The following is a 144,179-nucleotide window of genomic DNA, read 5'->3' on the forward strand; positions in this document are numbered from 1 at the left end:
GCTGGTGGCTTCATTGGTGTTAGTGGGTTAGCATCAACTTGGTAGAGCAAAGACTTTGAGTTCACAAGAGGGAAATTAGATCTTGCTGGGCAATGATGAAAGCTTTCTTCTCATCCTCCTCCCAAGCCTTCATGTTAGAGTTCACAAAAGAAGCAAAAGCCATAACATATAAGCACGAAAAAAGAGGCCATAATATATACGCATGAAAAAAAAAAGCCATAATATATGGGCATGAGCATGACACAATGAATAGGGAACACTGAGAACAAAACAAAAGTACAATACTACCAGGGTAACCAATACTCAAGTAACCAACAGTGCATCTGATTCCTCTCTCCAAGAAAGTAAGTGTGATGCAAATGAGAAGTTAACTATATATAGGTAGAAGAGAAACATCCTAAGCAATATGTTGGCCAATATGAATGCAGCCACTCAGTGTGGCATCAGCATGCTGCCCGATTTCAACGAAATGTGCCTATCCAAGCCTATGAAATGCATATAAATACAATGCCTATACCCACCCTCTCTTAGATCATAGGTGATCAGTATAATCAAATATACAATGATGATACCATACAAGTCCCTTGGAACCATTACCATGTCACCACATTAGGAACATCATAGATCATCCAACAATGACAACAAATAAGATTGTGGATACCCAAGCCTTGGGTGATCAAGCCAATGCTATGGTGCCTTAGAAAATGCACTAGATATCAATGTTGACCATACTCGAACTAGGATCATAGAGAGTAAAAGCAACGGAATCTCTTTGCCTATCACAAACAACCCCATATAGGCATATCATTATCATGAACTCCTTGCATCTGACCATTCTATCAAGGGTGTTTCCTATGTGAAAAGCAACTAGGAGGAAAACCAACTCACAATTAAGCTGCCATGATGACACACCAATGTCAAGATTTCAAAACTGCTAAATTAGTTGATGCATATAGAAAGCCATGCTCAAGGAACCATTCCATCAAAGATTTGAGGGCTTGCTTGGGAACTCATGAGGAGTTACATCACTAGGGTTAGAAGATGGATTTAGGGTGAGGATGTTGAGCTAAAAATACATTAGCTTGACTTAAATAGCCCTAAAACACACTTAAAAAATGAAGAAACCATCTTATTTTAAAAAGAAATGAGATCCTAGAGAGTTATTGTGTCCCATATGCAAACCCTAATTTGGGTTCCCAAACTTTCTATAAATAGGCATGTAGTCTACCACTCTTAATCTCATTTTTGTAGGTTTCAGAAGCTGCATCTCTGCTACCCATACCCCATTCGCGGAGGACATTGTGCAATGAGAGTCTTTTATCACTGTTTGTTATCACTTGGTGCATGATTCTAGTCTCTATACATGTCGCCTACCTCCTAGAGCTGTCCCATCATTAAGGAACTTGCGGTTGCTGCTGCTAGGGCCAATCGCCATCATCCACATCGAGTGGCCATCAGTAGGAGTTGTCGCCATCATCATCCTGCTTGCGTTTGCAGTTAATTTCTCTCCTCTCGTTGTTACCACGAGCATCTACATTGTCGCCATTAGTTTCAACCAGTCACACAACATAGTCAACTTGTGTTTACGTGTCCTGCACAGTCACCAATTTTCTCTCTCTTGAGGTATTTACTTTTTGGTCTTTCTCTCTCGTGCACTATCGTCTACATTAGATCTAGCCTTTCCTAGTTGTGTTTGCTAGTATTCGACACTTGGAGGCTACCTTGCTACATTTTGGGACCTGTTCAAAATAGACACACTCTAGTTCATAAGCTCTGCCTTGATCCCAGAGACATGAGAGTTTGAGGTTTAGTATTCACTGCATAGTGTGTTTGCTATATGAGCACTATGTATTTAGTTGTCATTCACTTCATTATTCATTGTGTTCATTACCCTAATTGTGTTCTGTGTTTATCAGTCTGTGCTTTGTTGTATAATTGATTTTGTGTTTTTTGCATTAAGAGCAATTCTTCATAGAGGCTACATTTAACTTTTGGTCAGATTACATGGAAAAGCCATAAGCTTGGATAGCCAATATGTAGCCTCGATTGACACATGGTGTTGCTACCACAAGGGATTCATATTGAGTACATACTTAGAAAAAACATGGCTAGCACACGTATGCATAGACATACTAACAAAAGGCTTTGATAGTTGTAAATAAGCTAAGAATGGGATTGCTTGATATTCATTATTAGAAGAGACCTACTTTAAGGGCTAGGTGGAGTTATAGAAAGCAAAGAGGCAACACAACTTATTGGATTTAATTGTAGAGTAGATGGTAGGTGGCTGATGGTTGAATTTTGTACGGTAGAGTGAGAAAGCTGCACAAAAGGATCATGTTGAATGGTGGGCAGCTTGTTTATCTATAGATGTTGAAGGGTGTTCTAAAAAATTAGGGTTTTGGGAGATCACTGAAACTCTCTTGAATGGCGCACCAAATTTGCATTTTTCATTAATTAAGGGTGTTCTTGGACTGTTTAAAAATGCTAATCAGTCGTAAAGCGTGTGCTAGATCAACACTGCGTCTCAGGCCCAAAAGTAAGCCTAAAAGGAAAAGGCCGGCAATGTTTATTCCAAGGCATCCCACCCAAAAGCTAGGGCATAGGACGAAGGGTACACGTCGGCTACCTAGTGGCCTACCAAGACTACAGAGGTGATGATTATCTTAACAAGGAAGTCCAAGCAATCACCCCAAAGAGAATAGGGCATTGGACAAAGGGTGCTCGTCGACTGTCCAATGGCCTATTGAGCCCTACAAAGGTGGATGGAACCACATTGAACCTTTTTTTTGTGGAAAGCTAATTTTAGGGGTGGCGGTTGATTAAGTAATAGTGACCCAGAAGACGGGAGTAGGGATGGTATATCCAACACATCACAAAACAGTACAAGCTTACCCAACCACTCAAGGATGTCGATGAGAAGGGATAGGTGATGAAGTATTATGTGAAGAAGAATGGTGGTGTAATCCGCCGGTGGAAATAGCTTAGGATTTGTTGAGTGGTGCTCTGCACAATGGAATTCATATTATGTCATGTATTGAAGAATGCTCATGTAGCAAGTGCCACTTGGATAGTGTTTATCACGAAGATGTGAAATTTTAAGATGCTTTAATCTTATCGATAATATTTGATTAAGTTATTAATCAAATGCACAAGGTTGTTTAGCGAATGTGATGCACATGGTAATTATTTTTTGGTAACAGGCCAAGGACCTAGAGGGTGTAGTGGGTGTCAAAGGCAAAAGTTGTAATAAGTTATGCCTAATAGGTACGAGGTGGTGCTCAGTGTCAGATTTGGGCATAGACCAATTGATTGGCCACTAATGTCAGTGGTGACATTAGAGACTGGGCATTGATTAATTAATTAATGTTGGTCTATGAGTTAATAACTACTCAGGGATACTTGGAAGACAAATTGGCCTAGCCAATTTAATTATTGATTGGTGAAATTAAATATTTAAGCATTAGAATCATTATTAAATTATTTTTAAAAGTAATATTTTAAAATTTAATTTAACAAGCTCGATAATGCTGGAAAATGGGATTAGAAGATTACCACTTGGCAAAACTTGCCCATGAAGTGAAAAAAACGTTTTTAGGGGCTGGTGGAGTGTAATCCAACCATTTTGAGAGAGGAGGAGGCTATTAGAGCGCAAGGAGAGGCTGCTGATGTGATTTTCAGTCACACTAAGGATTAGTCCTACAGCATGATAGCAGTTTGGAGCCTTCCAGGAGTAGGTGACAATAGCCTAGGGCAGCAATAGTTTTCGACGTCTCTCGCGATGAAACTCTGAAATTTATCTTTATAGCATTCTCTCTTATTCCCCAGCCATTTCTCTAGTTATCTCAGCATTTTCCAATAGTGTTGAGCCATTAGAGGAAGAGACTTCAGTCAAGCACTGTTGTAAATCCTAATTTGTAGCAGAAATCAGGGTTTTGACAAATGCCTCGAGATGCCTACTCGGAATTGAGGCCTGGGACTTGAATTCCAGCAATTGAGATTGAGGAATTTCAGGGAGATTCAAGAGGCCAACCAGTCAATATTAGATTTGGGGTTTAATTGGTCTTTCAAGGAGCAGGGTGAAGCCCAATCCCCAAGCAAACCAAGGAGCAAATTGGTTTGGAGGTTTACTGGTGAGTTTTGATAGCAAGAGGCACTTGGATTAGCGGAGGAGATTAGAGCATCTCAATTATACTCCTTCCATTTGCAATATAAGATAAAGAAATACCACAAGGGGTGTCAATTTTGGGACCAATTGGGTGTTCAATATCCAAGATTAAAGTGGTAATGTGTACATTTTCAGTTTATGTGAATTTTATGTGTGTTATAATTAGTACTAGATCGGGTTATTTACCACTCTATCTGAGGAGGAAGGCCGGGTTTAGTATCCCTCATGGGGAAATTGTTTGTTGAGTATTTCACTTACGCCTCACTTACGCCTATGCTCACATAGGAGTGTCGGTGATCAATAGGACACTAGGGCACTTTTTACTCTTGGTAGGAGAGGTTTTTTTCCCCAGACTTATGGTATTATTTCGTATGTGCTTATGACACACATGTTGAGATGACAAGCTCAACACATGTGGACATTGATGATGGACCGCCTAGTTAGATGGGTCCACACGTCTACACTTAGCACGTCAGTGGTCATTATGACTCACACATGGCCACTGACTCATTACTTATTATATTCAGGCTGTTACACCTATTTACAGCTGGCATAGTTATAGCGCCAGTCGACTAGTGTAGTCGGTTATGCATTGTTTGACTTAGTAGGCCACTTTCCTTTATGTTGTATTCTATCTATACTTTGTGTACATTGTAAAGTGTGTGGAAGAAGAAGAAGAAATCAACAAGAAAACGTTTTAGCCTCCATCTCTCTTCTTGTCTCTTGAGTGAGCTTCTCCTTGTGTATTCTATGTGTGTTCGGTGCATCATCTCGAGCAAGTCCCCCCACCACGCGATTCTTGACATGGTATCAGAGTCACGCCACTGAGAGAGGCTGATTTTGAAGGCTGAAGCGAAGGAGAAGAAGCAAGGTTCGAGTAAGCAAGCCACGGGTAAGAAGCTCTCCCATTTTTCCACTCTTTCTCTTGGATAGTGCCTGTGGAGGCACTGGAAGCAGGGTCGAGCAAAAATCTCAGATTGCAGTGAGATTTGGTGTGCACGAAGAGTGCTGTATATTCTACAGATAAGCCGTTTAGGGCTTGTTCCGCAGTTATTTTGGGCATCTGAGGCCGTTTCAAGGCCCGTTTTAGAGCTGCAAGGTTGTGGACAGCAGTTTCAGGGTACACTGCGACTTCGATTGTATTGATCGAAAGTGGGTGCACAGGTTACAGATTTCAGATCTGTAAGTTCAAAGGTCTTTACCAGTGAGTAAACACAAGGTTTATCTGCAAACAGGTTACAGATTATATGTTTTGTTGAGCAGATAGTGAAAAAGATTGTCTGGTGTATTACTGTGCACTACAGGTCGAGGGTTGCAGAAGATTTGCTTGCTGTTGGTATTAATTTTGTGATAATGGCAGAGAACAGTGGAAGCCTTATCATTGAGAAGCTCGACAAGAACAACTACCCTTCATGGAAGTTCCGTGTCACGAATTTCCTTATTGGAAAAGTCCTCTATGAGTTTGTTTCAGGTGAAGAAAAGGAGCCGGAGGTGAGTGATCCTCCAACTGCAGAAGAGACAAAGGCACGGAAGGAATGGAATGCAAAAGATAAAAAGGTCATGTATTGGTTGTCTGCAGTAATTGACAATAATATGCTAGGACACATTAGAAATGCAGAGAATTCATATGTAGCTTGGACCATACTTGAAAGTATGTTTTCTGTAAATACAAAGGCACGAAAGATTCAACTCAAGCAAGAGTTGAATACATTGAAGAAAGGGAAGATGTCTATCAATGAGTATGCACTGAAGGTAAGAAGCATTGCAGATGCCTTGGCAGCAATTGATGCAATGCCCGATGATGATGATTTGGTGTCATCTACCTTGGGTGGACTTAACAATGAAAAGGCTTGGAAGTCTTTTGTAACTTCCGTATATGTCAGAAAGCCATTTTCAGATTTCGATGAGTTGGTATCCCTTATGATCACTGAAGAGATCAACATGCAGAGTGAGACATCTGAAAGAAGTGGTGAACATGTCCAAGCTTTCTACTCTAGTTCAGGAAGGGGACATGGCAGGTTCTCTTCAAGACGCCGTGGTACAAGACGTGGTAGTGACAACCAGCAAAACAAATTGAATCAACAATTTGGCGATATGCAGGTTTCAGGAGGTCGTGGTAACTTTAGAGGCAGGGGGAGCTTTAGAGGAAGAGGTGGATGGCAGAACAGAGGTTCTAACAACTCTGGTATTGTGTGTCACTACTGTGGCAAAATAGGTCATATTGCAGCCCAATGTTATGCTAAGAAAGATGATATTCGCAATGGTAAGTTGCAGCAAGGAAACTATGCATCGTCTTCACGACAGAATGAAGACAAAAATGAACGTCTGTTTGTTATGCAGCATATACTGAATGCTGTTATAGGAAAGGGAACACATGATGATGTTTGGTATGTTGATTCAGGTGCATCCAATCATATGACCAACCATGCAAAATGGTTTGGAGAGATGCAGAATTTGCAAAATGCAGGTTATGTGCAGACATGTGATGATTCATGCCACCCAATTTCACACATTGGAAAAGTTCCATTGTCCTTGCATGATGGTAAGACAAAGAGTCTTTCAGATGTATTACATGTGCCATCTATTACAAAGAACTTGGTGTCAGTGGGTCAGATGGTAGAGTAAGGGCTGCAAGTCAGATTTAATGCAAAGGGCTGCTTTGTAGAAGACTTCAATGACAAGTGCAGATTAGTTGCAAAGGGAAGTAGAGTTGGACCTATGTTTACTCTGGATGCTGGAATTCCTACTATGAATGCTGCTATGTATGCTAAAGGAAAAGGCGTTGTTGCAGACATTGAAATTTGGCACAAACGCATTGGACATGCAAATGTACAAAGGCTGAAATTAATGCAGTCCAAAGGGTTGGTTACAGGCTTGCCTACATTTAGAGTTGCAGAATTTCATAAGGTATGCGAAGCATGTCAGTTTGGTAAGCAGGCAAGACAACCCTTTTCACATGACAGAGATGTAAGCAAAAATATCCTTGATGTTGTGTATACAGACATTTGGGGGCTTACACAAAATGTATCTCTTGGAGGCAGTTCATACTTTGTCACATTCATTGATGATTGTTCTAGAAAGTTGTGGGTATATTTTATGAAGGAAAAGAGTGAAGCATTTGAGCACTTTAGAACTTTCAAGGCTGCAGTTGAAAGAGAAACAGGCTTGAAAGTAAAGTGCTTGAGGTCAGATGGAGGAGGAGAGTACCTCTCGAATGAGTTCAGTGATTTTCTGAGGTCTCATGGGATAAAGAGACATTCACATGCAGGTATACCCCACAGCAAAATGGGTTTGCATAAAGGAAAAACAGGCATATTGCAGAAGTTGCACATGCCTTGATGGCTGAAAAAAATATGCCTAAGCATTTTTGGTCTGAAGCTGTTCATACTGCTGTTTATATTATGAACAGAACTCCCACGGCTGCAGTTCATGGTATGACTCCTGAAGAATGCTTTACTAGCAAGAAGCCTGATGTCTCACACTTGAAAGTGTTTGGCTGCATTGTGTATGTTCATGTGCCAGATGAGTTGCGGAAGAAACTGGATCCAAAGGCTGAAAAGTGTGTCTTTATTGGATACTCTTTAGAGCAGAAAGGGTATCGCTGTTATAACCCTGTCACATGTAAGTTCAGAGTAAGCAAGGATGTCATCTTTGATGAAATGAGCAGTTGGTATGCATCTAGTGGTGATGCATTGGATGATGATGATGATCACGACACTCATGTGCAGGCTGAAAAGCAAGAATCACGGACTCTTAGTGGACCAGAGACATCATCTGGTAGTCCTTGGTCTGGAAGACTAAGGAGTAGCTCTACATCTTCAGGTGCATCTAGTAGCACTACACGTAAAGACAAAGGAAAGAATAAAGTGTCAAATGGCATTGATGCAGTTCTTGATGGAGACTCCAGTGGCTCAGAGAGCTTGGATGATGAGCTTGGCATTCCTTCAGTGAGGACTCCAGGTGTGCAGAGAGCACATGTTAATGCAAAGACTCCATTGAGTGATCCAGTGGTACGCAGGTCTAGCGGGGTGAGATACCTTGTTAAAAGATTTGGTTTTAAAGGTTATGCAGCTCACCATTATGCTTATATGGTGAAACTAGTTGAGGATGTTGAGCCCACATGTTTTGAGGAGGCTGTTGGTTATGCTCATTGGGATGCAGCAATGGATGAGGAGATGGCTGCATTAGAGGCCAGATTGGATGTAAGTGGGTTTATAAGATTAAGCACAATGCAGATGGTTCTATTAGTAGGTACAAAGCTAGGCTGGTTGCAAAAGGCTATGCCCAGACATATGGCATAGATTATGATGAAACATTCAGTCCAGTTGCTAGGATGGCAACTGTCAGATGTGTGATTGCTTTGGCAACAGCCAAAGGTTGGAGGTTGCAGCAAATGGATGTGAAGAATGCCTTCTTGCATGGTGATTTGCAGGAAGAAGTGTATATGGATCAGCCAGCAGGTTATGAAGATTTAGAGCATCCCACGTATGTGTGCAGGTTGATGAAGGCCCTCTATGGGCTCAAGCAAGCACCTAGAGCATGGTCTGACAAGATCAGAGAGTATCTTGTCAATATTAGCTTTTATGTTTCTGATGCTGATCACTCACTTTATGTGAGAAAGGGAGATGTAGGTTTGGTCATCATAGTCATCTATGTGGATGACTTGATTATTATAGGTGATAGTGATAGTGGGATTGCTGAGGTCAAGGATTTTTTGAAGAAGTTTGAGATGAAGGATTTAGGTGAGCTAAGGTACTTCCTTGGCATTGAGGTGATCAGATGTGATGATGGTATATGGCTGTCCCAAAGACAATATGGCTTGGATATGTTGTCCAAGTATGGTATGACAGCATGCAAACCACTTTCAGTCCCGTTGGAGCAGACTGTAAAGTTGAGTGCTGATGTTGGGGATGAGATAGAAGATCCTACTATGTTCAGAAGGATAGTGGGGAGTTTGATCTACATGACCATTACAAGGCGAGACTTGAGCTACGATGTTGGTCTTGTGAGTCAGTTTATGCAAGTACCTAGAAAGCCACATTTGGATGCAGTCAGACGCATATTGAGATATGTGAAGTCCACATTACATTATGGACTTTTCTATGAGGCAGGTACAGATGTATAGGTGTCTGGATACACAGATGCAGATTGGGCTGGTAGTATGTCTGATAGAAGATCTACCAACAGATACATGTTCTCTCTTGGTAGTGCAGCAGTTGCTTGGAGCAGCAAAAAGCAATCTTCAGTTGCTTTGTCGAGTACAGAGGCTGAGTATAGAGGTGCTGCTGTTGCAGCATGTGAGGTAGTATGGCTACAAAAGTTATTGGCTGATTTGGATATGTAGGTGGAAGGTCCATTTGTCATTTATTGTGACAACATGAGCAGTACACAGTTGGCTAGGAACCCTGTGTTCCATGCCAAGACAAAACATATTGAGGTACACTACCACTTTGTGAGAGAGAAGGTACTAGCAGGTGAGATTGACTTGGTGTATGTCAGCACACACAGGATCAGATAGCTGACATCTTCACGAAGGCATTGGGTACAGAGAAGCTTCAAAAGTTTCGAAGCTTACTTGGAGTCGCAGAGATGCAGTTGAGCTTGAGGGGGAGTGTTGAGATGACAAGCTCAACCACATGTGGACATTGACGATGGACCACCTGGTTAGATGGGTCCACACGTCTACACTTAGCACGTCAGTGGTCATTATGACTCACACATGGCCACTGACTCATTACTTATTATATTCAGGTTGTTACACCTATTTACAGCTGGCATAGTTATAGCGCCAGTCGACTAGTGTAGTCGGTTATGCATTGTTTGACTTAGTAGGCCACTTTCCTTTATGTTGTATCTTATCTATACTTTGTGTACATTGTAAAGTGTGTGGAAGAAGAAGAAGAAATCAGCAAGAAAACGTTTTGGCCTCCATCTCTCTTCTTGTCTCTTGAGTGAGCTTCTCCTTGTGTATTCTGTGTGTGTTCGGCGCATCATCTCGAGCAAGTCCCCCCACCACGCGATTCTTGACAACACACTTACGGGTACTTACAGTATTCGGATGTGAACACCCCCCTACAACCCTAAGGTTTAAGGATTGTACCTTGTACTTTCAGTCTATCGCATTGGGTGTCGTGCTTCACTCTCTACTGTCTACTGGTTTTTTGTGTTGAGCTTCGATCATGTCCTTTCTCACATTTGGTATCAGAGTAGCATTGGCCCTGCTCAGCTCTGCTCAGGTTCTACCCAACTCCACTTAGTCTCCGGGAGCTTCTTGCTCAGTCACCCTTAGCCTTGATAGTGTTGCCCGCCTCAACAGCTCAACCTGCTTCTTCCCATGTCAAATAATCACCAGTCTGCCTAGGACCTCACCTGCTACACAGTCCCTGTCCAGTCTTCAAATGCCCCGTCACCTCTGTTGCACGCCCTGCCCAATTAGTCACGCTGCATGTGCTAGAGAATGGCACCTGCCTGCAGTCACTAAGCCCAATCCCCAAGCAAACCAAGGAGCAAATTGGTTTGGAGGTTTACTAGTGAGTTTTGATAACAAGAGGCAATTGGATTAGTGGAGGAGATTAGAGCATCTCAATTATACTCCTTCCATTTGAAATATAAGATAAAGAAGTACCACAAGCAGTGTCAGTTTTGGGACCAGTTGTGTATTCAATATCCAAGATTAAAGTGGTAAAGTATACATATTCAATTATGTGAATTTTATGTGTGCTATAATTAGTATTGGATCAGGTTATTTACCACCCTATTTGAGGAGGAAGGCCGGTTTTAGTATCCCTCATGGGGAAATTGTTTGTTGGGTATTTCACTCACACCTCACTTACGCCTATGCTCACATAGGAGTGTCGATGATCAATAGGACACTGGGGCACTTTTTACTCTTGGTAGGAGAGGTTTTTTTCCCCAGACTTATGGTATTATTTTGTATGTGCTTATGACACACACTTACGAGTACTTACCGTGTTCAAATGTAAACAACCCCCTACAACCCTAAGCTTTAAGGGTTGTACCTTGTACTTTCAGTTTTATACTCTTTCAGTCTATTGCATTGGGTGTCATGCTTCACTCTCTACTATCTATTGGTTTTCTGTGCTGAGCTTCGATCCTGTCCTCCCTCACATTTGGTATCAAAGTAGCATTGGCCCTACTCAACTCTGTTCAGATTCTGCCCAGCTCCGCTCAGTCTCCAGGAGCTTCTTGCTCAGTCACCCTTAGCCTTGACAATGTTGCCCGCCTCAACAGCTCGACCTGCTTCTTCCCACGTCAAATAGTCACCAGCCTGCCTAGGCCCTTGCCTGATACACAATCCTTGTCCAGTCTTCAAACGCCCCATTAGCTCTGCTGCACACCTCACCCATCAATCACGCTGCATGTGCCAGAGAACGGCATCTACCTGCAGTCACTAAGCATATCTGCAGCAGGGTATGTACCAGCCGATACCCACCTGAAACCTCCTACTCACATGTCAATTGTGCCCTTGTGTTATTTGTGACCTGCGCTGCCCCTACCCTACGACATCAATAGCCTTGCTTGCCAACTCACCTGCGACGCCTGCCGCCAATCGACCCGTCGAACACGTGCATGATAGCTCCACACCAGTAAACTATAATTTTTTTATTTTTATTTTTATTTTTAATTTCCTGCAATTCCTCAAAGCAGGGGTTCCCCATGCCACAAACACAGAAGTCAGCAAACGTGTCTGGGACACATTAAATGCAATTTCTAGACACATTCATCAAAAAATTTTGGGGCTTTTATGTTTTTAGGGAACATTGGCATACGCACTGCAGTTACAGTCAGTGACAGACTATTTTGACAAACTTGAGGCAATAAATTTTGGGGATTTTGCTAGTATAGTGTTGCTGAACACTAATTGCACATTGGACCGTGGATAACAAACAATTTTGATAGAGTGCACCTCTGTATACTAATTGCAGAAAGTTATTTCCTACAATTTTTGGAAAATTTCAGATTTCCAGTGTAGTCTTGCTTCGACATCGCTCTTTTGCATTTTTTGGTAATTGAAAATCATGGCAAATCAGGGAGGAGATGTTTTCACCTATGTATCCAAGAGGACAAATTGGATGGAAATAACTATTCACTTTGGTCTTTCATGATAAAGAATGTACTTGTACTCTTGGATTATGTCAGTGGAGAAGAAGCTCGACCTGGAGTTGTGGCTCCAGCTACTCCTCCAGGAGGACGTGCACCATGGGCACCTCAGCCTACTCTACTTCAGTCACTTCCCCAAAGAACAACATCAAAAAGCATGGGATACACGGGATGCACATGCTTTATCACTGATTGCATTGGTAGTTCAGCGGATCAATCATCCCCCACATTCATTCAACAGCTTCTTCACGAGAAGCTTGGCTAACTTTGGAGCAGATGTTTGTAGGCAAGAATGAGACTCGCATCTCTTTCTTAAAGAAAGAGCTAGAGACATTGAAAATGGATGAAGGTGATTCTATTCAGGATCACTTGAACAAAATTTAGGACTTGTGAGAGCAACTCATGAATGTTGATGAGTACTATTTGTATGCATAGATGATATCTACCACTTTGAACTCATTACCTCCTTTGTACTTGGCTTTTCATACGGCCTTAAACCTCACCATGAGGATTGCCACGCAGCCAATCACTTTTCTTCATTTAGTCAGTTTGCTTCTAGAGGAGGAGCAAACACGGAGGAATAGTGGTGTGGATGCTATAGCCTCTAAGCAGGCTTTTATGGCTAGGCAGAAGGGCAAAGGTAGCCAAGCACACGCAAACAAAAAACAAGGGGGCACGCAAGCCAAATAGGGAAAATGCCATTATTGCAAGAAGCCAGTCCACTACATCAGTGAATGCAGAAAGCACATTGCCAAAGAGAAGAAAAAGGAGTCAGGAATGTCTATTTTTGATGCTCCTTCCACTACTACTGAGTCCGCTTCCTTTGTTACAGACAGGGACTATTGTTTTTACACATGTAGTTATGACACCCCTTGGACAGTCAAGCATTCAGCTCTACTGAGGATGCATGCACTTGGTTTTTTGACAGTGGTGCTTCTAGGCATATTACATCTCGCAGAGATTTATTTGCATCTGTTCATGCAGCTCCAGTTGGCAAGTCTGTACAATGTGCCAACAATGCATCGTACCTGTTAGAGGTATTGGGGAGATTGTGCTCATAGCCATTGATGGCTCTATTCTCTGCCTACAGGATGCTTTATTTGTGTTAGGCATAAAGAAGAATTTGCTCTCTATCTCTTCTTTGGCACATTGTGGATTGCAAGTCACATTTGATGATGACCGATGCATTGTGAGAGACAAAGAACACATGACTTTGGTCTTGATAGGCACTTTATGTCATGGGTTAAACGAGCTGGATGCTCTTTCAGTTGATGAGTCACAGCATATTTCACATCCACTCTTACTCCTGCTATGATATAAGCAGAGTTATGGCATGCTAGGTTGGGGCATGTGAACTTTGGCAGCTTGATGCTCTTACAGCGTACGCAAATGCTAGATGGATTACCTCTACTGGAGAGACCTCCTGAGCACTTGTGTGAAGGATGTATTTTGGGAAAAATGCATCGTTTTTCGTTTCCCCGTGATGTTGCTTTTCGAGCAACAGCCAGGTTGCAGTTAGTGCATTCAAATGTATGTGGGCCTATGTAGACAAAGTCATTGGGAGGATGTTACTATTTTGTGACTTTTATTAATGACTTTACTCGATTTTGCTAGGTCTGCTCTTTGGTCAAAAAGTCAGAAGTGTATGATGCATTCTTGGCTTTTATTGCACTTGTTGAAAACCAGTCTGGTTGTAAAATTAAGACTCTCAATTCAGAGTGAGGGGGGGAATACATGTCCTCTATGCTTAATCCCTTTTTGAAGGAGAAGGGCATTATCCATTAGTATACTACTGCTTATACTACATAGCAGAATGGGGTTGCAGAGAGAAAGAATCGGTCACTCATGGAGATGGCCAGATGTATGCGAAAGGCAAAGAACTTGCCTCGCAGTTTCTGGATGGAAGCCGTCATGTGTGCTTGCCATGTTTTGAACAGATGCCCCACCAAAGCTTTGAAGAAAATTACACCTTTTGAGGCTTGAAATAGCTAGAAACCTTATGTTGGACACTTTCGTACCTTTGGGTGCCTTGCATATGCACACATTCCAAAGGTACTCAGGAAAAAGTTGGATTACAAGGTTGTTAAATGCATTTTTATGGGATATAGCAGTGAGAGCAAAGGCTACAAACTCTATGATCCTGTTTCGTAAAAGATGTTTGTCAGTAGGGATGTACTATTTGATGAAAAATCAGAATTGTCCCTGGCTGGTTTAGACACATATCAGGCTGCTCATGATGTATTTGAAGGGCTGCTGCCCATTACATTTGGTGATTCAACTAGATTTTCAACAAGTGAACTCAATGTTCAGCCAGCTACTCCTTTGGACAATGCATAAAATCTGATCTGAATATTCAGCAAAGTGCTAAAACTGAAATTCAGCAAGAGCTTATGCATAGTCAGGAGGCAAGACAAATGCCTAGATGGTATTTACAGACTATGAAAGATAGTCATCTGGATGCACCCATGGCTGGTCATACTAGAAGGCAAGCTCGTATGCATGATACTGCACATATCATGGAGTTTGTTATGGTAGCAAGCACTCTTGATAAAGAGGAGCCTCAATGTTTTGAGGATGCACAATATAGTGTGCATTGGATGGCAGCAATGAAAGCTGAATTGGATTCTATCACTAAGAATCAAACATGGGGTTTGGTGTCTTTGCCATTTGGGAAGAAAGCCATTGGAACAAAATGGGTCTACAAGCTAAAATGGAATGTAGATGGATCCATTGACAAATACAAGGCAAGGCTTATAGCTAAAGGCTATGCATAGAAAAAAGGCATTGACTATGAGGAGACATTTGCTCCTACTTCCTGTATGACGACCATCAGGTCTATGGTTGCTTTGGCTACTCATTATAGATGGACTATGCATCAGTTGGATATTAAAACTACATTTTTACATGGGGAACTTCATGAGGAAGTATAGGTACAACAGCCCATTGGTTTTGCAGTTGAGAACTTGGAACACTTGGTCTGCAAGTTGAGCAAAGCTTTGTATGGTTTGAAACAAGCTCTTAGAGCTTGATATGCAAAAATAGATGCTTTCTTGCTTAGCCAAGGGTTCATAAACAGCTCATTTGAGTCTACCCTTTACGTATGTAAAGAGGGGGGATCCATGCTGATCATTTCTCTTTATGTTGATGATCTCTTGCTTACAGGGACACATGTTGATCAAATTTCAGCATTTAAACAAAATTTGCAACAAACTTTTGACATGTCAGACTTGGGGCCTTTGCATTATTACTTGGGCATTCAGTTTATACATGATGCTAGAGGTATTGGGTTATCACAGTCAAGATACATTGGTAAACTTCTTGAGAAGTTTGGCTTACAAGATTGCAAGCTAGTTTGTACACCAATGGAACCTGGACTTAAACTGTCATTATATGATGACAGTGATTTGTTTGATATACACACATATGCTCCAGCAATTGGATGTCTTATTTACTTGTGCAACACTAGGCTAGACATACAGTTTGCAGTTTCAGCCCTGAGCAGATATATGCATCAGCCATGCATGTCACATTGGCAAGCTGTTAAGTGTGTCTTCTGTTACTTGCAGGGTACTAGATCTCTTGGATTGCTTTATGCCAAGGGGAGACCACTGTAGTTACATGCTTACAGTGATTCTGATTGGGCTAGTGATTATGATTCACGTCACTCCACTAGTGGCAATTGTTTCTTTCTTAGCTCGTCTTGCATATCTTGGCTTAGCAAGAAACAATCCACTGTTGCCACATCATCATGTGAAGTTGAATACAAGGCAGCTTTCACTACCACAATTGAATGCATACGGATTAGATGCTCGCTTGCTAATCTGGATGTATCTGTTATGGAGCCTACTCCTTTGTTCACTGACAGTCAGAGTGCCATTGCAGTGGCATGGAACCCAGTGTTTCATGCACGCACGAAACACATTGAGATACATTATCACTTTGTCAGAGAGAGGCTACATGCAGGTGATATCAACCTTGTCTATTGTCCTACCACTAGTAATGTGGCAGACATCTTCACCAAAGCTCTTCCTCGTGAAAAATTTGAAGCATTTTGCCATGCTTTAAATTTGATCTCCTTTGGTGGCAGATGATCCTTGTACTCTTGATCACGTTTGTTGGGTATTTCACTCACGCCTCACTTATGCCTACGCTCACATAGGAGTGTCAGTGATGATCAGTAGGACACTAGGGCACTTTTTACTCTCGGTAGGAGAGGTTTTTTCCCCTAGATTTATGGTATTATTTCGTATGTGCTTATGACACACAGTTACGGGCACTTACCGTGTTCGGGTGTGAATACCCCCTACAACCCTAAGGTTTAAGGGTTGTACCTTATACTTTCAATTTTACACTCTTTTAGTCTATCGCATTGGGTGTCATACTTCACTCTCTATTGTCTATTGGTTTTCTGTGTTGAGCTTCGATCCTGTCCTCCCTCACATTGTTCACTTGTCCAAGGGCCTTAGTACAAAGATGATGAAATCATGCAATGCGTAGGGGAAGGGACAACAGGGGGGAAAAGACCGGCATTGAAGATAAGTGCCAAAAGCTGTAGAATACCAAGAAGGCTTGGAACCCCCTCTCAATCTGGATGTCAATGCCAAAGAAGGAAGAGGAGCTTGAGGATGTCGGTCTTCATGTGGGGTTGAAAACCATGTGATGAAAATGATGAAGCATCCCTAGTGGAAGAGCAAGGATAGAAGTCATCGCTGGGATAGCATCGAGAGAGATGTTGCAAGATCCGCTGCGGAAGGGAAGCCTCCATGCTGGTAGAAGAGTAAAACTCCAAGTAGATCGAAACATGAAAGGAATAGCGTGCATCTCCTATCTCTAGCTCAAAAAGGACTGGTGCAAGCTTGTATGTTAGCCCTGCACTGAAATACAATACCTTACAAAAGAGATCAAAATTTGTGAGCATAGATGTGAATAGTGAGATGCTAAAAAAAACAAAATTGAAAATAAAATATAAGAAAGCAAAGCTAAGTGTAATGCAATGAGTATGTAAGTATATGGCAGAAATCTAAAAAGAGAAAGGCTAAGTGTGTGGCTACCATTGCACACGGTGAGGTGGGAAAGTGGTCCTATAAGGTGTAGTGGATGTCCTAGGAATGGATGCGTAAAGTGTAATAGGTGAGTCACTAGTAGACCAATCAGCCAATTCTTCAGGAGTAGTGAAGGAGATAGATTGCTAAGGCTATCTGCATGCCATATATGCAGTAGCCATTGGGGCAGATGGAGTAGAGGGTGCAACAATGGAGGTGTAGCTCCATTGGATTGGCCAACCGGAGTTGAGGTAATTGCAGCAGTTTGTTGTGATTTTCTAGGAAGAAGACCTTGGGCCTTGGTATGACACTCCTCCTCCACATGGCCCGATCTCTACCCGTGTGTGTAAAACCTATTTCTCTTAGGAATTTACTGCCTAAGGGGCCGTGTTTCTTTTTTTTGTTGGAGGAAGTGGTATCACCCTTGTTTTGGCTTGCCTTCGTATCTTGCGAGTTTTTGCCATTGTTGGTTTTCCCTTTTGAAGAAGAGGCAATCAACCCTTACCCCTTTGAATGGATGTGTATGGAGGACTTCTTGTGGACTTGATTATGTAGCGTCACGTAATGCAAGAACTGATAGAAGGTCGGCAATCTAGGTAGTGAAACAATATGGTGGATAAAATGGAAGTATTTGTTTGGAAACTTATTTAAGAAGAATGTGACTTGATCCTTGTCTGATTTTGGGGAGCCAATAGTGGCAAACTTGGCGAGTAACTTGGCCAATACTTGATCAACTTGAGTATGGGATCATCTCTTTCCTTGATGGAAAACTCTTGAAGCTCAAAATCAAGATTAATACGTCGAGTGCAATCTCTTGTCATATAGCAGACAATGAGATGACTCCAACACTCAGATGGAAGGGAAAAATGTTGTAATTGAGAGTGTGAACTGAGGAAGCAACCTCTGCATTAACTCAACATTAATTGTGGCATTGTGCGCTCTCCATTTATAGATGTGATCAGGGTGAGCTAATGGAGGGTCTGGATTGGTGCCAATGATGAGGTCCTAAAGTCCTTGAGATTCAAGTACTTGTTGCATGAAGTTCGACCAATTGGTGAAATTTAACCCGTTAGAATGAGTATTATCTGTGAAGGCATTCTTGGTCGTGACATCAGGAGTGGTAGTGCTAGGAGATGGAGGTGTGTGATGAAGGTAGGGTGGATAGGGAGATGGAGTGGAGTACATTTGGAAAGTAATGCCAGAGTGCCCACCATGCATACGAGAAGAGTGTATAGTGGATCCAAATGTGGGTAAGGGCGGATTGGGTATGGGCATGGTAACTAATTGTGGAGCCCAAGGTGGAAGGATAGGGACATGGGGAGTAGTGGATGGAAATCACTGCGGAGGAGAAGCCCAAGGATGTGTAACGAGAGTCCATAAGTAGAGGATGGATATCCTTGTGTCTGAGGGTTTGGATCTTCCATCTCCGCTCCTAATACTTTCTCTTTCTCCATCCCACTATCTACCTACCCTCCATTCACTCCACCTCTTGGTGCATCATTAGGGGGAATGCACAAAGACTAGCCTCCACAATCACCGCAATATATTCTTTTGCAGTGTATTGGCTCTAATATCATGTGAAGATATACTAGGGTTTGTACTAAGGAAACTCAACATGTATGACCAAGATTGAAACACAAAGACTTAGACAAAGATGGGCAAAACTCAAACCCTAAATGCAAAACGCAAAACGCAAAAACTCAAAACTCAAACACAGAGACAAACAGAGAGAGAAGAAACTTTGAAGTGAATGAATGCTATAAATGACTGTAAGAGTGTACAAATGCCCAAGGACAGAGCAATGTAGTGTTGGAGAGGAATGTCGATCAGAGACAGATCCCAAGTGCATTAACCACCAATTAGAGTGTCAGAGTGGGGGAAATACCAAACCTTGATCATGAGAGTATTAGGGACTGAGGCGACAATAGGAGAGGTGTTTATTATCGATGCAGACAGCCTACTGGATAGCAAAAACGCAAGTACTGCAACAGTGGCCCCCCTGGTGGGAGAGATGGGAGTAGCCTATCGCTTGGTACTACATGCTAAAAACACAGGTAATTAGGTGCTATGATGATGTTGCAAATGGAGACTTCCAAATAGCAGGGCGAAGGCTGAAAACATGCCACCTAAGGCTGGATAGTGATGAACTACAATCAATGATAGCTGGACAGCAAATGGTAGGTGGTTGATGGTTGGAATCTGCATGTTAGAGTGAGAAACCTACACAAAAGGATAATGTTGAATGGTGGGCAGCTTGTCTATCTATAGATGTTGAAGGGTGCCCCAAAAAATTAGCGTTTTGGGGGACCACTAAAACTCTCTCAAACCACGCACCAAATTTATTTTTTTCATTAATTAAGTGTGTTTTGGGGCTATTTAAAAATGCTAATCAGTAGCAAACTGTGTGTTAGCTCAACAGTGTATACTCTAGACTCTGAGTTGTTAGAATATCAAGCTCCCGCTACTCTTTAGTCAGTCTATCTTTATATGTGTAACCAACATTAGCTAGATACAGCTGTACATGTGTGTGACATTCAATAAGTCGGTGTAGTTAGTGACTTAACTATGGTTAGCCTTGGTTAGTCATACCTATGTGTGTAAGTCTCTTTCAGTTAGTATGATGGAAGAATAATGAAAGAAGAACAACAATGAGCCGAGGCTCATCTTCCGCTTTACTCTGTCTCTCTCCCTCTCTTCCAACATGGTATCATAGCTTAAATGCCTGAAATCTGAAGGCTTAGCATTGGCCATTTGACATCAAGACATCAGATCTAAAGAAAACGTCATCAAAGGAGACTGTGCCTGCAGTCTGTTTCTTTGTAGAAGCTATATCTTGCTACAAAAATGGATTTTGGAGAAACGGCCCATACATGTAGACCATTTCGTCGTGTTTACAACTTTACAGAAGAAAGTTTTTTCAAATTCCTCATAGATTTTGAGATATGCAGCACATATCTCTGTAGACTGGCTGTTTACTGTGGTAAACAGCAAGTGATTCCAGGGCACTGGTGGCTTTCATCCTAACAATGTACATGCCCTTATTATCATGCATTTGAGCATGATGTTGGAGTGTCATTTTTGAAGCTTATTTGAAGGCTGGAAATAGTGATCTAGTTCCTGTCCTGAATTTAGGAACAATATATCTGCAGGGTTAAAGTATTTGTGATGCTTACTTGCTAGTGACAAATGCTTGGATCATACCACTTGAGTGGTAGATGCTTTTTGGGATATTGTGAGTGCTGAAAGTCCAAAGTTTGGACTGATTTGTTGCTAGTTATACTAGGGTATTGATTGGTTATTGTCTGCAGGAAGGATACCTATCATCTTCACTTGACATATATGCAATATATTCTAACCCGTTGGACATGTATCAACTCCTGCATAGAGTGGCAACTGAATGAGATGTTTTGGGGCTGTTTTGAAGTCTGAATACTTTTGTTTTAACAGAGAAAATATTACTGGTTATAGCAGTGGGCTGGCTGTATTTGGTACTGCTACTTGCACACAGTACAAACATTGATACTTGTATGGACATAGTTTGTTGCCGGGATATTTTGCCACTACCATAGAATGTTTTGAACTGATTTGAGATTGGTTTATGCTCAGTTGACTGTGTTTTTTCATTGTTGGAATACAGTTTACAACAAGCAGGTTGTCAGGAAAACTATGTCAGATACTTACAGGTTGTATATATCACTGAATACCTAAGCTACAACTATGGCAAATGCTTAAGGCACTGACAATATCACTCAAATTGTGGGAGAAAAGCTGGACAACAAAATTTTTGCTTTATGGAAGTTCCGTATGAAGAATTGTTTGGTTGGCAGAGGTTATTGGGACTTATGTACAGGTGATGAGGTTGAACCTGAAATGCATGAAAGGAATCTGACAAATGATCAGAAAAAAGCTCATAAGCTATGGACTGAGAGAGCATGCAAGGTATTACATTGGTTTTCCTTATGTATATCAGATGCTATGGTTATACAGATTATTGGATGCAGTTTTCCAAAGGATGCATGGGACATACTCATGAAGAATTATGAAAATGTAACATATGCAAGAAAGATTAAGCTAAAGCAACAGTTCAATAACATGTCTAAGAATGGCAGAAGCATTCATGCCTACACTACAGAGATCAAGAACATAGCGGATCAGCTTGCCACCATTGGATCTTCAATGTCTGAGGATGATATGATTGCAGTGACAATGAATGGACTTGGAAAAGAGTATAAAGCATTTAATATGTCTATTTCTGTGAGAGCTGAATCCCCTGATTGGGATGAGTTGATTGCTTTACCGCTGCATGAGGAAGTTAAGCTTGGGTTGAATACAGGTTCTAGTATGTCTCAAAGCAGAGAACTATTCTCTACTCTAGCCAGCGTGGTAGAGGCGGCAGAGGCCATGGCTCTTTTCGAGGTCGAGGAGACACTCAAAACACTTATGGGCAGCATCAGCAAAATGCCTGGCATGGCACAAGTACATAGGGCGAGCGTGGATCTGGCGGCTTTAGAGGCAGGGGGAGATCACCCTATCGTAGAGATGGTGGATCTAACAAAGATAAGGACTGTCACTACTACGGCAGATATGGACACATTACAAAGGAATGTTACAAGAAACATGGAGATATGAAGGCAAAGGGCAAATAGCATGGGCACTATACATCTTCTAGCGGTGCTCATGATGAGTAGGTTGACAAGTTGTTTGCCATGCAATATGTGTCTAAGAATGCATCTAGGCAGAAAAGAGATGAGAGATGGTACATTGATTCAAGGGCTTCAAATCATATGACACCCCATGAAGAATGGTTTGATGAGATGGTTGCAGGTTCACATGGTTATGTGTATATTGGGGATGACACCCAACATGATATTCAACACACATGAATTGTTCCGTTGTTGATGCCTGATGGCAAGAAAAAGAGCCTGCATGATGTACTACGTATACCTATAATAACCAAGAATCTTTTGTCAGTTGGATAGATGGCAGAACAGAATCTGTAGTTGAGATTTAATAGAGATGGATGCTTTGTTGAAGAATATGGTAATGGCTGCAAATTGATTGCTAGAGGCCAAAGAGATGGCAGAATGTTTACTCTTGATGCGTCAATTCTAGAATTGAAAGAAGCCATGTTTGCACATGATGATGGTGCTATACAGGATGTTGAGATATGGCATAAGCTGATTGACCATGTGAATGTATAAAAGCTAAAATCTATGCAACAGAAGGAGATTGTGCTTGGATTGCTTAAGTTCAAGTATCATGACTTTGGACATGTATGTGATTCATGTCAGTTTGGAAAGCAAGCACAATTTCCATTTATGAGACATGTATAGAATAGCTTATGACCCTTGCAGTTGGTACATTCAGATGTATGGGGTCCATCTCATAATGCTTCCTTTGGTGGTACTCATTACTATGTATCCTTCATTGATGATTTTAGCAGGTATACTTGGTTTTACATATTGAAACATAAGGATGATGTGTTTGATGCATTCAATGATTTCAAGAAGCATACTGAAAATGAGTTGAGCTATAAAATTTCATATGTTAGATCAAATGGAGGTGGAGAATATGTCTCTAATTACTTTGATAAGTACCTTGCTAAATGTGGGATTAGAAAATAGTTAATTTGCAGCTATACATCGTAGCAAAATGGTGTAGCAGAAAGGAAAAATAGGCTACTGATGGAATCGGCTAGAGCTATGCTGAATGAGAAGCGTTTGCCAAATGGTTATTGGGCTAAAGCAGTGCTGATTTTTGCTGTGTATGTGCTGAATAGAACCCCTACAGCAGGGATTCATGATGTAACTCCATATGAGAGATTGTATGCTCATAAGCCTGACATTGCACACTTGAAGTTATTTGGCAGTATTGCATATGTGCATATTCCTGATGAAAAGAGGAAGAAATTGGATCCTAAAGTTGTCAAGAGTGTGTTCCTTGGTTATGCATAAGACCAGAAAGCTTACAAGTGTTATGTATCGTCTACACATGAGACATTGATTAGCAGAGATGTTTTTGATGAGCTGACATCGTGGTATGGTAATTTGGTTGCAATGGCTACTGATGGATTAGTCAGCACTAGTAATGCTAAAAATACACCTACAGTGAGTACATCTATGAGTGGTTCTACATGTGATGGGTCACCTACAGTAAGTCCTAGGTCAGGACGCTTGCAGAGTCGTACTTCTACGTCCAATGATACGGATATGGTAATCTGGTTGTAGTGGCTACTGATGGATCATTCAGCACTAGTAATGCTAAAAATACACCTACAGTGAGTACATCTATGAGTGGTCCTACAGGTGATGGGTCACCTACAGTAAGTCCTTTGTCAGGACGCTTGCAGAGTCGTACTCCTACGTCCACTAACATGGATATGTCAGTGAGGGGGAGATTGGATAAGGGAAAAGGAAAGATGCTTGAGGATGTGATAGGTCCACTTACAACAGGTTATGAGTCATTTAACATCGACAGTTTGGATAGTGAGTTGGGCATTCCGTCTATTATGATGCCTGGAGCAAGGCAGAGTCGTTATGTACCACCTCATGAGAGGCAAGCTCAGAGTAAGCCACAGTTACAAAGATTTGAGAGAGCCAGAAAACCAGTTGATAGGCTTACATACACTGGTTATTCAGCCCGCCATTATGCATATATGGCTAATGTGACAGGTTACAAAGAACCCACAAAGTTTGATGATGCAGTTACAGATGATAACTGGTGTGTTGCCATGGATGAGGAGTATGCAGCCCTGGCTGAAAATGAGACATGGAAATTGGTTGAGTTGCCTGAAGGCAAAGTCCCCATTGGCTACAAATGGGTGTACAAGGTTAAGTGCAAGTCAGATGGTTTGTTAGGACACTATAAGGCCATGATGGTTGCAAAAGGGTATGCGTAGCAGTATGGCCTTGACTATAAGGAGACTTTCAGTCCGGTGGCTAAAATGGCAACAATCAGAACTGTCATTGCTTTGGCAGCATGCAAAGGCTGGAAATTATGGCAAATGGACGTCAAGAATGCTTTCTTGAACGGTGATTTGGTTGAGGAAGTATATATGGAGTAGCATGAAGGCTATGCTATGTTCACTCGGACTTTCCTACACATGTATGTAAACTGAAAAATGCTTTATATGGACTAAAACATGGACCTAGAGCATGGAATACTTGGATCAACTGTTATTTACAGCAGCATGGATTTAGATTGGGTGATGCAAATCACAGTCTGTTCACGAAGAAGATAGATCGTGGAAATGTGTTTCTAGTGGTTATGTAGATGATCTTATCATCATGGAGATGATGAAGAGGGCATTGCTGAAATTAGATCATGTTTACAGGCTGAATTCAAAGTCAAAGACCTTGGTGAACTAAATTATTTTCTTGGGATTGAGGTAATCTCTATGCCTCAAGGTATATAGCTACTACAGAAGTAGTATGCTCATGACATATTACACAAGTATGGTATGGCTGAATGCAAGCCTATGGAGATACCTCTTGATCAGAATGTCAAGCTACAGATTGATGTTGAAAATGACATAGAGAATGTGATCATGTATCGACAGATGATAAGCAACTTGATATACTTGACTATTACTCGCCCTGACTTATGTTCTGCAGTGGGGCTGATTAGTCAGTTCATGCGGAAGTCTCGCAAACCACATTTAGATGTAGTCAGGAGGATCATGAGATCTGTAAAGGGTACTACAGATTATGGGCTATTTTATGCATATGGAAAATGCCTCGACTAAACAGGGTTTACTGATGCTGATTGGGCTGGTTGTGCCTATAACAGAAGGTCAACTAGTGATTATTCATTTGGATTGGGGAGCAGTATGATTAGTTGGCAAAGTAAGAAACAACCTACTGTTGCATTATCTAGTATAGAAGTTGAGTACAGAGGAGCTGCCTTAGAGGCTTGCAAAGCAGTTTGGTTGATGAAACTGCTAAAAGACTTGGGAATATAGCTAGAAAGTAGAGTGAGATTGCATTGTGATAACCTCAGCATTGTTATGTTGGCTAGCAATCCTGTCTACCATGCTAGGTCCAAACATATTGAGGTTCCCTACCATTTCATCAAAGAAATGGTTCTTACAGGACAGATTGACTTGATTCATGTGAAGACTGAAGACCAGGTAATAGACATATTTACCAAGTCTCTTGGTAAAGAAAAGTTCATATATTTCAGACAGCTACTTGGAGTTTATGAGATGGTTTGAGCTTGAGGGGGAGTGTTAGAATATCAAGCTTCTGTTACTCTTTAGTTAGTCTATCTTTATGTGTGTGATCGACATTAGCTGGATACAACTGTACATGTGTATGGCATTCAATAAGTTGGTGTAGTCAGTGACTTAACCACAATTAGTCTTGGTTAGTCATACCTATGTGTGTAAGTCTCTTTCAGTTAGTATGATGGAAGAATAATGGAAGAAGAACAACAATGAGCTGAGGCTCATCTTCCGCTCCACTTTGTCTCTTTCCCTCTCTTCCAACATGAGTTCCATTTGGTGGCTTACTTGTGGCTTACTTGCTTGCACTATCTTCAAGTCTTACTTGGCTGGTTCACTTGCTTTTAGCGGTGCTTTTAACCCTCCACTAGTCTTGATGGCCTTAAAGGGGAAGCTTCGTAGGTTTAGGGTGGGGGTCCCATTCGTGACCTAACACCTATAAATGTGGCTAGAGTTCAAAGTTTCAAGTTACAACTCGTTGAAATATTCTTAAAAATTGAGGAGTTTGGACTCTCAATATCGACCGTAGAGGGACCTCATATCCTATCTTCCAAATACCTTGATGACTGGAGAGTCCATAACGGAAGAAAACTTGCTAGAAGGGGGGGAGGGCCTCTCCTGACTTCGACGGATGTCCGTGTCATGACTGATTTCATTTCAATTGGTTTTGTTACTCAAGTCTCGATTAAAGAGCATATAATTTGCGTACAAGTCGGGTTGAGAAGTGTGAATATTCTTTGATATGTCTTCCTACATCTCCTATCAAGATCTATGAAGTGGTTACCGATGGTTGGCAGAATGACCTACTTTGTCAGCTGAGTTTTGTAAAATTTGGAATCGACGTCAGAATATAAGGGGGATCTTTAGCTGCTGCTTAGGGTATTTCCAAAAATTGTTATGGCTTCCTGATATTTCAAGAAGTTCTACAGATTCAATTCTTGCATGGGAATGCCACAAGTATGAGACAATCTTCGTTTTTTTGTCTTGTGAATTTTGAAGTAAGAGCTGTTGCTCTTTCCGTAGAAACATCAAGGTAATGCTGCACATATTTTCTGGTAATGAGTTTTAGGTTACACATGAAGTTTTTATGAAATGGCACGTAAGGAACTCCATAGAGCATGCAAGGGACTTGCTATTTGCCAAAGGGGTTCCTTCCAAGCCTGCAAGGTAGTTTCCACATTTTGCAGCAGTTTTCAATGCATTTTGATGAAAAATTTGGCTCTTCCTTTCCTAATTGGTTTTCATCATTGCAGTGTCTGACTTCTGCTTCATACAGGTGGCTTCAAACCTTCCATTTAACATCACGACTGCTGTTATTAAACGTATTCTTCCGATGGGTGACATCTTCTCATATATGGTCCTTCTACTCCAGGTTTTTTTTCTATAAGACTATCAATATGGTTTTGTTGCTTTCTGAATTCTAGATTTGGCTAGAAGGAAACAGCATTCAGGTTGGTGATGTGTGAACACATATGAATGCATGTTTACTTGTTTGCATATTCTTTGCTGCTTTCTGAAATCTAGTAGCTGGATTATGCTAGGATGAAACAGCATCCAGGTTGGTTGATGCTTGTCCAAAAATGTACGAATATCGACCTGCCAGTCTATTTGTTCATTTCTTCTCAGGTAGGTTGGTTTAGTTTTGGCCTTGATTGGCTGTCTTTGACTTGGGGGCAGTGGAGATCGTGACTTGATTCTGTCTTCCGTGTGCAGATCCACAGTACAAGTGGAAAGTCAGTCGCAACAACTTCTTCCCATGTCCGAATGTATGTTCATGAGTTTGCCTTAAAAGAAGCAACCTGACTGTTAATTCCTGATTGAAAATGTGGTCTAAAAATGGTGTAAGTCCATTTTAATTCTTCTTTCATTCTTATGGATAGTTTGGTGTGCACAAAGTAGGTTTTCTTGTTTGAACATTGTATCAGTGTTTTTAATTTGTTTGATTTTTGTTTAGCAATGGCACTATAATCATCATCTGTACTTTGTAATCACTAAATTTCTGTATGTGATGCACCAATAGTGTTTACCAAAGTTCTTCAGTTTTGCAACAATTTGCAAGAAGCAAGCTGGTTCTTTGATGTTTGGAATGCAGCTCTGATCCTAGGTGCCTTCTAAGCAGTAATCTTCAGAATCACTCAGTTACTCATAGATGTAGATACACAGAAGAACCACTTAGTTACTCATAGATGAAGATACACAGAAAAGAGGCTCAAATGTTAATTGATAGTGCACTTGACACTTTATCTTCCAGTCCAGACAATTCAACAAGAGCTTGAAAAGATTGCGAAACAGCACACATGAAGAACAGTGTGATCTTCCCCATGAGTTTCCTCAAGAGAAACACAATGTGATAGCTTTTATCAGAAGGGTATTGACTATCTTAACTGTACACTCCATGGCCAACTCACTGGATGACACCTAGCAGTTCCGGGGTCTTTTTACTTGGTAATGTGTTTCCATCTCTTTATTTATTATTTATTTATTTTGGGTGGGATGAAGAAATAGGGCAAGGTGGAGGAGAATAGATTAAAATGGGGGTGCCATATTGCACACGAAAGAACAGTCTATGTCTCCCCTAGTTGCAGGGAAGAGACAGTCATCTGACAGGAAACTGCTCTTTCATATATGCATTTATGTGCAGTTCAGTTAAAACATCGTGGATGGCCTACAAATGTATGTCTGACTAAGTCAGAAGATGCAGTGGTGGCTGGTTGGTTCTGTTGGGTATTTCACTCACGCCTCACGTACACCTACGCTCACATAGGAGTGTTAGTGATCAGTAGGACATTGGGGCAGTTTTTACTCTCGGTAGGAGAGGCTTTTTCCCCCAGACTCATGGTATTATTTTGTATGTGCTTATGACACACACTTACGGGCACTTCCCTTTTTCGGGTGTGAACACCCCCTACAACCCTAAGGTTTAAGGGTTGTACCTTGTACTTCCAGTTTACACTCTTTCAGCTATTGCATTGGGTGTTGTGCTTCACTCTCACACTGTCTACTGGTTTTCTGTGCTGAGCTTCGATCCTGTCCTCTCTCACAGGTTCTTCATGCGTTTGACTCTAATAGCAAACAACATCATTATTGAGTTTAAGCATTGCCATGACACTGCATAAAATTGCTGCAAGAATGAAAGTGAAAACAACAGGCTGACTTTAGTTTCTGATTACCATGTCGTAGGGTTTACCTGGAAGGACCTGTTCTACTTTGATGAAGTGTATCTCCAGATGCTTCTCAAGCTGACATGATCACACCCAGCCTCATGTGTAATTTTCCAATACAAGAAGTTGGAAATGACGACACCTGCTAACCTTCATGTAACTGAACATGCATCACTTGGTAATGTTTCCACTTAAACAGCTCAACATACTTCTGAGTTATCGCGGTAACTGAATCCTGATTAGTGTACTTTGAGCCTTACTGCAACAGTATTTACCTTTCTTAACACACAAACACATCAGTGGTCTGGCTCTCATGCTTTTCATAGTAAAGCAACCAACTCTCAAGAGACCAAACCATAATTAAGGGGCTACCTCCAAGGAATGCATTAACTCTCAAGTTGTTAACTAATCTATAATATCAACATGCTGGTACTTAAACCATAGATTGTCAACTCTGAAGAGACCAAACCATAATAAGGGGCTACCTCCAAGGAATGCATTAACCCTCAAGTTGTCAACTAATCTATAATATCAACACGCTGGTTCTTGAACCATAGATTGCCTGAAAGATTGGAGCAATTTGTGAATTTCAAGTTTCAGGGACCAATCTCAATGAGCAGGTGCAGAAACTTATTGACCTCGTGGGTCAACTGGCCACGGTCAGTAAATCCTTTGGTGACAATGAATAATCTTCGAAAATTGCTGGAGCGTTTCATTCCTTCAAGGCTGCTATCAATGTCCAAAGGAAGTTGACCCAATTGGTGGCTTTCTATATTATGCTTCAGAAGGAGATTGCAACTTCTACCTCTCTTGCTATCAAAGGAGGCCCTTCTTTCCAAGGGCTGTGAATGGGGGTGTAGCAAGAAGCATGGTGCTTGTTGTGACACTTCTTATCAATCTTTCAAGACTGCCTGCCCAAAAGAAGTTGCCCAAGTTGGTGGCTTTCTACATTATACTTTAAAAGGAGGTTGCAACTCAAAGTTACCTAAGTTGGTGGCTTTCTATATTTTGCTTCAGAAGGATATTGCAGCTTCTACCTCCCTCCCAGTTAGAGGGAGCCCTTCTTTCCAAGGGCCATGGAGGGGGATGCAGCAAGAAGCGTGATGGTAGTCACAGCAACAATCACTGGTTAGGTGATTGGCAGGTCTCTTATGAGAATGAAATGGATACTTATTCTTCCTGCAAGAAGGGACCCCCCAGCACAATGTTTGTGGTTGGAGAGGCCATCGTTACGGAGACTTCTACCAACTTATGGATGATGAAGAACCAACACTTCATGATTCCTAGTCTCAGCGGAGGTCCTATCATGGATTGGTGCTCAAGGTGGATGAGCTTGTGGTCGTGGATGTTATGAGTCCTTCATTGCTCCATTAGATATTAGTTCAAAGCATGCTTAGTGCTTATGAGTCTCGGCCCATTCGCTTTGTTTACAGGCTTCTTGGCCAGCAGTCAACACTAGTATGGATGTGCTCTTGGTTGAGCATTCTATAGTGGTTAACTACCTTGGGTACCTTGTTCTCCTACCTTGGGTACCCTGTTGAGCATTCTATAGTGGTCAACTACCTTGGTTACCTTGTTTTCCTACGGTTGCAAGAGGAAGCCCTTTCCTTCACAACACAAGCCTTTCTCATATTATGCATGGCTATCCTTGTGAGAGTTGCAATGGAAGGAAAGAAACATGAGGAGAAGAGAAGAGAAGAGTAGATGAAACACAACTAGAAAAGAAGGAAAACACTTTGATCTAAATGCAATATTGGGATACAAATAATCAGCCCATGCATGTTGTGAGAAAATGCTGTAAATGCAAAAAGCACAAAACCAATTGTACGACAAAGCATGACTAATAAACTTTGAACACAGTTAGGGTTAGGGTTAGGAAAACTTAGAGAGTGAAGTTTGAACACAACGAATAATAAAGTGAATGAATAATGAATATACTGTGCTCACGCAGCAAACATACTATGTAGTGGATACTAAACCTCGAACTCTTGTATATCTAGGATCAAGGTAGAGGTTATGAGCTGTAGAGTGTGTCATACTCCAAATGGATCTTGAATCACAGCAAAGGTAGCCTTCGAGTGTCAAACACCGGCAAACGCAATCAAGGAAGGTTGGATTTGATGTAGACAAGAGTGTAGGAGAGAGAAATACTACAAACGTAGGTACTTGAGGAGAGTTTGGTTTCTACGCTCTATGACTCCATTCTGTGTAGGGGAGTTCGTAGAGGTGAGTTGGCGTGCAATGCCTTGCTCCTATAGAAACTCAGAAACCTTGTGGGAGGTAAACTCGCCACCAAAATCACTCCTCATAGTACCCATACGACGACTAGTCTAGTTATGGACCCCAATAGCACCACCCAAGCACTCAAATAAGTGAAAGCATCTGACTTGTGCTTGAGGAAGTACACTTACATGCATTTGAAGAAATCTTCCATGATAAAAAAGAAGTACAGTGCGCCATTTAAGGCAGTAGTGGATGTGGGATGACAAAGATCTACATGAATGAGCCAAAGGGGTTGAGTAGCACGAGTGAGAGATTGCGGAGGAAAGGAAGGGTGTACAATGCTGCTTATTCAACTCACATGCTTTACAGACCTCTTAAGAGAGTTTTAGGTGTGGAAGACCCTTAACCATTCCCTAATGCGATAGCTCATAAAGAGAGTTGTAGCCTAGATATCCTAAGTGAAAATGCTAAAGATACTCAGAGTCCGTAGACTCCCATGTAGTGATCAAAGCTTGGAAGTGATGGAATTTGGAATCATTGGCAGTCGGCTCGGTAAGAAAGTGGGTCATGTGGTCCATTAGGCTGTGCCTTGCTGCGAGCAATCACTAAACTAGTCCGAGAGTCTAGGACCTTGACTGTGGTCGCTTTGAAAAGAATTGCTTGCCCCAACTGGCAAAGCTACTGAAGAGACAATAAGTTCATCCCAAGGTGGGGGACATGATAGACATCATCTAGCGAAGTAAGAATACGACCCAGGTTAGCGGGAAATCTGACGCGACCCTGCGCCTGAATCTTGACTGAGAAGTTGTTTTCTACGCAGACGCTCCCGGTTGCAGGGGCTCGGGAAATAAAAATGTCCGCTCTAGGAGTCATGTGATGGGTATCTCCACTATCCACGAGCCAAAGAGATATTGACATGCTCGAGTGTGACGAGTGGGTCTCTGCAAGCACCTAATTAGGAGGCAACGTGAAGATGTGAACAAGACTCGCATCCGATGTCTCTAAGGAGACAATGTGGGGCTCAATAGACCAATGAGAAAAACCCTCTGGAGTTGAGTAGTTTGCCAATTGTAATGATGGACCAATGGTAGTGTAGGTTCAGCCTCGCCACTATCCCTGTGTTGAGGGTTGCCACCACCCTGCTTGCCCTGTTTTGTGTTACCTAATTGGGGTGCGGAGGTCTAATTCTTGGATTTGGGCTGTGTGTCTCTTGCCTTAGATCAATACTCGTCATAATGGCTAGCCTTTTGACAATGTTGACAATATCTATTCTTTTTAGGTACATTCTGCCATCTAGGTTTAAGTGTAAATTGTTTCGTTCCTTGGGATTCACTAGTCTTGTTTTGATTTTGATTTTGATTAGAGTTTTGTGTGCCCTTGTCCTATTGTCCCCTCTAAGAAGATGCAACAAGAGTCCCCTCTATCGAGGACGTGTTATGAAATTGATCGAATAACTGTGTAACACAACAGCTGACACTCAAACTCATAAAATGTGGGCATCTGAGGCTGTGAAATCACTTGTTGCACAAAATGGAAATATTTTCGTGGCAGCTTGTTAAAGAGCAAGGTGACTTGATCGTCAGAGGACTTAGGAGCCCTAGTAGTTAAGAACGTGGCGAGGAGATACCGATACTCAACCAACTTGACTTTCAAGTCATCCTTGTCTATGATTTTGAAATTTTGGAGCTTATGATCCAAATTGATGTGATGGGTCCTATCCCGAGCCACATAGGGGTTAGTCAAGTGTGCCCAATGCTTGAATGCTAAGTCGAAATGTTAAAGCTGAGAGTGAAACTCAAGTAACAAGCCTTGTATAAGCTCGACAATAGTGGAGGCATTGTGAGCCTTCCATGAGCGGACGACCTCGTATAGAACAAGGGCGGGATCAAATTGGAGATTCAACCCTTATACTAAATCCCATAGGTTCTGAGAGTCTAAGACATGCCTCATCAAATTTGACCAAGCGTTGTAGTTTGACATGTTGAAATGAGTCTTGTCATAAAATGCATGCTTGGCGGATGAGGAACTAGAACCATGAGGTATCTGTGAAGATGGATAGATGGAGGATAAGATGATGGTAGTGGTTGTGGATAAGTAGTAGGAAGGGGTAAAGGTGGATAGAAAAAAATAGGCTTTTGATGTCCAATGAGTGCCGATTGCTGAGAAGGTACCGAAACGGACATAGGTCCATACGATACCGTAGGTATAGATGAAGGCATTGGGACACAGTAGCCTTGTCCAAATGTTAGCTAGGGCACTACAGAATGATTGGATGGTCCACTAGGTAATGCTATAGAGTCCAATTGCGATACCAAACGATCCACACTTGAGTATATGTGGGATGCACTCGTAGATGGATAGTTCGAAAGTATGTGTGTGGGAGGTTGAGCCTCCATCACAGGTACACCGCTTGGAAATGGGTATTTGGAGGTCCTAAAGGCTGTGCCTAAATGTGCAGAACCCCCTGATGTGGTGTGTGGTGGTGAATAATGTGGTGCATTTAATGGAACCGGAAAGAAAGGTGCAGTGGAAGATAAGGGAGAGATGGGTGGGATCTCAAATGGATTTGCGATGGATGTTGTTGTGGGAAACATCATAGGTTTCTTTTGTCTATTAAATGCATGAAATAAAGATGCACCTACTCCATATTGACCATGAGAAATAAAATGCTTTAAAGAAAAAGGAAGGATAGGAATACTTACAAGTTCTTCTTTTAGCTTCTTACCTAGTTTTGAGTTCATGAAGAAGTCATTGTCTTCCGCATTACTCACAAAACAAAGCTTGTTTTGAAGAGTCCCTTCTTGATGAGCATCTCTCGATCCAACAGTAAATACAGAATCAGTTGGCATAGAATTTGAAATAAGAGGGTTTGTACTTGGCATTGGAGAAAAAAAGTAATGTGGAAGTGATGTGTAATCCGAGCTAGGTTCCACTTGCGGATGGCTGGTTCGTAGTGGAGATTCCAAAGGTCCTGCAAGATCATTAGTTTTGTGCACCGAATCTAAAGGAGAAAAATCAGGCTTACGTTCAACCTCTTGTTGAGCCCTATGCATAAGGATGAGATCATACTCAGCAGTAGAAATTTGATATGGTATGTGGACTCCATGGTAGTCCGTCGCCCATGTTAGATCGGGCAGTAGCAAGTCCACACGCCCACTCTTGATTGTTTCTGTCCATGTTTAGTTGTGGAGACTTGAGCGGTATTGTGAATGTGTTGTAAAGAAATACCCTAACACAGAAACATAAACAGAAACCATACGACAAAACACAGACTGATAAAAGAACACAGTTAGGGTTAGGGTAACTCAGAGACAATGAACACAGTGAATGAATGAAGTGATATGACTACTAATATACGATGCTCATGCAGCAAACACACTATGCAGTGAATGAATACTAAACCTCGAACTCCTGTATCTCAAGGATCAGGGCAGGGGTAATGAGCTGGAGAGTGTGTCATACTCCAAATGGATCCCGAATCGCAACAAGGTAGCCTTCGGATGTCGAACACCAACAAACGTAGCAATGAGAAGCTAGGTCTGATGCAGACAGCAGTGAGGAGAGAGAAAGACTAAAAACGCAGGCAGGACAGCCTACAGGAGAGAGAAAGACTAAAACGCAGGCAGGATAGCCTGCAAGAGAGAGAAAATTGCCAAACACAGGCAGGACAGCCTGCAGGAGAGAGAAAACTGCCAAACACAGGCCAGACAGCCAGGCGACAGCCTAGAGAAGCTGGGTGACAGCTGGAGGAGAGAGAAACTGCCAAACACAGGCTGCAGATGATGTAACAGGCAGTGCAGCAGCAGGTCTGTGCAGGAACAGCAGTCGCATGGTTGGGATCAGCTCCAAACTGTGAGAAAAGGGCTGGAAATTAGGCGCTAACTGATGTAGACAGCAATGGACAGCTTTGGCTGAGGTATCCTCCGTGAACGGGGGTGTGGGCAGCAAGCTGAAACACCTGAAATCTGCAAAAATGAGATTAAGGGTTGAATGGGGAGCATTATACCTATTTATAGAAAGTTTGGGCCCTCCCAAAAGGGTTTGTGCATGTGGGACGCAGAAACTCTTTAGGATCGTGTTTCTTTTAAAGAAACAAGGTTTCTTCATTAATTAAGCATGTTTTGGGACTGTTTAAGCAAAGCTAGTGCATTTTTTAGCTCAACATGTGTTCAAAATCATCTGACCCTTTTGTTGTTCTTGCTTTCTCAAATGAGCTTTCTGATCAAAGGCCAAGGTTTCTCAAAGAATACCTAGCTTTAATACCATGCTCTAAATGCTCTAAATGCAAAAAGCACAAAACCAATCATAGACAAAGCACAAACTAATAAACTCATAACACAGTTAGAGTTAGGTTAACTTAGACACAGTGAACACAATGAATAATACTTTGAATAAAAATAAATATATATTTCTCATGTAGCAAACACACTATGCAATGAAAACTGAACCTCGAACTCTTGTATCTCTGGGATTCAGGCAGAGGTTATGAGTTGTAGAGTGTGTCGTACTCCGAACGGATCTTGAATCGGAGCAAAGGCAGTCTTCAGTATCGAACACCAGTAAACGCAGCCAAGGAAGGTTGGATTTGATGCAAACGGTAGTGTCGAAGAGAAAAATACTAAAAACGCAGGTATGTGAGGGGAGAGAAAATCTAAACGATAGCTGTTAGGTACAAACACAACAAACAAAGGTGAGAGAATGTCAGGGCGGCAACTAGAAACTGCAAATGCAACATTTAGAGGAGAGAGAAGATTAGGGCAACAATTCCTAGCTGATGGGATAGCACCAAACTATAGGCAATAGGTCTTGGGATCTGGTGGCAATTGCAAACAGGCAATGAAGGCTGGAATCAAGCGCTAGATGGTAGCAAATGGTTGGTGGAAGCTCTGACCGGGATGTCGTGTGCAAACGGGGTGTGGGCAATAGACCTACGACTCTTGAAATGTACAAATATGAGACTAAAAGAGAGTGGTGGACTGCATGCATATTTACAGAAAGTTTGGGGCACCCAACTTAGGGTTTTGCATGTGCGACATGGTAACTGATAATTAAAATAAGAGCTTTTACTCATTAATTAAGCATGTTTTGGGGCTGTTTAAGTCAAGCTAATGCATTTTCAGCTCAACACATGTGTGGATGCCATAGTCTTTGAGGGTATGAGTTTGATAGCATATGACAAGAATTTAACCATGGAAGATGAAGAAGAATGATGCCTAGGTGGAATCATAATGTAAGGCATGTGAGTGGCTTTCTATATATAGGCAAGGGAGAATGAAATAGGCCCACTCGATAGTGCCAAAAGCAAGCGTCTATACAAAACATATTGCCTATGTGGAAGAGATGGTGCCCAAGCTACTATCTGCCTAAAATCTGAAATGGACTCCATAAAGCTGATGATGTGTAGTGTGAATAGGCTAAGATAAGTAGTGGATGAGATGATCAAGACTAGGAACCCTAATTTCTACTTGATGTGTTTGTATTTGTTAAATGTAGGGTTGTAGTTATGCACACACCAACTTGGAGAAGAAGAAGCTTGAGAGCATGCAACAAAAAGTGTATTGAGAGGTTAAGATTGAGTATACCCTAGAGTGAGAAGGCATATATAAAATGTTGAAGGAAATAAACCTTCTAGCAAGGGAAAAAGGTGCCCTGATAATCTTAGGTGTACCGTGTATTCACATACATTACTACCAAAATATAGTAGCAAGTCCTCCTTACAAGTGATGTGGTGAACAAGGGTTGGCAATCACATATAGATAAAAGCCAAGCCCGGTGAACTATGGCTAATTTTCAAAGGCGAGTAAGCCCAAAGCTTTACGGAATGCTTCAAACTTCTAAAGAGGCAAAGCCTTTGTGAAAAGATCTGTAAGGTTATCTTATATTGGCACATTGGCTAAGCTAATCTCTCTTGGAGAGAGTCTCTCCTTGACATAATGATAAATGCACCACTATGTGCTTAGTACTAGTGTGGAACAATGGGTTCTATGCGATTGCCAATGCATCGTGTCTGTTAATGAAGATGGTAGGTAGATGATGCCCCACACCCAAATTAGCCAAAAGGCATCTGAGCCAAACAAACTCAGCCATAGTTGTGAAAATTGCCTTGTATTCAACTTTATAACTAGAAGTGGTCATAGTGGATTGCTTGCTACTCAACCACAATATGCATGAGTTGCCAAGTATGACATAAAAACCACTTATGGGTATATGGGACCATAACAACTAACCAATAAGATTTTGAAAAGGCATGTAAATTTGGTGATAATGATCTCCCTTTGGGATTAAACAACCCAAGGTGATGAGTACCACTCAAATAACGAAAGATACTCTATTGCTTGCCAATGCTCGGTGCTTGGGCTATGGATAAACCTACTCACTCATGATACTGCAAACTGAGTTTCAGGCCTTGTAATGCATACTAAATCAACCATCGAACAACTTGCTAATAGAGAAAGACATTAAAGCAATCTCCGGCATCATGAAGGTAGTAGCAATAGACTTGCAACCCTCAAGTCCAAATTTTTGCAATAATGTCTCAACGTACTTGGTTTGGCATAAAGAAATACCTCCACTACATTGCTTGGGCTGAATGCCCAAAACAAAATGCAATAGACTCAAATCTAACATGTCAAAAGTTGAATGCACCTTAGCTTAAAGTTAGTACTATGTGTCCCATTAGGACTAGTGAGTAACATGCCATTGATATAAATCACAATGATTAGAGACACATCATCCTCATGTCCAACATGTAAGGTGCTCTAAGTTGGACTATTCTGAAAACCACATGTGATCAATTATACATGTGTTTTCTTATACCAACTAAACCATACAATGTCTTTTTCTTGCCCCTTTTGAACAAAACCATGAGGCTGAAAGACATGTATATCCTTATGCAAATCATCATTCAAAAATGTAGTTTCAGTGTCCAGCTTATATATATTTCAACCATTACAAGCTACTAATACACAAATGCTAATAATTGTTGTCATGCAGCAATTGGGAGCAATTGTCTCATCAAAGTCAATACCATTCTGTTGAGCATAATCTTTGCCATAAGTCTAGCCTTATGGCAATCAACACTACCATTTGGCTTACATAACTTGTAGACCGACTTGGTACCAATGGCTTTTTTGCTTGGAGACAAGTCCACACAAGAACGAAGTGCCATTTTGGACAGCAACATCATACTCAAATTGCATAACAGCATCCAATTTTCTGAATTTAAGCCTCTTCAAAAGAAACAAGCTCATCCTCATCACCCATACTAGAAACAATTAATGCATAAGAATTTGATACATAAGAAGTACTATGAGAGCTAGAATGAGTACGACTAGACAAAGGTGTCTCCAATTTACTGTCACATAACGTTTGCACTCACCATTTTGATTGCTCAATCTCCGCTCTCTCATCAACAAGTGCAACATTCACATTTGCATTAAAAACAAGTTGATTTGTGGATTCATTAGAAACTTGCATAGGTTGAAAAATTATCCCATTTGGTGCTATATTTGAGTGTACACAATTGAAAAGAGGCAACAAAGTGTCATATATATCTTGTAAGTGTATAACTATCTCCATGGTACATGAAAGTAAAGGGTGTGCAACGTCTTTCACAAAGATAACGTCACACGACTGACGAAAACATGTTATGATATAACATGTAACGTTTTGCTTTCAGAATGGTAGCCAACAAAAATACATTTCATAGCATTATCATTAAATCTTTGTGCCATTGCATTGATACTAGTATATAAGCGAGGCAACCAAAATCATGCAAGTGAGCAACAACTGGATTTTTGCTATGCCAAGCCTCATATGGAGTGATAGAGTGCAATGCTTTGGTGGGACATTGTTTAGTACATAAGTTGCACACATAATAGTCTCAAGCTAGAAACATGTGGCAAAGCTTGACTTTTTATCGTATATTATACCATCTCTACAAGAGATCTATTCTTTCTCTTAGCTATACCAATTTATTGAGTGTACACAATATTGTACATTGGTGTTTTATCCCACATTTGGCTACAAATGCATTAAACTCTTTAGAGATATATTGCCTTGCTTGATTAGAATAGAGAATGCCCCTTTAGATCTTGACAAATTTCCAGCCATACATATGAATAGTTTGAAGCACAAAAATGCTTCGAATTTAGCTTTTAAAGGAAACAACCATGCATGCTTGGAGCAAGCATCAATAAAAGTTACAAAGTATTTGTAATTACCAAAAGATGGTGTTTACATCAAACCACGACATCACTTTGTACAAGTTGCAATTTGTGAACTAGCTTCATTGAGCTATCTTTGGAAAGGAAGCACATTGCATTTCACCCTATATGTACCCTTATCAAACGTGTTTTGTAGGTGCCTCAAGAGTAGGTAATAAAGACACAATGTGAGATTTCTCCATGTGTAGCAAACTAGCAAAATTATGATGATCAAAATGAATATGCCAAAGTTTTGCATCTAAAACAACCTTGGAATAATCTAAAACAGCTTTGGAATCTACAATTACACATGCAATATTTTCCACACATTTATAATTATTGTTGAGCTTTTATCGCCCTTGACATAGCGAACTAGATGCAATAATTGTATCATGACATGGGAGATCATGAACAATACATCCGTCATTCTAAATTTGACAAGCAAGCCAATCTTGGTAAGTGTAAAAAATGATAGGAAATTCTTTTTGATCTTCGGCACATACAAAGCATTTGAAAGTGTGGAAATACTGCCATTATTAGCAGTCAACACAAATTTGCTAACTCCTTTAACAAGATAAGAGGAGTTAATGGCACATGTAATAGTACTATCCCTATGAGTAGACTCAAGAGAAGTGAATAAATTGCATTGTGAACTAATACACTTGGTGACAAGTACTACAAATTTGAATCCATAACAAATATGTAAGAATCATGTAGAAAAGGGTTATAACTGCATTGGACACTAAATGCCCTCTCTTTGTGGTATAACATTTGCAAATACTGAACTAAAAGAGGTATCTGCAACAGCCATACTAGCATTTTCCATAGCTAGTTTAGAATGATCCTCAATGACATGATCTCTTGAATTACAATATTTGGAATAGCTTTTGGTATGGGTTATCTTCTCAGTCGTCTTTGTTTGAATGGATTTGCAGATTTCTACTTACTAGCAAAAAATATAGCTTTTTCCTTACCTTTTTGACTAGCCACAAAATCTTGATTTGTGACATGCATAATGGACCTATGTTGTTGAGATTGCTCTTTTTGTAGCAAAACAAAAACCAACTCATCAAATGACAAAGCATTGGGATAGCCTTTTATCATCAACCCAAGAATAGACACAAAACTTTGATAAGAATTAGAAAGATAATTGAGAACAATCTTCACAAGTGAACTATCTACTCATTCATAGCAATCGATTGTGCGAAGAAATACCCTAACGCAAAAACATAAACGAAAGCGCATGATGAAGCATAAACTCAAAAGAACATAGTCAGGGCTAGCATAACTCAGAGACAATGAAGACAATGGAAATTTGATTGAATGAATGAATATGGAATATACACTGCTCATGCAGCAAACAAATTGCGCAGGAGTAAAAATTGTACCCCAAACTCTCATGTCTTGAGGAGTGAAGTAGAGGTGTTGAGTAGGAGAGTGTGTCGTACTTCTAATGGATCCCAAAACATGGTAAAGGCAGCCTCTTGATGTTGTATAGCAAAAAATGCAGTAGTGTTTGGTGTCGGATTAGTGTGAGACAGGCAGAGAAAGATGAGAGAGAACTTCAGACGCAACAAGCTCATGATGATGTGGCAGATTGACGGCAGCAAAAATGCAAGCATGATAATGTGGCAGGTTGACGGTAATAAAAACGTAGGTATGATGATATGGCAGTCCGAATAGCAGTCATAGATCACAATTGCAGGAGTTTGGTAGGTGGCGAGTTGTAAATGATGTGACTGATCAGCTATTGGGAATAGAGCTCTCGTGCCTTTAAATGTGCTCTGGTGTGAACACACCCTTAGCACTTGTACTTACACATACATATCTATCTAAAAACCTAGAGGTACACACTCGTCATTGTACCTGAAATCGTGCTCACTCTCTACTATTGCTCTCTCTCACATTCTCTGTCTCTCCGCATTCAATGAATACCTACTCTCTCGATCTTTGTGCGTGACCCGTCACTACAAATTGGTATCAGAGTACAGAGTGCATGCTTCCCAAGATCAAAGGTAGCTTGCGAATAGCTCGAGGTAGAAGAAGGTCAATTGAGCACCAATCAGTGTGACTTGCAATTGCTCAGTGTATGGCCGTTGGGCGATAGGTTGACGCAAGTAGTCAATAAGACTTCTGGGTGATAGGCGACAGCTCACAAGCGGTATGCAACGCTTGCAGGGAAGTCGGGCAGGACTAGCAGGCAGCACCAGTCGACAGGTTTAGGCTACTGATGAGACGGTAGCCAGGCCGTCAGACGAGCTAATGACGACAGGGCATGCGAGCACCAAACAAATGCACCATGCCAGTGACCAGGCGCCAACGTGTGGCGTCACGGGATGGCGGTCGGGCAGGCAATGTGACGTTGGCAGGTCACGCAACTCGCCCCACGGGTCAACGGGCCCCCCTCCCCATTCAATTAAAAAAAAAAAACTCTCTGCAATTACCACTTGTCTTGGTGGGAGTTTATGCGCTGAAGGCACAGATCTCAGATCTGTGCAAAATTGAGCCAGGAATTTTGGGGCTTTTCACATTTTAGTGAAATTCTTTCAATTTCACTACAATTAGTGCATGGAGGACTTGGAAAATTTGGGGATTTGTCCAGATTTGGTGTGAGCAAGATGCAACAGTGATATTTGTCTCAGAAATTGCAGGAATTTTGTGACATTTTGTCCCCGACATTTGGGGCTTTTAATATACATGCACAAATTGGGCTGAAATTTACCCAATTTCCTGACATTGACGCACATTGGACCCCATGCAATTTGGGGCTTTTGCAGTTTGGGCAAAATCTGTGCAGCATTTGGTCATTTTATGTACATGCAGGTTGAATTCCACGCAATTTGGACATCAACACTTGGTAAAATTTGGGGGTTTTACTAAAATTGCTCAATTTTGGAAAAATTGGCCTGTTCTATGCATGACAGAGAAAATGCAAATGTGTGGTTGATGCTTTGAGTACAAAAAATTCTGGGGCTTTTGATCATTTGTGTCAAATTTTATGCCCGTGGGTACATGCACAACAGAAATTGCAGCTAAAATTTGGGATTTCTCATGTAATGTGATGCATATGCCCTTGAAACAACTGTAATCAGTTGTGGAATGCTGTAGCACATGGTTTGGTGCTTCTGAAAATTTAATTACAGATCTGAAATCTGTGCTTCTACGTGGTTATTTATTGTTGGTTGGTACTTGTTTGTACCTTGGTCACTTGGGTGATAGTTTTGGGGCCTGCATTTGCTGTTTTTTGGTCACATTTGGGCTGAGAATCATGGCTGGCAGCAATGACAGCAGTAATCTGATGCACATAAAGAAGCTTGAAGGAGCACATAACTTTGTAGTTTGGCAAGGCCGATTAAAAGCAAAGGGGCAAAGCCCGCGGACATGGAACAAGAAGATTGGGATGAGTTAAATGAGCTTGCACGCTCAACCATGGAGCTATCAATTTCTGATGTCTTGTTGTTCAACATTGAAGATTTGGATTCTGCATATGCTATTTGGACTAGACTGGAAGAACTGTATGCACAGAAGAGTGCTGCGAGCAAAGTGTATTGGCTGAAAAAGCTTATGGATTTGCGTATGAAAGAGGGTACAGCAATGTCTACTCACTTGAGTGAGTTTAACTCCATTTTCAACCAGCTGATTGCCTTGAAGTTCATGATTGATGAGGAATTTAAGGCTACTTTCTTGCTTTGCACTCTACCAGAGAGTTGGGATACATTCAAGTCTACTATGAGCAATTCTAATGTGATCCTTTTGTATGCTGTTGTAGAGAGTGCTCTTCTCATGGAAGAAATGAATTGGCAGAACAATGCATCTAGCAAGTCTTCCAGTGTTTTGCATACTAGGGGCAAATCATAGCAGAAAGGCAAATATGATAGCAAGGGACGTAGTAAATCATGTGGCAAGGATATTAAATGCTATCATTGTGGTAAGAAGGGTCACTTTAAACGTGATTGCTACAAATGGAAGAAAGAGAAAGGAAAAGACAAGAAGATAGATGATAGCAAGGAAGAGAAGAATGGCAATCAGCCTAAGAAGAGCAGTGTAAAAATTGAAGAGGTGAATGCAGTCACTCATGACAGTGATAGTGGGAGGGACGTACTCTTTGTCTCTTCACACTTTGGTGCACATGCTTTACTTGCAGATACAGATGATGACATGCATACTTGGATTTTCGATTCAGGTGCTTCCTTTCATGTCACCCCTCATTGTGAGTGGTTCTTTGCCTATACAGGGGGTCGACATGCTGTTGGCCATCTTGGGGACAACTATGCATGTGAGATTGCAGGTATTGGCAGTGTGCAGTTACAGTTTTAGCATGGCTCTCTCTTTACACTTCAGCATATACGGCATGTATCTCAACTCAAGAAGAGCTTAATTAGCACAGGGCAGCTAGATGATGATGGTTTTCATACCACCTTTGGTGATGGAAAATGGAAGATCTGTAAGGGATCTAGGGTTATTGCCAGAGGTTGCAAGAGTGATACTTTGTATCCACTTCATGTATCTAGTATGCATGACCAAGTTGTTACCGTGACCAAGCAGCCAAGCGTTTCTTTGTGACATGGCTGGTTGGGACACATGAGTTAAACAGGAATGAAAGTGCTTTCTCGTTTGGGTTACTTGCCTTGTCTTCGTTATGCTGATTTTGAGCATTGTGATAATTGCATTTATGGCAAACATGCACAGACGTCTCACAAAATGTCTATTTCTTTGAAATCTTTTCCTTTAATGTTAGTACATTCGGATGTATGTCAAATGCTAGGATTATCTTTAGGGGGAAAGAAATATTTTGCCACCTTTGTTGATGATGCTACACGGAAAGTATGGGTTTACCCTATTCGTAGCAAGGATGAAGTACTTGAAAAGTTTAAAAAATTCTTGGCATTGGCTGAAAATCAGACAGATAAGACACTTGAGTGTCTTCGCTCTAACAATGGTGGGGAATTTGTATCCAAGGCCTGTCAGGCATTTTTTGTGACAGCAAAGGGATAAAGAGGGAGCTCACTGCCCCTCATAATTCGCCCCAAAATGGAGTTGCAGAGCTTATGAATCGGACCATACAGGATAAGGTCCATACGATGCTGTCTCATGGTGCATTAACCCATGGTTTTTAGGCAGAGGCTGTTATGATAGCCGTTCACTTAATTAATCGGTCACCAAACATGTCTTTGGGGAGGGAGTTCCCCAAGAAACGTGGTCGGGCAAGCCACCTTCATATGCTCACCTGAAAGTGTTTGGCTGCGAGGCTTTTGTGCACATTCGTAAAGAAAAATGCAGCAAACTTGAGCCAAAGTTCTATAAATGCATTTTCCTAGGATATGGTGACAAGGGTGAAATGGGGTATAAATTGTGGGATCCCGAGAAAAGGAAAATAGTATGTAGCAATGATGTTATCTTTCGGGAAGATCGCATGCATAAACAGCCCAAAAAGACTGAGAAGGTCCATAGGGTTATATTCCGGGAAGAAATACCTTTTGTACAACAGCAAATACCTGCTGTAAATGAACCTGTAAATGCAGAAAATGATGCTGGAAATGATCAGCCAGCTGTTACCCATGATAATGAGCCACTACATATGCATAAACAGCCAGGACAACAAGTTGTTAATTCTGATTTGCAGGCTGAAATGCCAGGACAGCATGCTGAAAATGAAAATTTGTTGGAACAGTCAGCAAACAATGATCATTGGGTTAGGAGATCGTCTAGTGCTACTAGAAAACCTAACAAATTTGTTCCTGGTGCAAACAATGTGACTGAATATATCATGTTGACCGACTGTGGTGAACCGTCTTGCTTCAAGAAAGCAATGGACAGATAGGACAGCAAGAAATGGTATAAAGCCATGTTGTCAGAAATGGAATCTCTTGAGAAAAATGGCACTTGGGACTTGGTGCAATTGCCTAAAGGGCAAAAAACACTTCCATGCAAATGGGTTTACAAGATGAAGGTCACTTCTGGTTCCTCACCAAGGTACAAAGCAAGATTGGTTGCAAAAGGAGTAGGAGCATGGAATTGACTTTGATGAGTTTTTCTCTCTTGTAGTCAAGATGACTACATTGAGAATCATTTTGGGATTGGTTGCAGTTGAAGATATGGAACTCATACAGATGGATGTAAAGATTGCATTTTTACACAGTGATCTGCATGAAGACATATATTTGCAGCAGCCTGAAGGGTTTGTGGAAAAAGGGAAAGAAAAGATGGTATAATAAACTCAAAAAGTATGGGCTGAAACAAGCACCCAAAGAATAGAATCATAAGTTTGATACATTCCTGCAGTCTCAAGGCTCTCATAGAAGTCAAGTGGATCACTGCTTGTACACCAAGAAGGCGGCAGATGGAAGCCTGATTATCTTGGTTTTGTATGTAGATGACATGTTGATTGCTGGCAGGGATACTCATGCCTTAGATTCATTGAAGCAAAGTCTTCATGGCAGCTTTGACATGAAGGATCTTGGTGATGCAAATCACATTCTTGGCATGCGAATACTCAGAGATAGGTCGACATGATTACTCTATCTACCTCAGCAGGAGTATATCTCCAAGGTTTTGCAGCGTTTCAATATGGAGGGGGGGAAAACGATTGGGGTTCTATTGTCTCTATATGTGAAACTCAGTGCAGAGGACACATCTTGACATTGCCTTTGTAGTGGGAGTGGTTAGTATATACATGGTAACCCCTGACAAGAAGCATTGGGATGCAGTGAAAGGTATTATGAGATACCTCAAAGGCACAAAGGAGTTGTGTATCTGATTTGGGAAGCACAAGGCATTTGTTGTTGGCTTTACGGATGCAGATTATGCTGGTCATGCGGATTGTAGGAAGTCCAGTTCTGGGTATGTGTTTACTTTTACAAGAGGAGCAGTCTCTTAGATCTCTAGGCTACAAAAGCGTGTTGCATTGTCTACTATAGAGGCAGAGTATGTGGCTGCCACTGAGGCATGCAAGGAGGCTTTATGGCTTTCACGTCTGGTGGGAGAGCTTGGCATCACCGAGTTACCTATTCTCCATTGTGATAGTCAGAGTGCTATCATACTAGCACGGAATCTTGTCTTTCATGCGAAGACAAAGCACATACAGGTGAAGTATCACTTCATTAGAGATGTAGTTGACAACAAGAGCATTGAGCTTATCAAAGTGCATACAGATGATAATCCTGCAGACCTCACGAAGGGTCTTCCAGCAGAGCGGTTTGCTCATTGCCGACAGATGGCGGAAGTTGGATAGATATATGTATTTCAGCTTTGTATATACCTCAACTTAGCTGATTCTTTTCTCCTCTTAAGGCACATTGCCTTTAGGTGGGAGATTGTTGGGAATAAAGGCCCTCGTGCCTTTAAATGTACTCGGGTGTGAATACACCCTTAGCACTTGTACTTACATATTACACACTCATCATTGTACCTGAAATCGTTGCTTACTCTCTACTATTGCTCTCTCTCACATTCTCTGTCTCTTTGTACGCAACGAACACCTACTATCTCGATCTTCATGCCTGACCCGTCACTACATCAACAAATGTAGTAGAAATCAATGTTTCTACAAATGTGATGGAGGTTGTAGCTCTTTCTTGGAGTAATCATTGGTTCTACAGCTTCAATATGTTTGAATGTCTTGCTAGATTTTGTGTATAAGCTAAAAGCCCTTGTCTACCAAAGTTTTGAGTGTTTTTGTTTTTATGTGATTTTACCTCAAGAAGTCCCATCCCAAAGTAGCCAAGGCATCAGAAAAAGGGTACATGGTTTTTGCCTAGTGGCCTACCAAGACTATGGAGGCGATGGCTATCTTATGAAGAGAGTCCAAGTGGTCACCCAAGAGAAACTAGGGCATTGGATAAAGGGTGCACCTTAGCTTCCAGTGGCCTACCAAGTCTTGCAAAGCCAGATGGAACCATAGTGAACTGTGTTTTTCTTGTTTTCGTTTTTTCTTTTTTGGGTGATAAGTTTGGTGCAGAAAGTAGAGGTAGTGGTAGCCAAAGCATCGGAAAAAAGGGTGCATGGTGGTTGCCTAGTGGCCTACCAAGACTACAGAGGCGATGGTTATCTTACCAAGGGAGTCCAAGTGGTCGCCCCAAAGAAGTTAGGGCATCGGATAAAGGGTGCACCTTAGCTGTCTAGTGGCCTACCAAGTCTTGCAAAGGCAGATGGAACCACAGTGAGCTGTGTTTTTCTTGTTTTCTTTTTTTGGGTGATTAGTTTTGGTGAAAAAAGAAGTGGTGCACGGATAGGAGACTAGTAGCCAAATCCAAAGGCTTTCACAAAATAAGCAAGCTATCCCTACCACTACTAGATATCGATGACAAAGAAAGAGGCTAGTGGTGTTTGAAGCAAATATGGTGAGTATGTGGAGAGGTAAAAAAGATGTGCGGAAAGCAAGCTAGTGAAGCTAAATAAGCAAGGGAGACTACTTTGAGAACTGCCATATGCAATGTCGCAAATATGGTGGATCTAGAGTCCACCACTCAGAAAGACCGAAAATAGATAAATTTGCACAAATGCATGTTTACAGAATAGAATGCCAATGCACTGGAGTTATACAAGAGGCAATGCAAGTGTGATTATGCTTATGTAAAGTGCTATGCAACGGTGCCACCTGCACAGTGCCCTTGTAGGAAAATTTTTCACTTGCTCAAGTACCCTTCTACTATCATGTTATTGTGAGGATGCAGATGAAGATACAAAAATACAATATACAAAATGTTAGAAAAAGAAATTGTAAACAACATCCTTTCACCACCAATAGAAGAAAGTTGCTCCCTCTTAAACTGGAATGGAAAACTAGAGGGAATCACTCATTTCTTGTCAATTTAAAGTAGGGAAGGGTGTACCAAGCCGATCTCGGGTAGAATATACTGCAACACCGGCTGATTAAACACCTTGTTGAATATGTCTACAAAGTTGTCAGATGAAGGCACAAACTCTAGGTGGATGGTGTCTAGCTCAATCTGCTTGCCGGTAATCTCCTCAAACAGATAGCCTCTGTGGTACCATAAAAGAAAGATTGATACTTAGCCTCAAACATGGAAGTTGCTACCATCTCTTGCTTATGGTTGGCCCAAGGGATAGATGTCATGCCCAAGGTAATGACATAGCCGCCATGGGAATGCCAAGTATCAGAATCGCCTACCCAGCTAGAGTCGATATATCCCTGCAAACATAAACCAGAATCATATGTTAAGCCATAAGAAGAGGTACACCGCAAATATCTCAAAACAGGAAGACATGCAATCCAATGTGACATTCTAGGTGTAATGAAACATTGACTAAGCAAACTAATTGGGTAAGCTAAATTTGGCGTAGTGCGAATCAATCAAAGAAGCTTTCCTACCATAGACCTATAGGTATGCTTGTTGAAGGGTTGACCTAGGGCATCCTTAGAAAGATGGACAGTGGAATCAAGAGGTGTGGCCATAGGCCGTCTTTTTTTTCCAGTTAAATGTGGTTGATTATATTACTAAAAAAGAACAGATTACAACGGAGTGCTCATGCTCAACAAACTAGCTGGAGCTGATGAAAGTCACAAATACATCATGTATACAAGCCTCTCAAGGCGGTCTAGGGGGGATAGGGGCAATAAGCCATGGAGGGGGGGGGAGGGGAATGTATTGCCATCTAGGGCTGCCTGCCTGCATCACGAAAAACAGGTCCTGGTCGCCCCAAGTGCGCATGAAATGACATCGGAGCTCCTAACGAGCCCTAGACTCACCCTACACCTGATCCCATCGGCTGTGGAGGGAGTGGATGATGGAGGTCCAGAGCTCTGCTAAGGTCACCTAACTGAAAGTCTCTCTCCGTTGAAGGCCTCCTGTCACCGCGCCTTCCAAATATGCCAACCAATAAGGCTCCCTATGATCTCCCATACCTCAGAGCGGTCTGCTGTGGGCTCCAATACCTGGCGGATGGGTAGAGCCTCTAAACCGACCACTGCACACGACCCTGCCTCGATAATGAATATCGTGTCTTGCATTCCGGTCTCATACAAAAGGTGATGGCCCTGGCTAACCGCTTGCCAATAGAAAGCTCTCCATGAGATACATCCAAGACTGGGTGCTATACAACGAAGGATACAACATGCTCCTCTCCACATGAGCTGTGCCGCCTCACACAACCAAAGGTAGTGCTTTGGGGTTTCCAGAGGCTTTTGTGTGTAGCCCTTACAACCTCCCTTCTGCATCTGGGCAAGCCAGCTTTCCACCGCCAAGCCTCCATGTGCCACCAACCATAAAAAATACGATACCCTCCTCGGTCTCCAGCTATCCCATAGGCGGCGCTAGAAGGTCTGTCGGAAAGGCTCCGTGGTGCTGTGCTCCACTCAGTGCCTGCTATGTGACGGCGCCTAATCCATATCCTCTTGCATCAGTACGTGTCTGTTAATCTTGGCAGTGTACTCCAGGAACCTCGGTGGCTTCTTGGCGATCGTAGTGGCCGGCCATAGCCACTCTCCCGGATCCCACTCTAGTTCATCAAGTGGCTGGCCTGCTCTCCCAGATCTAGAGGCGCCATTCCCTGAGCCCTTACCAAAAGACAAAAGGGTCCAGCCGCTATATCTTCCCCTGAAGGCCAATCACCTAGATCCTCTTCCATGAAAGGACAACTATCCCCTCATCCTGTTATCCTCTATCAAGCGCCATACGTCCCCCTTCCTGAATGGGAAGGGCTTGGGATCATAGACCCAAAGTATCAGAGTATGGCCCTCTTGGGCAAGCTAGTTGTCCGCGGCCTCACACCGGGAGGGTACACCTGGAAGGTCCTATCGCAAGAGGGTCTTTAAGATTGTAGACCGAGGCTTGGCGGGGAGTGGAGGCCGTCCCTGAGATGGATCTTCGTGTCAGCCCAGATCACCCCCCCAGATCACCTTTCCTATGCAGCTTGCTCCGCGTGTTGCAGGGCCTCCGTAAGGCCCTAATCCAGAGCCCCCCCGGTTGCCAAGAGGAGATAGACCATCAGCCGGTGATCTGGAATCCCTAGGTCAGTGATCGGGAAGGGGCACAGATTGGCGAGTGTCCCCACATCCAGTGGGCTGGTTGGGAGGTTGGCTGGGCTTGTACCATCAGGACATGGTGGGAGGTGTACAGGATGGTGGACAAGGAGGTGCTGTAGCGAGTATCAGGCTGCCAGAGAGAAGTGGAGTTGAGAAGGGAGATAGATGCAGCAATACCTCAGGAGTGGCTTGCTCCCCCGATACGAGAGCTAATAGAGCTTGGGGAGGTATGGGCCGCTAGGTTTTCACCAGCAGGCATCCCTTTATAAGTGGCAGGTAGAGTGGGCGGTGCTCCACTTGGTCGCTCACGCCACCTTGGCCCTGGAATCCCTGGAGCCGTTTGACTGGGACTAAAGGAAATTCCGCACCAGGCGGCGAAGCTGCACTACGTAGGATGAGGAGAAGCACCAATACGAGGCGATGTACCAGGCCATCGCTAGGAGGACCTGGTTAACCATCAGGACTCGGTCGGCTAGTGAGAGACAAGCAGTGAATAGGTCAACTTTCTCTTAATAGAATCGAGGACTGGAAGAAACTGCTAGGCGGGAGTTATGTCGAGTCCCACCTAGAACCCTTTGCTCACCCATCTAAATTCCAAGTGAACGCCCCAGTCCGTGCTAGAGTTCGGGTTTGTGAGGAAATCATCCGACTTTCGCCAGTTGATTTTTGCTCCCAGTGCAAAACAAAACACCTCAAGAGCCGATCTCACTCTCTTTAGCATCAACTCATCGTCCTCTATGTAGAGTATTGTATCATTTGCATACTCTGAGTCTAACAACTGAGTCTCCTCTCTCATTGAAAGTCGGAGGCTGCGTAGTCCGCTCACACGTGACTTGAGGAAGTGGGACATCGCCTTTGAAAAGAGTAGAAACAAGCATGGGGCCAAGGGGCAGCCTTGCCGAATTGATCTCTCCAGCTGAAACTCCTCCCCACGCCTACCACCTATGAGAACCCTATTGGTGGCCAATTTGTAAAGTGCGGAGACCCCGCGAATCCAAGCCTGGGGGAAACCCAACCTCACCATGGTGCCCTCTAGGAAATCCCAGTCCACCGTGTCATAAGCTTTCTCAAAATCCAAGAGTAGTACGGCTAGTCTTTGCCCACTGTGCTGAGCCCACTCTATCGCCTCAAAGAAGATGAATACATTGTCCAGGATGCTTCTATCCTGGACAAAGCCTGTCTATGTGTCATGGATGATGTCTGGAAGCATGGGGCGTAGTCACCTATCAATCATCTTTGCCAGTGCCTTATAGGCCACTAACAATAAGGTGATTGGTCTCCACTGGGAAAGCTCCAACCGGTCTCCCCCTTTGGGGAGATGATCGATAAGGCCTGCTGAAAGACTCCCTGGCATTTGTCCTGAAGTGAAGATCTCTTGGAAGGCCATCAGTAGGGGGTCCTTCACCACTTCCCTATAGGTAGTGAAGAAGGCCTTAGAAAGGCCATTCTCTCCCGGGCATTTTTGCCCATCCTGTGTATGGAAAGCCTCCTCTAGTTCCTTCTCTGTAAAGAGGCTAGGAGGGAGCGTCCTATCTCCTCTATGACGAGGGACGAGATGTGATCCCATACCTGTTGTCTACAACACTGTCCTCTAGCTAAGGTTGTCTCCTACTAGAAGAGGCACCTGTAGTAGTCAGTGGCAATCTCCATCACCTCATTTGGGCTAGAATAAGTCCTCTCATACTGATCCCAAAGGCTGCGTATTTGCTCTCCTGCACGAGGTTGGTGTACCTGGAAGAACTCCCTGCACATCGTGTCCCCCTTCTGCGCTTAGAAGGCTGTTGAGGTGCGAAAAGAGAACTTCGAGCGCCTGTCCTCCTAGCTCTGCTGCCTAGCCTGTATGGCTGCCTCTTGGCAGATTCTGCTCGACTCGGCTAGGACCTTTGCAACCTCTCTGCGATCCAGTCCCTCCTACCCCACTCCCTGGTCCAAATCTGCTCTATCTGTCTCGTCACCTCCTCCCTCCTATAGATCGAGTCAAGGATCCGGCAGGATCGTGTGTCTAGGGCAGATGTTAGGGAATCAAGGGTCAGGATACCGTGCAATGATCGGACAACATGGTGCCCGCCAACTACTCAATGTGGCCTCCACCAGAGCCTCCCCACTCTCCCACATAAAACCTATCCAACCACTCCAATAGGACTCAACCTAGTCGCTTGTATCCCCAAGAGAAGTCTAGCAACCTTTCTCTCCTGTGGAAGGCAGGGTCTCTCCAAGCATCGCGTGCTCCTACTACTAGAAAGACCTCCCATGCCTTCTACTCCTTCCCAGCCATGCCTTGGTAGTTTTTGCCTCTGCTCTCCTAGTCCTCCAAAGCCTCCAGGTTGTTGAAGTCTCCTCCAATGATCTAGGAGTCCGCCTTTGGGAGTCCATTCGCGATCTCCACCCAAAACCTATTGCGTGTCCTAACCTTCGTAGGCATAGACATTGAGGACTCCAAGGCAGGAGTCCCCAATATCCAATCTAATCCATAGAAACCTCCTTGCCACTATCGTCTCGTGGTCTCATACACAGGTGGTGAGACTCGGGCCAATAGAGGTGCATACGCCTCCACTCTTGCCGTGGGCACCTATGGCGTGCTCCTAGTAAGTATACGAGCTGCCCGGAAGTACCTTTCCTATCCGTTGGGCCTGGGTGGGAGTGAGCTTGTGCTCCTGTAGAAGTAAGATGTTGATCAGTCTGGCAAGGGTATGCTATAGCTCTTGCCGAACAATCAACTTTCTGGAACCATGTGCCCCACTATAGTGGAGACTATTCACATTCCAGGATGCAAGGTGTAAGCTCATGGGGAAACCTGTGACTAACCGAACAGGCATCTGTTCGGTGTGGAGGTTGCTAATGAGGAGAAAAAACTATGGGGCATACAAGTACGCTTTGCCACTAGTCTGGATGTCGAACTCCAGTCCCCCATGGTGGCCCTCGGCCAGGTCATAGGGATGATAGATGCTCGAGGTGGTACTATCAATGTATCTATTGGCCATGTTGAGAGTTGTGACTCTATACACTGGTAGAAACGAGCCGTTTGTGCTAGGGGCCACTCGATCACATTCCGCGGAGCTCTCCACTGTGGAGGGGCTCGAAAGATAATGCTCAAGTGTGGGACCTCGGCACCAGGCCACCATTTAATGTCCATCATGCAACTAGGTCACTGCTGTGCAAACCGTGCTAGTCCTTCTCCCATCCACTGGGAGGTGTGGTCCGCTACCTGACTCTTCAGCTCCTCTATTTGTGTCATCGTCCAATCCTCTGAGTGAGAGGGCTGAAGGAAAAAAGTGTAGTTTGGTCCTTCCGTTGGTGCTACTAGATGGACCTTGCCCCTCCTTGACTTATGAACCACGAAGATCCCCACCTCAAGAGGTAGTGGAAACTCTCCGCGCTCTGCAACTCTCTGGTAGGACCAGGAGCCACTGTGGAATAACTTCTGTGGCAATAGTTGTGCCTGTCTCGGGAAAGTGTGGCGGGTAGTAGGGGTAGATGAGCCGGTGGCTGTGTGGGAGGGGGAGCACTGTTGGCGTGAGGAGAATGTAGGCGTATGTGGCTCATCACCACCTGTGGGAAGGGGAGTGGATCTGGGGGGGGGATCACCTGAATCGGGTGCGGATTAAGGGGGGTGCTCGGTAAGGGAGGTGGTAGGGGGGAAGAGGGGGGTCGGGGGATGGAGGGATGGTCAAAGATATGTGGCGGGTGTGGGAGGGGTGGTGACCCTCAAAGGGGGAGCCTGTGGGCCAGGGTCAATGGGGGAGGCATGGGAAATGGGGAGGGAGGGGTGTAGGGGCTGTGGGATCTCAGGTGGGGTAGTCTATGGTGCAGGTGATGGATGTGGGGGACTGCGGTCCTGTTGGGTGGGGCTGCGGAGTTCTCTACCGAGGGGACGTTGCTTGTCCTCTTGCTCCCTGCTGTCGAGGCTGGGTCTGAGGAGCTGGCTGCAGTCCCCCCTGTCATCTCTCTCTCTGTTGTCTCTGGACCTGTGTGAAGTCGTCAGCATCCACTTTTGGACCTGTCGATGGAGCCGCCTTCGCCCTGAAACGTGTACAATCTGCTACCCGATGCCCAAAGTCATGGCAACACAAGCACTGCCCTGGTTGCCCAGTCACAATGACCTGCTACCTAAAGGAGTAACCTCCAGTCTCAACTCCAGGAACTTTGGTATGCATTTTGTGTCTTTCACGGCCACTCATACCTTTGGGACTCTTGCAACTGTCACTGCGTCCGTGAAGGAAGCAGGAAGAACTGTGCCAAAGAGCCACCATCCAAAGTCCTCCACTAATTGACAGTACTCTACCACCACTCCGGGGAAAAGTAGGGTGATTGGATGTCTGAGAAAACTGTTATGGAGCGCAAATGTCTCCACTGTGAAGCCGCTATACCAGGGAACCATGTAGATGACCCCCTTTGTGAAGGCATAGGGCGAGCTCTCCACTAACTCATGGGCTGTGTCCGCAGAGGTGAGTCGAACCATGAAGATCTCTTGGCCCATGAGGACTGCCTCCATGATCTGTGCTATACCAATGCGCAGTGTGGAGTGGAGCCAATCCCGCAGCTGGGCCCTTGATGGGGTGTATCCAACGACCTGACCAAAGATTGCTGTTTCTTTCAGCTCAAACTCTGTGGCCCAAACGGCCAAGAGTTGTTCCTCAGAGAGGATGATACGCAAGGTGTTTGATTGGGGGGGCACTCGTAGAATGCACCAGTGTCTGATCAGAGGTTTCCATTGCACATCCCTGCTGAGGACCTACCGCTCACGCTGTTGCGTTGTTGGAGAAGGGGGGGGGTGTTGCTGCAGAGGAAGGAAGCAACTGGAGAGGAGGAGGGCCGATGGCGAGGAGGGGGGGAGAGAGATGCTTGTTTACACAGTGGGGGAGGTGTTGGACACCGCTGTAGTCCAGCTCGCAGTGAGGCGAATGAGTGTGTTAGGCCTATCGAATGGATCCGCAGGCCACAGTACGGGGAAAGGCGGGGGGGTCACAGCGGAGGGGCGGGGAACCAAATCCTCAGACAAGACGACATGTCGTGATTGAGGCAGGGGAGTAGAAGGCTTGGCATTGAGCGAGAGCGGACGAGGGGGGGTCATGCTGGCCATAGGCCGTGTTTGATCCATACAATACTAGTTCACTAATTGAATAGTGTACTTTTACTGTGACACAAAAATCTATCTCTAGATCGAACTATCTCCATCCCCAAAAAATAAGACAATAAACCAAGGTCTGTCATCTTAAAAGTAGAGCAAAGTTGGGACTTTATTTTTACTATGGCAGTAGAATTTGAGCCAATTATAAGTAAATCATCGACGTACATCAAGATATAGCTGACCCCCTCTGAAGTAGTATGGACATATAAGTTCGGGTCATAGGGGGTAGAATGGTATCGGTGAATTCTAAGGAACTCATTCATCCTTTGGAACCAAGACCAGGATGCTTACTTCAGCTCGTAAAGAGCTTTTTGCCAGCAAAAGATCTTATGGTTAGTAGAAGAAAACCCAGGAGGCTACTCCACACAGACTTCCTCCTCTAGATAACTGTTCAGAAGGCACTTTTGACATCCATTTGATAGATAGGCCAACTGTAGTGAGTGGCTAGCGCAACCAACAGATGAAACGATGTCAACCATGGAGTAGGAGCAAAAGTCTCTTCATAGTTAATATCTTACTTTTGTCAAATGTATTGCACCGCGAGGCGATCTTGGTAGTTCTCTAAAGTCCTATTAGCCTTTAGCTTAGTCTTAAAAATCCACTTTATCCCAATGACTTTCTTGTGGCTTGGATGATCCACCAAGGTCCAAGTCTCATTTCAGTCAATACTCTCTAGCTCCTTTTCCATGCCTCTCGCCATTGGGGTGTTGAAGAGCCTCTTGCCAACTGTTTGGCTTAGAATGTGCTATGTAATTAGTTGTAAACAATGACACAAATGATGCTTGAGATGCAAGCCGAACAAATCTTCTAGGGCCCTTGGAAGGATCCTCAAATCCCGCATGGTTTGCAAGTACTAGCAAGGTAATGGGGCTTGTGGAGGGGACTCAGGAGCTAAAGAATTTACAGGTGGGTTAGGAGTGAGTAGTAGGCACGGCTCAGAAGGCACCATCTCTAGAGGAATAATGTGAGGAAAGGGCTTGGAATCCAGTACAAAAGATTGCACAATGTCCCTCTCATCAAGCATGCGTGTAAGCATGATTGCCAAAGACTAGAGTGGGAAACTACAGGCTGAGAGCCAAAGAATGCCTCATATGTAGTCCTTTGAGGGACAACTATAGTTGAGCACCGGTTGAGGATATACATCAAAGTGTTAATAGCCTCGATCCAAAGGTGCTCAAGGAGCTCTGCTATGAATAGCATAAGTGTGCCATATTTATGATGGTCATGTTCCTACACTCTACGACTTCATTCTGTGAAGGGGAATTGGTAGAGGTATGCTGGCGTGAAATAACATGCTCATGTAGAAACTTGGAAAACTTGTGGGAGGTGAACTCGCCTTTGCTATCACTCCTCAAGCATCCTATACGACAACTAGTTTGATTATGCACTAGTAGCATCCAAGCAAAAAATAATGTGAAAGCATGGGACTTATGCTTGAGAAAGTACACCCACATGTAACAAGAATGATCATCCACAATAAAAAAGAAGTATAGTGCATTATTTAAGGCGGCGGTGGATGTCAGACAACAAAGATCAACATGAATCAATTTAAGAGGTGCCTCAGCTCTATGTGTAGATGTTGAGGGAATGGGTTACAGTGCGAGATGACAGGCTTTACAAACATCTTGTAATAGCTTCAGGTGGGGAAGGCCATCAACACGCCACCAACTATTTGGTGAGGTGAGAACTCACAAAGTGAGTCATATTGAAGATATCCTAAGCAAAAATATCAAAGGCACTTAGTGCTCATAAGCTCCTGTATAGTAGCTAAAGCTTGGAAGTGCTGGAACTCAGAGCCCTTGGCTATCAGCTCGGAAAGCTGTCATGTGGTACGGGCCACCAGGCTATGCCTCATTGCGAACAATCACTGAACCAGTCTAAGAGTCAAAGACCTCCATTGTGGTCACTGAGAAGAAGACTGTTTGACCCAACCGACAAAGCTACCGAATGGATAATGAGTTTATCCCCAAGCCGGGGAACATAGTATACACATCATTCAGTATAGTGCGATCCAGGCCTTGGTCAATGGCAAAATTGATGCGACCGTGAGTTTGAATCGTGACCAAGGAGTTATTTCCAACTTGGATGTGCCCAACTATAGGGGCTTGGGAAATGAAAATTCCTTGTGATGGGGTTCATATGATGGGTAGCTCCACTATCCACAATCCAAGGAGTAGCTGAAGTACTCGGTTGTGATGATGGGCCTTTGTAGTCACCTCATTAGGAGGCAACTCGTAGATGTGGACGAGACTCACATTCTCAAATATCTCTTACAGAGATGATGTGGGCCTTTGTAGACCAATCAGAAAAGCCCTTTGGTGTTGAGAACATTCTTGATTATGATGGCTAATTGGTGGTAGTGTGGATTTGGCCTTGCTATTGCCCCTTGAGGGTTCTCATCACCCTGCCTCCCGTGTTGGGGGTTGCTTGGCTAAGGGGCGGGGTTTTGAGTCTTATCTTTTGGTGTTGTGCCTCTTGCCTTTGATTGATACTTTTTGTCAAAGTGGCCAGCCTTTTGATAATGTTGACAATACAGATTTTTCTTCAATACATTTTGCCACTCCGGTTTTATAGATGACTGGGAGTTTCCTTGGTTCTCACTATTTTGATTTTGAGTTTGTTTTTGATATTGATTGAAATTTTGATTTTGTTTATCCTTGTTGCCCCTTCTCAGAAGAAGCGATGAGAGTCCCCTTTATAGAGGTCTAACTATGAAACCGATCGAACAGCTGAGCATAACGCAATCGCTGAAACTCAAATTCATAGAAAGTGGGCTGTGAAACTACTTGCTGCACAAAATGGAAGTATTTCTTCAGCAGCTTGTTTATAAACAATGTGACTTGATTGTTTGAGAATTTAGAAGCCTCGTGGTGTAAAATTTAGCGAGAAGGCGCAAATACTCAGCCAACTTGACTCTCAAGTCATCCTAGGTTTTGAAACTCAGGATTCAAATTGATGTGACGGGTCCTATCCCGAACCGCATAGCAGCCAGTCAAGTGTACCCAACACTTGGATGCTAAGTCAAAATACTAAAGCTATGAGTGAAACTTAGGTACTAGAACTTGCATCAACTCGACAATAGTGGAGGCATTCCTAGCCTTCCATGAGCAAACAACTTTATATGGAACAAGTACGGAATTAGGTTGGGGCTCCAAGCCTTGCACAAGATTTTGTAGGTAATGGGAGTCAAGGATATGTCTTATTAGGTTTGACCAAGTAGTGAAGTTCGACCCGTTAAAGTGAGTCTTATCATTAAAGGCATGTTGGGCTGATGAGGAGCAAGAGCTATGAGGTATGGGATAAGGGGAATAAGAAGGAGGTGGTGGAGGGGATGAGTAGGAGGGGGAGGTGGGTAGGTAAAAATAGGCTGATAATGTCCAGTGGATATCAATTGATGCGGAGGCATTGGAACATGAATGTTTCCATGAAGTGTCGAAGAAGATGGTGGCATCGAGACATGTAAGCCCTGTCCAACGGTCGATTGGGGCATAGCAAAATGACCAGAAGGCCCACTAGGTAATGTCATGGAGGCAAATTGTGATACCAAGTGATCCACACTTAGTGAAGGTCGGGTGGTATTCCCAAGTCGTGAAAAGCCCGAAAGTGTGGGGATGGGACGATGAACCTCCATCATGGAGACACCATATGGTTGAGGAAAAGACAAGGTCCTAAAAGGCATGCCTAAGGGCAAAAGACCCCTTGGTGTGATGCATGAAGGCATCTAAGATGCACCTAATGGAGGCTAAAAAGATGGTGTAGCGGAACTAGTGGGTGGAAAATTAAATGGATTTGTCATTTATGTAGATGTGGAAAATATGTTTAGTTCCTTTTGTCCATTAAATGCAAATGATGGAAAAGATGAATCACCAAAATCAAATTGACAATGAGATGTAAAAGCTAAAGGAAAGATGGAGGAGCACTCACCATAGACTCTTGCAAATTTTGTTGATCATTTCTTGAGAGCAACTAGAAAAACCTATCCTCTTTGGGACTAATGCATCAATACTTAATTTGAAGAGTTCCTTCATCATGAGCATCACCAATATGTTGCGGAAAAGTGGAAGTAAAATAAAAAAATTGAGTAGTAGTAGCATGCGTACCTAACATATGAGTGAATGAAGGTGGAAAAGTGTATGGAAAAGATGAAAGAGATAAGGAAGTAGAGGAAAATGGTTTGTACCTCCATTCCAGTTTCCACGTTAGGATGGCCAATCCTTTGTGGAGCTTTAGTCCTTGCAAAATCATTAGATTGGTGCACCGAATCTAATGGGAAAACCTCAAATTTACCTTCAATCTATTGTTGAGCTTGATACATGAGGATGAAATCGTATTTGGCTCGTGAGATCTCGTATGGTTTGTGGATTCCATGGATGTGCGAAGACTCTCTAGCCATGTCCGATGAAGGAGCAAATTGTGAAGCCCACTTTGTCGCGTGTCTTGATGTGCTACGCTTGGGAGCATCTTCATAATGTGGTGAAGATATATTTAAAGTCATCTTGCCCTCTTGTTGTTCCTGCTTCTTGCAAAAGGGCTTCCAGATCAAGGCTGAAGTTTTGTGAAAGAGAACCTTGCTTTGATACCATATGAAGAAATACCCTAATGCAGAAACATAGATGAAAGTGTACGACAAAGCATAAACTCAAAAGAACACAATTAGGGTTAGGGTAACTCAAGAGACAATGAACACAATGGAAATCTAAATGAATGACTAAATACAAAATATACAATGCTCTTGTAGTAAACAAATATGTAAGAATGAAAATTGTACCTTGAACTCTAGTGTCTTGAGGACCGAGGTAGAGGTGCTGAGCGGGAGATTGTGTTGTATTCCCAACGGATCCTGAAACGCAGCAAAGGCAGTCTCTTGATATTGGACAGCAGCAAACGCAGAAGTGTGTGATGCCAGATCAGTGTCAGATAGGCAAAGGAGAGATAAAACTGCAAGTGCAACAAGGTGATGATGACATGGTAGGATAATGGCAGCAAAAACGTAGGTATGATGATGTGGCAATCCGAACAGCAGCTGTAGATCACAAACGCAGCAGTTTAGCAGGTCGCTAGCTATAGACGATGGGGCTGATTCGCAAATGCAGCAGAAATTGATGTAGATTGCACAATCTAAGTTGTAAATAGGGGAGGATGGATGTAGACAGCAACGGGAAGCTAGAGGACCTGAAACATGAAAAAATGAGATTGGGCTGAATGAAGGGCAGCCTATCTATTTATAGAAAGTTTCGGGACCTCATACTATGCACCATTTTTAAAGTCTCTCGAACAACGCACCATTTTAGGGTTTTCATTAATTAAGCATTATTGGGGCTGTTTAAGTGGCTAATTCAGCATGTAATGCTTATTTAAGCTCAACAAATGCTCCTTAAGATCTTTGATCTTTGTCAAAATACCATAGATTCACCTTCATCCATATGTTCACTCTCTAATTGCTTATGCAAGTAAGCAATATGGGGCCTTGTTTCTTCTTTGATGCAAACCTGCAAGCATATTCCAATCCTTTTTAGCTCTCTTACATGAGTGAATGTGTGGGATGATGGCACATCTATCAGATAATCAAGGAATGAGCCTTTGCATCTTTGCTATTTCACCGAGTTTGCTCAGGAGTAGGTGGTGGTGCTCTGGGCTTAACTAGACTAAAACCACAACCTACAACATCCTCAATAGCATCTATTTTTGTTGCACCTGTAGCTTCCACAATAACAATAAGAGGAACTTCAATTCTGTGCACAATGTTCTAGAGCCCTTTTGCAATCCATGGGCAGTGCATCATATAAGCCCATAGTGGATGGTTGGTTTTATCCAACTTGTCCTCGACAACCAACATATGAAATACATCATTGTTACCGGCCATTGCCATTGACTGTTCTTGATGCAAAAGTTGCATGTCTAGAGAAAAATTTGCAAAAGCCAATATGTGCCATATAGCTCAACAAAAAGTGGATTGTAAAAGCCTTAACCTATAGAAATGACATTTATTGAAAATTTTGCACAAAAGGGAAAAATAGCCTATGCAGTACTAGTAGTAGTATAAACAAAGTTGGAAATCGCCCCAAATTAAAAATCCAATGATGCCATACCCTATAGGCTTTGAATACTTGTCAAATCTCAACTAAATCGAAGAAAGTGAAGCAAAGGGTATTCATGACTTTGCCGAAGAGGTCAAAACCCACTTTAATACCAATTGTTGGAAAGGGAAAAAACTTGTGAGAGGTCACCGTCCCACTATTGTTGGCACAAACGTGCATTTAACTAGGAGATTTCCCAAATCGGTCTATAATACAATTGTTGGCTTTAGGGTTGCAAGAATTCACACACACAAGCTAAAGAAGAAGCTTGAGAGCACACAACACAATGTATTGAGAGGTATCAAAGTAGAAGATATACGAGACTTAGTATTCCCTAGAGTGAATGGGCATATATAGATGCATGGGGTTTAAAAACCTCCCAATTAAGAAGTGCCAGGACATTTCTAAGTGCATTCACATAGGTCATTACCAAAATGTGGTAACAAGAATGAAGGAAAGTGACACATGTGATAGACCAATCGACTATGATGGTGATCGGAGGCTCACAAATAGGAGACATAGACAGAACAAGGCACTAAATAACATGCTTGCTAACAGCCCCTCTCAAACCGTTGGTATGGCTGAAGGAGGGAGAAGAAAAAGCTTTGCTAGAACATTGAAACATGTAAATGTCAAAGTAGTTTGCCGATGAAGATAACTTAGTGAGTTGCATTACGCCCTCTCTAGATGGGAACCCACTAATAGGGGTAGCAAGAATATGCCTGTTGGGAGTGGACAGGCCTAGAGAATGGGTCACACTGAAGGTATCCTGCTGTGAATGAATGTGCAGAGGCTCTGATTTGATGAGAATATGATAGTGAGGAGCTATTGAAGGCACCGAAAAGCATTGTTGTGGAAGGTAGACATCAAGGACCAAAGGGCACAAGGTGGGCATGCTAGCAGCAAGGGTGGCTTGGGAAAGTAGTGGCTAAGATAGACATCAAAAGGACCGAAGGGCATAGGATGGCCATGCTAGCAGCTACGCTGGCTCAAGGAATCGGGAAAGCAGGTGCTGCATTAGGTGCATCCTTGAAACTCCTCATGAATCTTGGGAAACCCCCTTTGAAACTGATGGAAAGGCCAGGGTTTCCATAAGCGCATGATGGATGTCGATACCACCTAGAGGAGATGGTGGGGGATTGGTAGGAAAGAGGGTAGCTTGATGGGTGGCGCAATGGGAAGATGCTCAAGAGGACCTTGCACAACAAAAGGAGAATGGAGTGGATAGAGCCCATGCTCTTGATAACTTGCCCAAAGAATGGCTCTTGAGGTAGCATCTTGGAGAAAGGGGCTTGTTCTATAAAGATAATTTGAGTTCCAAGATGGGAAAGGCCATATATTGAGAGGAGATGCAAGCCCAAATAGGGTACATGGAGGATCTCTCCTATCGAACAGAAAGATGGACGGTTAGATAGAATCAGCACGGTGCACATACCTCTGATAGGTATTCATACGATGCCACCTATAGCAATGATACCCTTTTGGAAATGGAGATCGTGGAGCCAATCATACTTATAAGTCATGTGACTCGAGCATTGCTATCCACGAGCCAAGGCCTTTGAAGATGAGATAGTTGAAAGAGAGTCCTTCAATTGATGGATGTGAAGGAAGACTGACTCAATCCTAATGGCAGGAGGAGATGTGGATGTTGCCCCATCCTTTGCACCAAGAAGAAGATGATTACTTCTTCCATCACTTCTCCTCTAGATGTAAGGTCTTCCCACAATTGTGTACATTGGGGAAACCCTTTATGCTTGTTCTCTTTCCAAAATCAGTGTTGGAAGTAGACATTGATTTGATTTTTCTTTTTCTCTTTCTTCTTTTGTCCCTTCCTTGATGAATGGACAACCACAAAAGTACGACTAGAGGAGCCTCCTCCATTGGGTCTTGTCTCCTAATACTTGCTCAAGTAATGTAAGGTCAGTACTAACTCTAGTGTTTCGACTCCTGAACATGAGAAGTCTGCTATAGAAGATGTTGTACTTCAGGGATGGTAGACGTGACAAAAGAGTCACAGCCATGTTATCTGAAGCAACTTGCTTTCCAAGGATGCAAGATCATCCCAAATCCCCTCCATCTTTGTGATGTGATCCTTCATGGTCAAGGAAATGTGATAGAGAGCTCTCATGCTTCATTTGGAGGGTAATCCTATGGGCAAAGGTCTTGACCTGATAAAGAGAGGATAATCAGGCCTCACCTCATAGGCATTATGGATGCATTGTGCATGGAGTAACTGAATCATGGCAACTCATGAAGAGGTAGGAATGAGCTTGAGAGTTGAGCTGGTCCTGCAAGGCTGCTGAATCTGTTTTAGACCCAATTTGAGGATCCACACTGGGGCAGGGAGCAGATAGAATAACAAAATCCCAAAGTTCAGATGCGTCAGAATTATACACAATCTTGCATGAGCAAATAGCCCAATTTGAGCCATCCAACTTGTCTTTCTTTGAGAGACTGGCAAGGATGGGTCCCTGAACAGGTGGTGCCATGATGGCCATCAAATAAATTGAGGATGGCCTGAAGAGGGACTGGAAAGATGAAAGGACAGTGGATGGGAGGGAGGTTGGTCATTGCGTGGATCTTGATCCGTGCCACAAATTGTGTGTTCTTCATGTCGATCCTTGCGATCCAGTCGTTCACGATAATTTTTGTGACAATCCTCCCTTTCTCAGCAGTCTTCACAACAATTCTCAAGGTCACAGCGAAAGAGCAACAAAATAGGCAGTATTTTGATGTGGATTGTCACTGGAATTGGAAAGTGACCTGATCCTTGCTGCCTTTTGATCCCTCCTGGGACTAAAAAGAGCTGCTGCCTGCTGGAAAGTTTGCTTTTTTATGTCAGCTAGCCCTGTTGGATGAAGAGAACCTGCTGTTTGTATGAAACTGCTGCTGCAGAAGCTGCTTCAGGTTGTGGTTGGATGAGGAAGACCTGCTGGGTTCTGCATTTGGTTGACCTGCAAATGGATGAAACTGACCTGCTGTTTGATGGAGAAGACTTGCTGAATGCTGATGCCTGTCATTGAGGGAGACCTGATAGCTGCAGGGATCCACAATCAGGTTGCCTGTCTGCAGGAGAGAAAACACATCAGTTTAGAGAGAGAACACAACAGATTTAGTGTGCTCTCTGACTTTACTTGGTGATGGTACTTGTGTGAGTCATGCAACGGAAGGAAGGAACATAGTTGCACTTGTACGTAGTACGAACTAGTTCGTACTATACGGTTCGTACCGTTACAAAAAAGGCCTTTTTTTTGTGCGTGGTTGTTGTTGTTGGTGGTGGTTTGGGTTGTTGACTGTTGTTGTTGTGGTGGTGGTGGTGATTTTGTAGCCTTGATCGATCAACCAAGAAAGGGGGTGGAAGCTTGATTAGATTCCTCATACATGTTTTGTTATGATTTATCCTAGAGCCAAAGGCCATACAAAACGTTTCTAATTGATGTCCCATCATTTTTCACAATATGTTAGTGTCATCAATAAATAAATTCAGCACCGTTTGAGAATTGTCAAGTAGCTTAATCCTATTGATTTTACCTTTGTTCACAGCTCATTCTGCACCACCCAATCCAAAGCATTAGTATATATTGCTAATAAAACTAGGCCAGAGGATAGCTTGGCCTAATATACCTTCTAAGAGTACACAAATTAGTGAATGTACCATCGGTAGCTACTTTAGCCTTAGCAATGCCAAACAAAACCATAACAAAATTCATAAATCTTTTACCAAAACCTTTGGTGGTTTGTTTGGTAACTGTTGGTCTCACAGGTCATTTTGGCCTCTTGTAGACGTTAATAAAGCATCTCTCTCTCTCTCTCAACCTTCTCTCAAAAGCATACATGCCTCTTATTTGTATGATCATTCATGTATGATGTATCCACTCCTATGTATGTACTTGTAAGTTGTAGCGCATGTTGCGCATGCGGCATATGCCATAGAAGTTTTGGCATGTTACCCTCTAGTATTCATCTTATATACTCCAATAGCATTTCTATTTAGACTTTAAACATCTGTTCTATCATCTATAGTTCAAAATAATGAAGTTAAATTTTTTTTTTTTACTAATATCGCACCGTACCTTATAAAATCTTAAGGTACCATTTAGTACCGTATTTTATCGTACCATACTTTTCGTACCTGACAACTATGGGAAGGAAAAGGGAGAGAAGAGAAGAGCAGATGAAACGCAAAAGAAACAGAAGGAAAACAGTCTGATCTGGATGCAATACAAGGCTGCGTTAACAGTCAGCCTCTGCATGCGTCAATGCCAACTGATGGCAGAAGATGAGAATCTGACTTGGGAAGAATGATAGTTGGATGGTACGCGCATAATGGAGACATGTGAGTGGCTGCCTATTTATAAGCAAGAGAGCATGAAACAGGCTGACCTAATGCTGCCAAAAGCTAGCACCTACACAAAACTGGCCATCTATGCGGAAGAGATGCCACCGAGGCTGCCATATGTCTAAAATCTGAAAATGCACTCCATCAAGTGGACTGTGTGCAATGTGAATAAGCTAAAGAGAAGAAATGAATGAGATGATCAAGGCCTAGAAATTGTAATCGCTACCTGATGTGCCTGTAATGGAGGAAACTGAGACACAAGATAGACTGGCAGAGTATGACAGTAATGAAGCTCCTAATATTTTTGTTTGACTCGTTCTGAGGGTCACAAGCAGGTCCCAGGAGATGTACACAAAACAAGGTACTGAATAACATGTCTACTAATAATTCTATCCCTTCCACACTCCCTTTCCTTTTCAGACATCATCTTCTTCTTCCATTTCCTTGTGCCCCGATTCTTCCTATTCACCTTAGTCGCATGATGGAGGTTTCCTAGTGTCAGAGTTCAGCATTCCCCAGGATCTTTGGCAACAGCATTTTAACACTCTATCGTCTTTCTACAGAGAGTTGGCCCTGCATGAGTCATATCATTTTCTGGTCAGAGGTGGATCATGTGGTTCGACCCCTCATTCTCATGTACATATTCATGTGTTAGCCCTCAGATCATCCAGGTTCTTGTTCCCTGGTATGTTGCTGAGAGCGGGTGTTGAGACTCCAGAGTATGAGTCCAGCTCCATAGCATCCATAATCTATTTAGGGTTTTGTTCCAAGATCTTTTGCCTGCTCCTAGATAGTCTATTTGATTGGACCAGATTATGCATTTGATGTCAGCCAGTTTCTGGCATCTACACAGGTTGGCTAGTTTTCCACTTTCACCTATTTATAGGCTCACTTTGTAGATATTTCATTGCAAATTCACTATTTTGCCTGGGGACTTGTGCCTTCATTATTATTTCCTCTGCCTCTTGTGTTCATCTCATTCTCCTTGAAGGTCACTCTTGCTTCATGCACTTTTGATTCCATCATGCCCAAGCTTGGCTCTTGCACATGAATCTTACATAACATTGGAGTGGATTTCCATTAGATTCAAGGTTCTTTGGAGGACAATAATGCATAAAGTGCATATTTTACAGATATCTTTTGCTTGTACTCTAAAATAGCTAAACCATGTAGAGCATAGACTCATGATGTTACTCTCTTCTAGTCAACATTGAAAGATTTCATAGATAAATTGAAGGCACTAAAAGTTTTGGAAGTTGCACTTAACTTGACTCCTTTTTTTCTGAAAGAGGACCTCAGAAGATGATTGGTGAGGGGAAAGGTAGTAATGCTCCTAGGTTTCCAGGTGTAACTGCTTGTAACTCATTACTCTTCATAAGAGATGGTGGCATGGTCAGGTTTTACTGCCTTCCCTAAAAATTGGTATGCCAAACCTTGATACACTAGTCATAGAGGCTGAAGTAAAGATTTAACATGCAAGGATCCTCAGCATTACTGCTGATAATAACTAATTATTCGTGGGGAAGGGGAGCGGAAAGAAAAGGTTGGGGGACCCCACCACGGGGGGCGGGGTGTGTGTGTGTGTGTGTGTTTGTTTCCAGTTGTAATGCCTGCCTTCCTCATACAGTTCAACTCTTATGGAGTTTTCCTTGTGAATCAGGTAGATGCAGCTGTTGCATCTTTTAGAATCAAGAAAACATCAGAGTATCCACGTGTGGCTTCAACAAAATCGTTCTTTGCAATGGTAAAGGTTTTTCTTGTCAAGTTGATTTCAATTTGGTTAGCATAATTATATTACAAGTGCAATCTAGTGTTTCACGAACGTGGAACAGAGGGAGGCTTATGTGCATCAATGGCTGTTGTTACTTGTCAATGCTGAAGCAATGATTTTCTAAAGATTTGACATGCAATCTAGTATTGGATAAACTCCGGATTGAAGGAGGCTTGTATGTATCAAAGGCTGTTGTGCCTAAAGATTTGCCATGCAATCTAGCAGCAGTAGAACTCCATATTGAAGGAGGCTTGTATGCATCAAAGGCTGCTGTCGATCCTCAATACTGAAGCAGTGACTGCCTAAATATTTGTCTTTTTGGTCTTTGAAGTTTTATTTTCATTTTTCATTATTGTTTTTTCTTCTTCTGCACATAGAAAGGGAACATATTCCTGAGAATCATGAAAATAAAATGCTTGCACACCCAGATTTAAATAGACATTGAGTGGAGCATTGTGCAAGAGAGGTGTCTAGCCTTCTCGAGCACCAAGCAATATCCATAGCTCAGGAATAACACATAAAAAGAGTGCACAATGTATTGAATCCTTATCAGTGCCAAATAGCTCAATTGTTGACTGGTTCTTAGCTCAATAAAAACGATCAATTATTGATGTACCCTTAACTAGGTAAGGTATACATTGAATATAGGCTCTGAAGAAATGCACATTCTTGAAGTGTTCAACTTTCATGAATGCATGAGTATAGAGACGAGGGAAGTAAAATTTATCATTCCTCATCTCTTTGAATTCACGAGGGTAGAGACTTAAAATCACCTCATGTTTTACCTTCCATCATAATGATCACTGTACATACCCAAATTGATTTCACTTGTGTGAGTAACAGCTGAATCTGATGGATTGCTGTAGCAGTATCGGCATTGGAGGTTTGGCATGACTGAGGTCACACTTAATCCTGACAGGAAGAGGTGTGAAAGTTAGGGGAGAGCCTCTTGGGAGGAGGGGCAGTGAGTGGGAAGATATAGTGAGACCATGTTTTAATGAGACTTCAAATGAAGGGAAAGGATGAGATTATCAGGATGAAAGGAGTGAAGTATAAGTTATACTTCCTTACCTTCCTACTTGGAAGTAGTGAGACTATGATAGTTCTTTACCTTTGACTGATGCACAGCTGTTTGTGAGATCTTATGTTTATTTCCTTGAATGAGTAAATGGTGCTATGAGAAATTATGTTGAAAGGAGCTTGCCTTTTCTAAGTAAGTTGCATTAGTCATTCCATGTGTGGGCTTTTATTCTACTAGCTACCTCTAAGTTTGTTACTCCAAGAGCTGAGAGGTTTAAGTTCAGCTCATGAATACCTTTCCCTCATCCAGCAGAAGAACAGAACACTCTGTAACCAAGTATGATCCGGGCTTTGCCACCACTGAAATTTGTGGGCTGTTCATAAGTTGCGACTCTACAAAGTATGGAGTCACTTATGAGTTAACAAAAAAAAAAAGAGGAGGTATGGATAAAGGTCTGAAGGTCATAAACAGTATGCCACATTACAGTTTGAAGATTCTACTGCTATAGCATGGATAGACCTGAGGGTCTTGATCTGACTGCAATCTGTAGTTGATGCTGACTTTCATTGCATGGTCTGAAGGTTGTGTGTACATGAAGTGGATAGCTTTTCAATGAACTGGATGTTTTGTGATTTTTCTGGTGAACTGAAGGTTGTGTGTACATGAAGTGGATAGCTTTTGAATGAACCGGATGGTTTTGGTGAGGTTCCATTCTTATATTAGCAAGTAATATGGATGTACATGAATTCATTCTCATATGCAGAAGTAACAGGGATGCTGTCTGTTTCTGCAAAAGGTTGTATGCCAGTTTCAATATACAGGCTTAATTCTGGATATTGGCATGGCACAACTTTGCTTTGCTTGTGCTAAAAGCTGTAAGGTTGTAGATTTGAGGCTGTTTTGTATTTTGGTTTTGGCTCTCTTTTGCAGGCAAGGCCAGATGAGCTCTCACTCCATCAATTTGTTGCATTATATAATGCCTTGTGTACAAAGGTAGAAAATCCTTGCATAGAGCACCTTGTGGAGAAGGATCTGGAACACTCTCTGCTCTTATTATGAGCTGGGACAATTACTAGGAACATGTGAAGAGAAATGCCAAGTTCGAAGACTCTATTCCTTGGTGGAGTCATGATTGAATGGATAGGCATCAATTTGTCCCTGCTAAATCTTCTCTAGTATGTACTGAGATCTTTTGTATACATCTGTCAAGTAATTTGCCTTTTTAAAAGAGTATTTGTGGCTACAATTCCTTGGTTAGACTGTAGGTATGGTGCAAGAATGCGGGACCAGGGCCTTAGCATTCATCAAGTTGTCCCTGCTAAATCTTCCCTAGTATGTACTGAGATCTTTTGTACACATCTGCCAAGTAATTTGCCTTTTTAAAAGAGTATTTGTGGCTACAATTCCTTGGTTAGACTGTAGGTATGGTGCAAGAATGGGGGACGGGGGCCTTAGCATTCAGACTATTAGGCTGTGCACAGCGATCATTTCTGGCAAAAGGTTTTATTCGTACATAAGGGGTCTACTAATCTATGGAAAATGAAGCATCTCCATTGCACCACCCCAAACTGAACACTGCTGCTCTCCCCGTGGATAATTTGTCAAAATGACTGCAAGGGAATATAGGAACACACAAGCCTTGGATGACCACTGCAAAACTCGTAGCTCATAGCTCTACTATTCAAGAAAGAAGATGAAAACTAGGTTGACACAAGCAGCCATGCAGTGAGTTTATATGATAAACATGGAAAAACATGCATGTAGCCAAAGTATCATTCTAGTCACTTTGCTAAAACATAGTGTAAAAGATGTGGACACAAATTCAATACTATTTGTGTTTGATTACACTAGGCTTGTACAAATAAGTATTGGAAATAATTATGTCAACGTCCACTTGTAGTTGGTCGAGGTTGAGGCACCTTCCCTAACACATAATATCATTGTACCTAAATGTGCTTTCTACGAGAATGGGAGTTTAGAATATTCACAAATCCAAATAGTACTTTGACCATTGGTGTGGATAGTAAAAGTAGATAATTGATCAACACCCAAATAGACATCCTTAAACTTAGTTGTTGTCGTGGAGGAGGATCTATACCTAGCTTTACTAGTGTAGATGGGAATGCTAGAAAGAATTGTGTGAATATATAACCAATGTGGCCATTGGTCCCTTGGTAGCGATTGATCATATGAAGGATAGAACTCGATAACTTCATATGATTGTTAAGGCAAAGTAGGAATAGTGTGAGCTATTGCTTAGACTTCAAGACATTTATAAAAGTTTGGTGGAAGCAATGGTAAAAGCTTGGGCAAAAAAATACATCACATTCTACGTGGTAAGTTTAATCTTTTACAACTCTATCTCACAAGAAGATTTTGTGGTCATGACTAGTTTTTTTCCTTGTGCAACATATTTCATTGAGATGTAGCATATGCATTGTTGACAATTGTAGATCTTTTTTTACATGGAATATATAAGGTGTGGAGAAATTTCAGTACCAAGCAAGAATATTCTACATTAGAACCACAAGACATGGTGGAAAATTAAAAGCAAAATCTTCAACATTTTCTATGTAAAATAACATTGATGTCTAGAATCATTTGACACTCCACTCTGTCTAACCATAATTCTTTTAACTTGTTACTTTTGAACAATTATTTGTTAAGTTACTTAGTAAACTAATTTTTATTAATATTGTTAAATGAAAACTTAGATTAGATATTAGTGACTTATCATGTTGTAGCATGTTAAGGTCATTATGAACTTGAAAAAGAAGGCCAAAGAGTAGTAACAGAGATTAGGGAGAGATGGGAGAGGAGGAAAAAATGGTTAAAAATAATTAGTGATAGATTAATGATAAATTAGGAAGGAGAAATGAATGATTAGTGATAAGCAAAAAAAAAAAACACAAACACAAATTAGTGACAAGGTTGGAGAAGAGAGATGGATGTACATTGGAGGAAGAAGAGAGAGAGACAAATTAGTGACAAGGTTGGAGGAGAGAGATGGATGTAGGTTGGAGAAAGGAGAGAGACGGAAACAGATTAGTGACAAGGATGGAAAAAGGAGAGAGATAGATGTAGACAAATAAGGTTCGAGGAGTGAAGCTAGTTGTCGATTCAGATTTGAAGGGTTCATAGTGTAAAAACCCCTTATATACCCCTTCTGTGAATTTCGAAGGCAATAGTTATATCCCTTCTATAAATCTAAATTTCAAAGAGAGTGCATTTTTATGGCCCCATCTATATAATTCAAATTAAAGCATGATGATTCAATACTTTAGCCATGGAATTTTCACTATGAGGAGGAGCCTGAATATAAAGGACAAAAATATGCCATAAATGGAAGCAGATTGACTTGCATAAAATGCTCAAATAAGCATCATAATGGTCACAATAAAATGTCTAAAATATCTAGAAATATCAAGTATGAACTAGATTCACACGAGCTAACCAGACGGCTAACACCCTCTCTCAGATCATGGGTGATCTGATACAATAGAATGATACAATGATAATGACTCACATCATAGTCCATACAACAAAGACCACCAAAATAAGACCATGGAAACCCAAGTACTGGGTGATGAAGCCACTACCAAGGTGCCTCAAAGAGAACCTAAGTGTCAATGTCGAGCATCTAATACAAGACCATCCTATCAAAAATGCCCCTAAACATACGTGACCATGGATTTTTGCCTTTGGCCAAGACCGCCAAAGTGTCGCCTCATATGAACTCGAACTAGAAGCCAAAACCGCTCTCTGTCAAATAACAACCCATCATGAACCTAGATGTCAATCCTAACTCTAGGATTTCAAAACCTGTCAGACTTTAGTTGATGCGGCAAGGACATCCCTCTCTAGAGCCTGTACACCTATATATATGTATAGATAAGGCGTAATTGCCCCATCTCGCCACCTACTCATGCTCCCTCTCTTGCGCTAGAGAGTCGTGAGGGATGATCGCATCACCGATACTAGAAAGCAGGAAGGGCCGCCAAGCCCTTTCTGCGGTCTGAACAAGATGATCATGTCCGCCCCTTGGCCTTGGCTAGGATCCGAGTCAAAGTCAAAGAAAGAGGACGACTGAGCAGAGGAGTTAGGATCTTGCTTCATCTTCATCTCCGCCTTCCTTGAAGCCGCCAACTCTTTTCAATCCTTGCACAAATGTCCATTCTTACCAAAATGATAACACTGGGATGGGCCTTCAACTCCTTCCTATCACCCCTCTCTTACGCTATAAAGGCCTCACTGGATCCACCAAACAAGGAGGGAAGCCTCTCCTATAACCGCAAAGACGTCTCATGCTCAAGTAACATCGAGGACGTATGTAGAAAACTGACAAGTGTCAATGTTGTTTGAGCCCACAAAGCATTGGCCACTCCATTAAACTCTAGAGGGAGCTTGTAGAGCACATTCCCCACAAGATGAGCCTCTGGAAGGGCGGATTGCATATGTTGAAGCTGGTCCTATACTAGTGTGACATGAAGTAAGAAAGACCAAATCATATACTTTGGCTCGAACTTCATCTGTCTGAGCTGTTCATAAAGAGTAATGTCATGCATAGGTAAGGGAGTCTCATACAATATTTGAAGCTTTGCCCAAATTGCAGAAGTCGTGCAGGAGATGACTATTAGAAGAACTTTTTTGGAAATGCAGTGAAGAATGACAGAATATGCACAAGCATCATCAGTATCCCATGTGAGCACAACTTCTTCATAATTGTCCTAGTCAAAATCAGCTTGAAGAGGAGTAGGATGCTCACAAGCTCCAAATACAACATATCATAACCGCTTTTACACAATTCATAACAATACTCCATGTGAGATAATCAGGGCCATGTAATTTGTCATCAATGGAACAACGAGGGGGAGCCATCTAAAGATGATAGGAATAGAAAAGAACGAAAAGCAAAGGAGGAGAAAGAGAGTATAGCCAAACCAAGAGCATAGACTATATATGACAGAGTTCACACGCAATGGATAAGGTAAAAATACGAATCAGACATAGCAAAAATCAGCCTGAAACACTTCCTCCTAGCCCTGCACAAGTAGTGAAAATGCAAAGACTAGAGTCAAAACACAGTCAATAAAACTACAATAAATGCAATCCTCATACATAAAAGCAAGTTGCCTCAGCCTATTGTCCCTAAAACACAAATGGTGGACTACAAAACACTAAGAAAAAGAGCAAAAACCAAATTAGCAAAAGATGGTCACCTAGGCTGAAAAATCAGTTTTGCAACAATCAAGAACGGGTCCAATCAGCTACAAAAAAGCCATAACGTAGACCTGAAACAGTAGAAAACAACAACACAAACTTGGATCCTAAGATCTAATACCATGTCAAAAGTGGATGTAGCAATGGAAGCATAAACAAGTGTTGTAATAAACTGCTGAACACAAGGACAAAAGAGAAACAAACAGAGAAGAACACTGCAAAGAAGAGATCTCAGAAGAATGTTCGAAAAATGGAATCCGTATACCAAACACGACACAATCGCATACAACAATGAGTCACTAGCTGCGTAGGCAATGGCACCAGCTCCCTCTCTCCAACATAACATGTAGGTGATAATGACTGATTAAGGAGGAGCTTGAATATAAATAACAAAAATATGCCCTAAATGGAGTAGCTCGACTAGCTTAAAATGCCCAAATAAATATCATAATGGCCACAATAAAATGCCTAGAAATGTTAGGTATGAACTAGACCCAGAAATGTCAGATGCAAAGTTTGTGGATATGGATACTATAGAATTGGAGGATGCATATGAAATGCTAGCACAAGGATTACAAGATACTCATGTCTTATCCGATGCTTAGGTGGATATAGATGACCAAGAGAAGCATAAAGAAGACATTGGGATGATATTGCCACTTTTCTTCCAAGGAAAAGTATGCATATAAGAGTATGGTTTAGGGATATCGACAAGGCATGACATGATTAATGGATTACCACTTGATCCAGGAAACAATGTTTGGGTTGCATGCATGATCGATTGGTTGAATATGTAGTGGTTGTTTAACCCAAGAGGGTGACATGGCTGTAGGAGATTGTAATGGACAAGCAGGGCTGAACTAAAGATGTCTAATTTTTTTTAATTAGGAGAGGATTAATGATGACTGATGCATCCAAAGTGGACTTTGATACCTGAGGAAGGGTCCTACAAAGTTTGGGTGACATCCCCGTTCAAATGCCTCCGAGATAGAGTTAGAAATGTCGATGTCTGGCTAGGATTGTATGTTGTAATGAATAGTTGTAGGCTACACATAAAATTTTGGGGGTTGATACATTCAACATTTGGTCCTAGGGTCTTGAGTAAAGTTGTAGATCGTGAGTATGGCTACAATTTTACTTTTTAAAGCTTGGCGATTCGAGTTACCATTCAAAAGATAGGAGCAATTTTTTGCAGGGTGGTGCTATAGGACAAATTTCTAGACACGATATGAGACATGCTTTGACAGAGATGTTTGAGACTGACGTAAGGGTACCAAGGATAGGGATGAGGATTGAGATATGCAAGTTTCTTCCAAATATACATAGAGGATTTTGGTGTCAGTTGATTTTGCTTCTATCTTATCTTCTGTCTTGCTCATTCTCAAGAACCCCCGCAGTTTGTGGCCGAACACACTAGCCCCTGACAATGTGGGAGCCAAAGTCTATGAAGAGGAGCTTGATGTCCATGTTACAACCAGCTAGGTGACATCTCCAAGTGCTAAAGACCTTGTGTTTACTATTCTACAGTCCAAGGCAGCCTATTTTTGCTACATTCCCTACTGCATTTTGAGCTAGACCGCAATACAAACCTACGTTTGATCCAATGGACCCTTCACACTCATTGGACGGTGCCTATATTGTCAAAATAATTTATGTCTATGGTATGAAAGCGTATTGGCCGTTTTATTTTGAGTATGTCAATGGTTTGCATACGGGATTGTGAAAGACAAGTTCTAGAAGACATTGGAATGGATTGCCCGAACTAGAACTGACAAATTTTGATCATGCTATGTTGGGGAAGGACTCAAGTAAGTTAAGAAGTGGAGTTTGCATGCATGAGACTAGAATTAGGTGGACAAGGGGGACTTAACTAAGTCTCAATAGCCTAACTTTAAAAAACAAGGAGTTTTATTTGAATGGGAATAGCTTATTCAAAAGGGGAAAAAAAAGCGACAGTGCCATTGTGGGAGGAGCATGTAGTCCTAGATGTCTTGGGGAGAACCCTCTTGTGAATAGAACCTGCAATGATCAATCTCCTACATTTTCATCATCTCATGTACATGCTGAAGACACGTTTTGCTCACCCATATGCCGAACATATGTATATACTTCGCGATTAAGCAAACAAAACAAAAAGAAAGCTAGAAGCTTTGTGCTGGGATAGCTCATCTTTCATGCAAAAGGCAGATAGAGACATTACCTACAAATCACAAATACTCCCAGAGATTGCATAGAGGCTTCAAAGTGAGAGCTTGTGACAGTGTATTGTTGTCTAAATTGGGTATGCAGCAGGGTATCTACTGTCCATAGGGTTTTCTAGATTGATTTATGGTCTTCAAAGACTCTCGTTGAATGCTATTGATGCTCTATGGTTGACAGATGATTGCCAGAACCAAAGTACATGCTTTGGAGTGATTTTTGGTAGAATATGTATGTTTTAATGCTGCTGTAATAAATTCGTCTAAAAGGGATGAAATGGATTTTGAAGGCTCATAATGGGTTAATCGAGGTATTGATGGCTTTTGATGGATGATAGCTTTTCCAGGTAATGATACCCATCATTTACCAATGCCTTTGACTGATGGCACAGGTCCCAAGGTGGCTGCTAACCCTAATTACTATTGTAATTTAGGGTTTACAGCAGTAAACTCTCTGTTGCCCACCAAATTTGGTTGTACTCTACTAGCAATGGCTGAGAATTAATGAGAATGCTTGAGCATAGACTGGAGGAGATGAGAGAATGTTGTAGAGAGAGAGAAGAATAGCTGAAATGTATCTTTTGATTCGTAGCTTTGATGACAAATCTGATGGCACCAACAGCTTCAAATGGGGGGTCCTCCTCTTCTACTGCGGCCTCTCTTGAGGTGGAAGAGAAAACCTGCTGCCCCCTGTCCTGTCGCGGTGTGCGATTAGTCATCGTCGCCTCTTAGAGCCAAATCTAATCACCTCCTCTCCCTCCACCAAGCTCCTGAATGGCTACAATCCACTTCCACCACCCTCCAATAGCCTTCTCCCTAGTTGCATGGGAAAATTTTGCCAAGTGGCAGCCTTCCTAATGCATTTTCAGCCATTAAATTAATTTTTTAGAATTAATTAATTCTGAAAATTAATTTCAGCCCTTTTGGCCCTGCCCAAAATTAAACATGCCCATTTGTAATGAAATTGGCTAGGCCATTTGCAACTTGGAGTGGTTCTCAACCTCTGTTGACCCTTAGACTAGAATTAATTAATTAATTAATGCTAGTCCCTAGTGTTACCATTGACATTGAATGGCCAAACAATTGTCCTAGCATCCAACCTAGCACCAACTGACGAACCAAAACCCAGTTGGCATAACTTAACATAACTTTTTCCTTTAACATCCACTGCATCAGGTCCTTGGCCCGTTCCCATGAAATAACTGCCATGTGCATCACATGTGCTAAACGACCTTGCACAAATGTTACTAGCAAGATTAAAGCATCTCAAAATTTCACGTCCCCGTGACAGACCTCCCCCTTGAAAACCTTGCAATCATCCTCGATTGCATTGCATTGGGCCAAAGCAAAAGTATATTGCACTGGAATTTCAATTCGGCATGACAATCACCACAACATTGGCCACTGTTGTCGAACCATTGCATATACGCAAAACTTATTGAAAATTTCTAGCCAGCAAAACATAATAGAAAACTGAAAAAAAGTCCAAAACTATTGCTAGAAACCATTGGATGCATCCATAACTCATGTTTCTCAACCGTTCTGACTTCAAAACCATAGTAAGGCATATTCTCAGCATAAACCATGGTTGAAACTGTCAATGACATTCGTTTACATGCAGCTGTCCATGAAATTAGCTGTAAACCACTAAAAATTGAGCATGACCTGATCATAAACCGATCGTGGACTGATATGAGAATTGATCACAAATGGCTGCAAATGTGACTCCAAACTGATCACAAGCTGATGGTAAAAAAAATCTGATCAGAAACTTATGCAAAAACTGATCCCAAAGTGATCATAAACGGTTCTCAAACTTATCAAAACTGAGCTGAAACTAATCAGAAATTGATCTCAAAACTGAGGCAAAAAATCATGCCAAACTGGTCCAAAAACTCATGCATAAGTACAGTCTCAGATCCGCGGTGACAACCATACTCATATACATGTATCTCATAGTGACTAGTACACCGAGTAGTGACCTCATGGCAGACATACTGTCAGCACAGTACCTTGGATGCATGCTGAATACATCCAAGATCCACTACATACGAGAGCTGTCCAAAACCGGTGGAATGGAAGTGTTACCTCCCCCTTGAGCATTAGGCAATGCTCTGGACCCCCGCTGTGCTGAACGTGAGTAAGCCCGATCCAAAGTCGGCTCTAATTGAAAGACATCGAGATAAAGTTGCAACAACTAAGGATGGTCTGCCAAGTCATCCTCTTCCATCCATTTTGCATCCATTGGTGAATAGTTTTGAAACTTCACCAAGTATCTTCTAGAAACTTTATCTTTGACCTTCCTTTCCTTATGTGCCAAAATCTGCTCGGGTACCAAGATCTCATCTAGTTCCTCAACCTCTAGCTAAATTTCAGCAGATACATCTTCTCGCACATCACCACAAAAAGGTCTCAACAAACTGACATGAAAGGCATTGTGTATCCGCCAATGTGGAGGTAATTTCAGTCGATATGCAACATTGCTGATCTTTTCTAACACTTAAAAGGGCCCATAGTATCTCATGCTTAACTTCGGATACAACCTCTCTCTTCACTTCATCTTTTCAGCCTTGCCTTTTCGAAACGCAGTAATACATAGTCACCCTCTACAAACTGCAAAGCACGACAATGGTGATCAACTGCCCACTTCTGCTCGTCCAACGATATCTGAAGTGCATACTTTATCTTTGTATAGGCTGCATCCAAGCTTTCCACAAAGCGATCAGCCTCAAATATCTTATCCTTAGTGTGCAAAATAGGTGGAATCTTCTTGTCACCCTCAACCACCTCAAATGGAGCCTTGCGAGTGGAACTATGCACCATATTGTTGTATGCAAACTCAACCAATGGCAAATACTTCTCCCACTATGTCTTGTGGTCTGAAACATAGCACCTCAAAAGATCCAACACTATGAATTTTGCTTCCTCAGACTGACCATCTGTTGCGAATGGAAGGATGATGAGGATTTCAACGTGGTACCCATATTCTCAAATAACCCCTTCCAGAATAGACTGGTCATCCGAGGGTCTTGATCACTGATGATCGACTCAGGCATACCATGATACTTGAAAATGTGCTACATAAATAATCGTGCCATATGATCAGTCTTTATCTTCTTCCTCACCAGAATGAAATGGGCCTGTTTGCTAAACCTGCAAATAATAGTCCGTATCCCATCATTCCTTGTAGGTGTCCTAGGAAGCTCAAAGTTAAAAGTCCATAGCAATGCTCTGCCAAGGCCTATCTGGAATAGACAAGGGCTGCAACAAATCCGGCATCTTTTGCCTATCATGCTTTACCTTCTGACATACGATGCATGCCCTAACATACTACTCTACATCATGCCTCAAAGCTGGTCAATAAAAGAAATGATGCCACTACCTTGACTGTGGCATCAATACCTCTATGTCCTGCATACAGAGGAGCATGACTTTCAATGATCACTCTAGGCCTCAACTGCTTTGTGACACACAGTTGTCCATGTATCATCAGAAATCCATCTCTTAGCATAACATGCTCATGCCTTGGCCATTGCAAAGCTGATCATAAAAATTAGCAAAGTCCGAATTAGCAGCATATTGCTCTTTCATGGCATCCAACTCAGTGTGATAAACCATAGTGATGGTGGCTGAAATTTGTGGCTTACGTGATAGTGCATCAGCCACAACATTCTTCTTACCATCAATGTGTACAATCTGAAAATGAAACATAGAGAGAAAATTTGCCCATCTCATATGCTTCTTTGGCAACTTTGTTTGTGTCAAAAAGTACCTCAAAGTCTGATGATCTGTTTGCACTATAAAATCGGCCCCCAACAAATAATGTTTTCATGTAGACAGTGCATGAATTACAGCCAAGAGCTCTTTCTCATAAACCTGCAAATTCCTCTCTACACCAAGGAGAATTCGGCTCTCATAAGTCACAACTCGGCCATCTTGCATAAGGACAACCCCAATGCTGTTACCACATGCATCACATTGAACCACAAATGACTTCCTTAGATCAGGCAACACAAGCAGAGGATCTAAAGTCATCTTTTTCTTCAACTTTTCAAATGCTGAAATTTCCGCTACTGTCCATCTAAATGGCATATCTTTCTTTTGCAAAGCATGCAATGGAGATGCAATTTCAGCAAACCCGCATACATACTTCCTATTCCAAGCTACGAGAAGTGAAAGGACTAGTGTAGAACACATCATATGTCAATAATAAGATATGAGAGAAGTGTCACAGCTAGGTCATTCGAAGAAATATCTGTACTAAGGGATGCAAGCTCATCCCAAATCTTCTCCATCCTGTGGATGTGATCCTACATCGTAGGGGAATTTGGGCCAGAAAGTTATCGTAGCTTCAAATCGAGAGATAATTGATGCCCAAATTTCTACATCCAAAAGAGAGATGCTAATATCTTCCAAACCTTTGTGGCAGTGCGGATACATCTAACATGCATGAGCACAAAATTTGCACAACTCAAAGAGAAAAGAGCAAGCTCTAACATTCAACTGATCCCATACAGTTGTTGAATTTGTGGCTACACCATCATGGGGATTTACAGTAGGTTGGGATACTGAGAAAGAGAATGTGGATAATGCCAAGGGTAATTAGATCATAGAAGATACAAGAGAGACATTGATACAGGTTACAGAGGATATCGCCATTCGGGATGCAAAGAAATACTGCCTAAGCAAATTAAGTGAATTAATGACGTGGATCTTTGATCTTGACATATTCCATGTGATATACAATTTATTTAGTGTCAAAGGGAATGTCTTGCATGTATATATACCTTATTGGTCAACTATCCAGTGGATGTTTAACCCAAGAGGGTGATATGGCTATATGAGACTGCAATGGACGGGTAGGGCTGAACTGAAGATGTTTAAAACTGTTTTAATTAGGAGAGGATTATTGGTGAACAATGCATCTAGAATGGCCTTTTATACCTCGTGAAGGGTCCTACAAAGTTTGGTTGACATCTGAGTTCATATATAGGAGATACAGGTCAGGAAGGTTCATGTCTAGCTGGGACTACATGCTGTAATGAACAATTGTAGGTTGCACAAAAAAATTTAGGGGCTGAAATCTTCACAATTTGGTCTAGGTATCTTCAAAAAAGTTGTAAATTGCCAATGGGGCTACATTTTTTCTGTTTAAAGCTTGGTAATCCGAGTTATGGTTCAAAAGATACAAGCAGTTTTCTGCAGGGTGGTCCTATAGGACAGTTTTCTGGATAGGATAAGATTGAATTTGATGGATGTAAAGTATTGCATGTGATATATGCTTTGATAGAGATGTTTGAGACTGAGATGAGGGTACCAAGGATAGGAAAGAGGATCAGGATATGCAAGAGAAGAGATGCAAAAGACACCCATGCAGTGGAGAACCCGGTGGAAGATGAGCACATTGACACAAATGAAGAAGAGGAAGGAGTACAAGTCGACATATGAGTTTGTGATGCCATATGATCCGGGAGGATTTGCAAGGATTGGGATGCTACAAAGGATTGATGAGCTATCATTGCCAAGGTTGGATACAAAGGGATACATGTTAGTTGGGATCTCCTTCAACAACCACCCCCCAACCTACCTTTCTCTATCTACTACTATTTGGGCGACCTATCCCTGACCAAAATCAACCTGTCTCCAACCATTTGTTGTCTACATTGTCTATATCAATCTACAATTTCAATTTGTGCATTAGTTTACTCATGTAATGATGCATTTAATGCGTGTATTGCTTGTGTTTTCCTAACAACAACTGCATTTTTTGCATTACTTGCATCTCCAAGCTAGGATGATTTTTATTTCAGGTCCTATTGGCTGCAATCTTCATTTTTTGGTTGTGTTTGATCATATTCTGTTTATTGGGAATAAAGGCCTCCTGCCTTTTAAATGTACTCGGGTGTGAATACACCCTTAGCACTTGTACTTACACATATATATCTATCTAAAAACCTAAAGGTACACTCTCGTCATTGTACCTAAAAATGTGCTCACTCTCTACTCTACTCTCTCTCACTCTCTTTGGCTCTCACTACGCGTAACGACTGTCTGCCTCAATCTCCATGCCTAACCGGTCCCTACAAACTAGTATCAGAGCGTAAGGTGCTGTAGACGAACATCAGGCTACGACAAAAGACAATCATGGTGACGAGACAGCTCAAAGGCGAGCTCTCGGTGGACAGCAAACTAACTGTTGAACAGATGGGTTGACTGCCAGCCGGGTGGCATGTGATAGGAAACACTTCTTGTAGGCGACAACTGTTGGTGCTCGACGAATGGGACCAGCTAGACGTGCCAAGGAAAGACGAGTCAACCACTATGTAGACGTGTCAATGCGACCAAGTGCAATTGACCAGGCGGGCAGCAGCCGGCGCATGGTCGGTAGCAGCTGACAAGGGTGCTGCTACATAGGACTAGAGGCGCGTTGTGTGGCGGGACAGTCGAACGGGGTCAACAGACCCTATCAGACTCCGTCACATCTTTCAAACAAAAAAAGGGGGGGGGATATTCTATTTCTTCAAAATCTCCTTGAAATTGTATTCTCTCCTTCGGGTGTTCACGGGCGCAAGCAGTGTGCAAATTTGTGTAGGTTTAGAGCCAAAACTTTGGGGCTTCTCCAGACTGAGTATTGTTCATGCAAAATTGAGGCATTTGTGTTAAAAATTAAAGACATTGTGCGCATTTGCATTGGCAATTTCACCACAATTATTGAAAATTTTCTCATCTGAGTGAAATTTCTCAACATTGGACCCATAAAATTTGATGCTTTTCCCAGATTTGGGGATTGTGATGCAAGACAAGCAAATTTGTCTCAGAAATTGCAAGAATTTGTGACATTTTGTCCCCGACATTTGAGGCTTTTCATGTACATGCACAAATTGGGCTGAAATTTACCCAATTTCTCAACATTGATCCACATTGGACCCCGTGCAATTTGGGGCTTTTGCAGTTTGGACAAAATCTGTGTAGCATTTGGGCATTTTATGTACATGTAGGTTGAATTCCATGCAATTTGGACATCAACACTTGGTAAATTTTGGGGGTTTTACTGAAATTGCTCTATTTTGGCAAAATTGGCCTGTCCTATGCATGACAGAGAAAATACAGATGTGTGTTTGATGCTTTGAGCACAAAATTTTGGGGCTTTTGATCGTTCGTGCCAATTTTGATGCCCATGGGTACATGTACAACAGAAATTGGAGTTGAAATTTTGGGATTTCTCATGTAATGTGATACATATGCCCTTGAAATAGCTGTAATCAGCTGGATAATGCTATAGCACATGGTTTGGTGCTTCTAAAAATTTAATTACAGATCTAAAATATGTGCTTCTACATGGTCATTTATTGCTGATTGGTACTTGTTTGTACCTTGGTCACTTGGGTGACAGTTTGGTCCTGCATTTGCTGGTTTTTTTGTCACATTTGGGCTGAAAATCATGGCTGGCAGCAATGACAGCAGTAATTTGATGCACATAAAGAAGCTTGAAGGCACACATAATTTTGCAGTATGGCAAAAGTAGTGCTACAACATCTGTTACAAAAGAAGCAAGCAAAGCCGATCAAAACCAAAGGGGCAAAGCCTGCGAACATGGATCAGGACAATTGGGATGAGTTGAATGAGCTTGCACGCTCAACCATAGAGCTATCAATTTCTAATGCCTTGCTCTTCAACATTGAAGGTTTGAATTCTGCATACACTATATGGACTAGACTGGAAGAACTATATGCACAGAAGAGTGCTATAAGCAAAGTGTATTGGATGAAAAAGCTTATGGATTTGCATATGAAAGAGGGTACAACAATGTCTAATCACTTCAGTGAGTTTAACCCCATTTTCAGCTAGCTGGTTGCCTTGAAGTTCATGATTCATGAGGAATTGCCACGGCACAAATAGAATCACGAACCGGCTAGGTAGAGGCTGCAAATACATTGCTGGCCATGAAAACCTGCAAGAAAACTCTTCTTTCTCACTAAGAACCATTGCTCTCCAAACACACAAGAGAGAGACACACAAGAAATTTGACAATTCTTCCATCCTCACCCTCTTCCTCTTCCTCACTCTCCATTAGATCTTGCAATGAAAGCACAAGTTTATTAGATAGTCTATGGTCACAATTGTATATTTGGTCTACGAATACTGTGCCGCAGGACTAATGGGTTCTATGAAGTCGATCCCCCATTTTTTGAAGGGTTGTCGTGCAATGATTGGGATCAACTCCATTTGATCCTTACGAATCGGGACCTTTGTCCACTAACACTCGTCACAATGCTTGACAAATCGTGCTGGATTGTGAAAAATCATGGGCCACCACAATTAAGACTGCAGCAACTTGCGGGCTATCATGTCTCCGCTAAAGTGCCATCCAGCAATTCCGATGTGCGCCTCTGTGAGCACATAGTGTATCTCATGCTCGCATATGCATCTATGCAACAACTCATCTTTCCCTAGCCTATATAGTTAGCCTGCTATCAACTGATAGGGTTGGATTTTGAGAATAAGTCACCTAAGTCGGGCTTTTTCTATCGATCGCTCAGACAGTCCGTGCTCTAGCACTTGGATGATGTCATTTTCCCAATATGGAATTAGATCAGTCTTGAATAATTCTCTATTGCTGGAAAGGTTAAACAGATGGGCGTCTGGGAATTCATCGGCAATGCCTTGTCCAGCGGCCTCTCCCGTGGGGATGCGTGACATGTGGTCAGCCATGTAGTGATGTTTTTCCTTCTGTTCAACCATGGAGAAATTGAATTCTAAAAGCAGAAGGAGCCATCGAGCTATGTGTCCTGTAGCGCATGGTTTGTTTACTAGATATAGCAAGGCTTGATGGTCCACAAAGAAAGTAAAAGGCGTAGCCAACAGATAATACTGAAACTTCTTTACATCCAATACCATGGCTGAACCCTCTCTCTCAGTCATCGAGTAATTCATTTCAGTCTCAGTGAGTTGTCTACTAGCAAAGCTCAATGGATAGTCGAGGTTGTGTTCTCCATGTTGGCACAACACTGCCCCCATGGCGAATTTTGAAGCATCAATATGCACGTGGAAGGTAATGGTCCAACCTAGGGCTCGTAGAATCGGTGCAGTAGACAGAGCCTTTTTCAATTCCTCATATGCTCATTGACATGCTTTAGTCCACTTAAAGACGATCAACAACTTGTAGAAAGGTCTGGCAATTAATGCATAGTTCAGCACAAACCATCGATAGTATCCTATATGGCCTAAGAAGCATTGAACTCCCTTATAGTTTATTGGGGGCGGAAGATCAACAATAACCGTGACTTTCGAGAAGTCAGTGGCAATGCTATTCTTTGACACCACATGCCCTAGGATGCATCCATGTTTCACCCATAACTGGCACTTTAAGGGGTTCAGGGAGAGATGATATAGGTGACACCGCTCAAAGACTGCTCGGATTTTGTCTAAGTGTTCTCTCGAGGTCGAGTGAACACAAAAGTCATCCACGAAGACTTCCAATTCCTTGCGAAACATGCCTTTAAATATGGTGCACATGAGCCATTGAAAGGTGACTGGGGCATTAGTCAACCCAAAGGGCATGACTATGTAAGCAAAGACGCCCCACTCAATGGAATGCAGTCTTATGCCTGTCCGGCAAGATGCACTTGCACCTGATTGTATCCAGAGAAGCCATCCAGAAAGCTGTAGGCCTCTTTGCCCGCCACTCTATGTGCTTGGTGTATGGCAATGGGTAGTTGTCTCTCTTAGTGGCAGTGTTCACCTTCTTGTAATTGATGTACACTCTAATCTTTCCGTTTTTTTTCATCACTATGACTATGGGCGACACCCAGTATGTGTGCTCAATTTCATAAATGAATCCTGCTCTCATAAGCTTGTCAACCTCCTCTTTGACTGCATGAGCGTGTTTTGGATTCATCGGGTACGGTCGTTGCTTGACCGGTGTTGTGTTTGGCGATATGGGTATGTTATGAGTCACTACACTCGGATCTACCTCCTTAAGCTCTTATAAGGACCAAGCAAACACGTCTATATACTCTCGCAAGAGAGTAACAAGACTCGTCTCCTCTTCCTCAGTCAAGTCATCGGTAATAAAAACTGGTCGGGGTGTCTGCCCTTCCTGCGTTAGGTTCACCTCCTTGACCTTGGCTGGTCCCTCAATGGGTTCACTCATTTGCCCTTGGCGTTTGGCACCCAACAGGATTACTACCTTGTCACCCTTCTTGAATTTCGTAAATCTCTTCGGGAGATATTGCGGCTTTCTTTGCTCTTTTGTTTGCATGTCCCTAGGCTGTTTTGCCCTTTCTTCCTTCAACCGTCTGCGCCTCAGGTGGACGGATAGGTCCCCCTTGGTGTGTCTGGTCTTGGATGGTTTAGGTATTTTTGGGTTGCTATCTGAGCTTACTTCCAACTCAAAATCGAACTCGCTATGTTTGCTAGAAGAGGTGGTTTCTCCTGGTGGTCATAGCTCAAAGGATGACTTTGTTCTAAGCACTAGTGTCATACCTAGTTGGGTTAGGCGTGCTTGTTCGAAATCTATGGCCACTTTTACCCATTCCTTCACTTTCTCGATAGCCTCTAGTTGGCGCTTTGAATGCGGGTATTCCCCTACCTTAGCACTTCCCTTTTTGGCCGTCTTAGGAGTTGAGGTTTCTGCCTCTACATCAGTGACCTTCTTTCCAGCAGGCAGAGTCATGGCACTCTCAGTTTTTAACGTGATCTTAGCTTCAGGTTTCTTCTTTCTATGTCTATGGCTCTTCTTTTCAATCGAGGCTATATCGAGGTTACTAGGACTTGGCAACGATATGCCGGCCTACTTTGTTTGTGCTTGGGTCATGACACACAATGGGATAGGTGTGGCCTCCCCATCGAGGTTCTCGATGCCGAACAACCCCAATGGGATAGATGGCACGTTGGCTGAACTTGACGATGGTTTTCACTTGGGATAGTCAATGAAGAGATTAGTGATTCCACACTCAGGGCACCTTAGGTATGCCTTGTCTCTATTTGGTTGCTCCCTTTCAGGACAACATGATGAGACGTGCCCTGGATGATCACAAGTCCAACATATGATTGGATCCTGTGTCTGCCTTCCTAGGCCTCTACCTCGGCCTCTTCCTAACACCATCACCGATACTAGTCGATAGTCCATAAGGACTGTGTTGCCCTCTTCATCGTGCAAGACATATGGGTATACATAAGTCTCTTCCTCATTTGGCGCCTCCACGTAGTGGACTGGAGTGTCACTCGGTGGATGGGTCACGTAGGAACCATGCGGTCTAGGTATGCATGTAGGGTTTATGTATATTCCAGGAACAGCCGGTTTAACGTCGTTAGGAGCAAGAAGGGCCAATGGCGCTCCCCTTCTGAAGAATTGTTGGGGTCTACTCGCTAGATATGGCTGGCCGTATGGTTTGGGGTACGGAAGTCTTCTCGGTAATCTGTAATGTGCGATGTCGTGACCGAATCTATTGTAATTAGCACAAGGTCGTGACCTAGGGACTTGACACTTGGTCCGCAAGTGGTTTCTGCACAGTACACGCATTGGATGTGTGGGCGCATTGGTCGTCTCAACATATCTTGCAGTTTGGCTATCTCCATTTTTACCTCAGCCTTGTCTCAATGGCTTTTCCGTTGTCCTAGGCCGTTGTACCTGATCGTTCACTAGAGGCTGATGCTCTCTCTGAACTCTGCGAAACGGGTCTCTTCTGAATTTGAGCTCATGGATCTCCACTCTTTCAACTAGTCTTCTACTCAAATGGCCTCTTCAAACACCCTAGCTAGCAAGTCTCACTACAAGCTCGAGTTGCTTACCAAGGCCTTATACAGCTCCTCACTTTGTATTCCACTGATAAACACTGTGGACACCGCTCTTTCTGTAGGTTGTTCGCCCATGGGGATTCTCTTGAAGAGGCTCCTCACATGGGTGACATAGTCGCAGATGTCCTCTTTCTCTTTCTACTTGACATTCATCAGTCTTACTAGCAGATTGTTAGAGTATCTAGGCTTGGAGAATCTCTTGATGAAGAGGTTTTTGAGGCCCTTAAAGTCCGCTCGTTCTCTGGCATCTAGACTTGTGTACCAAGTCCTACCCTTGTTGCCTAAGCAAAGCCTGAATGCTTGAGAGTGTTGAGTCAAGTCGATGAGGCCGTTGGCCTCGCAGACTTGCTCGAATTGCTCTACAAAGCTGTATGGATCGTCGTGGGGTTGGTACTTGTCGAGTTGCTTTGCAATAATTGGGATTTTAGACTGGCCCTTAGAGCCTTGGTTTATTCCTAATCCTGCTAGATGTCACTAGTGCTGTAGCACTCTACTCTATTGCTGTGTTGTCGAGCAGTCGCTTCATGAGAAGCTCACTCAACGTCAAGTCTCCTTCCAAGGCTCTCTCATGATCGGTCCGATTCCCATTTGCTAGGTTCAGCACCAGTTGTACCTCACGCAATTCTGTGTTATGCCTTAAGCTCCTAGCATGTTGGTCTTGATTGTATTTCACTATGCCCCTTGTAGCACCTTGTGGGCTAGCTTCCGTTCCTCTTCCAAGTCTATTATGATGGCCTCTGCCATTCTGTCGCGATGCTTATACTGAGCGTGTGCATTGTAGCTGCTCACTAGTTGCTGAATTTCCTCTGGAAAAAATCCTAAGTCAAGTTTCTCATTTGGCCTGTGGTCTGAGCTTTCCTCTATCATGATCACGTTCTCGTGCTCCACTGAGCTGTTGATTAGGTTGAGCAAGTTGGTTAGATCCACTTCTCTAGCGCCGCTTGCTTGGTCCTACTCTGTGCTTTGGTCATCCGTCTATGCCTTGGAATCTTCTCCTATTGGTGGGTTCCTTGAGGTGTTTATTTGAGTGAGTTCCTTGACTTATTGCATCCAATCCTCAATTTATATCTACTTAGTATGTGTGTGTGTTCTTTCCCATGCACTTATGCTCAATCAGGCTTTCAGTTGTCTTTAAGTGTACTTCAAGTGCGAAAATTCAAGGTGAGTGCGGAAAACAAGTATCTAAGCGGCTTACGCACTCTCGCTTTGTTTTAGGCCTGATAGGCTTGTTGACCCACCTCTGGCCATCTTGTCAGGTTTTAGGGTTTCTCACTGCGTTGTCTTACCTATTTTAGGTTTTTTCAAGGTCTTTGGCTCAGCTGGCTATCGATAGGACTCTCAGTCTTGCAATAGCCTGCTAAGTGGCTGCGTCCTATGAATTTGCATATTCCTTGCGCCAGAATCGAGTTCTGCGTATTAGGAGGACTCATGAGGGTTTACGCGGCCAAACTCTAGCCAATTCCGGTCTAATTTCTTGAAAATTTGGAAAAATCTAGACTCAGCCCAACTCGTCTAAATTGCAGGGGCCGAGTGATGGATTTGGACGGAGGGCCGAATGGAAATTGTGGGTCGAGTGTGTCACTCGGACAGGCCAAGTTGTCATGATTGAGTGTTGAATGGGAAGCTCGGACAGGGTGACTTGGATAGGGAATTGCAGGGGCCGAGTGATGGATTCAGATGAAGGGCTGAATGGAAATTGTGGGCCAAGTGTGTCACTCGGACAGGCCGAGTTGTCATGATCGAGGGCCAAATGGGAAGCTCGGGCAGGGTGATTCAGATGGGCCGAGGAGATTCACTCGGACGGGCCGAGGGGGTCTATTCGGATGGGCCGAGGCACACGGACCGAGGGTTGAGTTTCGGTATGGCCGAGTTGGTTCGTTCGGATAGATTGAGGGTTGAGTTTTGATATGGCCGAGTTGGTTCGTTCGGATGGACCGAGGGTTGAGTTTTGATATGGCCGAGTTGGTTCGTTTGGATGGACTGAGGGTCGAATGGGGTAGATTGGCTAAGGGCCGAGTTGCGAGTGGGCCGAGTGATATGCTCGGATGGGCTGAATTGACTAGTGGACCGAGGGCCAATTCTGGGACTCGGCTTGGGAACCGACCACTCGAACGGGCCAAACAGTGCGCAACGATACTAATTTGCTCAAATCTTGTGACACATGCAATCACATCACACAAGAGCTTCTAGATCAGTACCAAGGCATAAGGAGAAGGGCTTGATATACCTAGAATGCGCAATAGACTCCTTGGCGACAAGATCGAATCGAATCTCCAAGAGCTCTCTCTCTCTCAATGTCCGGGTATGAAATGAGCTCTTCCTTGACCTCTTGGCTCTTAAACCCCTTCCCGGGTAAGGTTTTGATGTCCCCAATCACTCACTTGCCAACATTAAACATCCAAAGCACTCTTTTTTCCCATTTTTTCATGATTTGTGCCCTGTTTTGCCCTGTTTTATAGCAGCAAACTAGGCACTTTTTCGATCCCATTTCCTAATCCTAACTTATGCAAAATGCAACAAAGATCAAAGGCAAAAAACTAAAATGATTTCTCCATCTTTTCCAATCATCAAATCAACAAAATAACCCAAAATACTTACTTGTTTCGAAGATAAAAAAACCCAAACTTCTTGCCTATCTAAAGCTCCGTTTCGGGGATGAATCCCTTACTTCGATGCTCGATATAAGGCACGCAAGTGCTCAAGCTTGAATCCGTTGGTCCTGGAAATGGAACCAAAATGTAGTGGAAACTCACGCTCAACCACCAAGACCCACGGACTGCTTATTGTTTCAAGCGTTTCAAGCGAGTTCTCATGGCTATCTCTCAGCTAGCCAACATTTCGTTGATCCTCTTGGGGTGTAGTGAGCTTACCTTGATGTTGAAACGGGTTGCCTTCTCTCTTGCACACGCTCGTAGCTCCATGATCCTAGATGCTAGCTCAAGCATCCTCAAGCCTCCTCCATCTCCAAGCTCCATCCACCATAGCCGCGCACGCCAGATGGTGAAGAGCTTCACCCTCTTGATCCCTCACTCCCACACACTCACACACTCCCTCTCTCAAGAGCACACACACAAGCAAGGTGAAGAGAAGACTCTTGTTAGCCACACACCAAAGAATGAGCTTCTCATTCACTTTTCAACTTTATATACAAAACCCTAAAATCCCATGGGCACCCATTCCTTTTTACATGATTGGCCATTGTGGCAAGGTCCCTTTTTCAACTTCCCTCTTCTTGCTTCATGCCCTAATCCTATGCCCATCTATTCTTTTACAAATGGCACAAGAGGGAGCCTAGTGCTCTTTTACAAGAGTTTTTTGAGGCACTTTTCATTTAAAATTACGCTTTTTGCCTCATCTTAGCTTTAGGGGCCCCCTCTAGGCCTTTTCTCTTTTTCCATTATTTTTCTGCTTTTTCCTTCATTTTTTCGCCATCTCGAATTGAGGTTAACAGTGCTTTGTGCAATCAATATGCTCTGTTTACATGTAATGCGCTTATGTATACAAGTTGCTTATATTATTGAAAAGCCTATTTTTTTTCTGTAATTCTCTTCAAACATCTTTACTTCACATGCCATATGGATGAATTTTATGACATCTCTTTGTGTAGACACAACTTAGATCAATTGGTAACTGCAGTAGCAACTAACAATTTTGTCACATGCAGTTCAACAAATTTATTGGCCATGTAACTGCTGTATAAAAGTTGAATGAATGAAGAGGTTGATGTTTCTTACAATCAGGAAGATGGAACAGCTTTGGGTATGGGATTAGGTTTTGTTGGTCAAGAATAGGCTAGTGGCTGGATGAGCACTACTTCTTGCTGGTGCTCTAGGCACATGAAAGACTGCTCTTGCTTTGGGAATATCTCAAGACCTTGGAAGCAAGGTGAATAAATGTTTTTTGGGACATTATAGAGTGGGTTTTCTATGGAATTTGTGTTATGGTAGGATGTTAGGGCTGACAAAATTAGTAAGAGTGCTTGTTAGAGTTCTATCTATTGAAAATTTGTTAGGTAGAATTTATGTAGACTTTTTACAAGAACTAGTTACCTACTGAACCTATGTTTTGTAGTCACAAAAGTTAAAGAAAAAAAGGTTTGATGGCTTGGAGTCCATGTTCCAAAATGTGTTACTTGTGTCGGAGACTCAAGAGTTGCATTTTGAGGTGCATTGGAGGAAAGTTCCATCATGCCTTATGCTCGCTTTTATAGATATTTTTGCATTTATAGACTTGGGAGTTTGAGTCTCTTGCAATCTAATTGTGCAAACTCTCATGTGTTTGTGTGATTTTATTTTTCTTAGCACATAGATTTCACTTTGCCAACACTATCTTGACCCTACCTACCCTTTTAACCCAAGTAGATAGGTTGCAAGCTTGTCAAACCCCATGTGGATAGTCAGCCATGATTGATGCTAGTAGTTACTATTTGGCCAGTATTGGTACTGGTTGCTGTAGTGATCATTATTGGCCACTAGACCCTAGTGTGCTAGTAGTTGTAGTGACTAGAAGAGGAGTGGGACGATTATGCCACATATTTGTTTAAGGTTTTCTTGTAGCAAGAAAAAGTATGTAAGTTGGCATTTATGGCAGCTATTACCTCTGCTATACTTCTGCACCCTAACCTTGCCTTATGTCAACTCTGGTTATGGAGGATGTCAAATTTCCCCTTTTATTGTGATTAATAGCCATTTAAAAAAAATGTAGACTCTTTAAATAGGGCTATCTCAATGAAGATATCCTTCACCTTTGCAATTTTGATAGGTTCTTGGATAACTGATGTGCACATATTGATTGATGTCTTGGCTGCTTTGCTATGTGATCTTTAAGTTATGAAAAGAGGGTGGAGATGTGACATGCACAACATCTAGGGCATTGTACTTTTTGGGCTTGAGAGGGGGTGTTGAGCCACTAATATTAGGGATTTCACTCAATCATAATTATGGTGCATTAATCTTTATTTTAGGATCCTTTAAATAACCCTAAAAAGTAAATAATATAGAATTACAAAAAATAAATGGCTTATTTTTTATAGTAGGCCAAATGTACCCCCAATCCTCTATAAATAGGAGTCCTATGTGTGTGCATCCTCAATCCCTCATTCTAGCCAGCTACTTTAGCACTTTTGGGTCTAATATTGCTGGCCACACCCGTTTCGAAGGACATCATCAGTTTGCAGAGCCTTCTCCAAGTGCTGCCTTGCTGACTTTAGCTACTGTTCATACAAGCGACTTGTTTTTGAGTCCAGTTGTTGCGTTTGCTGGTTCTACTGGCCATCCAGCTGCACACAAGTTTCTTGTACATTGGTGACCTGTTTTTCGATCAGTCCAACTACCTATAACATCATATCTACCTGTGTATGGTTGCTTCCTAGGTTGCTCAGCATTCATCAGCTTAGAAATAAAGAAAGTTGAATAGTGACTGGATCAAGTAGAATGGATACAAGAGGCCGTGTGTATATGCATTCATCAACTTACCTCTCAAATACAAAAAGACGAGATGATGTAGCAATGACCACACTTTTTCTTGGTTGGGGAGGGGGGATGGAGAACAAGTGAGCCAGTCAAAATTGATTGATAGGATGCAGTTAGCTTGGACAGCCAAGTGGCAGTCTGATTGGCTTGGTTGACTGCCCAAGCTTGTTTGCTTGCTGCCACTTGCCTACACTATGTGCAGTGCCCAAACTACTTGCACTTGGCTATTGTCATACACTTTGCATTTCTTTTTTTGCCATATCATTTCTTCACACCCCATGCATGCCCCTCTTGCTAGTAGCATCCCATGTCACCCTATAATGGGATAAAGTGTACTTGTTAGGTGTGGATCATCACGGTCTTGTGAGTGAATGGTGGTCTTGTGAGCATTTAGCATACTTGATTGAGCATGATTTATTACTTCATTCTTCTTCGTGTTTCTTTGGCTTTGGGTGTTTACCTGGTTCACTTTCAATAGCCCATTCCATGCTAGTGTTGGGGGTAAAGGCGCCTCTGCCTAGCCGCCCATGTATTACTAACATTGACAATCACTGCCACTACACACTGTAGGTGGCGGGCGCCTATCACTGTAGTGATAGTTTGAGTAAACGAAGGCCTGATCACACATTGTGACTGTTGGAGTTCCCATTTCTAGTCTCTCCCTTTCTTGCTCTTGCTCTCCTGCCATAGCTCTTGAGTCCAACCTTTGATCCGTCGCTCCCTTTCAACTGGTATCAGAGCTTTGCTTTCTGACTCTTGAGCTTGGTTCGTGGCATTCTCAGCATCCCATCGACTCCCTACTTACATTGGGTCTCCTTCCTGGCAGCCATATTCGACTCCTTCGAGCTCCGGTCACTCCCCGGCTTCTCGAGCACCTTCCCGGCATTGTTGGGCACCTTCAGGGCATTACATCAGAGGTATTTGATCATTTTCTTCAGGGTTTACTTCAGTTCTCAAGTCTCACAGGCTGTAAAAAGATTGGGGCAGCCACCATTGAAGCTCCCTTGCTTCATATCTCACTTGCCTTTGAACAAGACTTGCTGGAGCTTGTTTGAGGCCTTCCTTGGCTTTAATCGGACCCCTTCGAAGCTTGGCCACCATTTTTTGCAGCCCCAGGACCAGCATTTATAGTTGGAAGAATTACGCAACCCTCCCATATGTGTCTTCAGCATTGATAGTCACAACAACAACTCTCCCCCTCCATTGGCACTTGGAAAGGCTCCATTTCGGGCATATGAACATGCTTTGATGCTTGGTTTTGATGGTTGATGTGTTGACATAGCATTTGAACTAATTTAACACTGTTTTGGGATTGTCATAACAATCCACATGCAGTTTATGACAGTGTTACAATGACATTTGATACTACAACTTTTTTGGCATTGTCATTTGATGCCCGGTTTGACTCGTTTGATGCCCGGATGTTAGGGGAATGTATGCCTATTGTTTGGTAACCACTTGGAGCTGATTTTGGTGCTGAAATTCTGAGTTTTGAACCATAAATCACTGCTGTACACAGTTGGGCTGAAGTCATTTTACTCATGTATGCTTATGCCTATGCTTTTCAGGATATGTTTCGGGCATATAAGGTGATGTATTGACACTTGGGGCTGGACATAGAGCTTGGTTTTGATTCGGGATCTTTGGTTGAGCTTGAGCTCGCTTTGCAAAGCATTTGGATGCTCTGTCTTGGATGTACTTATGGCATGTATGTTGCTTATGTCTGACCGATCTTGACATGCTTAGCCTATGCCATTACTACATTCTAGTTACATTGTTTGCAGCCTATTGCTACTGGAGCTCGGTCTTGGCTTGACCTTGGATTCTCGGAGCTTACTTGAGCTATTTATTGGCTTGCCAGAGTTGTATCTTGGGATGTACTTGATGTCTTACATGCTTAAGGATGCTACATACGGATGCTCTACCGCCTACATGTTCGGGATGTACTATTGATGTATTGTCTTGGACTTATGTCATTGGCACTATGTCTTGCCTTGGCTTGAGCTCTTGAGCTCATATATACTGCTTTTGTGCCACTGGGAGCATTCTTGAATGCTTATCAGACATTGATCAGGTGGTACTTTTATGCATTGAGTCGTTACATGCTATTGAGCACTTACAGAGACTTGAGACTTTGGGACTTCTTACCTTTTGGAATGATACATCATATGTCTTGGTTCACTGTATGCTTATGAACTAAGTCTCAGTTTTGGATCCGTATCTTTGTGAACTCACACCTACTTGTGTCAATTTTTGGCAGGAACACTTTGCCCCGTTGCCTGGGGGTGTGGCTACTCACTGGCAGATGTTTGTATGACATACTTGGGTGTTGGATTCATCAGGGTGTTGGACACGCAGCTAGGCAGGACAGAGCCTACCACGAGACGGTCTACTAGGGATAGACATCCACCTGATAGATTTCAGCCCTCGATGCATTATTTCTTGGTTACAGATGTAGGAGAGCCTTCACCTATGATGAGGCTATGCGCAGGGGTGACAGTCACTCCTGGGAGAGGGCTATGCAGTCTGTGATAGACTCCTGCATAAGAATGACACTTGGGATTTGGTTTCCTTGCCTATGGGGGCAAGAAGACTTTGCCATGCAAGTGGGTGTACAAGCTAAAAAGTACCCCTGGACACCCCAAGCCGGCATACAAGGCTAGATTGGTAGCAAAGGGTTTTAAGCAGGAGCATGGTGTGGACTTTGACGAGGTCTTTTCTCCTGTGGTTAAGATGACCACCCTATGATTAGTCTTAGCTTTGGTTGCTCAGCTTGACTTGGATTTATACCAGATGGATGTCAAGACGACTTTCTTACATGGGGACTTGCATGATGAGATTTATATGGAGCAGCCTAAGGGCTTTGCAGAACCTGGCAGGCAGCACCTAGTGTGCAAATTGAAGAAAAGTCTTTATGGCTTGAAATAGGCACCTAGGGAGTGGTATCATAAGTTTGATGCCTTTATGCAGTCACACGGCTACAGCCGGAGTGCTATGGATCCGTGTCTTTACACGAAGAAATCCCCTGATGGTTCTTTATTGATTTTGGTACTCTATGTGGATGATATGTTGATAGCAGGGAAAGCTCATGATGAGCTATATGCTCTTAAGGCTTAGCTCAAGAAGAGCTTTGAGATGAAAGATCTGGGACATGCCGCTCATATACTTGGTATACACATTAGACGCGACAGGCATCAGGGACTCCTCTACTTGTCACAGAGGGAGTACATTCATAAAGTCCTTGAGCTCTTCCGCATGCAGGACGTAAAGCCTATTGGCTGTCCATTGCCTTCTTATGTGAAGGTATCACCTGCTGATTGTCCGTAGACAAATGAGTAGAGGGCCGAGATGGCCAAGATTCTCTATGCATCCGCAGCGGGCAGTCTTATGTATGCCATGATAGCCACTCGTCCAGATATTGCCTTTGCAGTTGGTGTTGTGGCACGCTATATGGCTACACCTGGCAAGGAGCATTGGGATGCCGTGAAGGGTATCATGAGGTACCTGAAGGGCACTGCAGATATGTGCATATGCTATGGCAGCCAGGATACACGAGTCATGGGGTACACTGACTCTGATTATGCAGGACATGCAGATAGTAGGAAATCCACTTCCGGCTATGTATTCACTTATGCTGGAGGTGCTATTTGTTGGATGTCCAGGGTGCAGAAATGCACGGCCCTTTCTACTACAGAGGCCGAGTATGTTGCAGCCACTGAGGCTTGCAAGGAGGCCATTTGGTTGGGTCATTTAGTTGCTGACCTTGGTATTGATGCTATCCCTACACTACATTCGAATTCTATGAGTGCTATTCAGTTAGCCAAGAATCTGGTCTTCCATGCGAAGACGAAACACATTGAGGTGAGCCATCACTTCATACGTGGGGTCGTTGAGGAAAAGTCTGTTGATCTTGTGAAGATCTCGACTGACCAGAATCCTGCAGATTTGCTCACGAAAAGCCTCTCTATAGAGCGCTTTGTCTTCCTCAGGAGGTTGATGGGCATGGGATGAGATGATGTCTTTCCTCATCCTGTTGTACATGTGTACATGTTGTACTATCTTTTTTCTTTTTCTTTTCACTCCTCATTGGGGCAGATTTTCCTTTAAGTGGGAGGTTGTTGGGGGTAAAGGCGCCTCTGCCTAGCCGCCCATATATTACTACACTAACAGTCACCGCCACTGCACACTGCAGGTGGCGGGCGCCCGTCACCGTCACTTTATTCTTTATTCTTTTAGTGACAGTTTGAATAATAGAAGGCCCGATCACACATTGTGACTGTTGGAGTTCCCATTTCTAGTCTCTCCCTTTCTTGCTCTTGCTCTCCCACCATAGCTCTCGAGTCCAACCTTCGATCCGTCGCTCCCTTTCAGCTAGTAGTATATAAGGCTTTTCCATATAAAAGGCCGCCATCGGTGTGAAGATACGCACGCTAGGGTTTTGCAAAAGAAAGCATAACATGTATGACCATGATTGAAACAAATCCTCTATTGTAACCTCAAAGATGCCTTATGATAAAGCAGCATGGAAGATATATGTGTAAAATTCATTGGTGTCCATGATGTTTGGGCATGTAGAGCATTGGCTACTCTGTCGAATTTCGGAGAGAGCTTGTAGAGTATAGTCCTCACTAGATGAGCTTTGGAAGGGTGGACTGTATGTGTCAAAGATGATCCTATACTAGTGTAACATGAAGTAGAAAAGACTAAATAGTATCCTTCATCTCAAACTTCATTTGCTAGAACTACTTCCGCATAGTTGTTGCAATCCCAATCATCTGGAAGAGGAGCTAGAATCTAGGGATACACAATAGCTCCTCAAACCATGTACCATATGCACTTTTGTACAAAGTTCAAACCAAGCTGTCATGATGGAACTCTAGGTTAGATAATTAGGACCATAAATCTTATCATAAGTTGAGCAACACGGAAGTGCCATTGGAGAGGATAAGACGTGAAGGTGAAGAAAAGAAGAGAGGTAGAGAGAGGGAGAGAGAGAGAGTATAACCAAAACACAGCACAAACTACACTTGGCACGAGTTCATATGTAGTGAAGAGAAAAACTCATCACAAAATGATTGCTATATAGAAGGACAGAATATGATCAAACACAACAAAAAAATGAAGATTGCAGCCAATAGGACCTGAAATAAAAATCATCCTAGCTTGGAGAGGCAATTAATGCAAAAAATGCAATTGTTGTTAGGAAAACACAAGCAATACAAGCATTAAATGCAAGAGTACATGAATAAACTAATGCAGAAATTGAAATTTTAGATTGTTTAGACAATGTAGACAACAATGGTTTTTGGTCAGGGGGACAGGTCGCCCGAATAGTAGTAGATAGAGAAAGGTAGGTTGGGGGGTGGTTGTTGAAGGAGATCCCAAGTAACATGTATCCCTTTGTATCCAACCTTGGAAATGATAGCTCATCAATCCTCTATAGAATCCCAACCCTTGCAAATCCTCCTGGATCATATGGCATCACGAACTCATATGTCGACTTGTACTCCTTCCTCTTCTTCATTTGTGTCAATGTGATCGGGTTCTCCACTACATAGGTGTCTTTTGCATCTCTTCTCTTGCATATCCTGATAATCTTTCCTATCCTTGGTGCCCTCATCTCAGTCTCAAACATCTCTATCAAAGCATATGCCACATGCAATACTTTACATCCATCAAATTCAATCTTATCCTGTCTAGAAAACTGTCTTATAGGACCACCCTGCAGAAAACTACTTGTATCTTTTGAACCATAACTCGGATTACCAAGCTTTAAATAGAAAAAATGTAGCCCCATTGGCAACCTACAATTTTTTTGAAGATACCTGGACCAAATTGTGAAGATTTCAGCCCCTAAATTTTTATAGCATGCAGTCCCAGCCCAGACATCAACCTTCCCGACTGTGTATCTCCTATATATGAACTCAGATATCAGCCAAACTTTGTAAGACCCTTCCCGATGTATAAAAGGCCATTCTGGATGCATTGTTCACCAATAGTTATCTCCCAATTAAAACAGTTTTAAACATCTTTAGTTCATCCCTACCCGTCCATTGCAGTCTTATATAGCCATATCACCCTCCTGGGTTAAACATCCACTGGATAGTCGACCAGTAAGGTATATATACATGCAAGACATTCCCTTTGACTTTAAATAACTTGTATATCACATGGAATATGCCAAGCTCAAAGATCCATGTCATTAATCCACTTAATTTGCTTAGGCAGTATTTCTTTGCATCCCGAATGGCGATATCCTCCGTAACCTGTATTAATGTCTCTCTTGTATCTTCTATGATCTAATTACCCTTGACATTATCCACATTCTCTTTCTCAGTATCCCAACCTACTGTAAATCCCCATGATGGTGTGGCCACAGATTCAACAGTTGTATGGGATGGGCTGAATGTCAGAGCTTGCTCTTTTCTCTTTTTGAGTTGTGCAGATTTTGTGCACATGCATGTTAGATGTATTCGCACCACCACACAAAGGTTTGGAAGATATTGGCATCTCTCTTTTGGATGTAGAAATTTGGGCATCAATTATCTCTCAATTTGAAGCTACGACAACTTTTGGGCGTGAATTCCCCTACGATGCGGGATCATATCCATAGGATGGAGAAGATTTGGGATAAACTTGCATCCCTTAGTATGGATATTTCTTCAAAGGACCTAGCTGTGACACTTCTCTCATGTCTTCCATCATTGACATATGATGTGTTCTACAATAGTCTTTTCACTTCTTGTAGCTTGGAGACTCTCATTTGAGAGAAGCTCGTCTCATTGCTGCGTGTTGGGGCTGATTGTTGTGGCCTTGTACCTTTAGCCATTGTAGTCACATTGTTCATTCTCTCTCTTGCATTCTCTCTTTACCTCCTCCTCTCTGTGATCACTTTCCTCTTTGTGTTGCACATTCTCACAAGTTCATCCCATCCAGCTTGCTAGATGCGGCTAGAGAGGGTAGGATTGGCACTTGCTCAGGAGATGCCATCAATGCCAATCGGGGATTGGAAGCCCTTGAAGAATATAGTAGGAAAAAGTGAAAGGATGGTGGTTGATCTGAATCATCTCAAAGCACAAAATCCCTCAAAGCATACACATCAGCCATAGATGTCCTTCAAAGTAAAGAAGATGCTACCACTGGAGTGAAAGCAACCAATAAGAGGCATCCTCGGAGTCAAGCAATGCCAACCAGAGAGATGGAGTAGTAAATGCAGAGGAAAACAAGTCTTCAACCTATAAATGTAGCCAATCCAAGGGCTGGTTAAGAACTAGGAGTGCCCAAAAATGGAGTCCCTGTAATAAATGCAAATCTATCCTATTCCTGGCATGATAGAGAGGCCACCCAAACTACTGAGGTGCTGCCCAGGTTTGGAAAGACGAGCCCAATGTGAAATGCAGTAATAAAGATAATCTGTCTGCCCAAAAAGGGGTAAAAGATAGACGGGTACAGAGATTTTGATTCCTGGAACAGGATGAAAGAAAGAGAATCCAAAGACAATAATCAAGGTGCAATCCAAAGATCTTGTATAATATGTAGCTCAGCAAAGTAATCTCAATACATCCATATAATATGCCCAAATCCTAGGCATGAAGACACACTTGGGATGCTATCCCATAACACACTCTGAGACTATGACTTGGATATACTCTGACATACATCAATATTTCTGCTCCAAAATCAATGACATATGCATTATATATCCATGCATATAATGAAATCCTTGTAGTAAATGTTGGGTATCATTACTCAAAAGTGCTATCATCCATCTGAAAGCGTCAATACCTCTGTTAACCCACTATGGGCCTTCAAAATCCATTTCATCCCTTTCAAAAAAAATTATTGTAGCAACATTAAAACATACATATGCTGCCCAAAAATCACTCCAAAGCATGTACTTTAGTTTTGGCAATCATCTATCAACCAGAGAGCATCAATAGCATTCAATGGGAGTCTTTGAACACCATAAATCAATCCGGAAAAACCCTGTTGTATACATAGTTTAGACAGCAGTAAACGGTCATAAGCTCTCACTTTGAAGCCTCTATGAAATCTCTGGGAGTACTACCATGCATATAACAAAATCCATGTAGCAAATGATGGGTATCATTACTCGGAAGTGCTATCATCCATCAAAATCCATCAATACCTCTGTTAACCCATTATGAGCCTTCAAAATCCATTTCATCCCTTTTCAACAAATTTATTACAGCAGCATTAAAACATACATATTCTGCCCAAAAATCACTCCAAAGCGTGTACTTTGGTTCTAGGAATCATCTATCAACCATAGAGCATCACTAGCTTTCAACAAGATTCTTTCAAGGCCATAAATCAATCTAGAAAAACCTATGGATAGTAGATATCCTGCTGTATACCCAATTTAGACAGCAGTAAACTATCACAAGCTCTCACTTTGAAGCCTCTATGCAATCTTTGGGAGTATTTGTGATCTGTAGGTAATGTCTCTGTCTACCCTTTGCATGAAAGATGAGCTATCCCAGCACAAAGCTTCTAGCTTTATTTTTGTTATGTTTGCTTAATCACGAAGTATATACGTATGTTCAGCATATGGGTGAGCAAAATGTGTCTTCAGCATGTGCATGAGATGATAAAAATGTAGGAGATTGATCATTTCATGTTCAATTCACAAGAGGGTTCTCCCCAAGACATCTAGGACTGCATGCTCCTCCCACAATGGCGCTGTTCCTTTTTTTTTCCCTTTTGAATACGCTATTCCCATTCAAATAAAACTCCTTGTTTTTTTCTATTAAGTTAGGCTATTGATACTTAGTTAAGTCCCCCTTGTCCACCTAATTCTAGTCTCATGCATGCAAACTCCACTTCTTGACTTACTTGAGTCCTTCCCCAACATCGCATGATCAAAATTTGTCAGTTCTAGTATGGGCAATCCATTGCAATGTCTTCTAGAACTTGTCTTTCACAATCTCGTTTGCAGACCATTGACATACTCAAAACAAAATGGCCAATACACTTTCATTTCATAGACATAAATTACTTTGACAGCATAGGCACAGTCTAATGAGTGTGAAGGGTCCATTAGATCAAATGTAGGTTTGTATTGTGGTCTAGCTCAAAATGCAGCAGGGAAGGTGGCAAAAATAGGTTGCCTTGCACTGTAGAACAGTAAACACAAGGTCTTTAGCACTCGGAGATGTTGCCTAGCTGGTTGTAACATGGACATCAAGCTCCTCTTCATAGACTTTGGCTTCCACACTATCAAGGGGTAGTGTGTTTAGCCACAAACTGCGATAGTTCTTGAGAATGAGCAAGACAGAAGATAAGATAGAAGCAAAATCAACTAACACCAAAATCCTCTATGTATATTTGAAAGCATCTTGCATATCTCAATCCTCATCCCTATCCTTAGTACCCTCACATCAATCTCAAACATCTCTATCAAAGCATGTCTCATATCCTGTCTAGAAAATTGTCCTATAGCACCACCCTGCAAAAAATTGCTCCTATCTTTTGAATGGTAACTCAAATCGCCAAGCTTTAAAAAGTAAAATTGTAGCCCTAGTCACAATCTACAACTTTAATCAAGACCCCAGGACCAAATGTTGAAGGTATCAGCCCCTAAAATTTTCTGTGCAGCCTGTAACTATTCATTACAGCATGTATTCCCAGCTAGACATCGACATTTCCAACTCTATCTCGGAGGCATACGAACGTGGATGTCAACCAAACTTTGTAGGAATCTTCCCAAGGTATCAAAGTCCACTTTGGATGCATCAGTAATCATTAATCCTCTCCTAATTAAAACAGTTTTAGACATCTTTAGTTCATCGCTGCTTGTCTATTGCAATCTCCTACAGCCATGTCACCCTCCTGGGTAAAACAACCACTATATACTCAGCCAATCAATCATGCATGAAACCCAGAAATTGTCTCCTGGATCAAATGGTAGTCCATTAATCATGTCATGCCTTGTCGATATCCCTAAACCATACTCTTATCTGCATACTTTTCCTTGGAAGAAAAGTGGCAGTATCATCCTAATGTCTTCTTTATGCTTCTCTTGGTCATCTGTAACCACCTAAACATCGGATAAGACATGAGTATCTTGTAATCCTTATGCTAGAATTTCATCTGCATCCTCCAATTTTGTAGTATCCATATCCACAAACTTTGCATTTGACATTTCTGGGTCTAGTTCATACCTAACATTTCTAGGCATTATATTGTGGCCATTATGATGCTTATTTGAGCATTTTACGCTGGCCGAGCTACTCCATTTAGGGAATATTTTTGTTCTTTATATTCAGGCTCCTCCTCATTCGTCATTATCACCTACATGTTAAGTTGGAGAGAGGGAGCCAGTGCCATTGCCTATGCAGCTCATGACTCATTGTTGTATGCGATTGTCTCATGTTTGGTGTATGGATTCAATTTTTCGAACATTCTTCTGAGTTCTCTTCTTTGCAGTGTTCTTCTGTGTTGTTTTCTCTTTTGTCCTTGTGTTCAATAGTCTATTACAACATTTGTTTATGCTTCCATTGCTATATCCACTTTTGACATGGTATTAGATTTTAGGATCTAAGTTTGTGTTGTTGTTTTCTACTGTTTCAGGTCTGTGTTTTGGCTTTTTTGTAGCTAATTGGACCGTTCTTGATTGTTGCAACTACTTTTTCAGCCTAGGTGACCATCTTTTGCTAATTTTTGGCCTAGTTTCTGCTCTTTTTCTTAGTGTTTTGTAGTCCACAATTTGCGTTTTAGGGACAATAGGCTGAGGCGACTTGCTTTTATGCAGGACGACTGCATTTATTGTAGTTATTGACTGCGTTTTGACTCTAGCCTTTGCATTTTCACTGCTTGTGCAAGGCTGGGCAAAAGTGTTTCAGGATGATTTTTTCTATGCCTGATTCATATTTTTACCTTATCCATTGCGTGTGAACTCTGTCGTATAGTTTATGCTCTTGGTTTGGCTATACTCTCTTTCTCCTCCTCTTCTTCTCATTCTTTTCTATACTCTCTTTCTCCTCCTCTTCTTTTCATTCGTATAGTTTATGCTCTTGGTTTGGCTATACTCTCTTTCTCCTCCTCTTCTTTTCATTCTTTTCTATTCCTATCGTCTCTGGATGGCTCCCCCTGGTTGTTCCACTGATGAGAAATTGCATGGCCCTAATTATCTCACATGGAGTGCTGTTATGAAAGCTTGGTTTGTGCAAAAGCGGTTATGATATGTTGTATTTGGAGCTTGTGAGAGTCCTACTTCTCTTAGAGCTGATTTTGACTAGGACAATTATGAAGAAGTTGTGCTCACATGGGATACTGATGATGCTTGTGCATATTCTACCATTCTTCACTGCATTTCCAAAGAAGTTCTTCTAACAGTCACCACCAGAACTTCTGCAATTTGGGCAAAGCTTTAGATATTGTATGAGACTCCCTTACCTATGCATGACATTACTCTTTATGGACAGCTCAGACAGATGAAGTTCAAGCCAAAGGATATGATTTGGTCTTTCTTACTTCATTTCACACTAGTATAGGACCAGCTTCAACATATGCAATCTGCCCTTCCAAAGGCTTATCTTGTGGGGAATGTGCTCTATAAGCTCTCTCTAGTGTTTAATGGAGTGGCCAATGCTTTGTGGGCTCAAACAACATTGACACTTGTCAATTTTCTACATACATCCTCGATGCTACTTGAGCATGAGACATCTTTGCAGTTATAGGAGAGGCTTCCCTCCTTGTTTAGTGGATCCAGTGAGGCCTTTATAGCTTCAGAGAGGGGTGATAAGAAGAAGAAGTTGAAGGCCTAGCCCAGTGTTATCATTCTAGTAAGAAGGGACATTTGCACAAGGATTGAAAAGAGTTAGCAGCTTCAAGGAAGGCGGAGATGAAGATGAACCAGGATCCTAACTCCTCTGCTAAGTTATCCTCTTTCTTTGACTCTAACTCGGATCCTGGCCAAGGCCAAGGGGTGGGCATGATCATCTTGTTCAGATTGAAGAAAGAGCTTGGCGGCCCTTCCTTCTTTCTAGTACCAGTGATGCAGTCATCCCTCATGACTCTCTAGTGCAAGAGAGGGAGTGTGAGCAGGTGGCGAGATGGGGCAAGTACGCCTCATCTATACATGTATATAGGTGTATAGGTTCTAGAGAGGGATGTCCTTGCCACATCAACTAAAGCCTGTGAAATCTTGGAGTTAGGATTGACACCTAGGTTCATGATGGGCAGAGAGCGGTATTGGCTCCTAGTTTGAGCTCATATCAGGCGACACTTTGGGAGTCTTGGCCAAAGGCAAGAAATCCATGGTCACATATGTTTAGGGGCATTTTTGACAAGGTGGTCTTGTATTAGAAGCTCAACATTAACACTTAGGTTCTCTTTGATGCACCTTGGTGGTGGCTTAATCACCCAGTACTTGGGTTTCCATGGTCTTATTTTGGTGGTCTTTGTTGTATGGACTATATATACTTGATATTTCTAGATATTTTAGACATTTTATTGTGACCATTATGATGTTTATTTGAGCATTTTATGCAAGTCGATCTGCTTCCATTTATGGCATATTTTTATCCTTTATATTCGGGCTCCTACTCATAGTGAGAATTCCATGGCTAAAGTATTGCATCATCATGCTTTAATTATATAGAAGGGGCCATAAAAATGCACTCTCTTTGAATTTTAAAATTTTTAAAAATGGGTTTTTAAACTATTCTTTGAACGCACATAATATAGAGGGCTTCTATACGGTGACCCCCTCGAGCATAGTGCATTCTCATCTTCTTGCCCAAACCATGTTTTGTAACATGTGAGGTGAGGAGGCATCTATTAGCTACACATGAGGTCCAAGAAGTTCAACCTTTGCTGTCTAAGAAGAATTTGGAGCGAAGATTAAGGATTTGGGAGGTGCCAAGATCATTTAAGAAGGCAAGGAAGTCATCATCCATTAATATATAGCTCTTCATCGTGCTCATTATTATAATTTTGATTCACTTTGGTTTCTATTATTAAGAGGAAGAAGAATAGGTAGCCGTTCAAGGTGTTGTACAAGGTCTATTTGTTAGATTTATATGGTGTCTATCACTTGCAAAGGGGTTGGTTAAGCCCTATGCTTTAGGAACCAGCTTAAGAATTGAGCTTAAACGGGGTTCTTTTTGCAAGAAGCTAGGGGGTAGCTTGTGAAAGAAGCAAGCGGGGGGTATATCTGTGTCTCACAAAAGGACATGGAAGTGAAGAGAGAGATTTACTAATGCTATTTTGGAGGATTCGCTTCCATAAATTAGGTCACCTACTTGATGAGGAGATTTTTTTTAGATTTGGTGTTGTTGAATGTAACCTCAAGGCTTGATGAGTTTAGTGTCATTTTCAAAATGGCCAATGCTATAGATGATAATGTTTGTTATCTCTTTTACTAAAACCCCCATTCACACTTACCTCCTTTAAACTAGTTTAACATAAGCCTTGTTCACACTATGTTGTTGGAACTAGTTTAAGATAAACCTACATTCACTCTAGGGCATAAGCTAGTTGTAAATTATTGTGTTTTTGTTGCCCAAAACCTCAATTATAATCTCTTCTATTCATGTAATCAGAGTTAGCCAATAATGTGTGAGTCACCGATAAGACCTCTCCATTTCCAATGTCAGAAATCAAAGTACTAGAATATTGGTAATGGGCTTCACACATGGAAGGTGAAAACCTTATACCACTTAGTGCAAAAAGACAATGTGTGAATGGATAGAAGGATGATGAGAATTTTCGTGTCGTACCCATATTCTCAAACAACCCTTCCAAAATAAACTAGTCATTTGAGGGTCTCGATCATTGACAAGCAACTTTCGTATTTCATGATACTTAAAGATGTGCTACAAAAATAATTGTACCATACGATCAATCTTTATTTTCTTCCTCATTGGAATGAAATGGGTATGTTTGCTAAACTTGAAAATGATAGTCCATATCCCATCATTTCCTGTAGGTGTCCTAGGAAGCTCAAAAATAAAATCTAGTGCAATGCTATGCCAAGGCCTATCTGGAATAGGCAAGGGATACAACAAGCCTCGCATCTTTTGCCTATCATGATTTACCCTCTGACATACAATACATGTCCTAACAAACTACTGTATATCATACCTCAAAGCTGGCCAATAAAAGAAATGCTCCACTGCCTTGAGTGTGGCATCAATACATTTGTGTCTTGCGTATGGAGGAGCATGACTTTTAGTGATAACTCTAGGTCTCAACTACTTTATGACACACAATTGTCCATGCATCATTAGAAATCCATCTCTTAGCACAAAGTGCTCATGCCTTTGGCCATTGCAAATCTTATTATAAACATTAGCAAAGTTAAAATCAGCAACATATTTCTCTTTCATCATATCCAATTTAGTGTGATAAACCATGTCGATAGCTAAAAATTTTTACTTACATGACAGTGCATTAGCCACAACATTCTTTTTATCATCAATGTGTACAATCTAAAAATGAAACATAGAGAGAAAATTTTCCCATCTCATATGTTTCTCTTACAAATTTTTCTGTATCATAAAGTACCTCAAAGTATGATGGTCTGTCTACACTGTAAAATTAGCCCCTAACAAGTAATGTTTCCATGTAGACAATGCATGAATTATAGCCAAGAGCTCTTTCTCATAGACATGCAAATTCTTCTCTACACCATGGAAAATTTGGCTCTCAAAAGCCACAACTTGAACATCTTGTATAAGAGCACCCCCAATGCTATTATTGCATGCATCACATTGAACCAGGAATGACTTCCTTAGATTGGGCAACACAAGCATCATACTATATTTTATCTACTCCAAATGACTGAGATATTTTGAGAATTGATTGAAGGAGGTGAGAGACTGCCACAAAGAAAGAAAATTTAGAGATTTCTTGTGGAGAAACCCTCAAATCTACCAGTTGTCTCTTTCAACCAATAAGAAAAGCAGTTGCATATAGCCTAGGAGCATTAGAATTACTATCACTAACTAGCTCATGATGTCACATGCAATTGATGGGCCTTGTCCTACTATAGCCTGCATGTTAATGGCTCTAGATGGTTGTCACTTGACGTAATATGCTATTTTCTACTTAGAAAATGGACCAAGATCCTTGTCTCTCTTCTCTTCTAGTTAAAACCTAATCCGAATGACTAAAATTGACATTAGAAATGATCTTGTTATAATCTTAGAACTTTCTTTCATTGAAATAACTATGATAAAAATTCTAGAAATTTTTATATTATCAAACAACACTCTTTTCATGCTCATATTTTAGAGACATGTTTACAATAGAAATAGTTGGCTTATGAGGAGGCTTTACTAATCCAAGAAAGGATGATACAAAATTTTCCATTGGGTACACCTTGCTCTCTTTCCTAAAAAGAATATTCTCCATACAATCATTCAAACATATGGACCCATATTGACACAACTCATTGAAACATATCTTATACACATTAAGACATTTTTATGGTGAGAAAATTATGTACTATTTCTTGCTAGATAGTAGGGCCACTTGGTGGGCATTACTCCCCACATTGTGGCCCTATCCTTGGGAATGGGCTGGGACACACACACACACTCTTGCCAATTTACTACTTGACTAGTTATTAGGTCACACACACACATGCACACATGCACAAAGTATATATATTTTGTTTCTCACACACATTGCCTACTTGTGGCTAGAACTATTTGTGTATCCACATCACATAAGAAATACATTATGATAATGGCCATGCATGCATACACACACACGTCTCCCTTAAGACAACCTTTGCTACATAAACACACTCAAATTTTTATTATGATAATAAGAAACCTACTAGACTTGTTATGATAATCACACACACACACACACACACACACACACATTTTTTACTTGACTTACATATACACCATAGTATGCTTCTACCATGGTGCCAATGTCATCCATGTGTCGCAACCTCAAAACTTTGACAAGCAAATATAAGGGTGCCATGTGAATAATACACGTTTCATTGTTTGTGCCACACATACACTAGGAAAAACATAGGAAAAACATAGACATACTTTATACTACTTGAAATAATGGGACAAACACACATATATAGTCATACATGCATACACACGCATGCACACATATACACACAACTATATTTTGATCTTCTCCTCATATATTCTTTTTCCCTCCTTAGTTGTACCTAAATTTGCCTAATTCTTGTCTCTGACATGAGCTTTTGTTGTGCTAATTTGACTAGATTTTTAGATGTTTCTACTTGTTTTCTAGTATCTAAATTGTCTATTTTTGTATGATTTTATTGGTTTTATCTCTTTTGAGAGTGATTTAGAAAGTGTTGGTTTGGATTGAAGATATTTTTGTAGCTCTTTGAGGTTTTTGGTTGGCTTGTGGTGACGTGATGCATTTTATTAAATGATTATTTTGGTTCTAATATATTATGTTTACCTTTATAAGGTCTTATTTTTGTTCTATTTGACTCGTGTTATGGTTGTGGATGAATGTATTGAGATACTTTGAAGATCTTTTGGATGTATTTTGATGGGTTGATAAGGGTTTTTCCTTTAGATTATTTAGACCTATTTGTGTATCCACATCACATAATAAATACATTGTGATAATGGCCATAGATACTTAAGCACATGCATGTATGCATGCATACACACACACGTCTCCCTTAAGACACTCATTGCTACATAAGCACACTCAACTTTTTTATTATGACAATAACACACACACAAATTTTTTACTTGACTTACATATACACCATAGTATGCTTCTACCATGGTGCCAATGTCATACATGTGTCCCAACCTCAAAACTTTGACAAGCAAATATAAGGGTGCCATGTGAATAATACAAGTTTCATTTTTTGTGCCACACATACACAATTTTCACTATATGATCGTGTGCGAGGACAATAGGAAAAACATAGACATACTTTGTACTAGAAATAATGAGACAAACACACATATATAGTCATACATGCCTACACGTGCATGCACACATATACACACAACTATATTTTTTTCTTCTCCTCATATATTCTTTTTCCCTCCTCACTTGTACCTAAATTTACCTAATTCTTGTCTCTGACATGAGCTTTTGTTGTGCTAATTTGATTGGATTTTTAGATGTTTCTAATTGTTTTCTAGGAGCTAAAATGCCTATTTTTGCATGATTTTATGGGTTTTATCTCTTTTGACGGTGATTTAGAAAGTGTTGGTTTGGATTGAAGATTTTTTTAAAGCTCTTTGAGGTTTTTAGCTGGTTTTTGGTGACGTCATGTGTTTTATTAAATGACTATTGTGGTTCTAATATATTATATTTACCTTTGTAAGGTCTTATTTTTGTTTTATTTGACTCGTGTTATGGTTGTGGATGAATGTATTGAGATACTTTGAAGATCTTTTGGATGTATTTTGATGGGTTGATAAGGGTTTTTCCTTTGGCTTATGGTTTTATTGCCTTCTATTTGGGTTCTACACCTTTTAATGAGCTTCTATATTTCTTTTGTAAGCCTATGTATGTGGCTGTACGTGTTCTATTTGATGGTTTCTTAGCTTGGGGATGTTTTCATACTTTGGAAAGAGGATAATAGAAGCTCATATTAGATTGTTTGAGTGAAGATAGTAGTAATTGAAGACTAAAGCTCAAGATTGGGATTGACAATGTAGTAGTTCACTATGAAGAGTCATATATAGTAGCTTTGTATCCTTTTGAATCACCCATATCTCTTAGAGGTTGCCTCCATGACCACATGGGGATTATAGATTGTTATTCTATGATCTTCCGTTGTATCATTAAATGAGAGAGAGAGAGAGAGAGAGAGAGAGAGAGAGAGAGAGAGAGAGAGAGAGAGAGAGAGAGAGAGAGAGAGAGAGAGAGAGAGAGAGAGAGAGAGAGAGAGAGAGAGAGAGAGAGAGAGAGAGAGAGAGAGAGAGAGAGAGAGAGAGAGAGAGAGAGATTTGGACACAAAGCATTGTATATGAGAGAGATATTGTGAGACTATGAGAGAAAAAGGATATCGATTCTTTGTGGAAGCTATAATGCAAATACTATGTGATCGGTTCCATTCATAAATTTGTGTATATGAATTCTTCTTCTTTGTGGTTTGTTTCTACAGAGAATATGATGTGCTTTGATGACTTCAATATTGCAAGAGATACATTCTATGATGCTGCATGAAACGTTTTTCTTGGTGTTTGTTTCCCTTGTGTACTTTTGTACTAAGATAAAAAACATGCCTATTAGTGAGCATGTTTCAATAAATCAAAAGACTTTTGCTAATTGTTAGATCAATGATACACAACACCTATCTTTAACAAATTTGTCAAAGGCAATGCAAGCAATGAAAATTTTCTCACAAATTTTCTATAAAAGCTGGCAAGACCTAAGAAAGAATGTAACTCATGTACGTTTTTAGGGATTAGTCAATTCAAAATTGCATCTATCTTTTTAGGATCAACACATTCCATCAGAAAAAACAATGTGACTTAAATATTTATTTTGGGTTTGGAAAAATTCACTCTTGTCAAGGTTAGCATATAATTGATTCTCTTTCAACAATTGGAAAACCAAATATGGATGTTCATAATGCTCATTCTCATTCTTACTGAAAACCAATATATCATCAAAGAAAACAATCACACAATTCTGATACTTCAAAAATATATAATTCATCATACGATCGAATGTAGCAAGTGCATCTGTCAAACCAAAAGGCATAACAAAAAATTTGTAATGACCGAACTGAGTTCTAAATGCAGTCTTGAAAATGTCAGGTGTATCCAATCGTACTTAATGATATCTAGATTTGAGATCTATCTTGCTAAAAATAGTGGCTCCTTGTAGTTTATCCATGAGGTCATCTACCCTAGGGATCGGATATCTATTCTTAATAGTGATCTTATTTAGGGTATGATAGTCAATGCACATCCTATAGGTATTATTTTTCTTCTTGACTAATAGAACAGGTACACCAAAAGGAGAACTATTGGGCCTAATGAGTCCTCACAGTTCTTCAACTTGTGCTTGGATTTCTTTTTGTTCAATTTGATTGTGTCTATAAGGTGCTTTACATGGTGGTTGAGAACCAGGGATTAAGTTTATTTTATGGTCTTTGGGATGTGTAGGTGGTAAACTAGGTGGTAAATCAGCAGCAAAACAATCTTTAAATTGTGAAAGAAATTGTGCATGCCTAGGATACATCTGACTTTTCTTAGCTTCAATTTCATTCACCCATACTAAGTATGATTTACTACCTTTTCTCATTGCAAGTTTAGCCTATGTGTGACTAAGCAAGGAAAAATTATCAAAGGTGTGTGATCCATATAATGTGATTTGTTTTCCCTTAGAATGAATTGTCATAGAATGTGTGGAATAATCTATGTCGGGATTATATTTGTGACGCCAAGGCATTCATAAAATAACATCACTAGCTTGCAAAGGCACAACCAAGAAATTTATGCACTCAACATAATCACCAATTTTAATTTTTAAATCATGAACTTCTTGTGTACCATTATATCTAGTGCCTAAGAATGCAGCCTTTATGCGATAATGAGTTGGAACAATAGGTAAATTTAATTCTTTTATCAACTTTGCAAAAATAAAATCATGGTGCTTCCATCATCATGCAAAACAATCTTTTCTTGACCATGCACAAAACATTTCATCGCTAATAATGAATGAGGATTTGGCATACCTAGTAAAATATCTGAAGCATCGCAGATATCGTCATCATCTTTAGTGAAGTCTTGCATATCTTCATGGTCTTTGTCTTCAGTCACTCCCAAGTAAGTGATTGATTTGAATAGCTTGCTTCTTGGATTGATAGTTTATCGCTAAGTATCCAGGTTGATGACACTTGTCGCAAACTATAGACTTTGCTTTGGAGACATTATGGGTAATGACTAGAAATTTGAGTATGTTGGGATTTGGCTGAAGAGAAGGCTTAGGGTTTGAATTTGTGTTTGATGGTAAAGCAAGAAGTCGAGTCTAAGGTTTATGGAAAGAAGAAGGAACAAAGTGATTTTGATTGAATCTTCGGAAGTTAGAATTGAATTGCTTTGTACCAAAGTTACCATTAGTCAAAAATTTTTGCAGTCACTTTTCTCGTCCATGAATTTTATCCTTAGCATCATGCGCTAAAGAAATCGCATCCTCCAAAGTCTTTGGCTTGAACATATTCACTTCTGCATAGAAGTGACCAAGCAAACTAGACATATACTTGCGCTTGTGGATCACCTTAGGAACATCTTCAAGCTTTCATCTTCAAGTTGTAGCAAGGCACTCTAGAAACGCTAAGTGTATTGCGGGATAGATTCACGATCTCTTTGTTGGCAGGAGATCCCACTGTTTGATAGCATTTTCATGGAATTGAGATGGAAGGAAATTCTGTAAAAATTTCTTTTGAAAGGCCTCCCAAGTAGAAGGACAATCAACACTCTTGCGGACAACAGTCCACCATAATGATGCTCTATCTACTAGATGGTTAGTGGCATATTTAAGTTTATCTTTTTCAGCATATTGCTCTTCATGAAAATAGTCATCAAACTGACTGATGAAAGCAAGAACAATTTTACCGTCACATTGCCCATTAAAAGTACGAAATTTGAAATTTCTTTTACTTATCTTGGCTTCTTTCCTGAGAGACTATGCTTCGAGTGTTGCGTCGATCGTACGTCGAATAACATCTTTGGGTTGCGCTCCGTCTTGATCAATAGTGGATCATTGAAGTGTAGCTAGTTGTGCTTGCAAATTTTGACATGCTCTTCACTCTTCTTGAAGTTGCATCATAATTAGATCCAATTTTTGCTCCATAGTCGGATCTAGCAAATCACCTTCGCTCATAAAAGCTTCCATGTTTTGATTTGACATCCTACAAAAATCTCAAACAACCTCACACACTCGAAATCTTGTTAGAAGGATAAGCGTAGCTCAAATTTGGGTTTACAAGGCTTGTTTTTTTTTTTCTCTCTTTTTAATATGACTTTTGATTTTATGATCTTGCTTCTTTTGTGGGTACGGCAACTGATGACGGTCTTTTTCCAAGCGAAAAATTCATTCGACACATAGAGTGTGTGTGACAGCCTGCTTGTTGTGAATCAACCCTACCAAATTGCATGTGGGAAGAGAGGCTTGTTGGGACTACGAAACTGGTTTGGGAGTAATTCAGTGTGAACAACCACTATGGAGGAGATTGAAGATTGAATTTGTAACCTTAGGAAGGCTAAAAACCCTAAGCTTTTAAAAAGCTTAAGAATATTATCAATTTGTTGCAGGACAGTGGCACGTCGTCATCAGAATTGGCGACTCTGAGTACATGCTACCACCGTCGATCGTCAGATTTGGAGAGCTTAAGCTCTTTTAAGCTTATTAAGCTTTTAAAGTTCAAACTTAATGAACTTCTTCTCTGCTTCTCTGTGTTAACAAAAGACTTACAAAGGATCTTCAGAGGTGGTCCTCCGCCTCCTAGGTGAGGCCCTTTGCGATCTGAGAGCACAACAGTGGGTTCTTCACCACCAGGAACACGCCTGTATTGATGCTTCGTAGCAAGACAGCCTATAGAGCATGTTCATTCCAGGAGCTTTGCCTTTGTGCAAGATGGTAAGCGATTGGAAGCTGTTGATCTTAGCTTCACTCTGATGCTATTATGCGCAAATCGGATGCTGTATGCACGTGTAGTGAATGCCGGAAGGTCCCCAAGAACAAAGAACTCTACAAAAGCTCATAAAGCAAGAAGAGAGGTTTGCATGACATGAGACAAAATGACGAATTGGGTGCAATATCCCCCCATGCCTTGTGTGAGTGCTTCACAAGGCATGTATTTATAAATTTATTAATCTCCAAGCTAAAAAATAGCCCACTTTACAATTAGCATGCTTTTGGCTTTTGTGTTTGCTTTTGCCCAAATAAAAAGTAAAGCGTTTGGGCATTCAAAAATTAATTGTGCCCAAATACAATGTCAAATAATGGAATATTTAAATCAAGCACCTATGCGCATACAAAATAATAAATGTTTGTCAAGTGCTTTAATAATTAAGCACGCCTAAATAAATATTGACGCCACGCCTTTAGTGATAAGACATGCGCCCATCAAAAATAATAATTCTTCAAGGTATTTTGAATTCACACCATCGCCCAGTGCTTCCCAACGCCACCACTGCTTGCTCTACACATCAACTGAAGTATTCACAATTGTTAGAAAATAATAAGATAAAATCCACAAAAGTGAATACCTAACAGTTTTCAGCTACAAAATAATTAAATAGGTTAAAACTCAGTCCTAACATTAATTTAATTTGAGTGCACTCTAAACTCATAAACGTCCATTAATTTAATATGTATTTTGCGGAATCACCCATGCACACATTAAATTAACTTGATGCCCGAAAAGGACAGGCGTCCCCGTTAACTTCTTGCACAAGGAATCCACCTTGTGTATAGAAGCCCCGGAAAATACATATAGTTTTACGGAATCCACCGAAAAACCTCACGGAATCCACCGTGGAATATGCCTCATGGCATCACACACACACACACACACACTCTCTCTCTCTCTCTCTCTCTCTCTCTCTCTCTCTCTCTCTCTCTCTCTCTCTCTCTCTCAGACACACACAAATTGCATCCGAAACCCTATGATGTGTATTTGTGAATTGGGATAGATTATTTTTCCATTCTAATTTTCCTCCCCCAAAGACCCATGGTATGGAGATCCTAATAGCAAACGTGAGTATTTCTAGTACTACATGCCTTTATAGTGGCTCCATATAGTGCAACTCATGCAAATGATCTCTAATCGAGGAGTATGAAGCAAAGGGGAAGCAAGAATATCATGCAAAGTTCAAGGCCAAGCATGTGGCAATTACATAGGCTAGGCAAAGTGGTACTAAATGAGACACAACCTGTTCTAAGATGCTAAAGTGCTTCATGAAGGTTGCACAGAGGGTCTTGGAAAGTTGGAGAAGGTGGAGATCCTTAGAAGGTTTCTTGAACATCAAGAGTTGAGAGGTTTGTAAATTCAATGTTACTGACCCGAGGTTTCCACTACTGAGCAAAGTCTTTTTGTGAGTGGATTATTGGACAACATGCTCAAGGCAATGAAGAAATCAAAAGGCTTGAAAGGGTTGTTTTTGAAATGGACAAATATCATGATGCTATTGATTTTGCAAATTAGATGAGGAAACCAAATATAGTAGCTGCATCATGGCTTCTTGGTATACATTGAACAAATGTCTATGCAACTAGATTTTGATTGCAAAAAAAGGAGACAATGCTACCATTACATTTGTATGAGTGATAGCCATGCATAAGAAATAGAATTATAGAGAAAGTCGAAGACATAGTAGTGTCCTTTTGGATAAATAATACATGTGTCTTTCCGAACAAAAGGGTTGTTTATCAAAAGCGTATTGGGAGAAAAGTATATACACGACACCCAATGCATATTCTTGAGCAACATCAACTTTGTTTTCTTCATCCTAGAATCGGTTCTATGATTGGTTTGGTCATTCTTCAATTATTTGTGGTAGCACATTAAGTTTGACACACAATTACATTGTTTATTACACATTCTTGTCTTCTTTCTCCTAGTAACATAAGACTATTAGCTACTAGCATTTTGCAAGATTTCTACTATAGTGATTCAACTACCATTCCACTGCCACCTAACACTCAGCTACTAGAACACTATTAGCTAGTAGTCCACTATTAGGTCCCACTCTACTATCGAACTGTAGCTAGTACCTTGTCAATGACATAAGGGGTACCATTCTAATATCACTTGCCACTTGTAAACATTGGAAGCTAACATATTGTCAAACCAATGAAGGTTTGGGTGATTACAAATTGTAATCTACCATATTGTTAGCATGTTGATCAATTGTTAGCTACCACAGTTCTACCATGCTCAAGTTTCAAGAGATTACTATTTGAGAGCTACCCGCCTACTAATAGCCTAGGAGATTATAGGATGGAAGCTACCATTCCACTTTTAGACCCTTTTAGTGTGCTACCAAGGTGCTACTTTTTGGCAAGTAGGCAATACTAGGGTACTACCATGGTACTACTACTGTGCTATTAGATCGATAGGTTGGAGTTGCCAATTTGCTCCCAATGTTACACCAGTGTGCTACTTTTAATGTATTACCAATGTGCTACTATAATGAAGGTCCTAGACTACCATAAAATCTAACTATGGAACAATGGAAAATGGAGAAATCACTACCTTAACCTATGCTAAAAACATGAATACAAGAAAGGATTCTTGGAACACACCCCAAGCTGGTGCCATGGAAACTCACCTCCATGTAGGTGAAGGACAAGAAAACTAATGTGACTATTAAGAAAACTTACATGACTAACATGTCCAAGTGGCAAAGGTCCCTAATTTTGGCTAGGGCTTCCTATTTATAGCAAACCCTAAGCCCTGGTCGTCTAATATTATTACATAGGCTTTTAGCCTGTCATTGGCCTTATTTACTTCATTACAACTACCAGGTTGATAGCTTGGGAGCTACCATTTTATTCTTGACTTCGTAGCAATCTCCTATTTCCATTGTGCTACCAGAGTGCTATGAATGAGCTGCTTTTAGGCTATTACTAGTGTTCCATTAGATTGGTAGTATGGGAGCTGCCATTTGGTGCTCACAGCTTGATACCAATCTGCTAGTTTTGGTATGCTACATTAGGAAAATTTTGGACTAAAAAATGAGCCCTTAAAAATAATATAGTTTAAGATATGGCTCTTTTGGATTGTTCAATAGGAAGGCTAGATATTGACATCCAAGGAGGGTGAATCTTCTCTCTCCAAATCTTGGGCTTTTGATTTTAAAAATGGGTTGTTGAGGATTTAAAAAAGGATTAAATTAATAATACACAAAATTTGAGTTTTTTTCAACTTGTATTTCTCCCATTTTTTGGTAGATTTGTTTTTTCATCTCAAGAAATTAGTTTAACCCAAAACTTTAGCAATAGACTGCTTTCCATGTCTTCTCCCTTCTGGTAAATTTTTGTCTCCATTGAAGTTCTCTAGTGAGAGTAATTAGGGTTTTAAGAACTCTGCTTACCTCTCCACTTTCATCTCTTTATAACTCGAGAATTTGGGCAAAATACATGTGCCCAACTCTCTTTGCATTTACTCTTGTTTGCTATTTTTCAGAAGGGTTTGATATTGTTTCTTACTATTATTGTTACTTTATTACAAAGGTTGTTTTGGGCAAGAGGCACAAGTACTCATCTCTCTCTCTCTCTCTCTCTCTCTCTCTCTCTCTCTCTCTCTCTCTCTCTCTCTCTCTCTCTCTCTCTCTCTCTCTCTCTCTCTCTCTCTCTCTCTCTCTCTCTCTCTCTATGTTGTTTCTATTTTCTATTGTGTTTTCAATAGACCTTGATATTGGTTCTAATTGTTGTTGTTTTCTTGTGGAGTTCATTTGGAGCAAGAGATGAAAATGTTTCTCTCTCTCTCTCTCTCTCTCTCTCTCTCTATGGATTTTCTTTATTACTCTCTTTTCAATATAGTATAATGTTGCTTCTAACCCTTATTATTATTTTATTGTGGGAATCATTTTGGGTGAGTTTCAATAAGTACTCATCTCTCTCTCTCTCTCTCTCTCTCTCTCTCTCTCTCTCTCTCTCTCTCTCTATGTGTTTTCCTCTTTTTTATTGTCTTTTTAGTATACCTTCATGTAAATATGAACTGTTGCTATTGTCTTTTTACAAAGATCAATTTGGGCATGATTGGATAGGTGCTCATTGCTTTCTTTCTCCCATTCACTCACACATACTCTCTTTCTTCCTCTCTGTATTTTTCATTTTCTGTTATCTTTACAATAGGCTTTGATTCTAGTTTCTAAATTTTAGATCAATTGTTGTTGCAATACTTAACACAATGTAGAGCAAAGATTCTATGACTCTAGGTTTTTTATCAATAATGATTCAATCTTATCTTCAACATATCGCTTACAAGTAAATTCACTCAATTTTGTGTTACTTTTATTCATGTAACAATCTAGATATTTTTTGTTAAAATAAATTTATAAATTGAATAATCTAGTCACAATTTTCTCATATCTATGATTTCAATAGGTATTGATGATCATAAGTTTCAAATCTATTGTTATTATGCAATCAAAGAAGTAGTGCAGTTATTCTACCTTAGAGGTAAATTCTTACTTTTATATTGCAAGAACTCATAAATAATTGGTTATTTTGGTTGTTATTGAAGTGATATATTTCTATGACCTTTAGATATTATGCAAGGTTTAGGTGAAGCACAAAACTCTTGATCAACTATTTTGTTGTAGTGAGTGATTCCTTTGTGTTGGACGATATGGATTTGCTGAAAGTCGAGGTTCAAAAATCCTTTGATTTCTTGATCCTACATGTCCATTTGGATCTCCATGCCAATTGGCTATTATCCATGAAAGTCTTGTAGCATATCATCCATATAATACACAATGTGTTGAATCATAGAATATCTGAAGTGTCAATCCAATGTACCTATTTAGATTTACATGCCATGTGGTTGCCATTCTTTTATCCATTACTCTTTAATAGTTAATTTTTGTGCAATGTATTGAGTCACATTAGACTTCTATTCATTAAATGCAAAACTTTTTTCCCAAAATTCTCTGAGTATTCTTGTACTACTCTTTTCATTATATTTCCTGTAAATGGTATGATTAAAGTGATGCCTTGAAATTGATTCCTTACTTTGTGTCAATGTACATACCTATATTTGTTTCGATATTAATGTTTGTGTCTATTTGCAAAAGTGTAAACACCTCTTAATGCCATGTTGATTTGTATGGCATATTGATGATTACTGGTTGGATCTAAGATGCTTACTATTTAGGACTCAACACATATTTCTTTACATCTATTACCTAGGTTATAATGTGTGAAGAACGAGCATTCTCTCAATATACAAGTACATAATAGGAAAGATGAAAAGGAAATTGTAGCATGGATATGTATCATTGCTTATCTTGGGTACATATGCATCCAAGTATGAAGTGAGCTTTCAGGGTGAAATATGCAATTGCAGATATATCAAAGTACTAGAAGGGTAAAATTTTAGCTCTCAGACAAGATTCTTACATTGGTACAACATGTATTCATACAAAAGTAAATGATATATTTCACCCAATATAACAATTCAATGAGATAGTGCAAACACTAAGTCTTTATACACATTGAGAATGAGAAATTTCATGATATATGTGACACTAATTGCCTTGTATTTACAGAAGTATATCTTTGGATTGCTATGAGTGGCAAGATGTTGAGAGTTTCATAGGTTCTTTTAAGTATTACAACCTTGAAACTGGTAGACTGCTCTTTAAGAAGCATATAGCCAAGCAACTCGCAAAGAAATTTGTATTTTTCTATGACTCCAAGTACATATTTCCCAAGGGGAGTTGAGAATATGAAACCCTTGAGTCTATATATGTACCAAATCTCAATAACATAAAATGGCCATTGTATAGTAGTGACATTTTGCATATACATAGCATAAAAATTTCAGTAGACATATTGAACTTTATAAAGTGAAGCACTGTCTCAAAGAATGTACATCTAAGTTGGTTCATACCAATTGCAATTTTTGCACATATGTTCAAGGAATGTGAGGGTTTAACCAAAATCAAACACGTCATGAAAAGTGCATCAGAGGATTATGTAACAAGGATCTCAGGCGAAACTTGGACATCGAAAATCACTTATAGTCCTAACATGTTAGAGTGTCAAGTCACAATAAAGGACATAGCTTTCAAGTAAAATTTTACTCTATTGGTTGACTATTTTCTTACTTTGGGATGGATCAACTAGCTTTCCTTTGTAATTGTAGGTACTTTGTCACACGACATACTTTATGCCTAGTTTTCAAGTATTGTAGATGGAGGTTGCGAGCCCTAACTGTTGCAGATGGAGGATGATTGATCCTTGAGTATAATGCACCACGAAATCCACCTGATAGCTTCTATTTTAAATTATATGATAGGAAGATTCGTAGCCAAGTTAAGGGTACTATTCCTAGTGGAAAGTATGTGACTCCACATATTTTAGAAATTTTAGAGTCTCCTTAAATTTCCAACTCCACAAGTTATAACATCCAATACTTGTAAGCTTTTAGGTATTTTTGGCTAATGAAATATTATCGCTTTGTAAAATCGTACAGTTGTAATATTTTAACTTCTTATTAATTTTTGGCATATCATGTGATTATGTAATCATATTCAAAACTATTTGAACACATGTATGTATACATGTACTTTAAATTTTGAGATAAGATACATATGCCCAACTGCATACTAAACGAGAGAAACGCCTACTCTAACCTTGATTCTTTTAAACACGTATACACATTTTTAAAATTGAGATAAGATGCACATATCTAAGCATCCACCTGAGGATGGGGAAAAGGTGCCTCCCTTTCCATGTTAATTAATAGAGTACATGTGTATTCTTGCAATATACAATAATGTTTTTGAATATGTATAACATCCTTTTATTGCCATCTGATATACATGCACACACCTACGTAATGAGATAGAGTCCTACAACTAGAAGTATGCAAGTTTGTTGAATTGAGAAGACCAATCAAGGTGCAAGCTGCAGTGAAAGGTGTGAGACTGTATGATGAAGTTGAAGCAAGGTTGTTGATGACCTCAGGAGGAGTCTTACCTTCTCCTATGCCACGAATTGTGTACCCACCAAATGTAGTCCTAGGGACTATTCCATATCCCTGCCCTCATATGCAAATAGTGCCCTAGTATAGTGCACCAAATCCACAATGACCACAGACAACAGTACCTCAAATGATGGTTCAACCACAACAACAATGGCCTTAAATAGTTTTCCTAATATGGTGACTCAACAACAACAACGGAACCATACCAACTAGAACCAATAACCACTAGTCTCAACAAGAGCTTTGAAGCAAAATCAGAATAGAGTACCCTCTAGATCAACCCAACCAGTTTGTGTAGCGATTATAGAGACTTCCCAAAATCCTATTGCGCATACCCTAGGAGGAGAAAATTTGAAGGACTATTTATCAAATTCAGATGCAAACATCAAGAAAGAGTTGATGGATGTGACAACAGATCAATTGCAGACATTGAAGGTGAATATTTCCAAAATATCCAATTTTTGAGGAGATGGAAGAGATGTGATACGATCTAATACATGGTGCAAAAAGTGCCATCAAGGCAGTATGACATTTAGTTATTGAATGTACCCAAAAGCCAACTATCCTTGGAGACTTCTATTCATATTATTTAAGGAAGAACTATACAAAAGATATATGCTCTTTGAAGGAGATACATGAAAGAAGGAAAAAATATGAGGAAGCAAGATTTAACTTTTTGGAATCCAAGATGACTATCCAGGATATCGAACCAAAGCCTAGAGTGTTCGGTCCTAATTTTGGCTCAATGAGGTTTCCCTCTTAGAGTTATAGAGGATGACAATCTAGTGGTAGCCAAAGATCAGAAGGGAGTGCTAGAGATGTGGAGAAAAGGGGCATATCTCACCAAACTATCAAAAATCCTAGAAGGTCTGTGGATTACAAATCTTTATGCAATCAAAGCAAAGGAGGAGACCACACTACAAAAGATTGTCCCACTCCGGCTCCTTTGAAAGCCAACATTACTAATCATCAATAGAGAAGACCCAAGAACTTGCCTCCAACTTGGTGGAACTGGAAGTTGCCACAATAATGCGTGCCAAGAAGAGAGAACCCACAATTCCAAAAGAGAATGTTCCTTCTGTCAAAGCGATGATGTTCAATCTTCCAAAAGAGAAACAGAATAGTACAAGATAGAATGATACAGTATAGAGCAATCCAGTACTAGGAAGGATACATAGACAGTTACAAAGACATGACTAGAGATCCAAGATATAGAGGATGTAGAAGTATCCCTAGTGATAGAAGAAGTATGGATGTTACCACTGCTAGAAGAAAAAGGAAAGATAGAAGTAGGTTTTACCCCATTCCCTAATTGATTGTAGAAGCCCGTGGATCCTATCAAAGAGTATGACTTGGTTAAAGACCTAGATACCTTCAAACCAAATCTAACATTCTAACAGTTACTGATGCTATCCCCCAACCGTCGAAGAAAATTTAAAAGTATATTGACAAAAAGACATAGCTGAAGGATGGCACCTATAGTTTCCACTAAGTCTAATAAAGTCCTAGAGCCTATGAAAGAATGCCTTCCTAGATCCTGGTATCTTAGAGATTGGTGTTTGGATTGAAAGGATGTTTTATAGCAGATGGAGTGATTGATGAAGGCTCATCAATGAACATAATGACGGGTGTGATAATGAAATATCTAGGCTTGCAAGGTATGTAGCTTACACAATGGCTTATTAGACTCATAGACCAAAGAAGAATTAAGCCTCTGGGTATTCTCCCATATGTGAAGACAACTCTACAGGAGGATGAGACTATTGGTGGCTGGCCTATTTAGTGGTAAAACCAAATCCCTATGGGACATTATATCTTGTGCTTTTTGGAAGACCCTGGCTTTTTGAAGCAAGAGCACAAATGGATTGGTTCAAGGGAACTCTAACAATAGGCAGAGGACCGAACAATGTGGCAGTCAAGTCGTATGGCTTGCAAAAAGGTAATGGATCCATCTCTATTGAAGTCTTAGCAGAATCATCCAATGAATTTGAAAATGGGATATCAACAAATGAAGAAGCTGTCAAACAAAACTTCCCCAAGTAAACAGAGGCACAATCCCTAATAGTGGGCACTATAAGCCAACTCCCGAAAGAAGCAAAGTCCTTGTCGATGGGTGAATACCTACTGCCTAACCCAGGAATGACTTTTGAAATTGGCTCTGATAGTGAGAGATAGAGGCATGAATGTAATGCTCCCTATTACATGGCCATAGTAGCGCTATAGAAACAGAAGCAAAGACAAAGATAGACACATGAGCAGAGCTAGAGGCAAAAGTAGAAGCAAATGATACAATAGAGAGTATATTTTCTCATATACATAGCCCTGATAGAAATAGAGTTTGTAGAAGATGAGGATAAAAGTCAAGATGAAGATAATGGAAGTGAGATGGAAGAAGCTATAAAACCAGAGGAGAATACTAATAAGGACAAAGTTATAGAAGTGGTTGAAGCTGAAGATTTCATGCTGTTAGACAGAATGACTCTAGGACCCTTTGTATTAGTTAATGAATTACATCATATGAAAAACCTCCATAAGAAATGGTTTAAGTAGAATAAGCCTTCCTCCAATAGTGGATTTTGTCACCCTAATTTACCCTTCTCAAGAAAGGATGATGATGATGCACCTTGCCATCAAATACCAATCCTACAACCTAAGCAAAACAGAGATGGTTCCTATTGTGTGACATTTCTGGAGACATCCTCAGAAGATAGTCCTCGAGTCAAGAGATAAGTAACTCTTCCATAAAATTTGAAATAGCAATGATACCATTTCGACATCTCAAAGTGTTGATCAAGTCCCCATGGAAGGAAGAAGTTGCTTCCAGTGGAGCATCATACGAGGATTCCACTTCCTTAAAGGACTCGAATCTATACCCAAAAGCGGTCCTGAGACCATCCATGAAGTGGAAGGTGAATAGAAATTAACTTTTATGGATACAGATAGTATTAAATGTCACCTAAAAGTGGGTATCAGTCTTCCAGAAGAGGAGTTGTTCAGTTTGCATGACCTATTGAAGGAGAACTTGGACTTGTTTGCATGGTCGTATAAAGATCTAAAGGGGATTGATCCCACTGTGTGTTAGCATCACATCGACCTCGAACTTGACGCCAAAACTGTAAGGCAACAACATAGGCACATGAATCCAAATTACTCAGCCCTACGGAAAGCCAAATTATTGAAGCTCCTTGAAGCTGAGTTTATTTATCCAGCGTCCAATAGTGAATGGGTTTTGCCCATCGTGGTAGTACCCAAGAAGAATGAAAAGCTCCAAATAATATGTGTGGACTTCCAAAAGCTAAACTGCAAGACAACAAATGATAATTTTCCTATCCCTTTCACAAACCAACTGTTAGACATAGTGGTTGGACATGAGCTCTATTCCCTCTTGGATGGATTTAGTGGATACAACCAAGTCCAGATAGCAAAAGAAGATCAATCCAAAACAACCTTCACAATAGAATGGGGAACCTATGCTTATAGAGTGATGCCGTTTGGGCTCTATAATAACCCTGTTACCTGTCAAAGAGTGATGATAGCCACATTCCAAAATCACTTGCATGATTTTATTGAGGTATACATGGATGACTTATGTGTCTATAGCTTAATCTATAGCATTGGGGACACCTAAAGTAGTGCTTTGAGAGATGTCGAGAGTATGAGATCTCTCTCAACCCTGACAAATGCGTCTTTAGAGTCTCTTCAAGAGTTCTTCTAGGAAACATTGTCTCTACACAAGGGATAGCAACATACCCTACAAAGAGTGAGAAGATTGTAGCTCTAACTGTGCCAACCAACCTCAAATAGCTGAGGGGATTCCTTGGCCATGTGGGCTATTATAGATGGTTCATTGCACATTTTGCAACAAAGGTAGCCCCCTTGCATAAGCTCCTGAGAAAAGGTGTAGAGTTTACATGGACTGTTGATTGTGATAAAGCATTCAATACTTTGAAGCACTGTCTGATTAAAGCACCCATCCTGCAACCTCCTGACTAGACAAAGGAATTCCATGTGCACACTGATGCATTTGTCGAAGGGTTAGGTGCAATCTTATGTCAAAAAGGTTCCTCAAAATTAGATCAACCTATCTACTACATAAGCCATAAGGTCACTAATAGAGAAAGAAACTACACAATGACATAGTTAGAGTGCCTCACAATGGCGTTTACCTTAGAAAAGTTCCAATACTACCTAATGCTGACACACTTCAAGTTTTATGTGGACCATGCAGCAATGTATTTCTTGATGAATAAGATAGATGTGAAAGGACAAATGATGAGATGGCTCCTTCTATTCCTAGAGTTTGTTTTTGAGGTGGTGACTAAATCTGGTTCCTCCCATGTCCTGGCTAATCATCTGTCATGAATCCCTGAGAGCGACGAAGAGGAGTAGGATAACCTTGACCTTTGTGATGCTTCCTTATTTCTGGTTGAAATTGCAACCCCATGGTATGCAAATATAGCCAACCTCTTGGCCACTCACCACTATTCTCCTAGCATCTCTAGCAGAGAGAAGAAGAAGCTTATGTGGAATCATCCCCCTACAACTTCGTTAGGCGGCACTTTGTTGTACAAGAGAGGGAAAAATGAATTGTTGCAGAGATGTGTTGTAGGAGATGGGATTGGGATAGTGCTAAAAGTGTACCATGATGAGCCTTGTGGAGGACACTTTGCAGGAGAAGCGACAACCAGAAAGGCTCTGCTCTTAGGATATTGGTGGCTTGCATTACACAAAGATTCCTATGACTACTACAAACATTGTGATGCTTGTTAGTGAATGCGAAAGCCTACCAAAACTAGTGCTATACCATTATAGCCCATCCGTTCCCTAAAGCCATTTGAGAAGTAGGGTAACACCTTCGTGTGGGGTTGATTGGAGCCCCAAGAGAGACACCAAGGAAAAGGGGTTTCTACTGCAAGAAAATCTTTCTTATAACATCAACAAGCTTTTGTTTCATTCTTTTGAGAACCACAACAAAGAAAAGAACAAATCTTCACATAGCATCATAGTAGATATCTCCCACGGATTTGATAGAATCACCCATAATCTTCAACATCTTCATAGAATCCATAAAAACTAATGAGAACACAAAACAATACACCTTTTGAATGGAAATAATCACATATGATTCATCTTCATTGTCTTCATAGTTCTCTCTCTCAATCTCTCATAGATAGATACATTGTTTTTAATAGAATTGGATATCTCTGACTCTCTCTTTCTCTCTCAATCAATAGTACATCATCTCCTCACTACAATGCTCAATAATCACTCACAATAATCCTTCTTAGGTCATGGATACACCTCCCAAAATGTGTGTAAGATGCGAAGAGGCACCAGAGACATCATAGTGTCCTGTGAGATATGGCTTCTATCACTATTCTTCTGTAACCTTATGTGAATCTTCATCAGCTACTTCTTCACTTCAATTAGCTTGAATAGAGCTTCCATTCATCCTTTTCTAAGACAAGAAAATTTCCCAAAACATCCATACATCCAACATAACACTCAACAAAAACAAACAGCACAGACCACAGAACAACAAGAGGGCCAAGGAGGCGGCATCACTAGCGATGCAAAAGAGACTCAAAAATTAATACGGGAATAACCGAGTACCGAAACGAAAGGCAATAAAAAGGAAAAATATTCAAGGGAAGGGGATTCACATGGCTATCACATAGGGCGTGTTCACATGAAAAAATATAAAAAATACGCACAAAAATATCCTAAAAATCTGCAAAAATTAATAACCAATGAACCGTGCATCGGAATGATGGGCGATAAAAGAAAAAATTACAAGGGAAAGGTATAGGGCAGGCCTGTCACATCATATGGTTGTTCCGAAGCAACAAGGATGGTTCACATGAAAACGCATCCAATTGACGGAAAATGGGTAAAAAATTAATAACTCAAGAACCATCTAGCAGAACAGGGGTTGGTAAAAAGGAAAAATGTTCAATTTTAAGGGATGAACAGGGTTGTAAGATTGGATTTTGGGTTCTGATGAACATAAGGTGCATGAAAGATTAAAAACTTCAAAACAAGGGATAAAGAAAAATAAAGAAGGAACGGGCCCAAGGGTGGGTTGAAAGTGGATGCGTGGGTGGGGAAGGAACCCCATCAAAGTCAAATCGAGTCATGGCATAGATGCATGATGAATAGACGCGCAAGGACGCATCCCCACACTTAAAACCTGAATGGACAGGGTTAGATGCATCAACAAAGCCTAGGACTCATCAACTGACTGGACTCTGACATCCCCACACTTAACACATAACATACACTTGAAATCATAAGGATAGGGTTAGAAAAACTTGGCCCGTTCTGGGTATGGTTGAAAGAACCGTCACTGCTACAGAAGGGTTGGAATCGGTTGCAGGAGGTACCACGGCTCGCTCCAGCGTTCAACCAGCATGGCAGGGACCATGCAGCAGCACCCAGGGAGGTAGTTGGTTGATAAATCCCATCGCGGTAGGTGTCATTGACGAAGAATAGTCACTCAGCTCACAAGCACTTGGATGGGATGAGAGAACAATCACTCATCCCATTACATACATCACTCGAGGTAATACTAATGGAAGCCCAGATCTCACACCCAGTTTTAGGAATTGACAAGGGAGATGGTGCAGAGGGAGTATGCCAGGGTGAATAATTGATGGTTCATTAGTGCATCCAAATCTGTCTGGCATAGGTGTAAACAGGAAGGCCAAGGAGCCTTGTTGTGCAGTGTACAGAAGAGGATGATGTGTCCTGTGGTGATCACAGAGACCAATCTCGTGGGTGAATAGGGAAAGAAAACCATACCTTGAGCCAAGTGCCGTACCGTCCCTCAATCTCACCTCTCGATGATTGTTGTCAGGGCACACCAGTCACACTCAACCCCCCCTCTGTCTCACTCTCTGTTGATAGATACAGGAGGGCAACCCATTCCTAAAACCCATTGATGTTAGCCTCACAGTCACTTGTGTAGAGGTTGTATGCCTTGTGTGCATTTGATGGTGGAACTATGCATCCCGCCATGTGCCAGCATACGTGCAAGAAGGAAGGCCAAGAAGCCTTATAATGCAATGCATAGGAACATATTGTGCTTTGTGCATTGAGAAGCCCAACCCGTGCGTGCAACACTCCATTCACACATCGCACCTCTCATTTGAATTGAAGGGAAAAGACTAGTTACTCACCCCACCCTCTGTCTCACGCTCACTGATAGATACATAGGGCAGACCATACTCACATCCCCATCCAGTTATGATGAAAGCTTGCATCACTCAAGGGGTTGTCGATGAAGGTCACTTCTTCCATTATTGTCATTAGGATGTTGAAGATGAGGTGTATCTAGGGAGGCAGTCAACACATCTAGTACTTCGATTAGGTTAGAAAAGAGTTGTTTGTTGAAGGGGTCTGATGAACTAATGAAGTTGCAGACACATCACACCAAGGGAGATGGCTTGAAATTGTATCTGAAGAAGTTCTGCCAGTGAGTCAGCTATCCTGAACTGTGGGGTGTTACCACCGGTTCCACAGCCAGCTTCCTTCCCAAGGGTGTTGCCACCTTTTCTCGGAACGAGGCCTACTATGACAAGGAATTGCTTTCTTTTCTCCCACAATAGTTTGCTTGTTTTTTTTTTCCTTTTTTTTCTCTTCTTTCCTACTCTCGAGGGTATTTCCACCTTTTCTCATAGAATAGATCAGCATGACAGGGACATAAGTCCTTTTCTCCCATAATCGATATATATTTTTTCTTTTTTTTCCTTTAATAAAGAGAATGGTAGAAATACCATATGTGTCAGGGCCATCCTCACCACCACTGCTAGATCAGACGAGAGAAAAAGAGAGTAGGGATGGGAGGTGTCTAGGAGGGGCTAGCAGAAGAATGTTGCCTCGTAAAGAAGAGCATAATGGCTATCAATAGCACAAGGAGAAGGACAGTGTGACCCCCAAAATGGGAAGGGTGGGTCGACTGTGATTGTCAAGATCCCCAAGGAGAGAAGTACTTCTTCAGGTGATAGCCATTAATCAGGAAGGGATCATTAGAGGCATCAATTGTCTAGACTTAGATTGAGCCATTTGGATTAACGGCAAGTACCTTATAAGGACCGATCCAACATTGTTGAAGCTTGCCAGGAAGCTTTCCAAATCTTGAGTCATAGGCCAAGACAAGATCACCTTCTTTGAGCTCCTTGTGCTTGATGAAGCTATCATGATAGACCTTTCTGCAAGCTTGTGTGGTTTTCATGCAACACTCCAAGTGCAAAAGAGGGCATTGCAGGGACTCATCATCTCCAGGCATTCATTGATAGCCATGCGTAGAGAGGGTAGCTTGAGTTCAAAAGGAAAGACGGCTTCTATTCCATACATCAACTGGAAAGAAGTTTGCCATATAGTTGCCTTATGAGAGGTTTTGTATGCCCATAGGGCCTTTGTAAGTCAATCATCCCAATCATAGCGATGTGTGGGAATCGTCCTTGTCAGGATTGAGCAGAGGTGCGATTGGTGACTTCAATTTGGCTGTTGGCTCTGGGGTAATAGGGGGTGGGCTTGCAATGGTGGATCTTATACAGTTTATCAATTCTTCCATAATTTTGTTAAGGAAGTGGGTACCTCTGTCAATTGACAAGCTCTAGGGGACTGCCAAAATGGGTGATGATGTTCTCGCATGGGAACAAGGCCACGCTATTACCATCGTCCCGCTTCAGAGCTTTAGCTTTATACCACTTGGTGACATAATCCCTAAATACCAGGATGTATCTATTCTACTTCCATTTGGTGGGCGATTGGACCTACAAAGTCGATGCCCCACTTCTTGAACAGCTTCAAGGGAAGGATAGGTTGCAGTGGCATGGCACTGGTCTTGGTGGGTTTCCCCATTCATTGACAAGCATCACATAGCTTACAATAGTCATAGGCATCCTTGTGGATGGTTGGCCACCAGTATCCTGTGAGCATAGCCTTTTTGTCTGTTGCTTCTCCTACAAAGTGGCCTCCACATGGCTCGTCATGGCAAGCCTTCAGAATAATCCCAATCTTGTCTCCTACAACACATCTTTTGAGTACTTCATCTTTGCCCTTCTTGTACAGTGTACCGCCTAACAAGGTGTAGGGGGCTAATTTTGACAAAAGCTTCTTCCTTTCCTGGTTAGAGATGTTAGAAGGATACTGTTGGATTGCCAGTAGGTTAGCAATGTCTGCATACCAGGGGGTGATAGTTTCTACCAGGAACAAGGAAGCATCAGGAAGGTCTCGATCATCGTGCTCCTCTTCTGCAGTATGTGGGATACACGATAGATGATCAGCCAAAACATGGGAGCAACCAGGTTTGGTGATTATCTCGAAGTCAAACTCCTCGAATAGAAGGAGCCATCTCATCATTCTTCCCTTCACATCTACTTTGTTCATTAGGAAGGACAGGACCTCATGATCCACATAAAATTTGAAGTGATTTGACAGCAAGTAGTGGTGAAACTTCTCTAGGGCAAACACCATTGCCAAGCATTCTAGCTCTGTCATTGTGTATAGTTATGCTCTCTATCAGTGACTTTTTGGCTTGCATAGTAGATGAGCTAATCCAACTTTGAGGAGCCTTTATGGCATAATATTGCGCATAAGCCTTCGATTGATGCATCAGTGTGGACATGGAACTCCTTCGTCTAATTAGGAGGTTGCAGGATAGGTGCCTCAACCAAGCATTGTTTCAAAGTGTTGAAGGCATGATCACAATCCTCTGTCCAAATGAACTCTGCATCCTTCCTTAGAAGCTTATGCAGGGGGACTGCCTTTGTTGCAAAATGGGCTATGAACCTTCTGTAGTAGCCCACATGGCCTAGAAATCCCCTCACTGTTTGAGGTTGATTGGTGATGTCAAGGTTGCAATCTTCTCAATCTTTGCAGGGTCTGTTGCTATCCCTTGTGTAGAGACAATGTGGCCCAAAAGGACTCTAGAAGATACTCTAAATATGCATTTGTCGAGGTTGAGGGAGATCCCATACTCTCGGCATCGATCAAAGCATTGCTCTAAATGTCCCCAATGTTTAAGGATCAAACTATAAACACAAAAATCATCCAAGTATACCTCAATAAAGTCGTGCAGATGATTTTGAAATGCAGCCATCATGACTCGCTGGAAGGTAGCAAGGGCATTGCAGAGCCCAAACGCCATCACTCTGTAGGCATAGGTTCCCCACTCTATTGTAAGTTGTCTTGGACTTATCTTCTTCTACTATTTGCACTTGGTTATAACCAATGAATCCATCCAGGAGGGAGTAAAGCTCATGGCCTGCCATTGTGTCCAACAGTAGGTTAGTGAAAGGGATAGGAAAGTGATCCTTCTTTATCTTTGAATTCAAATTTCAAAAGTCCACACATATTCAAAGTTTTCCGTTCTTCTTGGGTACAACCACAATGGGTGAAACCCATTCATTGTTAGCCACTAGATAAATGAACTCGGCTTCCAGAAGCTTCAACAACTCTGCTTTTACCAAGGTAGTGTAGTTTGGGTTCATTCACCTCTGTTGTTGCCGTACAGGCTTGGCATCAGGATCTAGATCACTGTGATGCTGACATATTGTGGGATCAATCCCCTTCAGATCTTTATAAGACCATGCAAACATATCCAAGTTCTCTTTCAATAAGTTATGCAGAATCGATTGTTCCTTTTCTGGCAAGTTGCTACCCACCTTTAGGTGGCATTCAGAGCCATCTACATCCACAAAAGTCAACTGTCTTTCACCTTCTACTTCATGGATGAAGTTCCCACTGACTACTTTTGAATACAGATCCGACTCCTTCAAGGAAGTGGTATCCTCATCTAATGTTTCACTAGAATCGACTTCTTCTTTGAGTTGCTCCTTAGGATATTGAAATGGGATTAGGGCTGTTTCGGGCTCATTTCGGGTTCAAAATTAGTTACCTCTTGGCTCGAGGACTCATCTTCTGATGATGCATCCAAGAATGTCACATAACAGGGACCCTCTAATGTTTGTTAGGGCCATTGGATTGGTGATTGTTGGCAAGGTGCATCATCATCATTTTTTCTTGGGAGAAAGGATGGGTGAGGGCGGCAAGAGCCATAGCTGAAAGATAGCTTATTCTTTTTAATCCATTTCTTATAACGATTTTTCATATGAGAGGATCCATTTACCAGACCAAACAGTACCATCACCATTCTGTCCCACAGCATGAGATCTTCTTCTTCTGGTGCTCCTGGGACGTCCTCCTCATATGTATCCTCTCTCACAACTCTATAGAAACAAAATTTGTATCCTTTTTCATTAATTTGTCTATATAATGATTTATTAAATTTATTTCCTTTACACTAATTAGATATAAAGAAAAGTGCATTGGAGCTGGCCATTGATGAGTGGTCACAGGTTATGGTGGACCCACGCGGTGGGTTAGAGAAAAGATAGTTCACACTTCCACCTATATGGCCGATTGGGCGCCTGTGACTAGAACTCACGCATATCAGGGTTAGTCTCACACACAGAAAGGATTGATGCCTTGAAGTGTGGGCTAGATCCACCAGAACAGACAGTTACAATCAACAAGATGGCATGATCATGAAATGCTTGTATAATGTGCATGTGTGGGCTGAAAGCTTGAAATGCACATTTCTTTGCATAGGAAAGTCACATGAAGATTCGGATACCATTTTTGCGATGTACACGGAAAAAGCTTTCATATGACACCCATATTGGGGGGGGGTCCCTAAATTTTAGGAGATCTTTAAATTTTAGAAGGTCCCTAAATTTTAGGAGACTCGAATTAGCCTAAAAATGCTAGTCTTAAAAAATAGGAATGTCATTCTAAAAATAGTAAGTTCTGTACTCTGACTGTGCTTACTAAATTTGATTGTTTCTATTCTTGACAGTATTTAACCCAAAAAGGAAGGCCATAGAGAAGAGACAAGTGTCAAGACACTTGTCACACAAGTTTCCAAGTATCCCACCACTTGTCACATCTCATGACATGTGGCTGGACACTTGTCTTGTGCTACTCCACTTTCCCCTTTTGTACTAGCTCTTCCCTCTCCTATAAATAATAGCTCATTTTTCTTCATTCAGCATCATTTTTCTTTGCTGTAAACTCATGTACAACACCCACAGATAGCCAAAAACTGGCCCCATCCATCCCCATCATCATCCCCCACTTCTCCATTATCAAATTCCTCCATATTCCCTCTTCTATTACTGCTGTTTTACAGGACAGCAAGCCTGTAAATTCATTACAGCACCTCCTTTTCAAGCTCTTTCTTCCATTTTAGCAACAAGAAGCAAGCCCTATCCATATACTACTGTTCAACGATGGAGACATCTGAGCATCTCTTTCAGAAAACAAATATCCTTTGTATGGTTCTTCCTCAAATAATATGAACATAAGTCTCCAATAATGGTTGGTTTTCAGGTACATTCAGTGGCTAAATGTCCCACTTGATGGTACTTTCCGCACCATGTATTAGAATGCATCACATCTCTTCCACCTCCTGTAGGAGCAAATATATTGGTGGTATTTATGTTTAGTGTCTGTACCTATTCTGTAATCACATCCATAAGCTCTTTCTTAATACTTGTGACTGAGTTGGATAGGTAGTCCTTCAGATTTTCACCTCCTGGAGTACTTGTAGTAGGGTTTTGGGAAGCTTCTATTATTACTGTATACATTGGTTGGGTTGATCTAGAGTATCCTCTGTTCTTGTTCTAATTCTCCATGCCTATTGAGACTTGGTGTTGTTGATTCCAATTGGTAGGGTTCCAATGTTGTTGAGTCACCATTGGAGAAACTGTTTGAGGCCACTGTTGTTGTGATTGAACCATCATTTGACTATCGTCTGCGGTGGCCATTGTGGATTAGGTGCATTGTACTACGACACTATCTGCATCTTGGGATAGGGGTAGGGAATTGTCCCTAGGATTGCATTTGATGGGTATACCATCCCTAGCATGGGAGAAGGTAAGTCTCCTCTTCCTAGGGTCATTGATAGCCTTGCTTTAACTTCGCCATACAATCTTGCACCTTCCATTGCAGCATGCAGGAGGTTGCTTGGTCTTCTCAATTCCACGAACTTGCAAACTTCTAGTTGTAGGCCTCTGAGAAACACTCCTTTCTAGATGCCTTCATCCAAATGATGGTTGGTCCATCTCTTCAAGATGGATTCCATTCGCGAGACATAAGCCTCTACTCTTTCTCTAGAGGATTGACTTAGGTTCATGAACTCCTCTTGCATCCTCTCTTCAAAACCTTCGTCCCATGTGCCAAAATTTCCTGTTGCTTGTCTCTCATACCATTGAAATGTCGTGCCCTTGAAAGTGGTGGGGAATATTACTAACCAATGCTCGAATATTATGATTAGAGCTAAAGTGAAACACACTAGCACTTTAGTGCATGGACCTAGCGAGAAGAGAAAGAAAAGAGTCAAAGCAAAATTTATGCTCAAAACCAATAGTGTCACAATGCTGACAAGAAGCAAGTTCCTGACGTGGAGATGGAAATGTTTGCGCCAAGAACAAAGGAGAAGGGAAGCATAAAAATTGGTGTTTATCTTTGTGTGAAACAATAGCTAGACATCATAGATAAGGTTAGAAACTAGGTGAAGGAGGTGCAATTGCATCTCCAGGATACTCAGACAATAGTAGAAGAGGAGTTGCATGACTTATTATACAAAAGTCCATTGGCTTCTCCTACTTACATTGCTCCATAGAAGGATAACAAAAGGCTTTAGTCTCTGAAGGACTCTCTTACGAACATTTCTTCTACTTCTTTCTTTTCAACGTCTCCGAATTCTGCTTTCATGCCACTATAGAGGGGGAGATATTCCATTCTGAAGGTATCAAAACTCATTCTTCTGAGGATCGTTATTGTGCCATTATCATAATAATGCCAGCTCTAATGGTTTCAATAGTGTATGTTGTGAAGAATACTCTGTCTACCAACTTCCACTGGGTCTGTTAATTGAACAAACAGGAGATTGTCAGTGCACCACACATCCACGTGTCCTGTTATTGAGAATTCACCAACAAATCCCAACTCTTTTCTTTCTTGTTTTCGTGAACCTCCACTGACCACAACTCCAAAAGCTTCTTCACAATCTCCAACTTAATGATGTCTAGAAACTTATCAATGACTACCAAATCTTCAATGGATGGTCATTCTCTCTGTTTTTGTACTTCAGTTTGTTCCCAAACAATTTGCCACTAAGATACACATCTCTGTTGCTTCAACTGAAAGAGGAAATAGTCCACCACATAAAGCTTGCATCATGATAGTAATATGTTTCCACCATTGTGGGATGAACTTCTTGTGGAAAGTGGCTTTGGTAATGAGAATCTCCAATTCTTCAGTGGAAGAAGGAACTTTGCAAACATCCATTGAATTCTTCTCTTCTTGGCAATGGCATTTCCTTCATTTTCAATCTCTTCTTATGCTTGTTGATGGCAAGTTTCCCGGGCTATGCACCAAAAACATGGAGCCCCAAGAGAGGCACCAAGGAAAAGGGGTTTCTACCGCAAGAAAATCTATCTTGTAACATCAACAAGCTTTTGTTTCATTCTTTTGATAACCACAACAAAGAAAATAGCAAATCTTCAACGGTAGCATCATAGTAGATATCTCCCACTGATTTGATAGAATCAGCCATAATCTTCAACATCTTCATAGAATCCATCAAAACTAATGAGAACACAAAACAATACACCACTTTTGAATGGAAATAATCACATATGATTCATCTTCATTGTCTTCATAGTTCTCTCTCTCAATCTCTCATAGATAGATACATTGTTTTTAATAGAATTGGATATCTCTGACTCTCTCTTTCTCTCTCAATCAATAGTACATCATCTCCTCACTACAATGCTCAATAATCACTCACAATAATCCTTCTTAGGTCATGGATACACCTCCCAAAAGGTGTGTTAGATGCAAAGAGGCACCAGAGACATCATAGTGTCCTGTGAGATCTGGCTTCTATCATTATTCTTCTGTAACCTTATGTGAATCTTCATCAGCTACTTCACTTCAATTAGCTTGAATAGAGCTTCCATTCATCCTTTTCTAAGACAAGAAAATTTCCCAAAGCATCCATACATCCAACATAACACTCAACAAAAACAAATAGCACAGACCACAGAACAACAGGACAACAAAATAACAGAACTACAGAAGCTACAATACCTTACAGAATATCAACAAAAACCATAAAAACCACAAAAACCAAACCAAAACCAATTCAACCTTTCATAAACCTTTTAACACCACGTCAACCATCTCTCAAAACATCCATTTAATGATCTCAACTACTAAAACAGAAACAAAACAGAACAAAATAGAAGAAAATAAGACCTTACAAAACCAAATAGAGAGAATCACATAACCCTTTAAAACAACATGTCCTCATCAAAAACCAACATAAACCCTTCAAACATACTCAAACCATTCCAAACACTTTCAAACATCTTCAAATTCAAACAATGAATCACTAAAAACAACCAGTCAACAATAAAAACAACAAAAAATCAGCCCAAAAAACAAATCATTTCCACACTCAACACCAATCAATCCACTAATCATCAAAATGAAGTAGAACATATACATTTTGGTCTATACAGACTATCTGTCAAAGTGGTGTGAAGCTAAATCTCTCAAATGAGATGACGGCAACAATGTGGCCATGTTTCTATATGAGAATATAATTACTTGCTTTAGCAGTCCCTTAGAGCTAGTAAGTGATAGATGTTCTCACTTTCTCAATAAGATTATAGAATAACTGATAAAGCTCCAACAGTCACAATGTAACAGCTAAAGATACAGTCATTTGAGTACTCAACATATCCTCACATTTAACGAGGGAGCATTCACGCAACCTTAGAAAAGGAGAATAAAGCTCAAAATACTAGTTTATCACTTTATCTTCATCAGCACAATCAATCAGCATTCATCCAATAGGAAGCAACCAATCACCACTCCATCCATTCTTTAAAATAACTTGGATTAAGCAAACAAATTGACGAAATTTGATCAACTTCAACTTCAATATTCTTAACAGCAATTCATCGGCTCCTTATGACAAGGGTAATATATATACCACACATATCACAAAACATAGAATACAACACCCATAAATATGCAACAAAATAGGGCACTAGTCCCCAAAAATGCAAAGCTAAAAAGAAGGAAATTTTTCATTTAAAGGATGATACATCCAAAGACTACACCACTACTATGCAAGATGAAGATATTTCTTTTTAAACTTCATGCTAAGCTTGAGATGTTCTAGGGTTTTGCTTTCTTCATCCACAAAATGGAGATGTAAATTCTAAAGGAACAACACATCCTTTCTAACAAGATAATGAATCTGGTAGGAAACACATGTGCATAATAGTAGGGTGCATCCATTTTGAGAAACAGTCACATCCTCATTAGGATTTATTGTCAAATTTGGAATGGTCTTCTGAGTGTTCAAATTGGACTGTTGATGCATGAAGGCAGTATACCAACAAAAATGTGTAGTAAGACATAGAGAAGTATCTTCAAAATGAGCATACACACAAGAAAATTGAAGGTAGGAATTTGAACATGCTGAAGAAGTCTCCCAGGAACCAAGAAGGAGAGGCCAAGTAAATACAGGTCTTGTCACACAGAATCATGTAAAGTCCATTACCGTTGATGAAGGATGTCATTATCAAATCCAGGAGTAAAAGATATGATAGATCTATAGGAGGAGAAGAGGTAGTAAGATCACCAATAAAAGGGCAGGGAGTAGAAACAAAAATATGAGGGAATAAGGCATGGGTAAAAGATAAAAGAGGAATTCAATTAGGATTAATAGTAAGAAGATGAATATAAGAAGGAAGGCGAGTAGCAATGAGGGAATAGGAAATAAGATCATGAGGATAAATAGAACAACAAAATTTAAAATTTTGGAAGAAATCCTTAGTAAACAAGGGATTATCAATAACGTATTGCAACAATTCAGCACGTAACTGCTAGATATCAGACCTATAAAAAGTACTCTATCGATGGTGTGGACCCATGTCAGCATCATCCAAAGGAGGATGCCAATCAACTCCTCTACACCATGATGTGCGCTAATGAAAATTTTGCAGACCATCCACAAGATTGAATTCCACATAATGTACACAAAATATAGCTTGCAAAACCACATCCCCCATATCAATATTCAAATCCTCCTCATTTGGAATTTGCAAGTCCCCTTTAATATATATGAAAGAGAGAAATCTCACTTAAGGATCAAGTAGGTCATCCAAGGCTCTGTCAAACACTTATTTAAGTAAATCACTTGACCAAAGATCCTACCAACCATCCTCTACAAGATGTATATCCATATTACTCAAAAAGATATTTAACTCCAACCTTCTCTACTGATGATATTTAAGCCAAAAAGAGGGTGAAGGGGAGGAAAGTTCAATGTAATGAGCAAAAGCTTCCTGCACACAATCCATATGATGACTTAACCTCTCCACCTTGGCAGCAAAGGCATCACACAATCTAGCTTGTTCCCTGTAAATTTTCCAACTCCTCCTTAGAAGGCACAATAGAAGGAATAATAGGAACATGAGAGGAAACAAAAAGGATAATTATTTTAGATTTCATTTCATCAATATGCTTCTATTGAGATTCCACAATCACTTGGGCATGTTTTAATTCACCCTCACAACACTAAGCTTCGTGGCTAAAGTAAGCATATTTGCCAAATCATCATTCTTCTCTTTAGTGATGGACACCTTATTTGCCTCCAAGCTTGCAACTTTAACTTCCAACTCTCTAATGGTAGCTTTTTGGGAATCCATTAAAATAGTAGCTCCTTGCATTTTCTTATGGATGTCACTAAGAGTAGATCTTTCTGAAGATAAATCTTCTAGTGCCTTACTCAATTGACAGGTTAAGGAATCCACCTTGTCTTGGAAAGAGGTAGAAACTCCTGTGTAGACAAACTGGAGACAAGAAGTCTAAGCTGTTTCCATTGTAGTTTGGACATTTGACATGAGCTGGGAAAACAAAGTGCCAGTAAATGCCAATAATCTTCTTGTTGTACCGCAAACAAATTAGCACATGCAAGGAACAGGGGAAGGGATCTACTAGACACCACAGGTATCGAAATCTATACCATAACAGGTGATGGAACAAGGACACAATCAAAAGGACTGTAGGATGAAGCAATCACGAGAGACCCTCGATTCACCACCCAACCTTGCTAAGGAAGAGACAGGAAGAAGCGTGTGACGAATCCCGCTAGCCGTTGATTTCTCATGAGTTATACTAATTTATAACTCACTTACTAATTGCCTTGTTCCCACTTACATTCCCCCCCCAAACCCTGTACGGGCGCCCAAGGTCCTAGACGGTCATCTCTTGTGATGTTTCCCCATAAGTTACATTCATTAATGTAACATTTCCTCCCCCTTAAGAATCGGTTTCGTCCTCGAAAATGATACTTGGAAGGTCTAACTAAAAATTGGGAAATCTTTTCCTTAATGTGCTTACTCACTCCCATGTTGAGCTTTCTTCTGAATAATATCTCCATTTTACAAAACATTCTTGATAAATACTATGCCTTGTTCATCTATTACGAACATTTAGAATTATTTTTGGTTCATGTGGAATAGATTGGTCACTAAATAGCTCCTCAATCTTATCATTCAAGACTAGATTATCCATATCACCCAACTTCTTTCTCAACTCGCTTACATGGAAAACTGAATGTGTTTACTACTAGCAAGTAGTTGGAGCTTGTAAGCCTATTCCCTCACCCTCTTAATTATTGTGAAAGGGCCACAATACCTAGGTGAACTTTGGACATCATCCGGTTTTCATGGTTTTAGTTTGTCCAGACACTTTAAGATAGACCAATTCTCCTTCTTCAAAGGAGATGTCTCTTTGGTGAGGATCTGCATAAGCTCTAGCTTGGTCTTGAGCTTTCTTAATATTTTCTTGAGAAAATTTTAACATAATATTCATATCCTCCAAAAAATCATTTGCTTCTTGAACCTTTTCCTTATGTAGTCCTACTGCATGAGGGGCTCCAAACTAAAACCCATACATTAACATAAATGGACTATATCCAGAGGAAGAGTGTTTGGCACTATTATATGAAAACCCTCTGCTATCGGTGAATACTCTTCCCAATTAGTTTGCCTTTTACTTACATATGCTCTCAACATATCTTCAAGGATTTGGTTAACCCTTTCAGTTTTCCCATCAGTTTGCGGGTACTCTATCGTGCTCATGCTAAGTTGAGTATCCAACTTCCTAAATACAGCACGCCAAAATTGACTATCAGATTTTCTATCCTGATCAAAAACTATATTTTCCGAAATCTCATACAATCGGTATATGTTTTCTATGAACAATCTAGCCAATTCTGGTGTTTTAACATTAGTTGAAGTTGGAATAAACCTAGCCATTTTGGTTAACCTATCTACAATCACCCACACAGAGTCGTGCCTCCTCTGTGTCGTGGGTAACCCACAACAACGTCCATGGAGATACTCTCCCATTTTCCTGAAGGAATCTCTAATGGGTGGAGAAGTCCTCCCATTTTCAATCTTTCAGCTTTATTAACCTGGCACTAATTACATTTGACCACATAGTCAAGGACGTCCTTATTCATTGCAGGCCAATAGAACTGCCTTTTAATAAGACTATAAGTCTTATTAACTCCTGGATGTCCCGCACTAGGGGTATCATGACACTCAAAGAGTATATGGTGCCTTATTTCTTCATCTTTCGAAACACATACCCTATCCTTATAGAGTAAATAATCATTATCAATGGTAAATTTCTTCCATTTGAATCCCATTTGAGCAACCGGTGATGCTCCATTTCCTTGTTGAACATCCTCAGATATTCCTTCCTCAGTGGAGGGCCTTCCATTTGGATCCCCATTAAAAATTACCTCCCATATGTTGGAATATGCTGGATCAACCTAGCATTTTCCTTTTAAGGATTCAAGTAAATCGGAAGAGAATTGAGTAAAACTCAATTCATTTATGATGGGCATCTGGCTTTACACCCACAAAATACAGCACGCCAAATTGACTATCAAATTTTCTATCCTGATGCCCATCATTCATTAAAATTTGACTATCAAAACTCTTGGAGGAGTTCGGCCCATCTAGCTTTACACCCTTGTAGATCTGGTTGGTCATTAAGCCACTTAATGCTTTCATGATCAAACAAGATCAAAAGTTTGGCACCGAACAAATAGTGCCTCCATTTTTTCATTGTATGTACTATTGTATACAACTCCCTCTCGTAAATGGAATAATTCCATTTTGCACGGTCTAATTTCTTGCTTTCAAAAGAAACCGATCGACCCTCTTGTAATAAGACTGCGCCTACTGCCCTGTCACTGGCATCAGCTTCAACCACAAATGGTTTATTGGGATCTACAATTAATAATACTGGAGCTGTAGCAATAGCTACCTTAAGTTTTTCAAAACTTTCATTTTGGTCTGTTCCCCAATTAAAACTATTCCCTTTCCCTTTAAGTTGGTCTTTCATTGGAACAACTATCTTGGCATAATCTTGAATGAATTTACGATAAAATCCAAATAAACCTAGGAAGATTTGCAACTCTTCCAGGTTCCTTGGAGATGGCCATTCAATAATTGCCCTTACTTTTTCTGGATCCATATTGATTCCCTCTTTCGAGATAATATGCCCCAAATATTTGACCTCTTGCGCAAAGAATTCACTTTTTTTTTTGTCGCATAAAGGGAATGGGTTCTTAACAATTGGAATACTAACCGTAAGTATTCCAAATAATCTTTTTTTGATTTACTAAAGATCAAGATATCATCCAAAAAGACTACTACAAAGCGTCCTAGATAGGGCCGTAACACACTATTCATCAGCTTCATAAATGTAGCTGGTGCATTTGTGAGGCCAAAAGGCATCACCAAAAAATCATAATGCCCGTATCTAGTACGAAATGTCGTCTTAGGAACATCCTGGGCCTTAATTCTTACTTGGTGATAGCCTGATCTTAAGTCAATCTTTGTGAATAAATTTTCTCCTTGTAATTGATCAAAAATATCTTCCATTCTGGGCATAGGAAATTTGTTGTTCACCGTTATCTTATTAAGTGCTCTATAATCAACACAAAGTCGCATAGAACCATCTTTTTTCTTCACCAATAAAATTGGCGAAGCCCAAGGTGAATTGATAGGTTGTATAAGCCCCTTATCAAGGTAATCCTTGATTTGTCTTTCAACTTCTTGGTGTTGTGTTTCACTTAGCCTCTGTAAGGTGGTTTAGAAACAAGGCGTGTATCCCTATCTATGTCAATTGGGTGATTTACATTACCCCTATCTGGTGGAAGACCACTATGTAAGTTAGAATGAAACACATCTTTAAATTCATCTAACAAACCACTTAATTCATTATTTACATTCAACTCACAAACATAAGAAAATTGCAGCTTTATATTACAAAAAGTAAAAGTGTCCTATATAGGGGAAAACCATAACATGTATACCTCACAAGCTTCCTTCTTCATCAACTTTTGTACTTCAAGGGAACACATCAAAGGGTTATTAGATACTTCATGTTCACCTTGAATCACAAAAGTCTTACCATCTCTTTCAAATTCCAATGTATTATGATGATAACTACGCTTTAAGGATGGTTCCAATCCCCATTGCCACTCCCTCCCTAGAGCAATATCGGCACTTTCCATATTCATAATTTGGAAATCAAGCTTATCTTTATATCCTTGGATCTTGATTTCCAAATTGGATACCATTGTATCCCATATTTTGTTATTCTGGCCTTTCATCATACAAACAATGTATTGATCCTCGCTCTTTTGTTGGGGAAGTTTCAACTTTTTGACCAGTGCATAACTTATGAAATTGTGGGTGGTAGAGTCATCAATCATGACTCTGACCCTCTTCCCACGTATCGATCCATGCACTCTAAGTAAATCATGTGGCCCAAAGGTAGGTTGCCACATGGAAGTTGACATACAACACCTGTGTTGTACATCCTTATGCAAGACCTCTAAAGATTTATACATTTCATGCCCCTTTAATTCCAAGGTCTGTACTACATGGATTTGTTTCTCTTTTTCCTTGCCCTTATCCTTATCCTTTCCTTTATCTTCCCCCTTCTTTCTTTGAGGGAAATTCCAAGCAGCATGATTAGGGGATAGGCAATTGAAACACAACCTTTCTTTTCTAGCCTTATCAAAGTCATCTTGACTTAGCTTCGGTTGCACATTTTGTCTCTTTTCAAAGGGTTTTTTCTTACTCTTAAGGAATGGCATTTTCCTTTTGGATTTACCTACAAATTTTGAGGCCTCAAATTCCTTAGTCTTGGGCTCTATGTCGAAGAGACTAGTGAGCG

At 41.2% G+C, this 144,179-nt stretch overlaps 1 protein-coding gene across 4 annotated transcripts; it reads left to right on the top strand.

Annotated features, from left to right (window-relative positions):
• Window positions 1-26,053: 26,053 nt before the first annotated feature.
• LOC148011617 (ribosomal RNA small subunit methyltransferase, chloroplastic-like) lies at window positions 26,054-69,867 on the top strand. Of its 4 annotated transcripts, none has more exons than XM_087670654.1 (7): window positions 26,054-26,509; window positions 26,622-26,719; window positions 26,806-26,924; window positions 27,094-27,178; window positions 27,266-27,318; window positions 67,329-67,412; window positions 69,391-69,867. In XM_087670654.1, the coding sequence occupies exons 2-7, from the start codon at window positions 26,671-26,673 to the stop codon at window positions 69,517-69,519; spliced, it is 519 nt and encodes a 172-aa protein (XP_087526780.1). In that variant the 5' UTR covers window positions 26,054-26,509; window positions 26,622-26,670; the 3' UTR covers window positions 69,520-69,867. The 4 variants fall into 4 exon arrangements, with proteins under 4 accessions (XP_087526780.1, XP_087526782.1, XP_087526779.1 ...); XM_087670653.1 differs by having other exon boundaries at window positions 26,060-26,509; window positions 26,829-26,924; window positions 69,391-69,863; XM_087670656.1 differs by lacking the exons at window positions 67,329-67,412; window positions 69,391-69,867 and adding an exon at window positions 28,733-28,849 and having other exon boundaries at window positions 26,059-26,509; window positions 26,829-26,924.
• The last annotated feature ends 74,312 nt before the right edge of the window (window positions 69,868-144,179 follow it).

Source organism: Lygodium microphyllum, chromosome 28 (genome assembly GCF_053477565.2).
Source record: "Lygodium microphyllum isolate KBCC chromosome 28, Lygodium_microphyllum_v1.1.10, whole genome shotgun sequence".
Lineage (NCBI taxonomy): Eukaryota > Viridiplantae > Streptophyta > Polypodiopsida > Schizaeales > Lygodiaceae > Lygodium > Lygodium microphyllum.

Coding starts and splice junctions, on each gene's coding strand:
- LOC148011617 (XM_087670653.1), top strand. CDS start 26,645: ATGGCACGTAAGGAACTCCATAGAGCATGCAAGGGACTTGCTATTTGC. Junction 26,720..26,828: donor GTTCCTTCCAAGCCTGCAAG/GTAGTTTCCACA, acceptor TGCTTCATACAG/GTGGCTTCAAACCTTCCATT. Junction 27,319..67,328: donor ACTTCTTCCCATGTCCGAAT/GTATGTTCATGA, acceptor CTTGTGAATCAG/GTAGATGCAGCTGTTGCATC.